The 144,179-nt window shown below is 40.7% G+C and overlaps 5 protein-coding genes across 10 annotated transcripts; 2 read left to right on the top strand and 3 right to left on the bottom strand.

Annotated features, from left to right (window-relative positions):
- Positions 1-40,539: 40,539 nt before the first annotated feature.
- gpr176 (G protein-coupled receptor 176) lies at positions 40,540-54,562 on the bottom strand. Its single transcript, XM_085247515.1, has 3 exons — positions 53,354-54,562; positions 46,791-47,043; positions 40,540-42,739 (listed from the first exon to the last, which is right to left on the bottom strand). Exons 1-3 carry the CDS (start codon positions 53,583-53,585, stop codon positions 41,500-41,502), a joined length of 1,725 nt encoding a protein of 574 aa, XP_085103641.1. The 5' UTR covers positions 53,586-54,562; the 3' UTR covers positions 40,540-41,499.
- A 436-nt stretch (positions 54,563-54,998) lies between these two features.
- Positions 54,999-63,066, bottom strand: LOC146558141 (acyl-coenzyme A thioesterase 1-like). 4 transcript variants are annotated; one of them, XM_085247518.1, is made up of 4 exons: positions 62,963-63,066; positions 57,661-58,176; positions 57,388-57,590; positions 54,999-56,536 (listed from the first exon to the last, which is right to left on the bottom strand). In XM_085247518.1, exons 2-4 carry the CDS (start codon positions 58,115-58,117, stop codon positions 55,949-55,951), a joined length of 1,248 nt encoding a protein of 415 aa, XP_085103644.1. In that variant the 5' UTR covers positions 58,118-58,176; positions 62,963-63,066; the 3' UTR covers positions 54,999-55,948. The 4 variants fall into 4 exon arrangements, with proteins under 4 accessions (XP_085103644.1, XP_085103642.1, XP_085103643.1 ...); XM_085247516.1 differs by lacking the exon at positions 62,963-63,066 and adding an exon at positions 59,188-59,288; XM_085247517.1 differs by lacking the exon at positions 62,963-63,066 and adding an exon at positions 59,166-59,218.
- On the top strand, positions 62,349-96,365 carry susd6 (sushi domain containing 6). Its single transcript, XM_085247520.1, has 7 exons — positions 62,349-62,603; positions 69,350-69,535; positions 91,117-91,314; positions 91,821-92,015; positions 92,145-92,283; positions 93,025-93,497; positions 93,963-96,365. Exons 2-7 carry the CDS (start codon positions 69,391-69,393, stop codon positions 93,986-93,988), a joined length of 1,176 nt encoding a protein of 391 aa, XP_085103646.1. The 5' UTR covers positions 62,349-62,603; positions 69,350-69,390; the 3' UTR covers positions 93,989-96,365.
- Positions 96,366-99,123: 2,758 nt separating this feature from the next.
- srsf5b (serine and arginine rich splicing factor 5b) lies at positions 99,124-105,890 on the top strand. Of its 3 annotated transcripts, XM_085247523.1 has the most exons (9): positions 99,173-99,281; positions 99,360-99,424; positions 99,498-99,644; positions 101,277-101,347; positions 101,432-101,545; positions 101,901-101,973; positions 103,308-103,381; positions 103,472-103,579; positions 104,512-105,890. In XM_085247523.1, the coding sequence occupies exons 3-9, from the start codon at positions 99,519-99,521 to the stop codon at positions 104,825-104,827; spliced, it is 882 nt and encodes a 293-aa protein (XP_085103649.1). In that variant the 5' UTR covers positions 99,173-99,281; positions 99,360-99,424; positions 99,498-99,518; the 3' UTR covers positions 104,828-105,890. The 3 variants fall into 3 exon arrangements, with proteins under 3 accessions (XP_085103648.1, XP_085103647.1, XP_085103649.1); XM_085247522.1 differs by lacking the exon at positions 99,360-99,424 and having other exon boundaries at positions 99,124-99,281; XM_085247521.1 differs by having other exon boundaries at positions 99,172-99,424.
- Positions 105,891-126,204: 20,314 nt separating this feature from the next.
- LOC146558138 (hepatic sodium/bile acid cotransporter-like) lies at positions 126,205-141,118 on the bottom strand. The gene is made up of 8 exons (XM_085247422.1): positions 141,093-141,118; positions 138,663-138,887; positions 132,943-133,029; positions 131,637-131,749; positions 130,960-131,164; positions 128,161-128,339; positions 127,817-128,016; positions 126,205-126,257 (listed from the first exon to the last, which is right to left on the bottom strand). The coding sequence occupies exons 2-8, from the start codon at positions 138,849-138,851 to the stop codon at positions 126,205-126,207; spliced, it is 1,026 nt and encodes a 341-aa protein (XP_085103548.1). The 5' UTR covers positions 138,852-138,887; positions 141,093-141,118.
- Between the last annotated feature and the right edge of the window lie 3,061 nt (positions 141,119-144,179).

Below are 144,179 nucleotides of genomic sequence, written 5' to 3'. Positions count from 1 at the left end.
TTCTGTTCTCTGTCAAAATGTGACAAATGTTCACATCCAGGATCTGTGAGGCCAATCCATGACTGATAGAGTTCCATTGTGGGTTTTTCCTATCAAGATATTGCACTGCGTAATGATTCGAAATCTGGCTATCATTTTCCGTGTTCATAATTTCATGCCGCCTCAAACTAGGACAAAGCCTCCTCGTGATTTTCTCCACACATACTGGTAAAAGTAAGGAGTGGTTCAAGAGTTTTGCACAGTATTGTGTATGCAGTTAAAATGATAGACACTCATATCAAGTGGTTTGAACAATGAGATAAGAGCATGTAAAACATGTAAAACATGGAAACATTACCCACCTTCTGTTCAAATCTTAAGACCAAAGTTAGATTAAAAAGGCTTGTTGCAAACAAGCTGGACTTATACAAAAGTACTTTATTTGAATACAGGAATCAAATATGGTGTTGGAAAGTACAATTATGGGTCCCTTTTAACATTAGCATTGCCAGTACTGGCTTAGACTTGTGGAGACATGCAAGACAGTCAATAGTTAAATATTGTAGAAAAAAAGAGAAAGAGTGCCAATAGGTTTCATCAAAGAAAACCTTCTAAATAATATGATGTAAGAAGTTGTACCGGCCAGCTGAAAACCAGTACCAGTACAAGTGTAAACATCTCCTAGAAAAAGTAGTGAATAAATAAATAAATGTCCTAGTAAACTAAAAGAACTGTTCAAAACTAATAAAAAAATAAAAAAATCAGTCTGTAAAAAATAATCCTACTCAAGCAGAACACTCTGCAAAGTTACAAAGATAACTGACATTTGGATAATATCTGTACTTGGTGTGCTTTCTTGAATCTAAATGGATAACAAATGGATCTGCCAGGGAGTGATGAACACTGGCTCAACAACCAAACTTCTCATAACCAACTTTTCATGTCTGTCCAAAGCATTTACTCTTATTATTAACGCCATACGACCAGCTTCTCGCAAGGACAAACACACATTTGTCAAAACTGTCCCACATTTAAGATTTTGGCTAAAGCAAAATTATGCTGTCATGCTTCCTCTTCACCGATTAAGCAGGCCAGGAGAAGAAGTAATTATTAGCAGGCAAAGCAAGCGGACAATCAGAGGGGGTAAAATTATGACATCACTTCCATAGAAGCTTCAAAGACTTTTCTGTTTATGTCAACAAATATTCAGCCAGGTCTGTCAGGAGATCTGACAATATATGAAACAAGAGAAAAGTTTGAAATGCATGAGCTGGAAAACCAATGGACAATTAAATGATTGGCTTAATAGATTTCAGGCTCCAGTAGATCTGTTGTTTTTTTGATTTTTGTTTTTTTCACGTCATTTCAAGTCTACTAGGTCAGAGCTGTTTTCCACTTTCCCGTTTCACTTTCTGCATAGACAGTGTTAGGTGACAGACTTCAAAGGCTTGTATAAACCTCAAATTTTAAGTAAGTAAGCTTATTACAGTCATTTATGTTTATGTATTTACAGTTGGTCCTACAGTGTAACTCACTGGTCAAAATAATCCCCATTTAATAGGTCCTTTGTGCAACTCCTCAGTTCAACCTACACCTGAAACAAGCTGCTTTAGCTTATGATTGACGAATGCCACTTACACTTTAAGTCAGTTCTCTTCTGATACACTTGATTAGGATCTGACATCTGAGGAAAAATTTATTTTGCTTGAAAGAGACAAAGATAAAAACTGTTGTAGTGTATTCGTTTTCATGCTCAGTGGTACATGGTATAATGCAAAAAATGCAATTTAAATGTGTGCTATCAAGAGGTGTTCAGTTGCCGCAGTAGTACTCTACCAGGGCAAACAAGGCAGGCAGGGCTTTCCCAATTAAATCTAAATACAGATATTAGTTAAAACCTGCAAATGTGAACTCAGTCTCTCTTTCCACACAGCGTTCTGTCATAAAGAACATTGGGGGGATACTCCCACTGGGTTTAAATCTGGGACTCTCGGCCATTTGACCTTACAACTGAAGAAGCTTCTCGGATGAGAGGTGGAACGTCTTCAAGCAACTTAAAGAAGTCCAGACGCTTTTCTTTGCAAGCTCCTTTGACTACGATGACCTGAATGACTGAGAACCTTCACAGACATAAAGAACATACGCTTTTCTCATTGCCATCCTTTAAATTACTGCCTTCTTGTGTATGCAGTTGGCTATTATTTCTGGAAGCAGGCTTAACTGTGTTTTCGTCAGACTTCACAAAAATTATTTGGTATGCGTATCTCTTTGTCCCACTAACAAATGCTGGAGTTGGAGAGCTGAGAGGACAGCAGCCTTTACGGTTGTTTGGTTATAAACGTCTGGTCTTTGATGGCAAACATGTGAGACAAGCCACTGGCTCTGCTTTCACTGCTCTGAGATCATTTATGATCTGTGTGATTTGTGGAATCAGAGATACCATTTCCAAGTAAGCAAACATGCTATGATTTGTCATCTTAAGAGATAGGTTCCCTGTTACTGATGACATAATACTGATAGGTCAATGCAGCTACACAGTTCCTTACACTGACCTATAGGTCAGCAACACTTTGAGCATAAATAACCTGCAGGACTGATGGACTTACACCTGGTGCCAGTTTTTAGATAATTATGCTAGTTAACCTTGCTCACCATAAAGCTATCTAATACAATACAGTAAATTAAAGCACAGAATAACCTGGGCCCTAGTTCAATTTAAATTTCTTATTTTCTCTGTCTCCAATTGTTGCACTTCATAAAGTTCTGTTTTCTTGCCTATAAAGAGTCTATGATACACCAGCAGCGGATGTTGTTGTCATCTATTTCCCACTTCTATTTTGCACTCCACAAACCAACCTGCCATTATCATATAATGTATCCATGAAATCATATTTCACCACTTATTACAGAGCATAAAACCACATGGGTCACAATTTTAAATCCACGAAGTTCAAAATGTTTCTCAGTGACTCACGATTGTCCCCGGTGTCATGGCTGAGAGCTACGCAGACAAGCTGTGTTCATGTAAGACCACACAAACACAAACAGCAAGGGATTCATTTGAAATCTGCAGGGGGAAGCCAGATTCATAATGAAAGCAGATGGTTACTGATATAAAGTTGAAAACAATTACAGCATCACATCATAAAAAGCAAGGTTTAAAAAAGTGTGTTCCCATTTATGATTAAAAAAGTCGTGCTTTTTGGTCAGTTTCAAAACTTTTGCCAGCCACAGACAAACATGGTGCATTTTTACACATTCTTGTGCAGTTTGAATTGAAAAAGAATTAGGAATTTTGAAATCCCAGCCACCCACTGATAAACATTTCTATCACTACTGTTGTTAATTTCCTTTGAAACTGTTGGGTTGATAACAGTTTTTCACCCCAAACATGATTGATAGAGCTGTTGACAAAAGCACTAACTGCAAAAAGGCCGCTAGTTTATCAAGTCCTGAGGACAGAGTGGAAGAAACCCAACTGCTCGAAACATTTCATACACTGCTGATTAGTGACTTAATCTATTCAACAGACTATTCTATTCAATACCCTTGTAGATGTGTCATTTTAAATATCTGTGCTTCTAGTATTTATTTGTACAGAAACAATGAGTAAAAGTAACTATTCCTTTTGGGATTATTCAGTGCAAACACACTAAAAAGCATTATGCTGGATTCTTACTGTATTTCTTATTTTTCCAGTTACCAGCCGAGGTTGTTGTGTGGTTTATTCCTCCACAGTTCAAGCACCAGAGCTGAGAATGTGGCTTATGCCCATGAAAAACCTGCCAAAATTTCTCTCCTAATATCAAACAGCTTATTTTGACTCTTTTTCCCGCAGTGTCACTGTTTAGAAGTCTGAAGAAACGAGATAAAGCAGAAATTCAACATTTCACAATTTTACAACAGCTTGAAGAGTAGTTGACCATCAGCAGTCTGCAACCAAAGCAATCACCAGGAGGTTTTCATCAAGCAGCTGGGGAATACACATTTTTACTATGAACAATGATTGTCAGTTGGTCGCTAACCAGTCTTCAGGCCTGTACGACTGGGGTTTTGTTAATTTTATTCACTTCTTTTTCCCAACCAAAGCAAGAGAATCTTAGTGAAATGCTGCATTTCTGCCTTTGATGGATACAGTTGACTAAAAACAAAAACAACACAAAAATCCATTACAATTTGTATCAGGTTGACAGGTGGGAGATACTATATGTTTGAAAAGCTATAAACTAAGTTTTTTTTCTTCTTTCTGGTTCCAAAAGCTGCTCTGTCGATATGTTTTCCATGGTGGCTATATCAAATAAGTATGTTGTTACATAGACACTGGTGCATTCTCAACTGGTGAAATCAACAACAACTTAGCTATGGTGGGTGAAGGATGAAGGTTATCTAGTGGATGTTTTCTGGCCATGACCCTTATACCCATTTTGGTGTAATGTCAGCTCAAATGAAAAAGTGCTGCTCCACTCATATTCCAGCTTTCTCCAGTCCTGTGCCTTTTTGTGAGAGCCACTGATGTGTCTCATTTACTACCTGAAGTTTCCAATGCACCTGGTTAGTCAAACAGGCCTGTCTCACGGGGTACTTACCTAAGTATCTTGGGGTGTTGTTTACGAGTAAGGGGAAGGGTGGAGTGGGTGATGGACAGAGCGGTTGTTCTGGGTGTCAGTGATGCAAATACTGTTCCAGTCTGTTGTGATGAAGAGAGAGCCGAGTGTGACACCAAAGCTGTGAATCTACCAGTCCATCTATATTTCGATGTTTTTACCCTCGTCCATCATCACGAGCTTTGAGTAGAATGAGACTGCGGATTCAAGCAGTGAAAATGAGTTTCCTCTCATGGGTGTCTGAACTCAGTCTTAGAGATAGTGTGACATTGTTTATTTGGTAGATGGATAGATGAGACATTTCAGGCATGTCCTAGTGGGAAATTTGTTTGCTTGGGAACATCTCAATGTCCTACCAGAAGAGCTGGAAGAGGGAGGGGAGAGGTTATGTGGGATGGATGGATGGGCTGGCACTACAGGGCTACAGTTTTGAAATGGAAAGTGTTAACCTACAATCTTTAATTAATCTTAACCAAGCAGTTTTAGGGCCTAAACCCAACTCTGTAACTTAAAGCAAAAGTGAACATAAAAAAAAACATGTTTGTGTGTTACACTCAACATATAACAACAGTTTTGTTATAGACAGAATGTGAAAAAAAAATCCATGAATTCACATGGTAGGATTTGTAAAGAATTTATTCGTAAATCAGGGTGGAAAATAAGTATTTGGTCACCTCAAACAAGGAAAATCTCTGGCTCTCACAGACCTGTAACGTCTTCTGTAAGAAGCTTTTCTGTCCCCCACTCGTTACCTGTATGAATGGCACCTGTTTGAACTCATCATCTGTATAAAAGACACCTGTCCACAGCCTCAAACAGTCAGACTCCAAACTCCGCCATGGCCAAGACCAAAGAGCTTTCGAAGGACACCAGGAAAAGTATTGTAGACCTGCACCAGACTGGGAAGAGTGAATCTACAATAGGCAAGCAGCTTGGTGTGAAAAAAATCAACTGTGGGAGCAATCATCAGAAAATGGAAGACATACAAGACCACTGATAATCTCCCTCGATCTGGGGCTCCACGCAAGATCTCATCCCGTGGGGTCAAAATGATCATGAGAACGGTGAGCAAAGATCCCAGAACCACACGGGGGGACCTGGTGAATGACCTGCAGAGAGCTGGGACCGTTGTAGTGTGTCACCATCAGTAACACACTACAACGGCAGGGAATCAAATCCTGCAGTGCCAGACGTGTTCCGCTGCTGAAGCCAATGCATGTCCAGGCCCGTCTGAAGTTTGCCAGAGAGCACATGGATGATACAGCAGAGGATTGGGAGAATGTCATGTGGTCAGATGAAACCAAAGTAGAACTTTTTGGTATAAACTCAACTCGTCGTGTTTGGAGGAAGAAGAATACTGAGTTGCATCCCAAGAACACCATACCTACTGTGAAGCATGGGGGTGGAAACATCATGCTATGGGGCTGTTTTTCTGCCAAGGGGACAGGACGACTGATCCGTGTTAAGGACAGAATGAATGGGGCCATGTATCGTGAGATTTTGAGCCAAAACCTCCTTCCATCAGTGAGAACTTTGAAGATGAAACGAGGCTGGGTCTTCCAACATGACAATGATCCAAAACACACCGCCTGGGCAACAAAGGAGTGGCTCCGTAAGAAGCATTTGAAAGTCCTGGAGTGGCCTAGCCAGTCTCCAGACCTCAACCCCATAGAAAATCTGTGGCGGGAGTTGAAAGTCCGTGTTGCTCGGCGACAGCCCCAAAACATCACTGCTCTCGAGAAGATCTGCATGGAGGAATGGGCCAAAATACCAGCTACTGTGTGTGCAAACCTGGTAAAGACCTATAGTAAACGTTTGACCTCTGTTATTGCCAACAAAAGTTATGTTACAAAGTATTGAGTTGTATTTTTGTTATTGACCAAATACTTATTTTCCACCCTGATTTACGAATAAATTCTTTACAAATCCTACCATGTGGATTCATGGATTTTTTTTTTCACATTCTGTCTCTCACAGTTGAAGTGTACCTCTGGTGCAAATTACTGACCTCTGTCATCATTTTAGGTGGGGGAACTTGCACAATCGGTGGCTGACTAAATACTTTTTTGCCCCACTGTAGGTGATATTATCCAAGTGTGTGCAGGTTTAATACACAGGTCTTAAGGTGGGGACTGGTATTAGGCCTATAAGAGGAAACGTTAAAATAATATCTAAATAGCGTTAGCAATATTTGAGTTACAAAGCATCATAAGTCCCCTTAAAATTAAACTCAGCCCAACTAAGCCGAAAGTGAAATGTATCTTTAAGACATACACAATAACAAGAAGACGCATAACAGTCAAGCTATTTAAAGCAATTTAATTTAGCAAATTTTGTAAGTAATCTGAATTTAATAAGACTGTATTGTCTTTACGTATTTTGTTTGTTTGTTGCGTTTCTATGAAGATTTAAATTTTAGACCCATCATTATGGTCAGCTGGAGTCAACTGCTAATTGGGTGCTGCCAAGCCGTGCTTCCACCCACAACCCCATTCACCGAGCAGGCAACTGTGACTTCCTAACCACATCAATAAATCCCATCAGTAAGAAGACGACATCAACAAGACTTTCACATAAACACCTACTTGTTTGCTGGGAATTCCCCAATGCTTGGGCTATGCCATGAAGCAGTTTATAAATTCAAACGTGCACAAATGTGACTCACTTCAACCACTGGTGTATGTTTATGCAGCATGACTTTTTCTTTCCTATAATCGGATGCTTATGGTTGTTCAGCGTTTAGTTCTGCTAGACACGTTTATACGAAAAGACGACCATCTTTTTGAGCTATATTAGACAACAATCGCATCATTACTGCTTTAATGTGTTGGTTATGGTGACTGGCTGAATATGTGCAACAGGATCTTTTTCAAGCACACTGTGGGAAGACTTAAATTTTTGGGGGGAAAGTACGTGCTATTTGATCTCCAGTTTGCAGGGCTTTTGGATAAAATTTTAGCAATCTATCACTTTGTGTTGCTTGAGTGTGGTAGGCCTGAAATTTGTATTGGTAATACATGGAGAGTTCACTGCCCAAAGACAAATGTTAATGAATATTTTTCACTATTCTCAGTGCTTCTATGAATTTTATCATGTTCTGTTTTAGTAATTGGTGACAATCTTTGACTGATTATACCATGGTGTCCTCAGTGTCACAATTGGTGGGATTCTGTTTTTCCCCCCGCTACTTCTCTATATCCATTGCTTTCTCATTGCCAGCAAAGTTCTCATCTGGGTACAGCCAAGTTTTTCAAAATAGAAGCCTAAATGTGGCAGCACACCACCCAAAACCAGCAGTCAGCCAGTCGTCTGGGTGTTTTTCCCTTATTTTACAGATTTTGTCCCCTGGCTTGATGTGGCCCTTAACAAGAGGGTGGTGGCACAGTGCTTCTGACTTCTTCTGTGTGAGTTTAATCATCAGAGGACAAAACTTGCTATGTTCACATATAGAAGAGTTTGGAGAGGCTTTGGACTGTAAAAGCGACTGATAATTTCAACTATGACCAACTATGTTTTCACTGTGGCACAGCAAGTTATGAACTGCATTTAGTGTTCATTTTGAAAAGCAGTACTAAAGCCTCCAAAAGGAGTACGCGTCAAAATCACATCCAAGGAGTAGCCTTGACTCAAGTAACACGATCAGATCACAAAATAAAGGCAGTTCTGGAGAAGACGATGTGGTTTCACTGGCTTGCAGTACCATAACGTTAATGTCCCCTGTGCTCGGCAAATCTGTCTCTCTCAGACGCCATGTGTATGTGAAACCCCCTTTATTTAACCCCTATTCACAGTCCCACAGTGATGGGAGCTAATTGGCATAGACAGTTAAAATTGATAATGATAAGAGGCAGCTCCCCTAGACCGTTTCAACGAATCCTGATGTTATGCTGTTTGTCACAGCACTGGGGCTGGAATGCAGGGCCTTCTTGGAAAAAAGATGAACACAAAAAGAACAAAAAATGTGAGGGATTTTTTTTATTATTATTTTGATCTGTTGCTTTTTGCTTTGTTTTTTCAAGCTAGACCTGAGAAATAACAATGATATAGTTGTGTTATGTTAGCGAAGTGAAAGAAAAATTAATATATTTTGATGCATTCTCTGTTTTTGTGATTGGATGAAACAATATATATTGTAGATCAAAAGTTCACACCGAACTGCCTGGTAAGCAGCTGTAGTGGTAGAGAGGCTTGTCCATTAATCACAGTTGGCTAATCCCTGGTTCTGTGATGGACCAAAGTGTTCTTGGCCAAGTTATTAAACCTGAAGTAATGAGAGTGCTTTGTAAAGTACTTTGGAGTCACAAAGGTTTAAAAGGTGCTTTATAAGTATAGTTCATTTAATCTAAACATTAGCTTCTTAAAAACAACAAAGACAGTCAAACCACTCCGTGTATATCAGTGGTACTTGGGTCACTCTGTCCTTCTTCAGAGGTCAAAGGTCTTAAAGAAGAACACTGCTCATCATTACATCTCCACAGTCCACTGGGTGCATTTAACTGATCAACAGCTGATGACCGCTTGGACTCAGTCACTCTGCAAGCTGCCTAATAATGTCTAATGACCTGCTGGGTAGTAACCCTCATAGATGAAAGGACTCTCACAGATGATGCTTCCAGACTACTGGGGTTAAAGTGTTTTTAGAAAGTTCCTTTGTTGTCTTAGCCACTCGAGCGGCACTGGAATTTACCTACGAAGTGTGTCTGGTATTTTTTTTTTTTTTTTGTTAAATGCAGTTTTAGCAAAAGAAACAAAATTAGTTTCGGCCTTCTCTTCTAACCATTCACATATTTGCACAGCACTTTTAGATACTTACATATGGCACATTTCCTCTTACATTAACTCATTCTGCTGCTTTGTCTGCAGCAGCTGTGCTGCTTTCTGTCATTTTGTGTTTAACATAACATACTTTTTAACATGATTGCTCAGATGCTTTCCACGTACCTCCCACTCTTTCACACACACGTGTTTTGTTTTGGTTCTACTGACTGTCATTTCTCTTACTTCCAGAGCACACCTCTCGTAAACCTTCCACCTCACTACAGATCACAATTTTCTGCAAACATCATTGTCCACAGAGACTCCTGCTTGACCTCAACTGCCAGCCCATCCATCACCACTGCAAAAGGGGCTAAATGCCGATCTCTGATGTAATCCCGCCCCCACCTTGAACCCATCTGTCACTCCTACTGCACACTCACCTCTGTCTCGCTATCTTCATACATGTCCTGCACCACCCTTACATACTTCTCTGCCACTCCTGACTTCTTCATTTAGTTCCACAGCTCCTCTCGTGGCACTGCACTAGGTTCTTTCTCTAGATCCTTCTCCATCAACACTCTCAAAGCAAGCATCAAATCTGTAGTGCTCTTTCTAAGCACAAAGACACACTGCTTTCCTATATCTTCGTGGTGTGGCTCATCAGCTTTATCTCTCTATGGTTACTGGAGCTCTGCACATCAAATTAATTTTTGAAAACCAGTACCAGTACTTTCCCTCATGTCAATATCAGAGCATACTGTTCAATTCAATTCAAAATTTGTTTGTATAGCACATTTAAAAAACAACAGAGTTGACCAAAGTGCTTCACAATCGTTTAAAAACAAGAGAAAACATTATGGTCCAGGTATCTTGAAAATGCAGCTTTCCTTCACACCATAATATCACCAAGCTGTGAAATCAAAACAATAATCCAAAGGCCACAAACACTCTAGGAAAAGAAAACGTTGCTTCACTGTGATATTTATTATTTGGGCTCCCATTCCATGTATTTTATTTTGAACTGCAGCTTCGCTCAGTTTTGCTCACCTTATGTTTAATAAGCCTTTAGTCGTTTACAGGAAGAAAAACAAGCAGATAAAAGGGGCTCACTGTTGTTCTTGTGCTCCCATTGGAATATCTCTGTAACCACTATAGCAGTGTTGTGTATTTAAACTACATTGCACCTCTGAAGACAGAACAAATACTCTCCCTTCAGACTGCAACAAGGCCACAGCAGTTTTAATTAACTGCAATAATATCCTGACATTATCAAAAATAGATCACCACTGACCTGCAGCTTAGAACAGTAGCAAGAGTGTCCTTTCAACATGTTTGAGATATTGCAAGTTTCCCAATCGCCAAAGAGGTGATTATTAGAAGATAAAGTAACTTAAAAATATATCTTATTAAAATTATTTTATTTAATGTTGAACTTTTCTGATCTGTTTCATGGAAGGCTGTCAGATTTGAAAAACACTTTGACTGTAAAGTGTTTTTTGCTGACTTTCATTGGAAAAAAAATCATTTGTATCTCAGCTGCCTACTGAAGCTTTGATGAACCAATTAATTTAATAAGCAGTGATCATTTATAAAGCACTTCAGTTTGAAAAAGTGTGTAGCCAATACCAAATTAAAATAATGCAAAAAGCTCTATTTAAGCATTTAAGACCCTCTTTACTGTGCAAAGAGAAACAGTCACGACCCTGATCAGGATCCTGCAGAGCAGAGAGGCCACGGGCTGCTCTGTGTTGTGACTCCAGCTGCAGCCAGACATTTCCTGGACGTCCTGCACGTGAGATGGAAAAACACATCACTGTCCGCTTCCCATGTGAAATTCCCTGCCCTTTACTAATCCCCTAAAGTATGTGGATGACTCATTAAAATCACAAAATTAACAGACAGACATACCTGGAAATTAATGGAAAAAACAATAAAATGGGGACATGAGAAGGTTAGATCTTTAAGATGTTTTCAGTTTTCAGAGTTGGTCATATGATGATTACTGTGGAAAAAAGGGGAGAATTCAGTGTAGAGCCTTCATTATTTTTATTAGATTTTTATTTTATTACATTTTCTCAATAGAACACCTGGATAAAATGCCTCCATAAATTACACAGTGTTCTAGTGGCACATGTGCTTTCACATGCAAAGAGAATCCATTCTTCATCACTATGCATCAATACTGGGATAACCTGAATTTGTAATCATCTGAAACAGATCAGGATTGTAATAGATGTTTTTTTGTAAGATTATTTATGTAATTTTCAGAGCAAACTACTACAGAACAAATATTATAGTAGGCCTAATGGTTTCCACATGAAGAAAAGTCATCATTCTACATTATTCAAAAAACAAAATAACAGATGATTAATGGGCCATCTGTCTGCCCCACTTTAATATCTAATTGAATAAACTATGGCAGCAGCTCAGTAGACAAGATCAAGGTGACCTGCTGAGATTCAAACTGAGCACCAGAATAGGGGGGGGCAAAGGTGATTTGCCTGACTTTGAATGCAGCATAAAAACATCCAGTGAGTGGCAGTTCTCTCAGCAAAAAACAAAACAAAACAACTTGATGGAACAGGAAGTCATCGGAGTAACCCAGTAACTCAAACAACCCCTCATTACAAATATGGGCTGCAGCAGCAGAAGACCATACCGGGTCACACACAGATAAACATTGCCTGGTCTGATGAGTACATTTGTGCTGTGACATTCTAAAGACAGGGTCAGAATTTGGCACAAACAACAATCATGGATCCATCCTGCCTGGTATCAATGATTTAGGCTGCTGGTGGTGATCTAATAATAATAATGATGTGAGCCCCTTACTATTGGACCGTAAAGTATGGCTGCTTCCAACAGGTTAACATAACACGTTACAAAGTTCAGATGAACTCAAACTGGTTCCTGTGATTGTCCTGGGATGGTTAGGATTCCTCTGTTCTCTTCACTAATGTTTTGGCCTTCATTGAGGATGTGCAAGTCCTGCCTCAGACTCCACCTGCTGATTGAGCCCCCTGGTTTCAGCCTACACACCTGATTCTCATCAGGCCATCAGTGACAGTATTTAAGGACCAGCTGATGTTCCCAATCGCTGCCAGATTGTTGTTTATTGGTTGCAAAGACGTCTTTCATCGACAGAAGGGTGCAGTCTCCTCAAATTTTCTCCATTTTCTCCTGCATTGTCTGGTAAGGAATTGCTGAATACTTGCCTGCCTGTCCACCTTCTGACAACACCTACTACCTTTGGAATCCTAACCAGTCATTCCCAAATTGCCTTGCTCCTGGAAAATCAAAATCAGTCTGCCTTTGCTGTGCAGTAGACTGAAAACCTGTCCAGGGTCTACTCATCCTTTTGCCTCGTGACAGCTGGGACAGGTATCGGCCCCCATCCAACCTTAAATCAGATGTATAGATGGACTCTACACTACACTAACTCTAAAATACACTTTAACTCTATAAACACACTGAAGAAGCAGAAAATCTGAGAGGTAAGTTATTCTTTAGATCACCATCAATTAACCAGTTTCATAATGAATGGAATGAGTCTGCTATGTTGAAATGATAAGGATGTTTTTTGTTTTGTTTTGCTTTTTACCTTTTGTTCCTGATCCTTTTGGATTACTTATGGGTATTAATAATCTTCTTTAGCATGTTGAGATGATGTAATAACAGCAAGCAAAATCTCAGATAAGCCGACGTTGTCGTTTGGTGCTAATGACGAGAAGCAGATGAGGTTATCAGCTACTTAAAAAATATAATGAAGTTAGTGGAGACTTAAATCGGAAGAAATCCATCTACAAGGTAAAGTTGCTTTATGCATTTCCTTGTAAATAGGCAACAATTTGTGAAAATGCCTAGTATATCAACTTTATGAGGCGATAATAAGCAATTGTTGTGTTCACAGTTGCTACCAAGTCAGTAAAAAAATATTTATGGTTCTCATAAATATCTCAAAAATTGGCCACAGAAGTTTAGCAGGCTATCAACATGTTTTTTTTTCTCACTTTTTTCCCCCTTTCTTACTTTATTTGCTCGCTTGTTTTGTTTTTATTTCTTCATATATCAACTCCTTGTGAAGAGGACCTCATGTGGCCACTAAAGGAACTGCAGATTCTGGCTTCATTTTTCATCCCTGTAGATTGCCAATTGGTGGGGAGGCAAAGGCTAGTCTGCAGTTCTGTATTACAAATTAAACAGTCAGGATGGTGGTTAATGTATAACGCCAAACCTTTTTGCAGGTATTTCTTCCTGAAACATAAACCCACATAAAGCACAGTGCATCTGGAGTGCACTCTGAGGCAATGCGTGGCACAGTGGCACAAGTGAGTCTTTGTTGTTTAGTGGGTCTTACATCATCTCCAGACTCCAGTTCCTGGATCAGCTACTGAAGGGGTTTGTAAGCGATCCCAGAAGTGCACTTTACCCTGGCCTGAACCCACTGGAGTTTTACCTGTCTCACAAAAGCTGCTGTTAGCTGCATTTTAACAGTGCATGTTCCCACAATATGTTTTTGTGATTCTGTCAACCAGTGAATTAAAATCTCACCTTCATGTCCAGTGTAAGCCTTTGAGCCTTGCTGTTTTCAATCAGTAGATGCAGGGAGCCCTGCTGGCAAGCAGGTCAACAGTTTCAGTGCTGAAACAGTTGTTGCACGGCAGTATGGCTACTGCTGCTGCTCCATCTCAGCCCCATCTCCTGCCTGAGCTCAGCTTTTCCAGCCGTAACTCATTCCTGCTAATTAGGACAAAGGCTCTTGCTGGTCTGTAAGGGAACCACTTTCACATGGGAAGCCCTTCGTTTGTTTCCACCCCCTGTGCCCAAGCACGAGTTAGCCGCGTTATGAGACAAGACTCCAACAGAAAAAAACACAGACAAGAAGAATCTTTCAGCTCTTCCCTGAGGTCACCTTCACTTGGCAAAATAAAATTCCCCTCACGTGAGTGCTGCTCAGCCAAATGTATAAACATAAAAAATTGATGGAAACAGCTATGAGCTGCTCATCCTTCATCCAACAGACATTTCTATATGATCTAACTTGACACACACACAAAAATGAATATGTAAATAATTTTCCTAAACCGCACAAGCTTTGAAACAAGGTGCTATTGATCAGAAGCTGACATGTAATGACTTACTGACATGTAAATGATTCATCATTTCCAAATATATACTTTTTTTGACTTTGCTGAGCACTAAAAGAGTTTGGTGCAAGTAACCTTTAGTCCCGTTCATGCTGAACACACCTCACTTTGCCTTGTAAATTAGTGAGGTGTAAATGACCCTATTTAATTGGAAAAATCAGTGCAGACGAGTGTGGAAGTAAATGGGAAAATGCAAATCAGTAACTGGAGTCAATACCCAAAACTGGGTAACTACAGGGAGTGCAGAATTATTAGGCAAGTTGTATTTTTGAGGAATAATTTTATTATTGAACAACAACCATGTTCTCAATGAACCCAAAAAACTCATTAATATCAAAGCTGAATGTTTTTGGAAGTAGTTTTTAGTTTGTTTTTAGTTTTAGCTATTTTAGGGGGATATCTGTGCATAATTATTAGGCAACTTAACAAAAAACAAATATATACCCATTTCAATTATTTATTTTTACCAGTGAAACCAATATAACATCTCCACATTCACAAATATACATTTCTGACATTCAAAAACAAAACAAAAACAAATCAGCGACCAATATAGCCACCTTTCTTTGCAAGGACACTCAAAAGCCTGCCATCCATGGATTCTGTCAGTGTTTTGATCTGTTCACCATCAACATTGCGTGCAGCAGCAACCACAGCCTCCAAGACACTGTTCAGAGAGGTGTACTGTTTTCCCTCCTTGTAAATCTCACATTTGATGATGGACCACAGGTTCTCAATGGGGTTCAGATCAGGTGAACAAGGTGGCCATGTCATTAGTTTTTCTTCTTTTATACCCTTTCTTGCCAGCCACGCTGTGGAGTACTTGGACGCGTGTGATGGAGCATTGTCCTGCATGAAAATCATGTTTTTCTTGAAGGATGCAGACTTCTTCCTGTACCACTGCTTGAAGAAGGTGTCTTCCAGAAACTGGCAGTAGGACTGGGAGTTGAGCTTGACTCCATCCTCAACCCGAAAAGGCCCCACAAGCTCATCTTTGATGATACCAGCCCAAACCAGTACTCCACCTCCACCTTGCTGGCGTCTGAGTCGGACTGGAGCTCTCTGCCCTTTACCAATCCAGCCACGGGCCCATCCATCTGGCCCATCAAGACTCACTCTCATTTCATCAGTCCATAAAACCTTAGAAAAACCAGTCTTGAGATATTTCTTGGCCCAGTCTTGACGTTTCAGCTTGTGTGTCTTGTTCAGTGGTGGTCGTCTTTCAGCCTTTCTTACCTTGGCCATGTCTCTGAGTATTGCACACCTTGTGCTTTTGGGCACTCCAGTGATGTTGCAGCTCTGAAATATGGCCAAACTGGTGGCAAGTGGCATCTTGGCAGCTGCACGCTTGACTTTTCTCAGTTCATGGGCAGTTATTTTGCACCTTGGTTTTTCCACACGCTTCTTGCGACCCTGTTGACTATTTTGAATGAAACGCTTGATTGTTCGATGATCACGCTTCAGAAGCTTTGCAATTTTGAGACTGCTGCATCCCTCTGCAAGATATCTCACTATTTTTGACTTTTCTGAGCCTGTCAAGTCCTTCTTTTGACCCATTTTGCCAAAGGAAAGGACGTTGCCTAATAATTATGCACACCTGATATAGGGTGTTGATGTCATTAGACCACACCCCTTCTCATTACAGTGATGCACATCACCTAATATGCTTAATTGGTAGTAGGCTTTCGAGCCTATACAGCTTGGAGTAAGACAACATGCATGAAGAGGATGATGTGGACAAAATACTCATTTCCCTAAAAATTTCCCAAAAAGTTTCCCAAAACCTCTCCGCTAAACAGCCACCACAAAGCAACAAAGAAAAACACAGTTCAACAGTCCAATCCCCCGGTCCAGTGGCAGCAAACACAGTTCTGGCGGCCGACCCGCAGGACGGCAAAACAAGCGGGACCTGCTGTGGGTTAGGCAGTGGCGGCAAAACAGTTCTACCTCTAACCCCTTGATGGAAACGCAGCAGCTCTGGCGGGCGGCCACGGGTCCGGCAGCAGCGGCGGAACAGTTCTGGTGGCCTGCCACGGGTCCGGCAGCGGCGGCTGCTCCTCCGGCGGCCTGCCACGGGTCCGGTGGCAGCGCTGCTCCTCCGGTGGCCTGCCCCGGGTCCCGTGATAGCAACAGAATGCATCAGGCGGCCTGCCACGGGTCCGGTGGCGGCGGCGTCGCAACAGCTCCGGCGGGCGGCCACGGATCCGGTGACAGCTCCGGCGGCCGGCCACGGGCCCGGTGACGGCGGTGTTGCAGCTCTGGCGGATGGCCACGGGTCCGGTGGCGGCCGTGTGACAGCTCTGGCAGACGGCCACGGGTCCGGTGTCGGCGGCGGAGTAGAATGGCCCATAATCCCCGACGTGCTGGACGTGGACGGCGTGGAGGTCGTGGACGCGGATCGCGTGGATAGCGTGCTAGACGTGGGCGGCGTGGATGGCGTGGAGGGCGCGCTAGACGTGGGCGGCGTGGATGGCGCGCTAGACGTGGAGGTCCCTCCGGCTCGCTGACCTTCGGCTGAGCGGGTCCCTCCAGCTCGCCGAGGTCTTCCGCTGGCAACGCCGGTCCCTCCGGTTCGTTGAACTCCTCAGCTGGTGGTTCGTTGAGCTCCGGCTCCTGCACGCTGAGCTCCGGCTCGGGCAGCGCGAGCTCCACCGGCTCGCTGAGCTCGACAGGCTGCGGCGCGGGCTCCTCCCGCTCGCTGAGCTCCCGCTGGGGCTCGCTGAGCTCCGGTGCGGGCCCCTCCGGCTCGCCGCGCTCCTCCGGCTCGCCGGGCTCCTCAGCTGGCGGGGCTGGCTCCTCCAGCTCGCTGAGCTTCTGCTCGGGCAGCGCGAGCTCCTCCCGCTCGCTGAGCTCTCGCTGGGGCTCGCTGAGCTTCAGCTCCAGCACGGGCCCCTCCGGCTCGCCGCGCTCCTCCGGCTCGCCGGGCTCCTCTGCAGGCGGCGCGGGCTCCTCCCGCTCGCCGAGCTCCTCTGCAGGCGGCTCGCCGAGCGGCTCCCGCTCCTCAGCCGGTGGCTCGCCGGGCTCCCGCTCGGGCAGGGCAGGTGCGGGTGGCGAAGCAGCAGCCGGTGAAGAAGATGGCTGAGGGGTGACTGCAGGTGGATGAGATGACGGCGGCGCTACAACTGCAGATGGTGAAGCAGCGAGTGGTGTGGAGACCGCTGAATGAGGCGGCGCTAGCTGTACCGTTGGCCGGCTTGCAGCAGCGTCAGCGGTGTCACCATCCACTGTAAACAAAAAAGCAGACGGGGTGAGAAATGAAAAAGTGTCCTTATTACTCACCACAGCCGGCTCTTGAGATGTCCAGGAGGTCGGCTGCGGTGAGGAATGCCGACGGCGCGAACGTCGTTTCCGGGTAGACGTCGGGGCCGGCATGTCGGGCTGAAGAACTTCAGGCTGGCCGGGTGGGGGGGGCAGCCTGGATCGGAGAGTGGAGGTGAAGGGTGTTGAGCAGGAAATCCGCCACAATCGGAAAAAGATTGTCCAACACCCAGGGAAAACAAGTCAGTGTTTCCTGCAACCGCTTCTCCACAGCGCACCGTAAAACCTCCGCGTGCGCTTCCAGCCACAGGTCTCACAGGTCCATCTGACAGGATCGTTCTGTCATGGTCTGGGTGGCAGACCGTGGGGGGATGTTGGAGAAAGGACCCAAACGCTGGACTTAGTGGAATGAGCAGTGGATTTATTTACAGTGAGGTAAATGTACACCATACAATAAATCTCCAAAGTGCTACCTCGACTCCCGTGATGTGTCTTCCCCTAAGTGCTGGTATCTCGTGCTCTCTGCCCTGTGCCTTCGCACACCCCATGTGTCTTGCAGTCCTGTGTTCTGCTGTCCTCCTGAGAAAAAACGACAGACACAGCCATTATGGCACCAACTCCAGCAGGCATACACTGACCAGCACTATCAACACTGACATGGAGTCTAACTCAACGATCCTGCCCCGGAGGAAGCTCCATCGCTCTGTTAAGTACGAGCCCGATCAGAAGCAGGTGTGTGAGAACCTAGGCGTGACCGGCAGCCGGCAGGGCCACGCCCATCAGGCCTGCAGGTGGCTGTCCTTCATTCTTCAGTCACACCCGCAGACACCCACACACCCACACCAGCATGGAACACAAGAGCACAGTGCAGCAAACATACATCCAATACACTAATAACAATAATAATAACAATAACAATAATGGTTCACACTGTTCACGAACCCCGAGTCCCCGGAACCGGGTCCGGGACATATATACAACAACTATTTACCTAAAAATGAAACCAATGGCTCTGGCATTTTTTTGTACAACCATTTAAAACTTGCCACATATAATTTGAATTGCATATATTTTTTTTTAATCTGAACTTTTTTCTACATGGCCTATCAACACAATTAAAACTGGTATATAGTTTGAAGTCTGCAATTTCAACACAAGTTGAAACAGAAACATAATGAGGCTGTATTTTGCTGCTATGTCATCTTAAATTGGTTATCTGTGTCTGTTTGAGATTCTTGCATAGAGCTATCAGCATTAGCTGATAACATAGCCCTCCGCACTGCTGTCCAAATCCCATTACCAAAATGCTATAACTGAGGCGCCGGTTAGTAAACAAACCAATGAGTTATGTCACAGAGCCCATCTTCAACATACAGTCTATGCTTTCATACGTTCACTAGCTACTTGCTAACATTGTTTGTCTTTGCAGATGACATAGAGCAAGGTTATCAAAGATAAAAACAACTGTACATGGTTGAAAATGACAGCAGCAACAGGGAACTAAATCACAGCAATAAACTTCTTGTCCACCTAGTCAGTGGGTAAGTATTCATATGGCCTCTTTGGTAGTTACATCTTGCTAGTATCAGGTCAAGAATTCAGAACTGCCTGAATTCTTTATGGCACAGGTTTAAAAAAAAGCGCTGGAAACATTTCTTTGGTCCACATTAACAGCGATAGTATCACACAGCTGCTGCAAGTTTGTTGGCTGCACATCCATGATGCAAATCTCCTATCCCACCGCATTCCAAAGGTGAATTGAGATCTGTGACTGTGGAGGCCATTTGAGTACAGTGAACTCATTGTTATGTTCAAGAAACCCGTTTGAGATGATTTCAGTTTTGTGACATTTTGAATTATCATGCTTGAAGCAGCCAGAAGATGGGTACACACCGTGATCATAAAAGGATGGGCATGGTCAGCAGTTATACTCAGGTAGGCTGTGTTGACTAAATGATGCTCAGTTGGTAATAAGGGATCCAAAGAGTGCCAAGAAAACATCAGAAGCAGCCTGAGCTGTTAAGTTATTTTTCTCTTTTTTTGTATCACTTTCTGTAAACCCTAGAGATGGTTGTGTGTGGGAAAATCCCATCAGATTAGCAATCAGCAGGCTGAAATGCTCAGACCCAAAAAACCTGCCATGCAGAGTCACTTAAATCACATTTTCAGTAGGCCATCTTGACAACGTCTACATTCCTAAATGCAGTGAGTTGCTGCCATGTGATTGGCTGATCATCCATTTGTGAAATCAGGGCGTTGAACAGGCAGTGAGTGTACATCATGTTCATATGAAAAAGGGAAAAAAAACACTTTTTGTACAATTTATTGCACAATATGGATTGGCTCTTTTTTATATAACTACTAAATGTAAGTAATATTTTACTCACTCAAACATTCATTCTTTAGGGGGTGATCAATTTAAGGGTTTTAAATTCAGAAGATTCCCAGGAAATGATTTTTTAAAAATCCCCAGGAAAATAACACAAAGTTATTCTATGAACTCGTGCAGTTTTGTTTATGTTCTATGAAAATGTGGGCCAACAACAAAAAGGTTATAACCCCGTGGACTTCGCTCCTTCTTTTTTTAATGTGCCACAAAATCTGCAAGGTTTCGTGCTGATAAAATTACACTTGGGTAGCAACAACACTCTGTGATTGTGAGAGCCATTGTGCATGTTTTTATATGAGACACAGTAAAGCTGGTATGCAGCAGAGCGAGGTGACTGGGTGGAAAAAAAAACACAAGGAACACGCAGTCTGAGCCACAGTGGGGAATACAGAGAAAGCTTTAAACCAGAAAATCTCCCCTTAAATTACAAGAAGCCAAAGGAACAAGAGATGCGAATAAGAAGCCAAGAGCACGACGGGCAGAAAAAGAAACAAAGAAAAAGAAAATACAAGAGGCAGATAGAGAAAGGGAATAAGCCCTGCAAACATTTAGACAAAAGGTTCTTCCCTGTATAAACTGAAAAAAGAATCAATAAATGTACTGCTGTTAAAAATATATATTGCCCCATCTGGCACCAGCAAATATAAATAAAGCTTATCTTGACAGACAGCCCAGGCTTTCTCGAGCTTCTTTGTCCTGAATCAACCCACTGAAGTGTTTGTTATTTTAAGCGTAATGATTATTATATTGCACGATAATAAACACATGAAACACAGAAACGTACATGCACGCACAAGGCAAATTAAAAAACGGTCTTAGGGTCTACTAAAAGAGTAACTGTGATGTTGATAAAACTGATTTCTGTTACATTTTATGAAAAGAGGTCATTTTACTGACACTGAGTCTTTTCAAAAGTCCAGCAAGTTCATCTTCCTGCATGGTTCCTTTGCTAAAAATAAGTCTTTTTGGCGCCCAGGAGGTTCATCTGGCACCTTGTTGCAGGCAAGTTGCACATATTCATTCTGCCCTCTGCCCCGAAACAACACATTTTCTTCAAATAGACTTCTCCCCAAAGCAAAGCACTGGTAAATCTGTCATCATACTCATCCAATAATGCCATAAATCAGCAGCCTGCAGCTTATGAGCCAGTGTGAGTTTTAAAACTGGGTTAACATGCTAATATTTTTATTGCGTGCACTGATGTTTATCCTTTTTTCCCCAACTCCAACATATTCTCCTTGCACTTAAAGGAACATGAACGTAAAGATGACTGAAAAATAGTCGTCAGTCTACGGGAAAACTTCATCACCGCTGTGTGTTCTGCCCTGTTAAATCCAGCAGATGGGGTCAGAACTCCAAGCACTCTTTGATTGGGGTTATTGTGACTTCGGTCTGCTGGGAGAATATTGTTACAAAGCCTCGAGAGCTCAGTCATTTAAAGTATTTTATCTTATGTAGTATATAAATATCATCCCTGCTGAGCCCAAACAAGGCCACATATCTTAACTGAATTCAACGGTTCCTTCTCTGCACCATTTTAACCTCAGCCTTTCCATAAACCTTTGGTCCGATCAAAATCCTTCTGGTTTTATTATGTCTCCTTGGACGTGGATAAAATAAACACTCATGTCTTTGAAGCTGGACTCAGAAGGAAGACAGCATCTCTGTGTTTGCTGTCTGTCAGCTACAGACAGGCACAGGGTCTGATTAATGGATCATGTTGATTCCTAATTGAATTAATATTTGCGCAATCATTTTAAATTCTATACAGCAAGATTTTTAACTTTGCTTCATCAAAAAAAAAAAAAAATGGTTGCAGACTATGTATTTCCTGAACAATGCATCCATCTGTTTTCTGACACATCTATATATGCATCCATCCAAATGCCTGCTAGTTTGTGTTTCTGTGATCGCTGGCGTGTTAAACGAGATCGCTGGGCGTCCGTCAGCACATCAGCCTGCCTCTGTGTTTGCCGCCTCTGTCCCTCACTATCCTCCAAGACACTGAAGCTTTGATGCCTGCTGTCACCAGAACATGAGAAACTGTCATGTCTGACAGCCGTTTGGTCGCATGGCATGGAGAAAGTGCCTGAAGGAGCGGACAGCCTGCTGTCATGGCTGATCATCATGAGCTACATGTCTCTCACCCTCACAGAATAACCTGGAAAGATTTCTGACCAGTCTATTGCAATTCGTGACTACTGTTGGTTTTGTTATCATGACTCTTTAAAGCACAACAACTACTTGCATAATGTCAAGGTGTTTCCTGTGAGGCACTACTGCCCTCTATTGGCCAAATCAGCCAACATTTCCTTTTTTTTAAAGAAATGTTTGTTCAGATCTCTGTCACTTAAAATCTTGTGTCATTTTTTTATAAAGAATCTCTATTTTTCATCATTCTAATGAGCTGCAGTTGAAGGTACATGCGTTTATGCTTTAGTAGGTAAGCATCCACATAACTGCAATATCAGTCACGCTTGAGTGTGACAAAGGGGACAGCAATGCAACAATTAGTCCTCTTTTCAATGTAGCACTCTCCTGTTTTATTACCTATGAGCCTTGTTTGAATGGTTTTGCTGATTCTCCTGCCTCAGTAATAAAGTCACCTATAAATCTGTTTAAACAAAGGTCAAGTAAATTAAAGGAAAATAATAAAGCACTCAATGTCACCTAATGCTTCTGCTCAAGTGGGCAAATTTAGAAAACAAAATGTCACATTATATCAACGCCGGTGTGCCAAGTGTCTGCGCAATAGGCTCTCAGCTGAATTAGAAATTACAGTCATGTTCAACACTAAATGTCAGCTGTCTACACTGGTACATAATGAGAAAGTAAAAATGTTAAGCCTTTTGAATCTCATTGAAGTTAAACTACAAGAAATACCGACTGTGAAATTAAATAATGGAGCTGCACAGTGCATGAGCATTTTCGAGCTGCTCTGTGTACGCTGCATTCATTAACAGCGCTTCTCTGAATTAAAGCAAGAACTGAATGAATAAACTTGCCTTTTTGGTTATGCAGTACTTAACGTTAATGGAAGGAAAAGATTTAACCAGACAGGCTATAATGGAAACTTCTTTTTTTTGGTTGAAAAAACTGACCCCAAATTGCCACTGTTAAAGTTTGTGTACTTTTAGAAAGGTAATGTAATGAAACGTGAAATATCTGAAGCACAGCGGTCATAGCTTTGACACTTTTGCCACAAGTCTTCATTAGATTTTAAACAACTAACCAAATCATATTATTTCCATAATCTCTACTTTTGTAAATGCCCCACAAAACCACGTGACTGCTGTAGATATGCGCTCGCTAGTCACTTTATTAAGTACACCTGTTCAACTCTTTGTTAACACAAATAACAAATCAGCCAATCACATAGCTGCACCTCAATGCATTTAGACATGTACAGACTGTCAAGACGACCTGCTGAGGTTCAACCTGATCATCAAAATGAGAAGGAAAAAGTAATTTCATTGACTTTGAATGTGGTTCTTGGTGTTGGTCTGTATTTCAAAAACTGCTGATCTGCTGAGATTATCCCACACAGCCATGTCTGGAGTTTACAGAGAAGGTTCTGAAAACCCACCAAACTAAGAACAGGAAAATGAGCCTCACCAATAATTGGATCATAGAAGATTAGAAAATGAGTTTTCTGATGAGTCTCAATTTCTGCTGTGACATTCAGATGGTATAGGCTCAGAATTCAGCATAAACAACATGACAGCGTGACTCTATCCTGCCTTGTACCAGTGGGTCAGACAGCTGGTGGTGGTGAAGTGGTAAGGGTTATATTTTCTCTACATACTTTGGACCCCTTATTACTAAACTGAGGATCATTTAAACCGGACTAGGTGAGGCTAAATCCTCCCTTAGTTATGTTGACATAGGCCAAGACTTTTGAGTTGTTCTTCACTCAACTTTTTCACTTACTATGCGTTTATACACCACTCTGCCTTTAATAATGAGTTATTATGGTCTCTCACTCTCTTGCTGTTTTCCTCCCCTCACCCTCGTGGCAGATGGCTGCCCTTTCCTGAACCTGGTTCTGCCCAAGGTTTCTTCCTTTTAAAAGGTAGGTTTTCCCTTACGCTGTTGCCAAGTGCTTGCTCACAGGGGTCATCTGATTGTAGGGGTTTTCTATATATTTTTGAGTTTTCACCTTACAATATAAAGTGCATTGAGACAACTGCTGTTGTGATTTGGCGCCATATGAATAAAACTGAATTGATTTGAAAATTAAACCCCCACGGCCTGCTTGTGTGTTGCTATTAATGTCCACAATGTACCCATCTTCTGGGTGAACACATCACCTCACAAAGCTAGGATCACTCAAATTGGCTTCTTGAACATGTTACTCAAATGGCCTCGACTGTCACCAGATTTCAATCTGATAGAGCACCTTTGGGATTTGGTGGAACAGGAGAGTCTTATCATGGAGGTGCAGCAGACAAATTGACAACTGACAATGGTGTGATGCTGTCATGTCAAGATGGAGCAAACTCCCTAGAAATGTTTCCTGCAACTTGTTCAATCGTAGAATTAAGAAAAAGGTTGGTCCAACCTTGTACTAGCGAGCTGTACCTAATAAAAGGCTGCTGAGTGCACACCAACACATAAGATGTGTGACCCCAATTTCTATCTCCCTTTATTGGATAGTAAATTGAAGTGAATCTAATAAAGAATGTTGAAGGCATGCAGCATGGACTCAATCAAGAAATCAATCAAAAACGTAACTAAAACCTGCTTGCATTTTTTTAAAGTCTGTACATTATGCTTACAAATTAAAGTCCAAACACCTTTTGTCAGACTGCTTATTAACAGTTCACATTATGGGTCTAAATTTACATTTATTTTCCTCTGCATTACAGCCTTCCTACAACCTATGGAAGCCAGTTTCCGCCACTAAAAAAATCAACAAAAAAAAAAACAAGTATCCATAACTCGAAATTTCAAGTTACTTTTCTCTAAATATCGAGTTAGCTCTGCCAATCAGTAATCTACGTGAACGAGGTCACTTTCTTGTTACCCCGAAGCATATGGTGCAGAGTAACGCACACTCAAAACCAGATCGCAACAAATTGACGCTTTCGCGAGTACGTTTGCTGATAGTAACGCCATGTGATTCAGCAAATAACACAAGGATTTCATCATTTTTGAAGCCACGCTGAAAAAAATCAGCAATCTATGCATTCATGACCGGATGTAACACCGGCAGCTTAGCTGTAGCATTTGTACCTGAGGGCTTCAGCTTCCGGGTAACAAGAAAATGACGTCATCCACATAGATTACTGATTGGCAGTGCTAACTCGAAATTTCGAGCTACTTTTCGCAAAATTTTGAGTTAATAAGTCAAAATTTCAAGAAAATAACTCAAAATTTCAAGAAAATAGCTCGAAATTTCGAGTTATGGATTCTTTTATTTTTTAGTGGCGGAAACGGGCTTCCATATACAACAGCAGCTCAAAGTATTTAACATCAAGTGTGTCATATGGTTCAGATGGACAGGGAGAAACTGCAGCAGGTTGCGTGACAATTGAAAATCTACAATTTTGTAACCACTAACTATCTCTGTGACCACCCATTTAAAACATATTTTATTGCCAACCACTTCATGTAGACACTATTTTTATTTATTTTTTTAGCCTGAAGTATTGTTGGAAAATTGCTAGGAAAATGCAGATCATTATTGACGTCATTTCTCGTTTAAGTGGCTTCAGGGTTGTTAAAATTGTCTCGTTCTTCCATGTTGTGTGTCGCCGTATTTAAGTCCTTCACTAAAACTACTTAATTCACTGAGCTGTGACCTGAAGAAGCAGTCATGCATTTCTATGTTCGATTTAGAACAAAGGTCAGAGCACCTGAGCTTGCATTTTCTATTGATTATTGATTTAAAACTTCATTACAATAGACTGACCTGTCCTGCAGTAAAGCCTCTGCAGTTTCCTATAGACTTGTTGAGTGTGCAGCTGTCATCGCTCCTTGATTCGCTATCTTACCCAAACCCTGCATGAGTCGCAGAGAGCTGGAGGCGCCCCAGGTGAACGCCGGCTTCCCAGAGGGATGATGCGCTGCGGTCTGAACGTATGTGACAGGCTGAGAAAATCCTAGGTTAGCTCTCCGCCTGTCTTTAAATTTTAAACAGCAGTGACAAACTTTAGATCTCTTACAGGTGATTAATTTTTTAAAATGCAGTATCAAGAGCAGCAACTATTTTTTTAGGGTGGCATGAAGTACAGGCTGCAGGAGGCACAAGCAAGCACAAAAAATTGAACATTGAATATTAGATATATTTTCTCTGGACAGTGTTACAGTTATGCATTATACAAATTACATAAGAGGTCAGCCTCCTTTTGCATTCGTCATCATTATGATTCTCAGAATTGGGGAAAAGGTTGCCATGGGGATATTTGCTGGCTACCGTTCACCAGTACAGGTAATTGTTCCTCTTCACTGTCTCTCTCATGTCCTACTCATTCAGTACTTTACAGGCTGCTCCAAAAAAAAGAAAAAAACATACATACAAAAATGAAAGAAAAAAATGTTGCCTCTCATTTTTGTGGATTGTTTCTAATACTTGTTTTTTCACGTGACACTTGAGATGAGACTGAAACATGAGATTGAGGAGTCTTAGTTGCTTGCGTTAATGTCAGGAAATTAAACTCTGAAGATAAACAAGAAGTAAAATGTAAACTAAACCTCCAGCACTGAAAAATGAGGCCGACAGAAAAGAGCCAAAAACGGAAATGCATTTCGTCACACGGCCATTCAATAGACAGTTTATGACCACACATAAGAGGCTTGACCAAAAGTCCACATTCTTTTTTTCTGAAACACAGCTGGGACAGATCCACCAGCATTTCAGCATTTCCATGGTGTATCAGTCCAAGAGTACAGGGATTTTGCAACAGTTGCTCAAGACGGGACATTCTTCAGCAGACTGAAATATCCTCTGTATTTGGTTTGTTTCCTTTTTTGTTTTCCTCTGTTAAGAAGGCATCGCATCCACTATTTGAGTCAACGAATCCGATAAAACCTATCCCAGCAGTCAGGGCTGAAACACATAGATGAACTGTAGGTCACCTGTCTGTTGAAGGGGTGAAGAGAAAGTTATATACAAACTGTGCAATCTTTGGCATTTTTTGTAGATCCAGCTTAACACATTTTGCCTTTTTGCACTTGGCTGCTAGTAGCAAAGTTTCTAAATTACAATTTAAAATTTGTATAAACACAACACCAGTTTGTCTTTTCAAATAGGTGCCTTTAATATGCTTAATTAAGTTGATGATTAGGCTAGGGTTAAAGAGTGATTAGACTAGCTTAGCAAAAAAAAAGTCATCATTAAATGGTCGGGTACAAGGACTGGACTGAAAATGATTGAAAAAGCAGCCAATGTTCAAAGAAAAGCTTTGATCCAGTAGAAAATCTACTGCACACAATACCCAAAGAAGATCAGGTTTTATGTGATGAAACTGTAGACTGCAGTGCCAAAGGTATGAAAAACACAAATCTTTACCTTTCCAGTTAGAAGTGTATTCTGTTTTTTTTTTTACTCACAGAAACATCAGGTGTTGTTTTAAAATGTAAACACATCTGCACTTTAGACAGGAGAGAAACAGAGTCCTTCTGAGTAGGAAAAAGGAGTCTAAGCGGTTCTACATCACCACCATCACCTCTGACAGAACCTGTCAGGTTTTATGCATCAACAAAAATATATTACTGATGAAAGACGAGAGGCACAGGTGAGGACTGCGAACAAAAGGTGCCAGCTGAGCTCTGGGGCCAAGTCTGCATTGATGCACATTTAAATGACACTGAAGCTTTGAAGAATACATCCTAAACATATTAACAGCTAGTTCTATAACATGCACAGAGAACACTGAGGATTTTGGAAAGACTGCTGAAGAAATGTCAAGCTTTCAGATGTAACCATGATGACCTGACACTAACAGAGATGACACCTGTCATTTTCACACCTACACACTAACTCTGCACTCACAGGAACAACCCTTAAAACTGAAGGGCTGAGTGTGATTGCGTAAGCTAGCTCACTAAGAAAGTCCAAGCAATTTCCATTATTTATCTTTAAAGGTTTGACGAAATTACCATTTAGTCATCGCTTGTATACAATAAAAGAGTCACGTGACATCCTGCTGATGGGTTTCAGGCCGAGGTAATTGCTTTGACTCACTTAAACTCACACTAAAAGAAAAAGAAAAGGCTGTCGAGGCACACGACTGTGACAGTTTCTTTTCTGGGCTGCCAGGCAAGCTGAGCTAAGCTGGGTGGAAAAATTGGGTCTCTTGGCCCTGTTGCTCCCAAACAGCTGCCTTCCACTTGTCACACAGGCTTCTTTTATTTATTGAGACCGCAAGAGACACATTTCAAATATCATAGACCAAAGAAAAACCCTGTTGCTGAGCTGTCCTTTGTTACACACACCCCAGAAAGTCAGTGAGATGTGATATAAGAAAGAGTGTGTTCAGGGGGTAATAGCAGACCAACGGGATGAAAATGAAGACAAGACCAAAACATTCAAACTAGTCAAAAAAAAAAAAACAACTTAAAATTTACAAGTCAAAAGAGCCCTCAAAAGCTCTCCCTTATTCAAAAGTTTCTATGTAGACTTATACACCTCAGAATCAAAAAAGAACCCCGCACTATTTGAGATGTTCTTTAACAAGTTTAGTGTACCTGTGATCAACCCAGACAAAGTAGAACAACTCGAAAAATCCATAACTATACAAGAGATACAGCAAGCAATAGATAATTTACAGAACTCCAAAGCTCCGGGTCTAGACAGTTATACTTCGGAATTTTACAAGGCCTTTAAAGACCATATCTCACCCCTGTTACTAGAAGTATATAATGAGGCGCTGGACAAAAAAGCCCTACCGCCGACTCTATATCAGGCAAGCATCTCTTTGATCTATAAAAAAGAAAAAGATCCTTTAGACCCGGCTTCATATAGACCAGTGGTTCTTAACCTGGGTTCGATCGAACCCTAGGGGTTCGGTGAGTCGGTCTCAGGGGTTCGGCAGAGCCTTCGCCATGGCTCATTTTGTGCACCAGTAAAAAAATCACATTTTATTTTTCACTAAAGAGGGGTTCAGTGAATGCGCATATGAAGCTGGTGGGGTTCAGTACCTCCAACAAGGTTAAGAACCACTGATATAGACCGATCAGCTTAATTAATGTAGATAATAAGATACTTGCAAAGATTTTGGCAACACGCCTGGAAACGGTTCTGCCAACAATTATATCTCAGGACCAAACAGGATTTATTAAAGACAGGCAGCTGTTTTTTAATATTAGAAGACTTTTAAACATTATCTATACGCAAGACAAGCATAATCCTAATCCTGAAATTTTGCTTTCTTTGGACGTGGAGAAGGCCTTCGACAGGGTCGAGTGGGATTATCTCTTCTCGACCCTGTCGAGGTTCGGATTTGGCCCTTAATTTATTTCTCTGGTTAAACTACTATACATCCAACCAAAAGTGTCGGTACAAACAAACAATGTCCACTCCGACTATTTCGATCTGAATCGTTCAACAAGACAAGGCTGTCCTCTTTCACCTCTGCTTTTTGCATTGGCTATTGAACCTTTAGCTCTTCTACTGCGCTCAACAGACGAATATACAGGGATCAGAAGGGGAAAAGCAGAACATAAAGTCTCGCTTTATGCAGATGATTTACTACTGTATATTTCTAACCCTGCAAAATCAGTCCCAGTAATCATGGAAATTTTGCAGAATTTTGGAGAAGTGTCAGGATACAAATTGAATTTATCTAAAAGTGTGCTATTCCCAGTCAACTCTAAAGCAATAGGTAACCCAAGTTGTTTCAATACCTTACCATTTCGGGTTTCTAATCAGTTCTAATATCTTGGAATAAATATCACTCAGGATTATTATGGTTTATTTAAACACAATCTCTCTAAATTATATGATGAAACCAAAAATAACATAGACAAATGGATTAATCTACCAATTTCACTAGCAGGGAGGATAAACATTGTTAGAATGAATATTCTTCCCAAATTCTTATTTTTATTTCAGTGTATCCCTATTGTGATTAATAAAGCCTTTTTTAATAAATTAGACTCCTTAATATCCTATTTCATATGGAACAGAAAGAATCCAAGAATCAAGAAAAGCTACCTGCAGAGACTGACATGTCAGGGAGGGATGGGGTTACCATGCTTCCGTCTGTATTATTGGTCATGTAATGCTCGTTCCATGCCGTTTTGGTTGCGGACTAAGGGGGCCGACTGGACAACGATGGAGAATGAAAGCTGCTACCCCTCCTTATTAGAAGCTATGATCTATTCAGCTCTCCCTATCCCTAAACATGACTTTAAAAATCCTGTAGTCTCTCATACAATTAAAATCTGGACACAGATAAGGAAACATTTCGGGTTGAAGGAAGCTTCCATACTAATTCCACTCATGAATAACGCAACATTCACACCATCACTTTCAAACATTTCATTTCTCCAACGGAACCACAATGGGCTGCACTCAATAAAGGATTTATTCATCAACAAGGTTTTTCCCACATTCCGGCAACTGCAAGAAAAATTTGACTTGCATAGTAATGACTTTTTCAAATACTTACAGAGCAGAAGCTTTGTAAGGAGGCTTTTTCCATCTTTTCCAGGTCGGCCCCCAGACTCTGCCTTAGATAACTTATTTCAGTTTGATCCACTCAAGAAAGGACTAATAACAAAAATTCACAACGCATTGTTACAACTGGATGGAATTGACACACTTGACTATCTGAGAGAGGCCTGGCAGTGTGACCTTGGTACGAGAATTACAGACAATCAATGGACAAAAGCCCAGGAAAATGTACACTCTTCCTCTGTTTGCATTCGTCATGGACTCTTACAGTTTAAAGTGCGACTCCATTTATCAAAGTTGAAACTGTCAAAAATATTCCCCAATGTAAACTCGTCCTGCGAAAGATGTAAACAGCAACCTGCTTCACTGGCGCATATGTTTTGGAATTGTCCCTGTATAGCAACATATTGGAATAATGTCTTTCATATCTTGTCTAAAATTCTAAAAAAAACACTTAAGCCAGACCCAATCTGTGCTTTATTTGGAGTGAAGCCAGTTGTTGTAGACCTATCAGCCACCCAAAATAATGTGATACGTTTTGTGACGCTGCTGGCACGCCGTTTGATTCTACTAAATTGGAAACAAAAGGTGCCTCCACCCACATCAGCGTTAATACAAGATTTATTGAGACACTTGCAGCTGGAAAGAATTAAACTCCTACTAAAGGGGAGGCTGGAGGAATTCCATTCAACCTGGCAACCTTTTATAGATTTCTTCAATACTGTACAGATATAAATGATCACTGAGCCTCATTGGTAGTTCGATAAATAACATCCTCTGTCCAACGTTGTTTGTTGTTGCTTTTTTTTGTTTTGTTTTGTTTTGTTTTGTTTTTACTTTGTTTAATTTTTATTGTATATATGTAATCATTTATATTTGAATCTTAGTTGCCTTTATGATAAAGAACACTGGAAAACCAAATAAAGAGATTTGAGAAAAAAAAAAAAAAAAAAGCTCTCCCTCAGGTTATGTACTCCAGTCCGAGTGCTGACTGCTGAGTTGAGTCAGCCGTGCACAAACCGTTAACTCCACAGGATAAAACAGCAACCTCTGAAGCTAAAAAATGAAGTGCCAAAAACTACGGTTTCTCCAATGGCCACTTAAAGCTGGCTTTAAAAGTGAGATAGTCCCTCCTGTAGTTGCAAAAAAGCAAAGTCCAAGAAAAAAAGAAAACAAAGGAAGAAAAACTACTTTCAAGTCATTGAAGAGAATATTAGGTTTGTTTTTAGCTCCTACGATAAGCTTATGAAATAGCTAGTCATCTATTGTCTGTCCAACCCTTCAAAGTTCACAAGAATCGTTGCACCTCCGACAGCAATGCTCAGACTTTTTCTAATAGGTTTTGATCCAACTGTGCTTCTGGTCATGATTATGTTTGTCATTGTCATTACTGCCAGAGTAATGGTCAGGTTTTAGTGAAACAAGATTATTTTGTTCTGGATATCACTGTTTGCGACGCTTGCCTTCTCAATAGATTCTCATTGGTTTCTTTCTTGTGATGGGTGAGCCGAATAAGCTACTACACTATGGATATTCTGGTTTAAATTATGTTCGTTCTGAAAGTCAGAAAGGAGAATTATCCAGGATATATCCTATTCCAAGTTATTAGCCAATGCGAATATAGTTTCCTGAGTTCCTCAGTGAGTTTGAGTGTTGGGCATGACACATTAAGTTATTGCTGTACTAAATTCAGTAATTATAATAAAGTTATAATTGTGCCTACAGTAGAATAAGAGTGGTGATTGCTTTAAAATCTCTGACTTTGCATCTGTCTGCCTGCCATCATTTGGGCACTCCACATTAGCACCACCACTCTATTCATGTCCTTAATACATACTCACACTTGTTCTGTCCTCAGCCTCCCATTTGAAACCAGCACTGAGGGAAGCAATGGAGCTGCTACAGCACCTGCACTAAAGGAACTGGGTTCAGTTGCCTAGCCATCACGCTAACTAGACATCATCATTTGATTCCACTTATTACCAGTAATGGCTACAAAAAATAAATTATACATTTGTTTGTTTAAAAAAAAAAAAACTTTTGTGCTGTGTTTGTATGTGAGTTCAATTTACATCTGTGTGCTTGTTGTTATTTAATGTTTTAATGATACCAATAATGGCTCTGTGGACCACTTAGTGACTCATTTTCTCAAATGAAAATAAGGCTTGACCGCTGCATAATGACGAGGAGCATATTAAATTATCATTAACGTTGTTGTGCATTTAAATGAACTAATCACCTTTAATGCTGCATTGTTATGTGGTGTGTTTCTGAGACCTCTGTAGCTGTGGCAACGTTTCTGTTCATGTACAGGATACACCTAAATGATGAGTGATGCACAAATATAGTTTTCTTTGTGACGCAGCAGAGAAGTCCATGTTCCTAAGCCTTCTTTTATAGCATGGCTTCAAGCAGGAAGGCAATTATCATTCAAATGTTCTCATCACACTGAGTCTCTGGCTCCCAATTATTGTGTAATTGAAGTCTCTGGGTTTATGTTCTCAGGCCTCTCTGTCAGCCAAGCACAGAATAGCTGATCAGTAGTTAAAAGCAGCTTCAGCCTTTCTTGTTTTCAGTACTACATTCTACCAAAACCAAAGTCCTGTACAATCTGGTCATTGTTATATAAACCTTATATAAACTATTTTTTCTTTACCATAGTTTCTGTTATTTATTTCACCAACTGAAACAAGTTACAGTTGTGGTCAGGAGCTTACATACACTCATCATGGGCATGAATGTCATGGTACTTTGGGGCTTTTAATGATTTCTTTGAATTTATTTTTGTATTTCCTTTAATCTACACACAGCCAGAAGTATAGATACAGACTCAAATATATTCCGATAGTTCTACAATAGCTTTCATCTTTTACCGTATTAGTCATCATGATTGACTACAACTGGTAGTTACTCTTTGCCAGCATGAAAAGGGTTCCTCTGGAAGCACTGACTGAACTGACAGATTTTTAGAACAATGGAAAGATCCTAAAACTCAGTGAAGATCTAAGAAGGAGATCTATACATTTATACAAGTTATTTGAATGTCTAAGCACTTTGCTAAACTGTGAAGGAAGACCCAAAATCTCACCCTCAGATGTGAGGAAATTAGGTCGTATGTTCAGGAATAACCTAGGAACCACCAAAAGTTTCAAGCCTGCCATGAACTGGAAATGCTTTTTGGCCATAATACCAAAAGGTGTATTTGGAATATGGAATATAGGTGAGGTTTTTAAACCTAAGAACAGTGTAACTGCTGTCAAGCATGCTGATTATCATCATGCTCTGGGGCCGTTTTGCTGCCAGTGGTACTGTTAGGTTGCACAAAAAAATGGAATAATGAAGAAGGAGGAGTACCTCTAAATTCTTCAATTTCCGCTTCAATTAACAGCTAGATGACCTAAATCTGGATAAATTTAGGTGTTCCAGCAGGACAATGATGTCAAATACACATCATGGTTTGGAATGTTTAAGCAGGCTAAGATTAAGCTTCTGAGGTGACCTTTCCAAAGGCCTGACCTCAAGCCTAAAGGAAATTTGTGGACTGCTAAAAAGCCAGGCCCACTCCAGGAAACCAACCAATTTCAGTGAAGTCTTAGACCACTCCTCTGCAGAGAAGTCAATCATCCAACCAGAATGTTCCCATTCTGTGCGCATATTTATTTACCGGTTGGGTTAGAATTAAATTGAAAAAAAAATTCCAAACTGTGCAACCAATTCTTGTTGGGTCTTTTGGGGGGTTTTTTAAAAGTAATTTAGGATGTATGCTGGACAATCATTCAGCCCTGGGAAAAGAAAAGTCCACAATTTATTTATTTATTTATTTTGGAAGAAAAGTCCACAATTACCGTAACATTCATGCCCATGATGACGTTTGTAAACTTATGACCATTTATTACATTTTCCATCATAAACTACCAGCTGTGTATAACAAGAAAAGGCAGAAGTAGTTTGGTGCCTTTATATGCCCTCAGACTTTGACCCAAGAGGCTATTTGTGTTATTTATAGTCAGTGTTTATGTCTTGTGGAAGATTATTTTTATTACTTCCCACAAGCAGTGTAAATTGTTTAGAATTAACAGTTAAATGGCACAAATGGCACATCATCAAAATAACATCAAAATTCCATTCAAGACCATTCTTCCCAAACGGGGATGTTGCATAAAGTTTGGGGATGTGACACAACCAAAAGGATTCAGTTTTAAGTCTGCTGTTTGCTATTTTAGCCACTCTGGGAACCCATCAGCTCGTCTGCGGACTTAGCCTCCGAGGTCAAGGGACAGTTTTTTGGGGCTTCGAGTGTAGCTAGCGGATATACAGGCCAACTTTCAGTTTTTCCACTACATTTTTTTTCTAAATAAAGCTATGAGCAACTATTCAGATGATAGATGATGTTTTAAGATTGCATTTCAGCTAGGGCATTCCCTTTTCTGCTCTCTTCATGACCTGTTTGCCTCCATGCACGCAACAGCTTGCTCAAACCTGATTGGTGAATAGAACTCTGACCACAAAGTCCTGCATATTAAAATGCAGATTTTAAACTAATTTCATTGAGTCTAGTTCACCACTTGTCAAGATTCTTTAATGGATGATCACTATCAGCCCTTAACCACTTAGCCAATTAGCCCTGAATATTTTAACCTAAATCCTGATTGTTGACTAACTATAATCTACATCATCTCTTTACAAAAGATACTACAGTTTCTAACATTATAGGCAAGTAATATTGTTGTTTAGTTTGCAGGACTTGTTAAAAATACTATACTAGACTTGGTGAACTCCTCAAACAGTCTTACCTGTTATCTTTGTTGTCAGAGTGTTGTTTCTACTCTTCACCAGCAGCTCACTTATGGCTTTCAAACTGTGCAGCCGAACGATTCCACACCAGACTTTGTAAAACTGGTTTTTAAGCTGGAGCCTTTTGGAATCATGAACTGATTTTATTTAATATGATGGTGGTTTATATTTCTGCTAGAAGAGCCTCTGCTTTTGGCTGTTTAGGTTCCAGTTTATAATAGTCCTCCCATTTTTTATTTCAAGAGAGCATCTTCTTGCTCCTTTGACATTTTACCTGAGTCTTTGTTCAAAAAATGCCTTTCAGTCTATCAGTCCCTGTGTGCTCAGTAAAACTGATGCTTCACTCTGGTCAGGTCCCTGTCTATTTTAAGAATGGCATCATCCTGCTTCAAAAAAAATTCTAGTTACATACCAACCTTATAATTAGATTTTATTGCTGGGTTTCAAGAAAAGGTTTTGAGAAGCAGCTTACAACTGTTCTAGAAAAATACGACATTATTGATCTTTTTTTTTATCTTTTTCTGGTGATTATTTCTCTGAAACTGCTCTTGTTAGAGTCTCCAATGACATTTTGGTGTATGGTGATGCAGGACATTGCTCTGTTATACTTATCTCTGTTGATCGTCACATTATGCTTGATTATCTGAGTTACTGGGTGGGTATAGCTGGGCCTGCTTTTGAGTTTACCAGATCCCTATCCAGCACATTTCAAGCACGCTGAAGGACATTTCTTTTCGCTGCTATGTAAGTGACATCATCTCTCTCTTATGAGACCCAAGACGTTTCTTAGTTAGAGAACTTGCATAGGTACTGTAATAAAAGTTGAATAGTTGGCAATTATTGTCAAGTTAATGAAGAAAAATGAGAAGACCTTGTTTGTGGCTCCAACAAACTTGAACCCAAGGTAATGGAAACTCCAGGTTCCCTTGACACATTTGCTCAATCTTCTATGAGGAACCTTGAGTGAACTTTTGACTCAGTCTTTCTTAAGAAGGAGCAAACTTACAAAATATTGGTAAGTTGAGTTCTTTTGTATCACACACTGAATTGGAGATTATTCATTCATGCCTTTATTTCATATTATTATTTAGATTTATTCTCTGTTTACTTTTCTGAACAAAACCTCCTTAAAATATCTGAAGTTCTACTGTAAGGCTTCTGATCCACTCGTATAAATCCTTGTATCGCACATTTGATAATTCTGTTACACTGACTCTCCATTAAAATCAGGGTCCACTTTGAAATTCTAGGCCAGTGAACTTTTACATCCATATATGCTCCGGAGGTCCCCTGAGGTTAAGTGGTTAGGACCTGATGGCTTTGCATGATACAAGACATAGCACTAAAGAAGAGAGAGTTTTAAAAATGGTGGCTGCCAGTTTCTTGAACTCTCTCTCAGTGAACCCAGAAGCTGGGGGCTCAGTGATCTCTTTAAAAGTAGGCTAAGCTTTTTAAATCTTTTTAAATTTGCTTTAAATTAACTTTTTGTCTTTGATTGTCACGTACCTTGTAATATTTATCTTGAAATGTGCTACATAACTACTGTTTATTTTAATGAAATACACAAATTTAAAATTATATGACTAAACAACATTTCCATGCTACTTTGTCATAGCATTTCCATCATTATCTTTGGTTTTACTTCTTAATGGCACCACCGAATTGATCGTGCCCACTGACTTGGTAAACAGCACCTAAAATCCAATACTATCTTCCATAAAAGGGAAAAAAACAAGGACGGTAACCAGTGACGACAATTCCTGCTTAGATTACAATAAACCAAAGCTGATAACAAATACAGACTTTGTTCTCTCACTTCAGTTACTCAAAAATCTGTCATGTGCTCCTTCTTACAAAGACGGCAAAGAAGATTAAACTTTTGCAGTCTAGATTGCAGCTGCTATAATTTGCTGTAATTAAAAATGTTGAAGCATGTTTTACTTAGTTTTTTTCAACTATCTTTGCAAGTCACATAACAAGAGACAGTTTCAGACTAATAAAAGATGGGGGGACTCTTTAGTTAGCATGCCTAAATTCAGCAGCTTTTCGAATGACAGAATACATTAGAGTTTTTATGTAGGTGGTAATCCACTGAACTGCTTCTAATACATCTAGACATTGACCACCCCGTTAGTCACAATAACAAAATCCTTGACAACATGACTAAAGCTCAGCCACAGCAGCAGTAAACTGAAAATATTGGTATTTTCCTGCAAGTGCAAGGAGTCCTCTGTACATGGTGCCTTATGAGGGGATTTTCCAAAGAATACAAATGGAGCACAAATCTTGTTGCCTGAGGACACCAAAGGGAAAGCCAACATTTCAAAGCACACCTACATCATATTGATAGTGGTACAAAATATCCTCCATGTCTTCTTTTGATTGGATGGAAGCACTTTTTTCATGGCCCATTTGGGCCACATCAACCTACCACAACACCTGCAGCTTCTCTGCATGTGTCACTCATGTATGATTTTTTTTCAGTTTTCAAGTTCCTCTATGACATAAATTATTCCCATAACCTTATCAGTAAATTTTACACCAAGGTATTGCATCTGATTCAAAGACACAGAACACTTTTTTATGGTTTTTCTCAAAAGTGATGTTTGGTTTCCGTTCGTACTTCTTTAGCATTAACCACTGACAGATGATGAATCCAGCTGAGGCCATGAGAAACGAAAAACCTTCTGATGATTTCAGCCAGACAGTTCTATTTTTATGCTTCCTTTAAGTTGCGAGTTGTCTGCAATGGTAGTTAGCTGCGTCTCACACAAGAACGTGACCCAATTTTCTGTCAGAGATTAGGTTATCCTCCTCAGTGTCAATCACTGCCTTTGAAGCACTTTCAGTATCACACTCTCTTATGCCATTTTTATTTCCCAGCAATTACTTGAACAAACTGGGTTTCACTTTGATAGAAGTTTAAATTATTTTATGTTATTTTTTTAAGTAAGCAGAAATTACCTCTCTATGTATCGATACACAGTACTCAAACAGTAAATAGTCACTTTATAAATTTTTGTGCAGCTGTCCAATATCGTGCAAAGGTCTTGAGCCAGATGTTATCATAATTTTCTTAAATGGTCTTGTACAATAGTTCTCCAGGCTGCTTTTCACTTTCAGTCCAGTCCTGGGACCTGCTAATTTTCCAGAAAATTGACCAAGGAATGTTTCTTTTTCTGTGTTTGTTTTGTTCTTTTGTCCACTTAACACTGAGTAAATGAGCTATTTTAAGTTTTATTTTTAGGCACTTAGTTACCAGAAACCAGCTGCAAATTAATAAGTTAATTAATTAATTAATTTCAATTAAATAAAAAGATATTTTTTCCTAATTCTTTGGGTGAACTTAACAGTATTTGATTAATAGTTTGGGGAGGTTTTGTACTAACAAGGTGAATCACAAAACGTTATTAGCCAAAAGTGTGGCATCTTTCAACTTGGTGTGTAGCATATCCTTAATAAAAGTAATGAAATTTAATAAGTGGAAAACAAAAGAAGAAGTTACAAGTGCCTAAGGTATCTGCAGTGGATTAATAGTATCTGAAAGTGATGCCCAGCAGGCAGCAAAGACCTGACACTGAACATGAGAGATTCATCTGCATTTCAGCTGATCCATCTACTGTTCACTGAAGCCTCAACAGAAGAAATGGTCTCAGTGGAAGGGTGGCTGTCAAGAAGTCAGGAAGGAAGAGATACGGGGAGAAAAAGTTGATATATACCAAATTTCACAAGAACTGCACAGTGACAACAGATCTTATGAAGTGGTGGATTTAAATTTTTCGGTACAAATCATTGTACACAGGAGGTCAAGAGGTACAACACTGAGTGTCTACAGCCATCTGTAATAAATGATGGAGGTGCTGTCATGGTTTAGGGCTGCATTTCAGTCAGTGGTGTTGAAGAATAAAAGGTGGTGCTGTAAAATATTGATTTTCAAGCTTGTTATATTTGTGCAAACTCTGTTTTTGCCTTACATACCATATTTCCATTTATGTTTGCAAATGTTTCAATAAATCACTGCACCCATTTCCCATTTTCTTAGCAAAATATAAAAAAGGGAGGGGCTGACTCAAGACTTACGCAGTGTACTCTACAAGTTACGAAATGCAGTGCACACATGGACTTGCCTCAAGGCACAGGGAAACTAACACTGATTTAACTCTGTAAGAGGTTTTCTGTGGGTTTTGATTTATAATTTAATATTTGACATGAATTTACATAACTCTGTTTTTCTTTTTGTCTTTCTTCTTCAGGGCCATGTTAGCCTAAGAGCTTAAACTAAAAATTCATTACTGGCACTGATCAAAAGCTTCAGAATGGCATCTTAACCAACCTGTGATGGTAAGACCTCCCCAAGGTCAAGAACTACTGTATTCGTTTAGGAAGCAGACTTTAAACCTTAGTGTGACTTCTCTTTTTACAGTTACAATATTTCTGTTGTCAAACCCTTGATCATTGCAAGAGAATCAGGTTAGGGTCTTTGAATAAGCCTTGAATCAATTTGGGTGGGAAATACAAGTCAATATTCTAGGAAACAATCAATAATCTTCTCCTTCTGGCAACACTGAATAACATTTTCTGCTCGGTTTATCCACTATATCTATTACAGCAACTACCACACACAGCCTGACCGCTCAAAAAGTCACTGCTGCATCCAGTGTATTTGAATAAAGCTATTACTCATCTCTCTCTTGCTTTTAAGTAGCACCGGTGGATATTATTTCAAGTCAAGCATGAGTGAACGATTCGCCTGATAACAGCATGGGTAGGATGCAGCATAGATTCAGCTCCTCTGTGGACATAACAAGGAATTGTGGGTAGCCCCGAAGGGAGTTACGGCTTGACAAATATTTGAAGTGTAGCCCAGCTCTGTTTACCTCAGCCAAAGGTGCAGGTCAAAGCTTTTACTGATGAATTCTGCATCACAAAGGAGACAGAGCCAGAAGTGTCAATCAGAGATATTTAAAAGGAAACATGTTTTACAGAGCGTCAGATGATATAAAATGTGCACTTGGTATCTCTGCTCCTACTTATTATACAACATTTTAATTGAGCAACTGACTTTCAGGAAATCTGTGAGAAATCATTAAGATTGATGTAAGGTCGCTAAAAGATCCCCAGTGTGCATGAACCTGCAGATTTCAGTATATGTGATGCACTTCCAGAAACCAAGACTGAACACACAGTTGAACTCGGATTGTTTCACATTGTAAACATGTATTTGCATACTCTACGTCAGTGTTTTAATCTTATGAAAACCATCGACATCGAAAGTGAAAATCACGACAACATCTAAGACATTACTAGAAATGTTCAGAAAGTGGAATTTGACAAAAAACAAAGGCAGCAGACAATACCCAAAACATTTCTGTAAATCAAACATAGAAAAGAAAAGTCCCACAATGCGTTAAGTGAAAAGACCAACACTGAGATGTGTTCATATACACAGTGCAATCAGATTAGAACTATTTTTAAAAACTGTTTTGTTAGCAGGTCCATAATGGTTGCTTGATTATTTGCTGTGGAAATATATTATCCATTATCAGTGCATCCCTCAAGATAATTGGATTTGTACAGTGTTGTTTGACTACTGATGTCACCTCCAATAAAAAGAAAGATTTATGAAGGCATCTATTTTCCTTCATCATGGAGTCATTGTGGAAGTCCTTAATTATAAAACTGGACCTCTCGAAGAGCTGTGAAATTGGATGGAATGGACATATTTGTCAGACTAGAAATATTATATTGATATCAAATTGATTCACAAATGGAAATACAGTGCTTCAGGGAACCTGCTTTTCTGCAGTAAAATGTCGAACCTGAACTTCTACAAGAGCTACAACTGCAAATCAGAAGAAGGAACCAGAAGAAACCATGCAGACATCATTGTCTTCTCCCAAAGGAGTTCTGATTTTTCCAGTGTTGCAGATCAGAGGCCAACAGTACAGTTCATGGATCCACGGTGGGAATTGTGCTGACCTTGTTGTTCCTGCTGATCCTGCGTTCTGGCTTCTGCTTTGGCACTTTGGTCTGGATCAGCTCCTCAGGCGTGTTACCCAGCGGTGGCAGTAGCCTCTTCTTGCTATTCCTGGTCTCAGGTAACCACTGAGGTGGCAGCTCAAAAGGTCCAAAACCAAACTGTGGGGAGTCCTCTGCTTCTGTAGGTGTAGCAGGTGCCACTTGTGATGAAGAGGCATAAGCGCATGTATGGACTGGAGAGGCCCGGGGGGCTATAACTGAAGGAGGGACCTCCTTGGTGATAACCAGCCCTCCTCCTGTGCCCTGCAGAGAGTCCTTTTTATTAATCACTTCACCTCTGAGGCTTCCCATTCTTGACCCACCTTTCTGGTCATCTTTGGGCCCTGAGCCTTCTCCTGATCCTTGAGATGGGAGCTCCACATCATTCTCCCCATCCTCCTCCTCTTCTTCTTCAGATGGTCTGAAGATCTGCTGTTGGCCAATGTTAAACATCTCTAGAAGCTGGCTTCCAGATCGACCAGCAGTCTCCAGTCCTACTGGCTCCCCAATCACGCCATCTGCTCCTAAAGAAGCCAGACCTCCAGTGCTAACCACGTTACGGCGACTGTAACGTCTGTGAATCCTGGCCAGCAGGTCCAGACAGCTGTGACGCGCTGAGCGGTTAACAGTCAGAAACAAAAGTGGGTTGGTGAGCAAGGATACCTTAGGAAGCCAGAGGGCTGTGAGATACAGTGAGACAGGCAGCTCTTTAGCATCTGCCAAAATAGTGCGGTAAAATACTAAGGCCCCATAGGGCGCGCTGCAAGCTGAGAAAGCCAGTACCACAGCCAGAAGAGTTACATGAAGTTCGGCTTCCCTCTGGGACACGTATGGGATAGAGATGCTGTTCTGGGGAGTTCGCAGAGCTGCGATGATCACCTTCTTCTTCTGGCTGGCACTTAGTGCTCTGCGGATCAGAAGCATGAGAAGGAAGACCAGAGCCAGGGGGAGGATCACTGTGGTGATGTTGTAGATCAACACATACACCATGTGACTCAGCGAGCGGGCGGGGTCATTTGAGCAGGATGAGGTCACGTACACATCAGTCACATTGGTCACAGCAAACACGGGGAGGCTGACCACAGTTGCATGGACCCAGATATAGATGACCAGATCTCGAGATCTTGCGTCTGAGATTTTCCTCTCCAGTGGGTACAACACTGAGTAGTATCTACAGACAGAAAGACAAAGTAATTCAATGCTTAACAACATGTATTTGATATTTGATATTTGATAAACCCACTCAATGTCCATTATGCGTTTCCTACTTCACCTTCTAGAGGCTTATTCAGAGAAGGCTTTCTTGCCTTGCTGAATGGAAGAAGTAATGAGTAATCTGTTTTCGGGCTAAAATAGAAGCAAGAATCCACATATGAGGCTGTGAGGAAGACTTTATTCCACTTTACACAAGTGCCTTACATGTTTGAGGTTCCTCGTGTTAGAACATTTCTTACAAGCAATTTCTTTTGAGTTATTTGGAGCTAGCTTGCTGACAAAGCCAACTAGCGTTAGCTGCTAATTTAGCAGTCTCTCGTCCAAAAAGTTGTGACTTCTGGCTCAACAAAATAAATAAACCACTCACAACTCTAAGCACTTGTTACTAAGCTATACTTGTTACTTAGCTCTCCTATGTAATCTGTAATACAGTAGCTAACTGCCTTCTCAGCCTGATTGTAGAGGAGAGCATCTATTAGCAATAGGTACAGGGCTGATAACAGCTGATAATGGTTATTAAATGGTCTGATAACATTCAAATTGGGCGCTTTCCCCAGTGGAGAATTTTTTACATCCTAAAGCTTGCAGCAAATCAATAGAGGCATAGTTTTGGTGATGTTCACACTGTGAAAAAAAAGCTTTTTCCTAAGCCAGAGTGTCACCTGAGTCCAGGCGTACTGAAAATGCTCACAGAAATCCATCTTATGGTGATTTATGTGAAAATTATTTTAAAATAAACGTTAAAAATACTGACGTATGAGCTTGAAGGGGTTTTAGCAGAAAGGTAGTGCTGGTATAAAATTATTGAATCCATTATACAAGCTCCAAATAGACAAAAAGGTGAGAGGTGCAGTTTTCTGGGAGTTTTTTTATGTAGTTACTAAATTTATCCTGCAGCCTCTTCACATATTTATTGTATTACATAGGCTTATTATTTGTCACAGCCATTTTGAGGTATTTTTATAAACAGGAAAAACAGGAAATTCCACAGGAAATGGACAAAGCTCAGTTATCTAAAAATAAAGCCAATTGTGCCATTTTTAGTGGCCACTTTGGATACATTCAATCATGAACATTTAGCCCTTTTTAGATCAAAGAATTTTAATTTATCCATGGTATATTAACTTCTGCAGAGGTTAAAATTATATGGGTGATCTCTTGATAACTGCAGTGCAGATAATAGCATGCAGATTGCCTCACATCCTTTTGTTTTCCCTTACTCATAAGGAGAATAAACGAAATGAAAAAGTCATTACTACGATGTCCCTTGACTATCTTGTCTGTGCTGCAGTATGATTGTGTGTGTTCGTGTGTATGTACACTGCAGTCCCAACCTGTGTACAGAATATCTACAGCCTCGATTACCCTCCTGGAGAATAAATAATTCATTGGTTTGATATCATTCTGACTGTACCAGTTGCTATGGAGGCAACATAATCTCTATAGCAGTGAAACGAGGGCTGGGAAGAGGTTGCAACAATACAAAGTCTCCCTGCAATCACTATAAAGTTGGTAGAGGATATTCACGTACTACTGCAGTCATCCATATTATCCCTGGTATATTTTAATATTATATATTAATAAAAATGTGGCTTCTGTGCACTTTTATGCTCCATTTTGAACATGTCTATTCATGATATTTGCTATTTTTTTCTGCATTACATACAGAAGCTGTGTTATCTTAAGCTGCAACATGCAAAGAGATAAAAACATGATTCGATAAATATCATATAATAATAAGTCATGTATACGATTCTGAAAAAGGAACTCTTTTAGGTTTTCTCAATACTTGTATAAGTATATTTTTTATATTTCGTATAAGTCTGTGCATCTGTACTTGGGCTGCCCACTGTTTTCTATGCCAATTTTCTATTTTCTTACTGGACTTTTTTTTAAGCAAAAACAACACTGGTGTGGAGAAAATGCAAACATTAGAGCCACTGAATAACTACAGTCATTTTTACACATGAGTTCTGTACAATGTTGAGAGACTCAGCTGGGAACAATCTGTGAGAAAGGTCAACTATGGACAAAGTGGACAACAGGAAATAGTCACAGTTTTAGGAAATATTATACACATAACCAGCACCCACTTGCAATAATTAATGAAAGCAAAAGGTTAATTAAAGGGTATAGCATAAGAAAATGAAATTAAACTAGTTAAACAATATGCTTCAAACACTTCAGCTGAGATAAAGTGGGGAAATAATTAAAATTATCACCTGTTGATTTTATAGGTTTGCTCATTTACAAAAATGCAGAAAAGTAAATTACATAAAGGTTCAAAATTGATTTGCATATCAGTGAGTGAAATAAGTACTTCATCCCCTACGAGCAAGTCAGAGTCTGTGTGCTAATGTGGCAGACAGATTGTGTTCAATTATTCAAACAATGACAAATACTCCTGATCTCAATTTATGTGTACAAACCACACCTGTCCAGAGAATCAATTTCTTCTACTCCAACCTCTCTACCACCACGGGAAACACTAACGAGCTGTCAAAGGACATCAGGGACACAATTGCAGTCCTGCACAAGACTGGAATGGGCAAGAAGCTTTATGAGAAGGTGAGAACTGTTGGTATGATTATTTGGAACTAGAAGAAATATAATGACCATCAATCATCCCCTATCTGGAGCCAAATCATGCCTCATGGGGTGAGCTACACAGGACGAGCATGTTAATGATCTCAAGGCATTTTGGACCAAGAACATCATTGGTAACACACTACGCTGTAATGTAAAGGATTCAGAGAAGGCTTGGAAGAAAGTCCTGGGGTCAGGTGAAACCAAAATCGAGCTCTTTGGCATCAGCTCGAGCCGCCGTGTTGGGATGCGGAGAAATGCTGAGGATGCCCCAAACCACCCTATCATCCCCACAGTGAAGAACGGAGGTGCTAAGGGTACAAGATGACTTCACTGCATCGAGGACACTGCCAATGGACAGGGCTATGTACAGTCATTTTGAATGAGAATTTTCTTCCCTCAGCCAGAACACTGAAGATGAGCTGTGAATGGGTCTTCTAGCGTGATAATTACAAACATTAACCCCAGGTTAACAAAGGAGTGGCTAAAGAAGAAGCACATTAAGGTCATAGAGAGTCCTAACCAGTTTCCAGACTTCAGTCCTGTAGAAAAATCTGTGGAGAGCGCTGAAGCTTTGAGTTGTCAAGCGACAGCCAAGAAACCTAAAGGAGTTGGAGAGTTTCTGTAAAAAGGAGTGGGCCAAAATCCCCTCTGAGATGAGGGTCAACCTGGTGACCAACTACCAGAAGTGTCTTACCACTGTGCTTGGAAAAAAGTGTTTCTCCACCAAGTACTAAGGCGCGTTTTGCTAGAGGATGAAATACTTATTTCACTCAGTGACATGAAAATCAATTTGTAATCTTTGTGTAATGTTTTTTTCTGGATTTTTGATTGGTAGTTTTTCTTTTCTCCATTAAAAAGAAACTACCATAAAATGAGACTATTCATTTAGTTGTAAGTGAGCAAACTTACAAATTCAGCAAATTCAAAGTGGTACTGGGAGGCCTGGGACACACGCTCCACCAATCACAACCCTGCACCTCCTCTTAACAGGGTGTTAAAAGAAGGTGTAGAGATGTTTTTCTGCTTTAAAAAAATCTTTCAGAGTTGGATTTCCAGGTGTTTAAAGAAAGAGAATTAGCCGAGTTGACTATGCTAAGCAACATATTGACAAACTGATCAGAGAGCTGATATAAAGGACCCACTTTTTTTGCCCCAAGCGGTCCATCCAGATACAGAGAGGTGAGTAGGAGGTGCATGTTAGTGTCTTTCAAAAGCATCATTTAAACACAGTGATTCTGGCTACAAACCTGAAGTGAGAAAAAATAAACACATCACTCATTTTACTGAAAGGATAGAGTGCTCTTTGGGTTTTGTAATTTCACGCACAATCCACACTTGATGACTGAAAACAAATGATGCTCCCCCTATCTACTTTAATTCTGTGTATACACTGAAAAGTATCATGTTTTTGCATTTACCTGTCCAATGCGATGGCGCTGAAGCTGAGAACGGTGACAGAGCAGAAGAGTTTGTGGAGGAACTTGAGAGCTTTGCAGAGCACCAGCGTGTGAAGCCACAAGCAGCACCGAGGATTGGCTCCGAGTGCCACATCAAAGGGGATGCACACCAGGCCGGCACAGATACCAGACCATGCCAGGTTCTTGATGAATCGATTGGTCACTGTTTTAAAGACGTTTGTGCAGCAGGTGCACCACAACACAGTGGCATTACCTGTCGAGAGAAAGAAAGATGTTTAAAGATTTAGAATAAAATGAGATTAAGTTTGCCTACTAACCTGCACCCCTCAGTAGAAGCTACAATTATCGACTCCTATAAGTCTGCATCTCTGCCAACCAGTCAAGTTTTGTTTATACGCACTCATTGTAATAAATGTAATGAAGATTTTATTCATTTAAAGGTTAGCTCCAAGGTTTGGTGTCACCAATCCTGCATCCAACCAAATGTGAAATATGGTCACAACTTGGTTTTCTGATCTTGAGTTAAAGTGTAGAATTATGGTCATATTATCAGTTCACATACAAAAACTTGAATTCTACAGTCTGTGTTGTCATAAGTCTAACTCAGTTTAAATAAAGGTTGGAAACCTGAACGCTGGTACAAGCAGCCCTTTCCTTTTGTTGTGCTGGTATGAGTTTTTACCAGGCACACCATAGATCTCAAAGAAAAGACCTGGTTAGCTTGAAGACTAAATTGCCCATTGACAGGAAGGAAGGCTTACTTATCTTACTGATCTGCTATAGCACAGATTAATGATTTCTCAGCTGCTTATTCCTGACGTCCATCCAAGACAAACACTGCGACTGAACAATGTAAGGAATGCAAGTACTTCTCGGACTGAGATTTAAGCCAACTGACAGATGTACGAAAGGAAAGAAAATGTGTCACTTTCAATCTGCCCGTTTTACACTTGCCATCAATGAACTCATCTGTGAACTGGAAGTCTTTACACATTAGATTGGAAGCTGCCTCACAGCAGGACGAGGAATCCGCTACCAAGAATACTGCTTCAAATCAAAATCAAACTCTTTATGAATTTGTCCAAAAAAAAATGGGGGGGAAAGTTCAATTTGAATGTTATTATTTGCATCTGGACACCCCTTTTTACCCCCATTTTACTGCAAAAAGGCTTCCCCTGTGACAGTTCAAGGAGTTTCAGCCCCCAGACTTGCTCTTTCTTTTCTTTTCTTTTCTTTTTATTTTTGGGGGATTTCTTGAAAAAATTATGAAAATTGTTTAAAGGTAAGCGCCTTCTTGTAAAGACTTGATGGCAGAGCACAGGACAAAATTAGTGATGCAGGTGCCGCTAAAGCATAAAATAAAAAATAGCCAAATGAAATAAATCTATATCAGCAATAACAAATTCGTGCTGTATGTCACTTGTAGCAGGTTCAAAGAGGGATAAAAAGAAAAAAACAAAAAAAAAAAACAGTTGGTCCACCCTCATAAGACATCCTCCCAGTCATTTACATCTAATAGCCTGCAAGCTGGAACTTACTAAAAAGAAACTGCAACTGCAACCAAATCAAAAAGGACAACAGGAGACATTTTTATGTTTCTATTTCTCTCTGCATAATTTGGAGTGACAAAGTGGTAACGATTGGTAATTAAGTTTCAAAAGGTGAACTTTTTCCTTCTTGCACTGCATTAACTCATGTCAGGTCACACGGGACCCTGTGTGATTTCAGCTCCTTCAAAAGTAATTACCCACAGAGTGTTAGCTGCACTCTGGCTGAGAGCAAGATGTTCTGCAGTGAAGGAAACTGTTTCACGTTTTTCCTGAGACCTGTGCTTTAAAATAAAAGGTCTCAGTTTGTCAGAAGAAAAACGCATTCATCGTCAGGTGGATGGGGGAATAGAAAAGTAACCATAGTTTATAAAACTAAATGAAAGAGAGAAAAAAGACCTTTTCTATGAAAGCAAGGTCGTATATAACAACCACTTATCCCTGATTTCTGTTGTTATGTACCTCAGGAGGTTTCAAATGGAGGCGGAAGAAGCTGTTTTCAACAGGACATGGTGTGCTTTAACTATGCAGAACTCGATTAACATGCTGTGATACAGAATAGCACATAGGCGTGGTATTTCGGGGAAACCCTGGTAAAAGTACATTCTGCTAGGCTGACTAATGTGGAATAATTAAATCAGCACAAATATTAATTATTTCAAATGCAAACTACATAAAAAGAATGTTTATTACAAATGTCTGTTCATACGGTATGTTGACATTTTATCTTGCTACCTTTGGTCTCTAATGTGAGGCAATTAATACCCAGTCTTTCAAAAAAAAAAGAAAAGAAAGGAAGAAAGTGTGATACTACATTTATAAGGCGATAAAACTATTACTTAAGATATTTTTGTCCAGATCATTTCCAGAGTCATGCTACCATGTGATGTTCAAAGCAGATTTCAATAATCAAAATACAAGAGTTGATTTTTATCTTATAGATTTCAGACAGAAAATAAAAACCAAATTTAATCTCTGTTAAATACTCATAGAAACTGGTAGCTGCCAAAGATTAAAAAAAAAACTGCTGTGACAAAAAACAAAAATCGTTTTATTTTTTGTTTTTTCAGGACTTGTATTGTCTGGAAAAACAACATCACCTTGTACTTTTGAGCCCAGAATGCTCGCTGGGCATTTGAGGAACACCTTGGTAACCATAGTCAGAGCAGCCAATAGCGAGAGAGCGCAAACAGTACGGATGATTATTTTGCCCGCTTAACAAATGGCACCCTAACTAGTGGTAGCAGCAACGTGGTCTGCTTCAATTTGAGCTGGATCATTTTCCTATTGATGTCTAACATGTGCTGTTCGACATACTAAGTATACTTAACAGTTTTTTACTTACATCCTGGTGATTTATAATTAACCTAGTTTTAGTGACAGGCTCATTTAGGTGCAGTAACCGCAGAGCTAGTCAGCCACATAATTCCCCACAGACCTTAATACAACTGTTGGCAAAGTCAGCCAGTGCCATGCACACTGTGACACATTAATGAGATTTGCAGTAAAACTCAAATCTTTGCCTTATCAGTGAAACTGCATAATTATGGCAGCAAATGTTATACATTAAAAAAAATCTAAATTTTGAGGAATCTATTCTCCCTTTCTAGGAGAGTTAGATGAGAAAACTGGAATGGCTCGCACATCTGTGCATTGAGGGGGGGGGGGGGGGGGGGGCATTTCCTGCTGATGCCTCTCTCTTTACTTCAGTTTAGTTTATATTTTAGGAAGAGTTACAGCTTTCTAATGGGGCCTATCTACGTCTGTTTCTGCAATGAAATGACTGCATCAAACTAGTTTCCTCTTTATTTATGGTGTAAACAAACAAGATTTCCTAACTGGTCAACTTTGGAGGTATTAGGCATGTTTGGCATGTTTTAGCACTTTCCCCTCCTACCAGGGTTTAAGCGGTTATCCTTAAAGGTATGAGACAGAAATGCCCTCCTGATCCAAATCTGAAAACAGAACAAGTGTTACAGAAACATTTCTGAAACGTGACAAAATCAGAATGAGACTACAGTCACATTTGAGAAGATTGTGTCTCTACACAACTTAAAGATGATAATGTAGAGCGTTACAAATGCAGTGGTTAAGTGGTGTAAAAATAACTCCCCAACTTCTAACGCCTTTCAGCACACCCACCAACAAGTGCCCATGATTCTCTGGCAAGCTACACACTTCCTATCTGGACACACGTGTATCCAGGTGGGAACATTGAGGAATTAAATGGGATATTTAACACCTGCCAAAGTACTCAGCAAAGTACTTTTGCTGAAACCACTATATGGCTATATGTCAGTCAACTCCCAAAACAGCATTTTACAGCACACTGTGGCTTTTCAGACCCATTAATCAGCAAACCAGCTTGATGTTAAGCCAAGGATCCCTACATTTCAAAACATAAAGCAAAAGATGAAGGGGAGGGAACCTTAAAAGAAGCAGAGGAATTTCTATCGTTAATTACTTGTGCTGGAAAACAAACCTTCAAATTTAGATAGCAGGGTTTTTTTCCCACTAGAGAGACTGTTCGTTGGCCTAATTTGTGATAGAAAAACCCTTCTTACATATCCATTTCCATGGGTTCAAATGCTCCACATTCATGCATTATAGCTGAATGTCATTCAAAGCTTCAAAGCAGATCCTACAGTTATAATTTATTAGTCTTATTAGTGTTGTTTTGTTGCACACATCTACAATGTGTGTTAAAAAAAAATCTTTTAAATTTAAAAAAAAAAATGTCATTCTTCTCGAGTTTGAGTATTTCAGACCAGAAGGTGGATGATTCAGCGAGTTAATACCGATACAAAGTGCACAAACTAAGTGAAAACAATCTGCATCACTGAGAATTTAATGTGCTCTGGATGTTACCACATTGAGGCTTTTCAACAAATTTGCAGTTTGTGCAACATTTAATTTCCTTCACCTTCGCACATCTCTGTGTGCCATAAGAGAAGAAGTCATAAGCAGATACAGAAGGCAGTTACTTTTATCTTTTCCATGTCAAATGCCTCAGGTAATAAACATGAATCCTTCAACGATTTGTATTGATGTGCACAAGTTGTTAATGACACAGATGCCTCCAAAACAGACATCTCCCCATAAAAATTGCATGTTTTTTTTTTCCCTTTCAGCCAGTGATGCAGGTTTTCTTTTGGGCACTAAAACCCCCATAGAGACAACAAAGTGCCTACATAATGGAACCAGCATATCCTGCTCATCTATGATAATAAGTGATGTCTGAATATAAATATGATGCAGCTAGGCTTTTATCATACAATCAAAGCCTTTTTTGAAATCATTAAAAGTAGCTTGAGAATTGACCACAGACACTTTTTTAGGGGACTCAACTTCAAAAGACAGCCCCGTGGAACCATCATCATTTTAACACTCATCATTTTATGCTGCAGGTAATATAATGCATGTATTTAAAGGTGCCCACTGATGAAGTGTTCAGTTTCTGACTGGTCCTGAAATTGATTCAGATATCTGATGCTAATTATCTTTATTTTTTCCAGTAATAATTATTACTGTGATTATTGTGATTATTTCATTAGCAAAGGGGAACCCATTACTGTTATGGCACACACAGTCTGTTTGTATTTTATCACTCATTGTCTTATAGCTGTCATTAATATGTCTCCAAGAATCTTAGTGACCACACAAAGGTGCCCTGTTGTATTGACGTTAGAGAATTTATGCTATTCACCTTCCTGGAAGTGGGTTTGGTTCATTGGTGTATGTATTCCCTGCGACACGTAGAGCATGCAGAGAGAAACAAAAAGGCATTTTGAGCCATGCTGGCAGAGGGCAATTTTTACAGCTAGTCAGGGCACGCTTCTCTGACTCTGCGCATTGCACTGAGCAGCAGGAGGTGGCACTGGATCAAAGCAAGTCATTTGGACGTGTTTTTTTTGTCCGTTTTGTATCAGTTGCACAATATTTCATCATGGTGAGCTGTGCTCCTGCTTCTCACTGAGCCCATATGTTTCCATACAACACTAAGGCTGTGTGTGTTTCTGTAGCAGGGCAGAGAGGGCAACACAAAAACATTTGTGACAAATAACACATTTATTTGTAGCAATCATTAGAAGCGGGTTAATTATGCTTCTGGCGATCTATATGATGGAGACGGGATGTCAAAGCCAGGAGTGTGCAAGAGCAGTAGATCATTCTACACAGCTCCTTCCACACTTATACCACCATCATCATCACTGATGTCTAGTCAACACATATTCAACTCTAAGGAAGTTTAAAACATGTAAGTTACTGCTACTATTTATCAGTTTTCTGGTGGAAAAAAACAATAAAAATCTTCTTTGCTGACTTAAATATACAGCAAATTTTGCCAAAGTATTTCTGCTTATTTTAAATGGAATGCATCCACGTCAAACCAGAAAATCAGGAGTTATGTGTGTGACTGGTTTAGTGTTATTTGAATGGTTTTAGCACCTTGATCAAACTTATACATGACTGCAGGGGGCTGAGAGGTAAGCAGAGTAAGCAGGTGACATGGGCTGTGGGTTGTTTACATTTGGCAGCTGCTGGTGGTTTTAACGGGATATTAGATTAAAAATAATAAAAATGTACCCTTGTAGCAGTTTTGTTTGTTTCTAATAAACTGGCCTACGCACTCATTTCTGTCATGCTTTTCTTATCCTTTACTTTTTAGTCGTCGTTTGACTTTTCTTTTAGTCGAAGATACTAGTTTACTATACTGACCAGAAGATGATTGATTGGCTGACTGATAAACGCTGGAAAAAGTCTCAGATATTTCAAATACATTCTACTGGGACACAGGTTGTCCGCACAGGAAGATCCCCTACACAAATCTTAGAGTCTCACTGTTTTCAATTGTATTTGAAAAGCAGTGCCCTGTAGTTCAAAAACTGTGCAGCTGTTTAATCTAAATTTAGCAGAAATGAATAAGTAAATACATAAACGAGGCTGGGTTTTTAATATGTTTATGATTCCCTACTGAGTTTGCATTGAATGTGTGGGAGTACTGAGCGGACTTACCGATCAGCGAACCTAGGAGGATGAAAACCTGAACGGTGGTGGTGAAGTCCCGGTAGGCTTGCTCTCGCACGAGTCGCTGCCGCTCGTCCAGCCCGGTGCCCTCGGCAGGCGGGCTGCTGTCCCACCGGGTCGATGGGCTCGAGGCGTTCAGTAGATCCAGCCAGAGGTGGGCTGCTGTGAAATTGACTGCACCGTCCCCCACCATCGCTGCCCGGCTCCCTGCACTATCCATGTCGATTCACGCCGAGATCCTAAATATGCCTTTCTGTTGTTGATGTTTGTTTGTTTGTTTGTTTTTCAAGAAAGCTCACAAAGAGTCAACAGCCAAGAGTAAAGGGGCATTTCTGACCTGCTTTTTTTTATAGTAAAAAGGGGGATAATCGACATATCACATCTTATGTTGCACGGGAGATCTCCATGAAGATTTAACGCGGACACAGGCAGGAAATGCGTTCCTCTGCCAGCAATGAGATGGTCTTTTGTCAGTAATTATGTCTGATAAATTGGGGAGGAAAATACATGTTAAAATAATCCCAGTCTGTATCAAAGCACGGGGAGATGGAAAGCCTACGCTGTATGCCCCATATTTCCCCAGTAATGCGGATGCACGGCAGAAATCGGTCACTGAAATCCGTGCGCAGTGTGGCTGGATGGATGCTGGACTATCTGACGCCCAGTGCACCTAAAACCACACCGGTTTGCGAAGTGTCCATTCCGGGAACGACGCCTGCAGCACCGAGAACACAGCACCATCACCCCTCGCCGTCCAGAAAAAAATAAATAAATAAAAATATGTGTGGCTGACAGACTGTTACTCCTGCTGCCGCTGCCAATCGCACTGTCAGAGGCCGTTTATTGGTAGACTGGATGGTGCGGGGAGCCTGCAACTGAATATTTAACAACGTGAGGTGCAAGACTGAAGAGGAGAGCCCTCCTCTTCATGTAGCACCGAGAAACTCCACTTAATCTTATGAATGACAAGCAGCATGGAGGAAGAGGAGCCTGGCTGATACCGAGAAATAAAGGTAACGGATGGCTACATTCCTAATAGGCTGTTAAATCACAAAAAAAAAAAATACTTTAAGGAAATACTTCATTACATTACTTCACCTTAAAAGTCGTGTTTCTAAGCACTTTATAAACCTTTATATTGGTCAAAAGGCGGGATTAAGGATTAAAATTCAAAAACAAGGGTAGGTTTAACTTCACTCTCTTTTCACACTGACCCTGTTGTCTTGGTCAGTCTGTACTCTCATGGGAGCTTGCGACATTCCTCTCATGGTTGCTGAAAATACCAAAAATAACCCCGTACCAGAGGACATTTCATGGATCACTTAGCATTTTAATTAATAATGGACTTTCTTTTGGAAAATACCATGAAAAAAATGTTTAAATGTAGAATTAGTGCCATTTAAATACACTCCATGTTTTCCTGTTTGTTAAATAAGATGACATCCTATTACACAGAAAATCCACATTTTCATGTGATCAAAATATCAGTGAGGGACATATGTCTGTATGTTTTTCCCAGCTTTCGAATAAGACTCCCTTCTCTGGTGCAGTGTACTCTCGGATCCTTGCTCAGATCATCACAGTATATACACATTCTTGAAACAGGCATGGAAATAAAACCAGCACAGCAGGATTTATAATAGTATTTACATATTTGCTTTTGCTTTATTATAGGTTATATTGTACATGACAACAAATTTCTTTCATTTTTTGGGCAAACATCAAATATTTTTTACAAAGATCACTTTTTTCAGCTTTCTTAAAATACAGAATTATTCCAGTCCCTATACAATTTAAATATCAAATACTGCTAGATAAGTGCCAGAAAGATAAAACAAGATTAAAGAAGCTTAACTATTGGTTTTCAGTAGGTGATTCCATAACATTTTGATAGTTTTCCACTCAAGCTGAAGTTACAAACTGCTCCATGCATTTTCACCAGTTCAGATGCCCAAAAATCTGGCACCAGCACCACATATTTACCCCCCCCCCCCCCTTTTTTTTTTTTTTTTTTTTTTTGCTATACAACATTAAACACTAAATAAGTTACAAATAGCACAAAAGCAGAACTGGTTCTGTACCAACATCATGTCAGTGGAGAAGTTATCATATGTAGGTTATTTTATAGGTAGACATTTTGTCAAGTAACTGCAGGAAAAGTCCAAGTGTCTTCTACTTTTGTGAGATACTTCAACAAAACAATCAAGTTTGAGCTGATGGCTGTGGCTTATGACGTAGACCACTACTCAGACCTTGAGTCTGCATCAAGAAGTGGGGATGACACTAAATTCAACACCCTACCCCAACAAAACTCTGTAGTGCTCTTTATGTGCAGTCCCTTTACATTTCCTTCCCATGACAAGACAAAATCTCAGATTCTTTTTACTATAGACGATTTTTTGCTACAAGCCCGTGTCCTACTGAAAAAAACTCATCTGAAACCAAACGATTGTTGGAGTGTTTCCGATGCAGAACACTAGACGGTTAATGGAGTTCTCACAATTTTACTAATTAGAAAATACAGGCACTGGTAACCATTTCTAAGAACAACCATTCAGAGATGCTCGATGGATTAATACAGTATCAAGTGCTCTTGTTGCCCAAGTGGGTCTTGAAGAACTCCTGGACTCTTTCCCACAGGTCCAGCTGAGCCTCAGAGTGGGCTTTTGGCTCCCCACCAAACACCACAACACTCCCTACAGCTGGATGAAAGCCAGATGAACAATAAGGCATGTACGGCACATCCAGAAAGTGACCAGCTTTTGGATAAGTAACAACCTCGTAGGATTTTTTGCCATGCTTTTTCAAAATTTCAGCAGCCTGACTGGCAAAAAACGTGCTGTTCCAGTTGTGGTCATCTTCAGAAGCAGCAAACAGGAAATGGCAGGTGGCTCGTTCAATTGGAATCAAAGACGCCCTGTTCTTGCCCTTGGTGGGGTCTGGTAAGGCGTCACGTATATCTACAAGCCCAGACTCTGTGAATTTCACATTCTCCATGACAGGGGGCAGTGGCGGGAATACAATGTCTTTGTAGTGTAAAGGAAGCACAGTGTTTGCATTACAGGCATTAATACAGACAGTCGCTGAGATCCCAGAGAGAAAAGATGACATGCTCAAAGCCAAGGCACCACTATGAGAGATTGATATGACGCCAATCCCAGGACCTTTCACCTGAATCAAGAGGTTTTATGTTAGTTACATTTTTTAAAGTAACAGGTGCACATCTGCTAATACAGTGCAGATCACAAATTGATGGACACTAGCATTTCTTTGTTCTTTAGGCTCAGCTTCAGTTAGAATGGGTTTACTTCAAAAAAGAAAGATATGCGAAAAGAGGAGAAAAGGGAGCAGCTCATATTGTTATCCGTTCAAGATGCTGGGAGTTCTGCAATGACTGAGAGACATTTAATTGTGCAGTAGAGGACAACAACCTTGTTATTTATATCCAATGTGACCAAAGAGGGAGATTATCCTTAGCTGCACAAGTCAATCGACTAATTTTAGTTCAAGAAATATGAGAACAGGGTGTTGTATGCTCACTAGGACTAACAAAGTGTTTGCTGTTGTTTCCATGTCTGACAAATACTTTCTTTAAAATATAAAACTAAATTTTGCTTGTCTTTGTGTGTTTCTACTCAATTACTTTTGAACCCCTAAACATTTTGTAATGTTATCGAACTATTACTACCACAGATCATTACACCTTGCTGTAAACCTCCAAAATCAAAATTACTTATGGCCAATTAACTATTTCAACTAAAGAAAAAATGACAAAAAGCTTGTAATATTTTAAGACTTAAGAAATATAGAGGTTTCATCATTAATCCATGATGGTGATATCAGAAGAAAAGCCAGCAGGTGGCAACATTGACACACTAGACACAAATATAGGCCTCTATCTCAAATCCACTTCAAATGCAGATGTTTGAGCAATATTTTCACAACCTTCACATACATAAGATGCATAACATTGAATTACTTCTAATAAATATGTCCTTTGCTGTTTGCTCTTCAATACTAACCTCTTGCCGCTTCCTCAGATATGTGACCGCCTCCTCGAAATATTCCAAATCCAGGTTTTTAGGGTTTTTTGGGAGATCCTGGTAACGAAAATAAGCCAGTGCCAGAACAACAAAGCCTTTACTTGCCAAGAGGCTGGATCTGGGTTCAGTGAGACCTCCACCAAAAGTGTACAAATCTACAATTCCTGGGAATGGGCCATTTCCTAAAGGGGGGGACAGTTAATGTTGACTTGATACCTAATTTTGTGAATAATTTGTTAAAATCCTACTAACCTGGTGGTATGAAGAGGACACCTCGTATTCTGCCCTCTTGTAAAGGTATTCTCTTCATCCCCTCAATCATGTATCCTCTCTCATTAGATTCAGATGCTAAAACCTCGCCAGTCTCTCCATTAAGAGCCTCCAGGGCCACGCGTGTTGGGCTGAGCACATCCTTCTTCATGAGTTTAGTGTGTGGTGCGTCTGGTGCCAGGGCCCAAAACAAACCCATGGGCTCCACGCCGGTGTAACTACCACCCAGAGAGGGTGTGCGGAAGACATCCACCTGACCACTTTCATCTGCTTTGTACAGGGCAGAGGCTTTGAAAGTGACACCTTTGTCATCAACCAGTCTGGACCTCAGCTCCACTGGTTTGTGAGGAGTGAGTCCCTCTACTTTTACCCGCACCATCTTGTCAAAGAAGCTGCGAACACTAGGGAGAATTTTCAAGCGGATCTGTGATTGCACCATTTCAGCTGTTTAAGATGGGAACGGTTGTTTCACTGTAGCCTGGAATCGTGTCACTGCACCTGTCAAGGCAATTGAGAATTAAGTCAATGTAACTGCTTTCACCTAGAAATCACTTTTATGGGTTAACATCATCATTTACAATAGAAATATTCACAAAACAACAAAAAAAAAGAGATACATTTTAAGAAAAACTATTTATACCACAATACGAAACCTAACTGGGCTCATGAGATATATCACAAATCTCATTTTGCATTTAAGCAGCCTATGCATGGTGCCTAGGTGGAAGATAAAAGACAGTCTGTATTCAGCAAGAGGCCTTGAACATAGCCATTGCTCCAGTTTAGATAATTTATTTTGGAGATTGACTACAACAACCAAACAAGGACCGAAGCTGTGAAGTTAAATTGGAAAAACAACAAATGTAGATATAACTACTAAACTTATGATTATCTGTACACTTGCTTTTCATATATATGTAAATTAAAATAGCAATATACCCGGTATAGAATTTGGAGAATACGTGGGGTATTGTAGGATGTGTTCTCTCCAGCCTTGTTGGTGAGCCTTGTACATTAGAATGACGGCATTGACACAAGACCACAAATGAAATTTAAGAATAAAATGGATAAATTTAAGTGAAAGTAACCAAATGAACACTATAATGTACACGTTATTATTAAAATTAACCTTTTACGCACAATAAGAGAGTGACGAGTCACATTGGCACAGTTATCAGGGGACACTATGGTCTGTCACACTTTCTAGCTAAAGTGTTTAAGTAAGAAATGGTTTGATGGTCATCAGTTGATGGGAAAGGCTGGTGTCACGCTGAGATTGAGCAGCCACACGGCGTCACACAGTAATGTTTAACTGGGTGAAAGGTCAAGAAATTCTTTCGTTTTCTCCGGTTGACAAAACAACAAGGGTAGAAAACACAAACAAGCTAACTTGAGTTGCTTTCATTGTTTGGGCTAGCTATAGTTGTGGGCAACCAACAGGCTAAAACCAGGTCAAAATGTTTATATTAATATCAGAATTAACACACCCCCTCTCCAGTCTGACCGTACCTGTCCAACCTTGAAGCTTTAATGTACAAAATCGACGCTAATAACGGAAGTAGCACTGTCCAAGTAGAAAGCAAGCGGAAGCAGCCACTTATAAAAACGGGGGCGTCGGGGGTACGATTTAAGATCACCTGTAGCTTTGTCGTGTTTGTATTGCGTTAGTGTAACACTCTTTTTTACCCTGGTTTTCTAAATATGCCTTTCAAAATGTCAAAAGTGAGAGACATTTTTATTTCATGACAGTTTGAGAAGAATTGTTATCACCACCACCCCCACCATCCGCAATGTAACCGTCCATAATATTTTGAACCAGGTGATCTGTCAAAAAGCGATCGTCTGCGCGTGATTTCTAATGTTTCTATACGATTTTATGCCTAATGTATTTGCTTATGTTGGTAACCTGTAGTCAACTGGAATTACAAAGGGTTTATATAAAAATAACAAAATTGCCTGTTTTGCAAGTGTGTTCATGAGTCTACGTTATTGTACCTACTCAGTTTTCTACAGTATAATCAGTTCAATCATTTTTGGCTACTTAAAATATCCTTACAGAAAATGTATGTTAAATTTGTCGCAATTTTTGCTGCACATTCATTCACATAGACGTTCACATTCACATACAGTTTTAATGTCAGTTCCTGTTTTTATATGGATAAATAAAAGATACATACTTACACTTTAAAATCATTCATGAGAAATATGTCTGAGATTTCCTTGACAGATTATGGGGCAACTCATTTATATAACTAAATACCAGTAATCATCCATTTTTATCACGACACTAGAATGTAAATGAGTGTAAATTAACACATTTCTAATGATAAAGTAATTTATACGGAGATCTTTCTTTTTTTTCAGCAAATATCATGAAGTAAAATACCTATACATGTAGGTAAGTAGTCGATGGAGCCACTAGATGTCAGCACTAGTACAGACTTCTAATGCACAGTCTCACTCAAAGATAATACAGGCTACTTTACATATAGCCTGGGTCTTCTGTAGAAGACTAGCACTTTTTATATATACATATATCTTAACACAGAATAGACATTTGCATCCAGAGCATGCCCCAGTCTTATCTGTGTGAACACAAATCCAGAACAGAACATGATAAGTCATATCTCATTTACTTATCTAATGTATTTCAATGTAGAGCGAGAGATATTAGTTGTTAAACCACCTTAGTGCATACATTTAAATTTTTATGAACAAAGCGGTTGGACAGTGGGTGTCCCGCTTCTTGTTTCTCTACTGGGTATGAGTTTCTTTACAAGACTCAGTGGCATGTCTAGGTGTCAAACTGGAGTCTTAACATAATCCTATAACTGGCTGACCTTTACTTGGGCCTCTGTTATCAGGGAGATTTCTTCTCAGGGAGAGGAGAAGAGAAAGGAAACTTTTATGGAAAGAGGGGAAATTAAAACATGACAAAGGTGTGAGTAGGGATTAGGACGGCATCCAAATTTAAGCAAAACTGGAAAGGGTAAATTTTAAAAATGTGTTTTAAAAGCTATGCAGACACAACACGTTGGCAAAACATTAAACAGTCGTCAAAATTAGTGATCTCTTATTGGACTCTGAGGGATTTAAAAGGAAATTATTCACGTGACTCGAATGGATTTAAGAGGATAAGAGAGATTACTGTATGATAGGGATGAAATTAAACTCACATTAAAGATAATTCTGGTTAATATCATCCAATTTAAAATCACTCAGTGAGACCTTATTTGGTTTCCATGACTTCTTTATCGGTATTTCATTTTTTTTTCTCTTTAGGACAACCATTCTTTAAAAGTGGATGACAGAATTGGTTAAATGTTTTTTGATCTATCGGCAGTGATGTTTGCAAGCAATTGATCAACTTTCTTATGGTAAGCTCTAGTAACATAAGGGGTTTAAAAGGAGTGACTACCCTCTTTCATCCATATTTGCAGTAAAACTTCATGATCTGCAGAGCTGAGTGACGTTACAGTGATGTGTAAACTGCATTTAGCTATAATGAGAAATCTCAAAGATCTCACATTTCTCCTCTAAGCGAATGAAAGCAAAAATTTTCCCACTCGTTTCCTGCCTTCTTCTACAGGCATATTGCATAAAGGCAGACATTTAGATCATGTGTCTATTTATGCATTGCCTCCTCAGTTTAAGAACCAGCCATCTGAGTTAATACACACTGGGATGTTCTTTCACTGTAGCATCAAAACCAATAAAAAAAATCACATCAAAAGATCTAATGACACACTCACAGAGGCACCAACCAAGGCATTGTTGGTTGCCCCTGCAGAAATCATCGGGAAAATTATTCATTAGATATAAACCCTGGGAGATAATTCAAATACTAATACATTTACATAATCTCACACTTTACCTGTGATATAATGGTAATGTCCAGAATGTATTTGTTTTTAAAGCATGGTTGATGTATATAGAGTATATTAACCTCAGTAAAGGGGAGACAGACAGGCACTAGCATTCTGTTAAAGAGATCATCAGAAAGAGCAAACCTTTAAATTAACAAATAAATTAAAAAACACCTATGCATGAAAAAAGTATAATAATTCAAACATGAAAAATGCAAGGCGCACACAAATAAAGAATCTATTAACATGTCCACAACCCCTCTGGACTATTCTTTTCTATTCTTAGCATTTTAGATTCTGTGGAAACACAGGAACATCACATTATTCCATTCTTCCCTAATTCATGTAATAACGTTAAATGTTAATTGACAAATAGTATGTTATAAAATTAGATATTATATACTAGATATATTGTAGAATGTTAACAAAATGAAAAATCTTTACAGTCATTTTTACAGTATTTTACTGTCATCTCATAAAGCATAACTGATAAACAGGTGAATATTATTTTCGATTATTACTAATTCTCTGATAATATTTGGCTTTTTATCTCTTGAAGCTGATATCTCGGGATATCAGATATTTATTAACCCAAATCTGTTGGCGAGCATACTCATACGACTTTATAAAAACTACATGCAACTGTAGCATACAGTTAAGCATTTGCATTTTTATTGTCCTTTTGTTTGATTCTTTTTTTAGTGATTCTTTTGTTTCCCCTCACCAAAACTCTGCGCTTTTATTTTGAAATCCAGCCCAGTGACTTGACAACCCATGGATCCGCCCTTTTTTTTTACAGAGGTAGCCATGGACACCGCGCGAGAGCGAGTCAGCCCCGTAGAGTTCTCACAGCGAGTGTTTCCGCTCACCTAAAATAAAGAGCTGGCTGAGTCGAGGACAGGGGACGAGCGGAGCGGCACTGACGGAACTTGACGCCGAGGACGTCGTATTTTTATATTTCTATACTCAGGTCCGAGCGTCTCCATTTATACAGTCCTTAATGCCTCGAATGTGAATGTAAGAGAGGAGGGCTCGCCGCCGCTGGTAACCTTTACGTTGGTGAGTCTTGAACGTATTTTCGCCAGCTAAGCACACACAGGCCACACGAGAGCTCTTGGTCTTCTCTCTTCTGTCTCTGTCTTTCTTTCTGTCTCTCTCTGCCCGTCAGTATTTGGTCATTACATAATAATTATAATAATAACCAGGAAAAGCGTAACCAATCTTAGGGTCACGCTTACTAACTCGTTAGTGTAAGTAATTAGTTTGATCTTTTTCCTTTTATTTTTGTTTAACAAACGAGGTCGATTATTAAACTAAGCTAGCGTATGATAAACGTAGTTACTGTTTGGCTAAATGTCATATTTTTTTTTCTCTGACGGTCTCTTGGATATAAGTTTGAATCTGTGGAAATATCTCACCTTGACTTGTCAGATACAGTGAAACAAAGAGCAAATTGTCTGTGGTAGCTGGTGAGTCCCGTCTAACAGTTACCCACTGTAACAACGTTACAGCTGGTCATGTGAACAAAAAAAGGAACGAGGAAGCAAGAAGTCTGCTTGTATTGTGTTGTTTATGGTGCATACATAAGAGGCTGAGTCGGTGAAGAACCGGGTACATCCAGGTGTATTGCTTGTTTGAATCGTGTTGTTTTCTCTTTTTATTCAGCTTTTTTTTTTTGTTCCCGTGGCATTGGCAGCCCACCACACTCTTTGTTTAAATACCTCACTGTACAGTTGCACGTGTTGAAGCGTGTGACTGCCGTAGGACTGCTAAAAAGAGCCAGCTGACCACATTTGATACAGTTGCAGAGATGCATCTTTGAGCTATTATTTGTGTGTGTGTGTGTGTGTGTGTGTGTGTGTGTGTGTGTGTGTGTGTTTGCGCTGGGGGGGTCTCTCATTCCCAGCAGTGCAGTTTCCCACCCCACGCTTTTGTTCCAGTAAAACTTTTTTTTTGAGTCGTTTCCTGTTACTAGGGAAAGGGTAAGATGTGACACTTGACCCAAAGCGGAGAGCAGGGAAGTTCAGATGTGAACTGTTGTGTTTATACCGAAGATCAGAGTCTGGGAAGTATTCAGGTTCAATTTCCTATTGTGGTCTCTTGATAATACAAGGCTGAGAAATGTTTTGATCCGATCTCTGTGCGCCACCTTCTTATTGTTTTGGTCGTTTCATAACATATACCGTATACAGTAGCCCTTTATTTAAGCTCCGATTTTCAGCCCAGTTATCATATTTTGTAATCATTTTTACCTTTCTATTTTTGTTTTAATAGAAATACAGCATTTCATATCATGTAGACATCCCAGACTTTTTAAACATGCACCAAAGTTTTTGTCTTTTTCAAAAGATTTTGTTTTTTATTAATATGTTTCAGTTATGTGCAAAACATTTTTATCACGCTAGTTAAATGATTTACTCTAACATGTGTACAACATGCTGTGAATAGCACTTTCCTGCCTACTGGCTACTTTATTGAGCAGGTCAAGGTTCAACAGTAAGTTGTTTGTGCCCATCCCTCGCTCGGTTTGCTCTTTAGAAATCCAGCTTACAGCTTCCATCTGCTGTCAGCTCATGTTTTATGTGAAAAGACTTCAATACATTCACTAATATGATGGGCTTATTGCCCCAAAATTTCCCAATATTTCATAATGCTGTCACTCCTGCTAGTTGTTGTTCAGCGATACCCAAATGTTTGCGTCTAATTCCTAGAGCTTATTTTTGTTGGATAGGTTTTTTTCAACAGAATTAAGGCGTGAGATGAAAGGCTGTTTTTCTTTGCTGAACTCACTCATGTTCTTAATTTATTTATTTATTTCCCCCATTGTTTAGACTGACTAGTTTTGTTTTCATGCATTGTACAAGCCTTAGCATCCGCAGAATAATGGATATACAATGTGAAGCTTTAATGGTTCTTAGTTTAAAGGACATTATGTAACTGCAGTGAAATTTTTATAACTCCGGGCCCTGAGTTTGGGGGCGTTTTCTGTTTTGACAACATACCTAGAGAAAACACATTGTGAGTATAAATGAGAGTACTGCTTTTGCCTTAAATCCTTTCCTCATCTTTCACCACTATCATATTTCCCCCTTTTTCCCTTGTTTCTTCTTCTTTCTCTCCTTCATCTTTCTCTGTGTCTCTCTCTCTTTCCTTGCGGCAGTACAGAGGGATGCTGAGGCACTGTGGGGTTTAACACTATCGTACTTAATAACAAAGGGTCCTTTCTCTTCTGCCATGCAGAGCCCCGTTTCTGGGCTCCCTTCATAGGCCCACGTAGGCTCTACCAGCAGCAGCAGTAGCATGGAGGGCTATCGGATGGAAATCTCCTCTGGGCTGTTTCTTTGGCGCACTGAGTCCTCTCTGTTCCCGGACACATGCCTGTGCTGCTGCTCTCTCCTTGGCTCCCTTTGCATTCCAGGAGCCTCGGGCAGCTGAAAAACTGCAGTAGCAGTCTGCTGACTGCCTGGTTGGCTCATTGGTGTCTCAAGTGGAGAGTTACATAGTTTTTTCCCCCAAAGTTCAAGACTACACACTCTGAAAATGTGTTTATGTTTTTAAAACCTCAACTTCTTTAATGTGCTAGACCTAAGTATGGCCTACAGATGTAACACATGGAATGAGATAAACGACCAAGAAATGTCCAAATGACTTATGAAGTGCAGTTTTAAACTTGAGGGATGTCATGATCCAGTTTTTTCCATTTGATAGCCATTCCTTGGTTTTGGGTATCTGCTAAGACAGAGTACTTATCCAGGTCCAGTGTTAAATTACCACACTTTTTTTCCTCACACTGAAAAAGAGACTGGGAATCATCCTTTTATTGGGCTTTACACAAAGATTTTATTTTCTAATGTTGTAAAATAAAACTTGATGGATGAATTTGTTGAAGAATATAAACTTACCTAATTGGTATTTTTTTTTAGTAAAGTAATGCATAAAAGAACAGACCAAAAACAACTGAAGTTACAATTTTATATATCTTTTTTGCCAACATCTCATTTCCACTCAATTAAAGAGAAAGTCATGGTAGTTTCTAGTTTATTTAGGGCTTTTTTTTTCCGTCTTTTTTTTTTTTTTTTGCCTCTTTGTACACACACAATGCGGAACTGACAAGAGATAGCTGAAGTGAAATATTAATCTAGTTCACAGTGTGTTGCTGTAAGTGTAATAAAAGCTTACCGAAACAACATCCTTCTAGTTTCTACTTTATATAATGTCTCTCCCAGCACAGATAACGAGAGCAAAACTAAAAGGGAGAGAAGACAAAAAACATTTCGTTGTCTGAGCTTTTCACTTGACCACAGTTTGCACGTAATGAAAAACATATAAAGAAAAGCTGTCAGTTTAGCAGGCATGAAATACATCCAAATCGCTTGCTCTTTTGCTGTTAGCTCTTTTCAGCTCTGCTGCTGTCGCATGGCGACATAAACATAGAACAACAGTTAAAAGATTTGAATAGATTGGTGCAGAGACTGGGAAGTTGTCACTGATATGCGATCCAGCTTTACAAGTCAATATCTGATTACAATATTGGATCGTTGCATCCTTAGTCTTCTTAATCAGACTTTGTGGTGCAGATTGAAAATTTTGGTCATAGACTTCCTTGTCTATTAACTTAATGGCAAGCTAGAACTGCCCGTACCAGTTTTGTTGGTTGGCTGTTCTTGCCACTTCCTGTCCTCCTGCCTCAGAATGCTGTTACAGTATTGTTTACTGTATCTCATTTTTATGGGGGGTTGGTATGTTTTCTGAAACTCACACAGTTTTTTCCTTTTAGTTGCCTTTTTGTTGGTATATATAATTTGATAGTGATATTTAGTATAATAGTATAATGTAAAGTAGTTATACTCTAATAATTCATTTAGAAGTCAACCATTTATATTGGTTTGATTTCTAATATTTGCTATCTTTAAAGACACTGTACTTTAGTTTCGGTCTCAATTGCTTTGTTAGTACTGTGCAGCTTCTGGCAGGAAGTGTTTTTGTGTGCAGGTTGATTAAAAAAAAGGTGTTTCAGGAAACTTGAGGTTGAAAATAGAAGCACATTCTATAATGTGATGTTTCAAGCTTAACATCTTTTGCTGCATTTGACAGGAAACCCACACATTTGCAAGGCAGGTTGACATCCAGACTTAAAGTATTCCTGTGCTTTTAGCTGTCAACCTGCCTGCTCTGTTATTAATCAATTAAATATGTGAACATAAAGTCAGTGCATTAGAAGATGTGCAAAAATTCCTTTCATGTTGTGAAAATGTCTTGTTATAGCTAATTGGAAGCTGTGCTTTTTAGGATACCCTAGAACAGACTTAATGACTTTCTCCTTTTTCAGACTCTCTTGTGTGAAAGCAATTAAGCTAATTCTGCTTTAGTTTTCACTTTGTAGACATTCTGGCTGGTCAATACTATGCCCTCAGCTTTTTCAGGAGGTCAGTCCTGCATTTTAAATGCAGCCCTAAGCAGTTATTTAAACCTCAACAATTGCAGTTTTTTGTCTTTCCTTTGTGCATTTTGTCCTTGATACTTCTAAAATTGACATTCATCTGTCAAAAAGATAATGAAGGGCCTCTATATAACCCGACAATAGCAGCCAGCATGGACAAATGAGAAAGCATCTATGGATCAAATGGCTGGCACAGATCCATTGCATGTGCTTTTGACTAGCTGCCCTTTGGCTCAATGCAGTGCCCAGACTGTCCTGCCAAAATTGACTTACGTCACTGTTTCCCACTGGCTTGCGCCACAGTCAGGTATGACTCTTCATCCCACTCTTAGGGGCATCAGAAAGATGGCAGGCAGTGGGTGGGCTGCTTTCCCTTGTTTGTGTTGGAAATTTGGAATATAGCCCTGTCCAGAGCACTCAAATGCTAAAACACAGGCGATTAGAAATACAATGTTGAAGTTAATTAGAACCTATCTAATCACCTTGATGCAGAAAGCACACTAAAAACACATGACTCTCATTGACTTCTTAGTGAAGCAATGAGGAAGCAGCTATATTTTAATTAAACTGTCATATCTGCATCCTGTACCTGAAAAACGTAATAAGATTCCAGTATATAGTCACTATATACTGGAATCTTATTACGTTTTTCAGTAACTGTAACTGTAAGTAACTGTAAGGACATATACACTATATTATAGTGTATATGTCCTTACAGTTACTTACAGTTACAGTTACTGAAAAACGTAATAAGATTCCAGTATATAGTCACTATATACTGGAATCTTATTACGTTTTTCAGTAACTGTAACTGTAAGTAACTGTAAGGACATATACACTATATTATAGTGTATATGTCCTTACAGTTACTTTCTTCTACACAGTCCAGATCATATGCTGTGTCAGTGCCAGTGGCCATCCAGCAGATCAGCAATTAAATTTGCGGCTCTCTAAGTGCAGCCATGCCATTACTGTAGGCATTAGCTTCGCAGCCTTGTGGAAATGTAATGGGCCTCTGCCTCCTCTTGAGAATATTCTGCCTGCAGGCCATCTAGTTTCCCACAGAACAGAGCCACTTCTACTTCATCCTTATCCCTCTGATGCAACATAAACAGCTCTATGTGCATCTGCATCTCATTTACGTAATGGTGTGTTGCATCGTATCACCTCAATCAACCAACAAATGCTTTTAGGAAGTTATTTAAGTTGGTATCATGGAGAGATATTGGTGGAGAGAGGATGAGGTTGTTGCTCTCTATTTGCATATTACTGTTTAAAGATGTCTCACAGTAACTCTTGATGTCCTTCATGCTTTTGTTTGCTGTCTGCCCAGAGAACTAGGTGTCTGATTTTTGCATTTGCATCTTACCTTTAAAAAAAAAAAATTACAGCACTGATTTTGATTAAACTTTTTTATACAAGAAAAATAATCCGTAAGTATTATTTGCCGTCTCCAAGTAGTATAGGGAAAAGGAATCTGAACAGACTGATATCATTGCCAATTTACAGTATATGGTAAACAAAATATGGGAATCATTTCTGAATGCATCACCTATTGCCATTATCTTTGCATACATTTTCCATCACACTCCATTGTAGTAAACAACCAACAGTATGGAATAGAATCACAGTTGAGGTGCACACATAGCATGAAAAAATCTTTAAGAACACTGTTTATTTAGATGTATAAATAATATTATGAAATATAAATGATATCCTTACAAATGTCTGAATTTTTGCTGATGCTGACTGCTTTAACAGCACAGTAGAGTGTGAGACATGATCTTCTGGAAATTAAACTTCTTTCATGATGATGGTTTTCTTAGACAAACTCCTTTTTCCCAGTCATCTGGGTCTTTGCAAAAGTTGCAGTTGTAATCGCACCCAAATTTTCTCTCTCACACACATTTTTAGCCTCTGTCTCCACCATGCCCAGCCGCCAGTGTTGCTAACTCACCAGCAAGAGTGATCTCGTTACATCATCTACAACGGACTTTAACGTCTGGTTTATTTGGTTAGATGCTGTGGCAGAGCCAAGATTAGGGATCGAGTGGAGATAAGAGGAACACTGGCTAATGCTGGAGGATCCTAATAATAGATCAAACAAATGAGGAGGAAATGGACGTAGAGTCATTCATGCAGTTATTAATATTAGGAATTCAGCTGCTGTTTAATAAGATGCAGGTCAGGGCTTCACTTTGTGACTCTGTCTTCCAGCCCGTGCACTGTGGCTATCTCTTAATTCCCTCCTGTCTCTGTGTTGCTTGTGGTTACGTAATCCTCGCTGAATGTTGATAGTAATCCGCGCTCTTCCTCCCCCCTCCTCATACCTCTCTGTCCCTTCCTGTCTGTGTGGCCTGCACAGGTTAAGCCATAGAGGACTCTCCCTGGTTGTCGGAGGAAAAGATGTGCGATGGAATGGTAGCGTTTCAGACGAGAGCCCTGTCCTCCTCTTCTTCATCCTCTACCTCCTCCTCCTCTCCAGCTCACAGGCTGGCTGCCTCCGTGCTTATCCTCCTCTTCATCCTGCTCCCTCATGGTCACGCATCAGGTAAGTCACATGCTCATGGCTTTTTGAATTCTCTGCCTTTTCTCTCACACGATACACATCAAATAAACTGTTTTCTTTGCCTGTCTCTTGTGAATTGATTGAGGTTATTTTCCCCTCCTCCCACAGGTCAGTTAGATTAAATCGTCTTCCTTTACCCTTGGGTTGGTCAGGTTCAGAGCGGCAGCTAAGAGCTCAGTCCCACACGCTCTGTGAATCCATTCACTGTCCTAATGAGTCACAACAGTTTTCCTCCCCTATTGAGTGAAACAGAGAGATGCGGTCACATTTCTGTCATAAGGTTTTAATCAACCATGACATTTAGAACCCTCCGAGAGCTTTTGGCACGGCTAGACAACTTTTGTTATTGCCCCACAACAACCCTCAGATCAGGTTTGGCGTTTTACCCTGAGGTCCTACATTATTTGGGAAGTGTCAGGTTTTAAAACTGAATTCATTGTTGTCTAATGGAGGGAAATTTGGTCTTGCACGTGGTAAACAGTAACATAATACAGGAACTATAAAGCTGATGTCCTTTGTTTCCTCTAAAGAAGTGTAATGTCGATGCTGTGGACTTGCTGAACCCCTCCACTTGTGTCAGCTTTCTTTTCTCTTCCAATCTTCCAGTCCCCTCCCCCCTACATACACACAAAACGCAACCACACTCACACTCACATGCACTTTCCACACATAGCCAGCTTGTGAAATGTGCCAGATGTCCTTGCCACAGAGTGCAAGCATACTGTGTGAGCGTGTGTGTCTGTGTGTGTGTCTGTGTAAGGAGTGGTTTAAGGCTCTCAGATGTTTATATGCATTAATTGATTTTCTTCTTTAATTCCTTAAATAAATAGTGTGTTTATGAGAGTCAGAAACAGCAACAGTAGGAGTATAAAACGAGGGAGATGTGCCGTTGAGCAAGGGAGGAGGGGATTGCTAATGGCAACTGTATTATCTCTCGGTATGCCTTATGTAACACACATGACTCATGTTGAGCCCAGGGGGGCTGGTATCACGCTCACGTTCTGCGTCCAGCACACTCGCACGCATAGACTGTCTACCAATACCAATAAAAGTGTGTCCTCAAATCCCTAGCCCACGTGCTCAGGGTGCTGTAGAAGATTGTGTGTGTGCACACGCGTGTGTGTATGTAATCAAGTATTTCTGTTTGCTGTTTTGCCTCCTGTAGGGCTGAACACAGATATTCGAGCCACTTCATTCTTTTTGACACAGAAAAAGGAACCTGCGCCTTTAAGACTGTCAGTCAGCTTCTGGGAAGTCACAGCTAGTTCTCTATACTCGCAACATATATTTGAGCATAATATGAAGTGTCTTGATCCCTCCGACATACAGGAAAGAAAGCAAAACAATGCTTAGAAATGAATTAAAAGACAACATTGTGTTAATGAATCTCAACGTGAATGACTGTAATGAGTCTGTACTGCTGTTTAACTTGGTTCCAACAAAGGGTGTGCCACTAATGCTTGCCATGGCCATGTCAAATGATTCAATATTGGTATATGTGTACAAAACAATCCCTTTTTTAAATATATGGTAAATATTAACCTAAGTCTTCTATCCTCTTACTGCAAGCATATAAATGTTTGAATTAGGAGACAAATATTACTTTTTGATGAGTGTAAAACAGTCTGATTTGAGTCTGTGTTTGACCTCTGCAGTGATGCATATTATACAGTTGAAAGGATGTAGGCTCATTTAGTTGTTTATACAGCATTTCAGAGGATTGTTTTATGTAAGTAATCTTTGCATGACAATATCAGTCAGCTCAAACATAAATATAATCAATTGTGCACCCTGTCTCACATGGGATGAAGAGGACTAGTACTATTATGGTATGTAAATTGTACAAAACAGTCAACATTTTTAAAGAGAAAGCTCTTGTTTTTTGTTTTTTTTCTTTTGTAAAGAGAGACATGCTTTTGTAGGCCAACAAACAGCCTACTGTAAAATAGTCTGCTGTGTGCACTACATTTCATGGAGTTTTACCATAATTCTGAAATATGTGTGTCGTCTGTCCATTCCGTGGCCCTTCATTTGCTTCTGGAAAACAAATGTTGCACACCCTTGCTTCAGCACTAGACTTTTAAGCTCTGTAGCATTCTAGTCTTGCTGTCTTTTTAGCAAGTTGCTTGAAGGAATCTGTATAAATCAAACTAAGTGTTGAAGTTTTATAGTGATTTTGTATATACTTTTTTTCTTTCTTTTTTTTAAACTTCCACTTTTATGCAAAAAATTGTTTGTCATGCTGCAACTAGCTGTTCAGGAATGCAATGGAACATTTCAAACGCTGCTGCGTGTTAACTGATAAAAATACAAAGGTTATTTTTAACTGTTGTAGCTCTGTAAGTTTTTTTTTTTTTTTTTACTTCCGACCACTTCCTTACAGTACATAAGGCAGTGTTTAAGCTGACTCACAGTTCAAACGTTCAAGTGTCCTATAACACTTAATATTTTCCTCTTTGGCATTAATTAAGTCCAAATGAAGATGGCTTATGCACAAGTTTTGGGGGGGTTTTCAGTACAATATTTCAGATTTCCTTTGAGGTTTCTGGGGTATCTTTTCAATTCAAGCACCGTATTATAAATTTAAATATTTGATCACAATCACAAGGAACTTGTAATGAGCAATGAAACATTTAGAGGCTTAGCTCCTTAGTAAACAGAACTTGAAGCTCATTTCATTCTTCTTAATTGAGCCCAGATCGCACAAAGCAAGATGAACCTGATATTTATTGATGAGACTCTGGTAAACTATGTCAGGATTAAAAAAAGAGAAAGAGAATTCAGCCAAGAAAAGTCATTGGAAATAATGGTAATACGGAGGGTTGGCTGTAAACATAAGTGCCATTAGAACAAGACACAAGTTGCAGCATTTACAGCAGAAGTATGGTGTTAAATCGATAATTAGAGTCAAATTACCATAAAAGCAAAACACTCATGTTAAAGCGTTAACTTCATCATTAGCTACTGGCCGTTTCCTTTCGCTCTCCTGCTCGACATACATAATTCACACAGGTAATCCCTTGACGTGTTCCAGGGATGGAGATTGCTGTGGAAATTTCATGAATCTAAAATTTCATCACAGCCAACAGGCCTATTCCAGACTCCAGCAAACAGCAGTGTTGATGATGAATAGAAATGGATACTAGAAAATATACTATAGTCCATTTAAATAGAAGTTTACACTACAGCAGAGAGCAGCATCAGATTTCTACTTCAAGTCTGTGTAGGTTTTGTGGATATAACTGTTTTAGGAAATTTGACCTTTAGCTGATGGAGAGAGAAAATGATAGACATTAACCGTTTGAATGTGCTTTGCCTGTCTTTGGTTCCTTTAACACGTCTGGGAAAAGCTTTAAGCGCCTGTATTTTCGGCCTCATGTTCTTTCTGGAAAAGGTCAGGAGAACAATTTCTTGTAACTGCTAATACAGCCTGTTAGAAAGTAGTTGCAAAGCCTTCAGAGTCTAGGTATTTTTAAAACTGGCTATGTCTTGTCTCTTGTCATGTCTTTTATATCTGTCGTTCAGCTGTTCATTGTAAACAAGATTACCAGAAGGTTATCTTCTGGGTTAATGTAAATGGCTCTCTGGGATTTGTGTTTGTGATTGCTTCACATGATTACATTTGCGTTTATGATTCTCGACATTCTTCCCAAAGTAGCAACATACTAAACAAAACATCCTATTCATTGAAGCAGGGTGCCAGTAAACAAACATGGCTACGAAGCAGCACCTTGGGTTTTGTGTATGCAAAGGATAAATAGCATCAGTCTGGAGGATTTTCAGGGCACAGTGCAAACGCTGCTTGTTTCATGTCTTTTCTGAGTCTATCTGACATCCCACTATGCTAGCTCCACAGAGCTCAGTTCCTAATATGGTGTCAATTCCTAACAGTAAGCCTTTGTGGTTTGTTTCAGAGGAAGTGAGCCCAGACAGTGAGTCAGAAGTGAAAGAGCAAAGATGGAAGCTCAGAGGGTCTATTCACATAACTGCATGCTGCATGTTTTCTGCTCTAAATGTGTTGTGTATCAAGAGCCAGAAAGGCTATAACTTTCCCAGTCAAATAGATAAATATTGCCCCCCCCCCCCCCCCCCCCCCAAAAAAAAAGAAAGAAAATTATCCTCTGAAGTTGAGTTAAAGCTGTACATGAAAGCACTAGCAAGGACCAGAAACAAGCCCGCTGTGTGCTCTGTGTGGTGGTGACATTAATGTATGTTCATGTGTGAGAAAAGGAAACGGCTCTCCAGGGCTCTGGGAAAAAAAAGTATAGGATAAAGAAAGTGGTGGAGGGAAGAGGGAATGAGAGCAGGACAGGGTCCAGAGGGCTGCATTTTTAATTTCCTTTGTAATTTGTGTTTTTAACAGTCAATTGTTGTGCATTCATGGAGTAAATACATTTTTCTCTGCCTCATCAAGAGCTATTGTGCTCATAAATCCATTTTTCTTGGCATGTCATAAATCAGTCCAACCCAAGGAACTTTTTTTCTTGAAGGCTCAGTTTTAAGTCTTAAAGAACAAGACTTGACAACTCTCCTCTCTCTATAATAATGGAGAGACTCTAGTGGCTAACATAGCGTCATTGCTCTGACCACAGAGGAAAATATCTGAATGGGCCATGCCCTACTTCTTGCATCTTCAAACAGGATAAGTCTTTGAAACTTGTTGCTTTATGTAGCAACAAAATGGTGTGTGTGTGTGTGTGTGTAACAAAAAGACCACAGTGTGTGAGTCTCCTTCTACACTATTGGTTTCCAACCATCACAGAAAGTTTGCTAGATAGGCTGGGTTTACAAACAGTGCAGCCCAAGGGAGGGGGAACAATTGTTCCTATGCAATTAACTCTTCAGAAAAGCCCCCTAAAGTCCTGTTAGCAAGGCGGTTGCAGGCAGGCAGGAGTAATCCAACACACTGGCTACTGGCTCCTTACTGAAATGTGAGAACAAAGAAGGCTTTTAGCCCTCTATAGCCCAAATCACAGCAAGCTGCACCTCCCCTAGATCACCACTCAGCAATTAGGACTGCTAACTCAAGTCTGTGTGTGTATGTGACTGTGTGTAGAACACACTAGAGCCTTTTTTTTATATGATGTCTCTCTTCTTCTCTCGCTCTCCTTCTCTCTCTTCCTCTATGTGTAAAGCCAGCCATTAGCCAGGTGAGACTGGAACCCATTAGCAGCAGTCTGGTCGAATGCAGCAGCCTTTCTCTTTCATTACCTGTGTGTTTATCACTTGAGCCATCAATCTCTGCTCTCATCTTGTGTCATTTAACAGCTCTACCAACCAATCAAGCCCTAAGGGGAAACTTTAAATGCCTCACCAGACAAAGAAATACTTCATGAAAACAGATGCTGCAGTGTGGACAGGTGATGCAAGACTATCTCATTCACTTTAAAGTGTTGACCAGACAGTTCCATTACTGGTACACATCCCAGATGGCCAGGATTATTGTTAGCTACACAGTGCTGCCTCCCAGCTTTTTGCCACTAAGCTTGTCACAATGTATGATTTACATTTTTTTCTTTAGTGTTTATCTGTATTTTAAATTTTCTTCCCATTGATTTTGGTGCAGTTTTTGGTTAACATGTATATTGTCCTGTCCTTAAGATGCTTGACTAGTCCTTTGCCATTGACAGATGTTTCATCATAAAGGTTAATGAATGTCAAACAAGGAAGTAGTGGTACAAGCGCACCACCAGTAATGTACAAAATGATAATGTACAAAATGTACACAAAGCTGCTTTTATAACATAACCTCATTCTTACTGGTTACACCTCAGGCTGATGTAGTGTGTGTTGTGTTAAAATCTATGCAGTTATCATGATTAAAACATGCCGCTTTGTTGTTTAAAGCTTTGGTTTTGGGCCTCTTTTCAAAAACTGAGAATCATTTTGAAGCAACATTAAGGCTGTGGAGAGGAGAGGCGGTTTGTAAATTGTTTTCCAGTGAGATGTGTGTGGTTGTCTGAAGCAGCAGGCAGTCATAATGATTTCCAAAGGGCCTCATCTGAGGGACCAGCCTGCTGAGTAGAGGACATCTCTGACTAATGAGCTGCTAAATATATCCCCCAGTCTCCTGTCTTGTGTTGCTTTTGCTTCTGCTTTTTTCTTTTTGTCATTTATTCACTCAATTTTTCTTAACGTGCATTAACTCCCAATGTTTTTGCCTACCTTTGTGAATTTCTGTTTTCTGTTTCATGTTTTTTTTGTTTGTTTGTTGTTGTTTTTTTTTTGGACTTTGCATTGTCAAGCTGTCACACCTTTATGTTAATCTCTTTCTGTCGTTGACTCTTTTTTTTCTATCGAAGTTCAGTCTCCTTTTTTTTCTGCCTTGTCTTTTTTCCCTCCTGTCTCGCCTTAACTTTGATGTGTGTTTTTCAGGCATACTGAAATGGTGTGGGCTGGGTTTTTTTTCCCTCCTTTTTTTTGTATCACACCGTTAGTCAACAGCAACATCCTGTTCAAACAAGTTCATCAGCTCACACATAAGGCTCCGAGCATCCCACACACATATGCTGAATCTGCCAATGGTTGAGACATCCAAGCTGTTTCAAACTGTGAGCAATCGTCATGAGCGCACATGACGTGGGTGCATCGTGCATCGTGAATGGTTTTCTGTGTAGCAGTATGGAAGGGTAAAATGGAACTCACACTTAATCTCATGAAAATGTCGGCAGGATCAAGCATTGCTGCAAAAGTGTTATCACTACTACAAATACTCTACATGGTTTAGGGAACGAAGCTGACCAGATTAGCTTTCACTGGACTAAGACAACTTATCTGTTCTGTTGTTGACTTGGACAGCAGCAGACAGTACAAACCGGTACACTGAAGTGGAGTCTTTACACATCTGCATGGAGCCTTGCACTACATGTTTGATAATGACCTTTATCTCATCAAGATCCTAGCTTAATGGAGGAACGGAAACTCTAGCTTGCCTTGAATATATGCAATGACTTTACAGTGTGCACAATCTGACACTGAGTTAACGTCGAGAAAAGTTCAGGAATTTGGTTTTAGTGATAGGGGCCAATGATCAGCTTTCTGCTGATTTGACCAACCCCCATAATATAATTGGAAAAACAATGTTATCTTGCTTTGTAGCTCAGTTGATCTCCGACACTGTTGGCAAATAAAGCTGCACTTCCTGTTGTTGCGTGTCAATGAGGCCTTCCAACGCATCGCCATTTGAAAGCTTTTACCATGAAGCAGAACAGCGGCTACAACTCCAAAACATAGAAAGATACTTGGCTATACAGAAATGTTTTTGTCCTTTTACCTCAGCAGTACCTCTTTTAATGGTACCTATCATGTTTCAGCCAAAACTGCAAAAGTGAAGTACATTGTAGATATGTGCAGTGTATGTTCAAGCCTCAACATGTGGAGCTGTGCCGAGGCAGTGAAAATGGGAGAATAATGCACTGCCTCGCCACACAAACCCTAACTGTTACCCTAACTGTTACTTCAGCTTTACTGCAACTCTTCCTTAATCTCCAGCTTTCATTTTAAAAAATCAACTGGTTTAATAACTAAATAACTTCTCCAAAGTGCATATTGGCTGCTCAAATACAGTCACTCTCATGCAGAAAAAATGGAAAGCAAGATAAAATTTGTCTGACAGATTTACTGTTATTGAGCCAAGGGGAAGGGCTGGGCTGTACATGTGCTATCCTGCTGCATGCGTGCCGCTTGTTGTCATGGGTGGAGGTGCTGTACAGCTGTTTCTCTTTAACCAACTGAAATGCAGTTGGTTAAAGAGACTCTTATCTGATGTTCTTGCATAGAGAAATCAGAGAAATACCATCGCTTGATTTTGCACATGCTTTCAGTATTGAAAACGCTTCAGTATTATTTGTGTTTACTGTTTTGCAGGCCTGAGATGGGTTCTCACATAAAGCACATCCCCTTAGTCTCACCCTCTTGACACGGCTACTGACTTTGCAGTGAATGCATTGTACGAAACTTGGCTGTGGTCTCAGGAGAATGTCCCAATTACCAATCAGCATTTCCTGTCTATTTCTCATTATTTCGTGTTTCTTTTTCCTTCTTTTCTTTTGTCTTGTCTCATCGCTCAAACTTTAAACAGCCCATTAGTTGGAGTGTTGAGATATTTCGTGGCCAGTTGGCTTAGGTCCACTCTAATGCCCTCTGTGCTTATTACGTAATTTGTAAACAGCTCTCTGTGACAAACAGCAGCCAAATGGTGAAAGTGTTTGTTTATGCTACCCTGGAATCCATTTGGATAATTGTGTTAGCATTTACAGGAAGCCGGCTTGTGTATATCCTGAATATCATATTTTTGTATTTGCATATCTATTTGTATAGGTGTCTTCCATCTATCAGAGTCAAGAAATGTCTTTTAAAGTGCTTATTTTGTCTGACAAAGTGTGAGCCAACACACTTAGATTTAGAAATTATGTGTTTTTTTGGCTCTTCATTTTCATGCAATGAATTTGCTAAATATGTTTAAATTGAACAGCTGGGGCTTGCATTTGTAGGCTGAAGTTATTACTACTAGTTGTTTATGTCGCTGCGCTGGAGTCCCACAATTTAGTTTTGATAATGTATTTGGCACATTTAAAAATAACTAGAAACTTGTGACACTCTTAATGACTGGAGGCTTGGCTAACTTCTAAATATGAACAATTATTCTATTGTTTGTAAATGACTTATTTGTTGTTCATTGTTTTGTGCTTCCTCTTTGTGCTCTCATTCACAGTGCTAAAATGTAGTGTGGGTAAAGTTGCCCTCCTGGCCGCAGGGCCATTCAGGCTTTGAGTTTTATAACATAGCCGTTCATGTCCATAAATGGCTATGTTTTAGGTCTACCCAGCAGTATAAACTGTACTTTGTAATTGCCTTATGATGATACAATAGTTATCTCTCCTTCTCTTTCTGGACCACTTACTAATAATAAAATCAACCTGCGTTTCTCGCTTGAAACTCTGTTGTTTTGTTTTTACCCTTTTTTCAAGCTATTATGTTTCTATATTCTTAGAAATACATCATTTTATATTCAGTGTTTTCCATCAGGGATGTTTGGCCAAAGAAATCAATTTAAAACTAAAGACGAGACTGGAATCATTTTGTATTTATCGCTGTTTCATACGAGCCTGGAATTTTTTGGTCGTGAATCATTTTTGTCTGTGTTGAATACAGGCAGGAACATCTTTGCTTTATTACTCTATTCAGTAGGACTGACAGTAAGTGGAGATGTCATTATCAAGTTTATATTGCCCCTGATGTGTATGCAGTTTCTGAAATAGTTAGCCTCTGACATACTGAACACAATTCATTGCTTGCTAATATGTGAATTTAAAGTGCTGGCTGCTGTTTCTTTGTAACAGTTGTATCTCTGATTAGGAGATAAGGTTGCCTCTGCTATACACAGAACAAACAAAGGGTATAAATGGATCAGGCTTTACAGTAAATAGTCTATCGGAAAGTGTCTGGATTGTTCCCCGGGAAACCTTATGAGAAAATTAACTGATCGTTACAGCAGAGTAAACAGACTTGCAGTGTTTCTTCTTAGATTTGCCACAGACATCCTTTGACGTTCTTAGCTTGTTATTAAGAGTGTTTGGTAACAGTTTAAGGTTTTATGCTGAAGAAACATGAAACGGTGTATTGTCAGCTAAGTATGTTAAGTATATGGGCCAACTGTTACAAAAAATGTGAGGCACACATGGACAAGAAACAGCATACCACTTCTATCAGCAGAGCAGGCTGCAAGTGTTAAGAGGTGACACACACTCATGCTTGATGCCATTTGTCCACCCTCTCGGTGACTTGCTCAAGCAGTTGCTCTGTCTTCGTCCAGTTGGACTTCATTACGTTGGTGGTAAAAGCGAGGCTGCAACAGTGACTGCATTGTCTGAGTGTGGGTAACATTGTTTCTGTATTCCCTGCCTTTCTCTTTTTGACAGGTATAGGATACCATAATCCTGTATTACCCGATGTTGACATAACAGAAGTAAACATTTATTGTTCTTGCTAAGTCTTCCAGTGCTCTGCAGTACGACTGCTCCATTTATTCGTGCTTTCCCTCTAGCCCAGAGGTGTCAAACTCATTTCAGTTCATGGGTCAACACGGTGCAATTTGATCTCAGAGGAGCCAGACAAGTAAAATGAGTGCATTAAAAGATCCCTTCCTTTCATTGAAAAGATGTATAAGTTACTTGTGAAACCACTGAGATTTAATGAGCCATTCATTCACAAAACACCCTGAAATCTCTTAATAAAAATAAGTGCAGTTTTGTCAGTATGTCTCAGATTACAAAGCTGTTCAGTGGAATACACTGAACCCTTTGGCCATATGTTGGACATCTCTAGCTCTAGCCAGTGTGTTGTCTGTAATAAACTTGTGTCCTGTGCTTTTGCAGTGAACCTGTTAATGAAACAGCTCACGCAGGACTGAAAGGATGAGTTGGCCAGAAAAGAGCAGCCAGCTGCAGATTGAGCTTATGTCACGAGCACGAGTTTTATATAACATTTCTTTGCTATTATATCTCGTACACTGCTCTCAGCAGTGGCTCTGCTACTATTAAAACACCAGCATGCCAGCTCTGGTGAGCAGGGTTGGTGGTGATTTCACCCTGACTTTCACCTTCAACAAATGTTCCAGGCTCAGCATTCATACCTCTTCAGGCTGTTAAGCTCACACTGTTGAAATATGATCAACCCACAGTTGCACTGACACTGCTTTGGTTAGGGGGGGGGGAGGGGGGGTTGTGTGTGTGTGTGTGTGTGTGTGTGTGTGTGTGTGTGTGTGTGTGTGTGTGTGCCTGAACACATGCACGTGTATGTAGAAGGGGTCCCACACACTCTTTTGTTTTCCTCTGAAAGCTGAGAAGAAGGAATGTCTGCCTCCCAGCTGTCCTCAGCAATGAGGGTAACAGCAGAGCGAAGGGGGAGCTCACTATTCGCCTCCTCTAACATCCTCCCATCTGTTACATGGAGGCTGAGAGTGAGTGTGTGTCTGTATGTTGAGGTCACACAATAGGGGTACTCCCCCTTGCCCTTACCCTTAGTCGCCTTGGCCTCTCATGCATATTTAACCCTTTAGATGCAAAGTTGTCTGTTGCCCTATTCAGAGGCACGCTGCTTAAATCTGTCACTGTGCCCCATCCCTCAATGAGCAGGAACAATGGGATGTATTGGCAGCACACGTGGCTTGCTAAATGCATTGCAACAGCAGGGGGGTAATGGGTGTGGAGGGGGAGGATGCCTCTACCTGCTTAGAGGCGATGCAGCGTGGGTTAGTTGCTCTGGGGTGCAGCTGCAGGAAGATAAGTGGCGACTGGATGGCTAAGTTTTCTGCAAAATGCTCCTTTGGAGGCTGGCAGCTGTTTGACTCATGTTTTCTGGCAAGTTTCCTGTTTACCCTACAAATGACAACGTTGGCTTTGGCAGCAGTGTAGATAACCAATAGTGGTTGGCCTTGGAGAAAAACAAGTATAGCCTGACTGATGCTGGATCAGGGGATGGGGGTCGGGGGAAGCTGTGTTTATACATAGGGAGTAAAAATTCAGATTCTGATTGATATTTACACATCCAACCCCTTATCCAACTTAGGATTGGCCACCAGCTAAAAATAGACGTGCGCGTGTGTTATGAGATTCAGCCAAAGTAGCTTTAGTTTTTATCGACAATAAGGTTGATAACAGAAGTAGTGAAGATGATGCTGTCGTTGATTATAGTGGAGCTGGAGTCTCTTCAGAGGGAAACAAATAGACAGCGCTGCAACTCACAGTTTTCTCGAGCTAACAATAGCAACGCTCGTTACTATAAACACAATCAAAGCCTTTGAGGCGAGGAAAACTGATCTAGTTCTGGACAAATGTTAGCTTGGACAGCTCTCACCACAGGGATAAAATGTATGTGCAAGACACCTTGTGATATACCTGCAACCTCTGCTTACATAGTGAGTAGACTGCTTGTATTTGTGAGTACTCAGGCTATTGTATAAAGGCAACATCACCTCCCTTTTCTTCATCCTCCACCTCCCTCCTTTCTTATGTTCTTCCATCTTCCAGTTAAAGCTCAGGACATTGATCAGCAGCACCTTAAAAAATGTGTTTCATGCTTTTAGATTTCAGCTGTGTTTGAAATTTATTCCAATGCTACAGTAATAGAAGTTCACTGTTTTTTTTTTAAATATTTTTTTCTTTAGTTTCATTTCCAATATTTTTTCTTTTTCATTTTTTGTGCTCTTTCTTTCTCTTTAAGCCCAGCCTTTACATATTCTAAGTGGAGTATGATTTGAGTAGGACTGTGTGTTTCAGTGTATCAGGGTTTTTAGTACAACAGGACACTGCTATTATCTGTCGCTCACATAACAAGCATCGGATGTTACATATCACCCACCTAGGTCGGCGTACTCGTTGTGTCACTGTATACTGTGTGAGATGTCTCTCTGCTTTGCTTGAATGTGTGTGAAAGAATAAGTATTACACATAGGATGTTGTGTCACATTATGCAGAAGCAATGACTCATCTAATAACTTCTAATAAAGGCAGCGTTTATCACAGCCGGAGACTTTAATAAGGGAAACCTGAAGAAAGTCTCACCAAAACTCCATCAACACATCCTTTTCAACACACGTGGAAACCGGCAACTCGACCACTGTTACACCTCTTTCCGGGATGCGTACAAAGCCCTCCCCCGCGCCCCATTCGGCCAATCAGATCACTGCTCCATCCTGCTCCTGCCCGCCTACAGGCAGAAGCTGAAACAGGAAGCTCCAACCCGGAGGGCGGTGCACTGTTGGACGGACCAATCGGAGTCTGCGCTGCGGGACTGTTTTGATCACGCGGACTGGGAAATGTTTCACGTGGCCGCCAGAGACATTGATGAATACACAGACTCAGTCTGTGGATTTATCAGGAAATGCGTGGAAGATGTCGTCCCATCCAGAACAGTCAAATCCTTCCCAAATCAAAAACCCTGGATTAACGGAGATGTTCGCGCGGCACTGGCGGCACGGAACACCGCCTTTGCCTCCGCGAACACATCGGACTACAAACACGCACATTACCAACTCCGGAAGACGATCAAAGCAGCCAAACGTGAGTACAGGGACAGGGTGGAACAACAGTTTGACAACCCTCGGAGTATGTGGCAGGGACTAAACACGATCACAGACTTTAGAGGGAAAACCAGCACACCGCAGACCACGGCCTCTCTGTGTGAGGATCTAAACGTATTCTACGCTAGATTCGACACAGCGAACACCATGAGACCGGACAGTGTGCGCACCGCGGATGACGTCAGTGCGCACACTGTGTCTGAGGAGGATGTGCGGAAGTGCTTCAGGAAGGTGAACGCACGCAAAGCTACTGGTCCGGACGGGATTCCCGGCCGCGTCCTCAGGTCATGCGCGGCTCAGCTGGCTGGAGTGTTCACGCACATCTTCAACCTTTCCCTCTCTCTGTCTGTAGTCCCAGCCTGCTTCAAAATGGCCACCATCGTCCCTGTACCCAAATCCTCCACCATCTCCTCATTGAACGACTGGCGACCTGTAGCCCTGACCCCCATCGTAAGCAAATGCTTCGAGAAGCTGGTCAGGGACTTCATCTGCTCTGCACTACCCGACTCACTGGACCCTCTACAGTTTGCATACCGCCACAACAGGTCCACTGATGATGCCATAGCCCTGACACTACACACTGCCCTGTCACACCTGGAGAAGAGAGACACGTATGTGAGAATGCTGTTTGTAGATTACAGCTCAGCATTCAATACCATCGTTCCCTCGAAGCTGGACAGGAAACTGCAGGATCTAGGACTGAGCAGCTCCCTCTGCAGCTGGATCCTTAGCTTCCTGTCTGACAGACGCCAGGTGGTCAGACTGGGCAGCATCACCTCATCCCCCATTACACTGAACACTGGTGCTCCACAGGGGTGTGTACTGAGCCCTCTCCTGTACTCACTCTACACCTACGACTGCACAGCCACTAACAGCTCCAACATCATTGTGAAGTTTGCGGACGACACTACAGTGGTGGGTCTTATCACCAATGGTGATGAGACGGCTTACAGGGAGGAGGTCAGCGCCCTGACCCACTGGTGTCAAGACAACCATCTCACCCTCAACGTCGCAAAGACAAAGGAGTTGATAGTGGACTTCCGGAGGTGCAGAGAAGTACACACCCCCATCACCATCAACGGCGCTGCTGTGGAGAGAGTGAGCAGCTTCCGGTTCCTTGGCGTACACCTGGCTGAGGATCTTACGTGGTCAGTACACACAAACAAAACAGTGAAGAAGGCGCAGCAGCGCCTCTTCTTTCTCAGGAGACTGAAAAGATTCGGCATGAGCCCCCGCATCCTCAGGACCTTCTATCGCTGTGCCATTGAGAGCATCCTCACTGGATGCATCACCACCTGGTATGGCAACAGCACCGCCTACAACTGCAAAGCTCTCCAGCGAGTAGTGCGGTGCTCTGAACGGATAATTGGAGGTGAGCTTCCCTCCCTCCAAGACATCTACAGGAAGCGGTGCCTGAGGAAAGCGGGGAGGATCATCAAGGACTCCAGTCACCCCAGCCATAAACTGTTCAGACTGCTTCCATCAGGAAGGAGGTTCTGCAGCATCCGGTCCCGTACCAGCAGACTGAGAGACAGCTTTTTCCATCAGGCCATCAGACTGCTGAACACGTCATAGACACCTCAGCTTCACTACTGGAACTTCAACATTATGCACTCCACACTGTATATAAATGCCACTTGTTTTGCACATATTCAACTCTGTATATTTTATATATTTTATTATTATTATTATTACTTTATTTTATTTTTTTACTATTTAATTTGTAAAAATGTGTATACACACACACACACACACACACACACACACGTAGGAAAATATTTAGTATACACATCCAGAAATGCATACACTATTATATATTGTACATATATTTATTAGTTTCAGGTTGGCCATTCTTGTATTTTGCTCGTTTGTGTTGTTGTGTTTGCACATCTCTGTTGCTTGTGGGGCTCGCACACAAGAATTTCACTCGCATGTGCTGTGCCAGTGTGCCTGCACATGTGATGTGACAATAAAAAGTGATTTGATTTGATTTGATTTGATTCTAGTTTCGTGCCTACATGACCAAATTATGAAATGCTTTCACTGTCATGACTTCACAATAATAGGGTTTTTCCCAACATGTGGAAACCACTAAAGATGTGTTATCCTCCCACCAGATGAAAATAACCAAGACGCTGAAAATTTTTTGACCTTTTTAAGTGGAGTTTAATTTACTAAAGCATGGAATACATTTGATTAGCAAATGGCCAAAAATGCCAGGAAAATACACAGACTTCTGTTGCGTAAGGCACCCTAGACCAATTGATGTAATTATGTGCAGACCAGTCATGTTTATGAGGTCCATTATAAACCAGGAAAAATCTTTTACAAATACCAAATTTGGTAAAGTCAAAACTTTTACTGACCAGTTTTCTGTCAGTAATCATTTTAGTAATATTTTTACTTTTGGTAGACCTTTCACAATGACCACACTGTCAATTTTTTATTCTTTTTGGATATTTAAAATGAATCATAACAGATTTTACCAATGGTAGAAATGAGTTGGCGAGACCACTAATTCTTTCCAATGCTACCCTCAACACAGGCTCTGGTGTACTGTACTGTACTCTAATAACAACAGCTTGGCTAAAAATCCCACGGATTAGCAGGAGAGACAGGGGAACGTGGCAAAAAACAAAAAAACACCCATCCCAAAAATGACAGCAACGTCGTCAGAAACAACAACAACAGAGGACTTGGAGGGAGGCCGAAAAATGAACAAAAACATATTTACACAGCCAAAGAGAGCATCATCATCCCTTCGGTTTTGAGCTTAATCCAATGCACCCCCCCCCCCCCCCCCCATAGCATATATCCATGCACACAAATTCCCTCGCTCCCTGACACACTTAAACATGCCCACTGGAAAACACACCCTCTTTTATGGCCCATTGTTGCATAGAACAACCAGACAGTTGGCTACAGAAGTCATCAGTATCTGATTTGCTTTAGAGCACACCCAGCTTGTAATGGAGGATAATTAGAAATTTAATTTGCTGGGGCAAAGAGGGCTCAAATCCTTTTTCCCACTTCTGTTTTCCTCAATCCATTCCCCACCCCCTCCAGCTCTTAGCAGACTGACTACCATCAGTAACAGATGGGAAAAGGGAGATATTCACAGCCCGTCCGACACTTTAGAGCAAGGCAGGCGATATTAACGCCCCCCGTGGTCTTAGTCTCCTAGAGCATAGCCTTAAGGCGCTGAATGTTGGGATTAGCATTCAGCCTCATGGGTGCCCTGTGTGGGCCCAGTCCTCCCAAATGTTTCCCCAACCTTTTAGCAACTAAGCTCTTTCGTCAGCTTACAACTGCGTTCTTAGATTTATTCTAATATTTTAACCTTTTCACATGTTTGTTTTATTTAACTCAATATGGTAAATGTTGGAGCATAATACTGCTGGGGTCTTCAGTGGATAATGAAGGCAAGTAGGGGATAATCTGTTGGCCACATCCTTAAACACAAATGTATTTGTACAAATGTATTATTTTTTTTGAAATTCTATAAGTGTGCTTTTTACACTTGTTCCTTCCACTGGCTTTTACAAGGCACTTGTGACTCTCCTTTAGTCATTGTTGTTTTTCGACATTTCTCAAAAACCTGCTCTCTTGAGCAAACTCTTAACATCAGACCAGCGAGAGAACAGCTTGTGTTTAACTGTGACTCATTCCCTTCTTCATAAGCACAAAACGTGGTGTGCTGAAATCCACTCTGGCATTGCTTAGTGCTTTAATCATTTTTCCTAGTGTGTGCTTTCAAAGCTAGTATTCAATTTAGGCTGAGAGGCTGATGGAAAAGGGGGAAACAGCAAGGTTATACATTATCTTTACCACTGCACCATCTCTGGGCACCAAACGAGTGTTTATTCTTTCCTTTAACAGCCTCTATCCGTTTTTGCTTGTCCGATCCATGGTGTGGTATGAACTGAAGACTCATCTCCCCATTGCTGTAGTGCAGAGCCTCTCCCTCACACTTATGACTGTTAGTTGACACTTACCTGCCGCAACATGTCTCATTGTGGATTGTGATTGCTCAGAGCCATCATGTTCCACGGTAATGACGTATTTCTGCGCTCTTCCTTCTCTCGCTCTTCCTCCCTTCTCCTCCTGTTCTGTTTATCTCATGATGAGTGCATATTCCTGTCAGTATTTTATGATTTTACTGCTTCTCGTTATTTTCTTTACCGCTTCTAAACGTCACCTCTATCTTCTTTGGTAATTTTCAGAAGTACTTCTTTTCCCCATCTGTGCTCTTTTTGCAGTTGAATATAATTATATATTTGACCCTCAGGTAGGCTCAAACTAGTTTTGACAAGTACAGTCCCATGAGGGTATGGGTTTAAGTCAAATTTCTTCACTGCTCCACTTCCTTTTGACGTTTCTTTATTTTCCAGATCTTTTTCATCATTTTCACTTTTTAAGCTGTCATCCATTTGAGTTTCTCTATTCCCAAAGGATCCAGTAAGGGAAAAAGTGCGTGTGTGTGCATGTGTATTTTACCCATACCTGAGTCCATGTTAGCACTATAATGCAACACAGAATTACTTTTATTATCACTTGAACAGCTAAGTAATTTCATAGCACCGTTTTAATAGTTTTGTCTTAAGCTTTATACGAGAACCTTCCTGAGACCAAAGCTGACATATTGAAAAAAAGATACATTTACAGTCTTTTCCACAAATTCTTACTTGTGTTGTTCAATCTGGGTAGATAATAGAGGTATCTGATGCTGTTTAAATCATCCTTACAATAGTACAGGGAACCACACTGTGTTCCTCTGCAGTTTGTAAAAATATTCTGGGCTGTTTCTGTCGTGACAAGCAAAGGCTTGTCACTGATTTTCTTTGTGAATGCTAGTCTTGGTGTAGCAGATGCAAATGAAAACTCCAATAATGGAACTCTCACAGAGCTCATATGCAGTTCAGGTTTTTCCTGCCTTGACTGAAAGCACTTAGTTTGCTGGGCTTCTTAATGGAGCAGAAGTTCCCACATTGCCATGCATTTCATTGCCTACGGGGTTCATTCAGACTGGCCTGACTTCAGTAAACTGTGTGACCTGAACAATCTAAGCCTGTCATTGGAACAGTTTCTTACTGCCCTGTCAGCTAACACCATGATCATGCAGGAGCCTTGTTGACTTACCAACAACATAAACAAAAGTGTATGTGCTTAAAGTTACAAGAAGAGCGAGCCTCTCATTCTTCACTCACAAGTATTATACATGATTTGAGATAAAGCCAGATTAAACTCATTCTCTGGTCTCTTCTGTGTTTTTCGGCTCATTATTTTTTATCAAGCAGCACATTTAAATACAGTATGCAGTCTGAACTCATTACTATAGAATAAAGAGAGAGAACAGAGGAAGCCTTTGTTGTAATAGGTTTAAGGTATTGGCATTGTGCATCTTTTTTTTTAAATCTGTCTTTGTTGAAGAATAGCATTAACTCAACTTACATTAATATGCAGATGCATATTCAGATGCATTTGTATCTGAAGCAGTCCTGCAGATAAGAAAACATTCAAAAGAACAAAAGGATGAATGCAATTACCACTGATCTGTCTTCTGCACTGCTATTGACTACCTTGCAGTGCACCACAAAAGATCAAAACAGTGGCTAAAGGCTGTTGCCCCAAAATGCCCCCTCAGGCCTTTTTTTTGTTCCCTGCTGCCTTTCAGCCCAGGGTCATTAATTCATCACCTTACCACCTCCGTTACTACCATCCTTTACTCAGAGGTCCTTTAATCACCCACAAGCAGTTCAGGGACCGAGTCATGGTGTCAAATGGCATCCTGAAATAAGTGCAGACAGTGTTTGTATGTGTAGGAGAAAGCGTGACTGTGTGTGAGTGTGAACACTTGATACTACTTTAACACACAAAGCTTGGCATTTCTTGTAAGGAAACTCCAGCTCATTGTTAGGGTCTGATTATTACTGGTAATCTCTTTCAGTACATTAAGGCAGCTCTTTAAATATCTCTTTACAGATCCTGCCTATCAAAGCCAACATGTTTGTGTCTGTTTGGATTGTAGATTTTAATTTAGGTAGCTGCTGTAATCATGTTTTTGAACTTGAGATTCAGGATGGATCATCTAATTACATTTTGAGATGTGTGTTCTGTATTAAATCTGTGTACTATAGAAGCTAACTAGAGCATAATTAGTATTTGATTAAAAAACTAAGCAATCAAGAAAATGAATGTAGGAGCAATTATATTAAAACCAAATGAGATGTTTCAGTAAAACCAAATGTGAAACATTTGTGCGTTTCTTTGTCTTACATCATCTTTGACTTTTGGAGACTTGACAGGGTGCAGCTGCTAATCTGGTGATATCATCTGTCCTTTTGGGAAACTTTAATCAGCATTTTTCAGGGTGCTATGTTCTAAATAGTTAGTTATTCAAGATAATAACAATGTTATCTTGAGCTTAAGCCATAATGAAAAATAATTGCTAGCTTCTGCTGATAAAATTAGATGATTTGAAAGTAAAGAGGGTTTAATGTCAACCTCATTATCTTCAATTTTATATCTAAAACTGTACTTATAATTTTAGAATATACATACAATAATGTTATGGTAACTGCATGTTTTGTTCTGCTCAAAACACCCAAACACACACACCCACGAGCTCAGGGTGTGCCTTGTTTCTGGGTGTTGACTTTGTGTGTGTGTGTGTGTGTGTGTGTGTGTGTGTGTGTGTGTGTGTGTGTGCGCGTGCGCATGTTTGTTGTGTATGAGTAGGCACTCGCACATTTAGAGTGTTTGCATTTAATCTTGTGCTGCCAGCTTAGAGCGGCATTTCTCTACGGAGATTACAGGATGTTCGAGGCACTGCTGTGGAAATAGTCTCTCTTTCAATCTCTATACACACACACACACACACACAAGAGGCAAGACAAAGTGCCTGTTTGTGGTGTTGGTGTGTTTGTTTATGTCAAGCAAGTGATAAAGCACTGCATTAGACCTTGGCTAATATGATTTTATAAGTACTCAGACCAGGGATTAAATAATGAGCCATATGGTCATTAGCGCTGATGGCATTATTAATGTTTTTGTGTTGAGTGTTTAATTTTACTTGTTAGTAAAAAAAAGCCACAACACAGTGTATAATTCAAATCAATAAATCAGACAAATATGATGTACGGATTAAAAGACAAAAAAAAATCCTTCACTTATTATGACAAAATTAATTTATACATTATTGCCCAAAGGGGTTTAAGTGTTTATTGGAAAAATACCCGACCTCCCTCCAAATGGGTCACATGGGTGGTAATAAAAATGTATGTGTATGATCCGCATATCTTTTTTCAGTCATACCGAAAGCAAAGTCAGTCTCCTGCTGTCTCAATTTACACAGGTGTTGCAATGTTGATGTCAGATCGGCTGGATTTACAGGCTCTGCTCTCGCCAGTACCAGCTCTTGTTGCCTGCATGTATTAACATGGCAGTGGGAGTGCAGCACAAATTCACTCTAACACGCACAAGACGCAAAGAGCAGTTGCTGTGTCACTGCAGTATGTATGTGTGATATATGGAGCACAGGAAGGTGGATCAAAGCTCGATTAACTTTAGGTCTTCTGACTCATCTTGTGTTTATTGGCTGGCTTAGAGCTTCAAGTCTGTCATTAGCACGGAGCAAATGAGCCTCGCTAAAGACTCTGTCTCTCTGCCAGACAGATAGAACCAATGTTAGCGTGGGCTGAAAACGGTTTAATGAACAGCAAATAATCAAGAGAAATTAGATCTGTATGAAGCTCCTTGTGACATTTTAATCCACTGTAGGCTCTTGAGGTATTCTCTAAGATGCACAGCACGGCTGTCTCCACCTAACTTGTCATGTTGATACAGTGCTTCTCTCTTGCTGTTGTAAAAGCAGCCTAGTTTCAAGTAACAATACCACAGAGCTTTAATTATAAGCTCAACCTGTCAATTTGACAGAGGCTCCCTCTGAAAAGTTGTTTGACCCTGTGGCAGTCGCCTGCAGGGGAGACCAAGATGCAGTTTATGTCAGAGTAATGAAAGGACAGCACTATATTCCAGCAGCATTAATCTACCACTAAAATTTTAGTCAACGGAAAATGGGTCCCTGTTAAACTTTGATGGAGTCGGACAGAACACAAACTGTTTAATTCATAAATTTGGCACAATAATGGTAAATTATTCTTCAGATAACCCAGCAACTTCTCAGTCAAACACTTCCTGTTTCCTTGTAAGCCCTATAAATTGGAAAATTCTACATGAATTGATCCTTAAGATGTACATCATTTCCAGAAGGAGTTTCAGCTTCATTTAGTTACATAATTTATAATCGCTTTATATGGATCAAGATCCCAAATTGGATGCTGGCCTGCAGCTGGCAGTTCCCTAAGTAAGTGAGGGGAAGAGTTCTCAGATCCTGTTTACGTCTTGCTCAGAAGAGGTTCTCCACTGACAACTTAAGCAGCCCACTAATAATTATTTCTTTGACTTGTTTTTGTATCTTCAGGTTGTCAGCACCCACCTGGTGTGCAGCACGGATACCTGCTGAACCAGACTGAATCCAACCGGGGCTCTTTCCCACCTGGCACTGTGTTAGTGTATGGCTGCGAGTCTGGATACATTGCCGAGTCTGGATCCAGATCCATCGTGTGTACCACTTCTGGAACCTGGTCCCAACAACTGCTACGCTGCATCAAAAACAATGGTAAATAAGCTTCAAACATGCAAATATACCTGTGATAAAGCAGACAAGCAATGCAATTTAGTGTTTTTAATGCGACTTCAAGTAGCGTACTGTCAATTTTGTGGTCAAAATCCACATTTTTAGCTGATTTTGCACATAAGAAAGGCACTTTTCTTTATGCTGATAAAACGCGCAAATTATTTTTTAATATTGCGTATGCACTTATGTAGGCAGGGCTGGGAGGATGTGTATGGATATTTGTATTGCTGTCATACATATTTGTATTTTATAGTTTATTTACTCTTAATGTCTTCCCTATAAGGCGACTTTTATTACTTCTAACATTGATCACGTGCTCATAAGAGACATGGCTGTACCAGATCTGAAGTGTCAGACCTCTTTAGAAAATTTAGCTTAATTCTGAGAACTCAAGCCAAAGGAATTAAATAAGTACACATGTAGTAAATAACAGTGAACACATTTTCAACAACAAACATAAAATCTCTATTGCCTGTCTCTCTCTCCAGTATGTTCACTCCCTACCCAACCAGAAAACGGGGGCTACCGTTGTCATCCGACTCACTGCAGCCCTCTGATTGAAGGCACCGTCATCGAGTATTTCTGCGCCGAGGGTTACGCTCTGAAGGGAGAGTACAAGTTCCTCACCTGTCGGAATGGCGAGTGGGACCGTCCCATGCAGATTAGCTGCCGACTCACAGAAGGTCTGCCATCTCAGCTAATCTCTGTTAGCTGTTATAGCTCTCTTCATGAGCATGCATAACCAGTTGCAGATATGTTAAAATCAGCAGATCACATTCTCACTTCCTCTACGTCTTGTTTTGTCCTCTCAGAGAAGGAACCGAGTTCTCCACTGGGTACACCTGCTCTGTCTATTGTGATAATCACAGCCGGCTCTGTGGCATTCGTCCTGCTTTTAGTGGTGCTGTTTGTTCTTGTACAACCAAAGCTCAAGTCTATTCATCACAACAGGTAAGACACATAAACTTTGCTGCAGTCTCACACCAGCAAATACTTCACGATAAAAAATTAGTTGGATATGTTGCTGATAACAAAAACGCCGCTTCTACGCAGTCGTGTAGTTTCTCAATCGACTGAAGGCATTTTTAGTTGTGGTTTCATAAATTTCAGGACCTTATGTAACATTTTAGAGGGTATTTTCTAAGACAATTGAATAAATTGTGTTCATATCCTTGTTGCAAAACATAGTTGCTCATCTCTTCTTAATGGACTCCATTGTAAAGCTGGTTTCAGGGAAGTTGCTCCTCCGAAAACATCAATAAAATTGGCCAGTAAAGTGTGATTACTTGAAATGACATCAGGCTTTAGATTTAGTCACATTTTACAGCCCGGTAAAGACTTTTCAGCCTCTGTGTGGCTCTGTTTGTGTTTTGTTTGTTGAAAATATATATATCATATCAGTCTTACATGGAAACTTTCGGAAGCTTAACCTTTGTGCCATAAATGAACACAATCTTTCTGTGACACACCCATCATTCAGACGTTTTGGTTGGCTCGAATCATAAAAAGTTTATGTTTGACTAGTTGCGCAGGTTAGCATTTCTTGAATTCCTTAGTAATGAAACATAACCTATGTTATGAGTTACTGCCATCTGCGTAACTAACCAGCTGTGGTTTCAGCTTGAACATGGACTTGGTTTGGTGATTCACCTGGTTCACACTTTTCATTCTTTCTTCATGTCTGTTTATCAGGAGGGAGCAGGGTGTGTCGGGCCAAGCCAGCTCCATCATGGTGGAGGGTGTACAGGTGACCCTGCCCTCCTATGAAGAGGCAGTATATGGAAGCAGTGGACCATGTGGCCCTTCCGGTTCTCTTCCTCCTCCTTCTTCACCGCCGCCTCCAGTCCCTCCAGAGTCTAGAGTTCCTATTGTGCTCTCTGAGGGGCTTCCTCAGGGAGCCACAGGAGGTCAAAGCTCCAGGAGAACCCGCCACCACAGAGACTTAGACTTCTGTCTCCCATCCACCTCCTCTTCATCCTTCTCCTCCCGCCGTCATGCAGAGACGGTGTTGGTTCACCAGGCTCCCTCTTCCTCCTCTTCATCATCATGGATTACAGAGCACCCTGGGGGTGCATGCGCAGGTCCCCTACCTCTCCGTAGAGACTCTGACAGCAGCGACCAGCACAGCCTGCTTTCTGTCACCTCAACAGATGATTTTTGTGATGGTAAGACAATGCAGTCTGCTCATTTTTCTCTGATTTTTAAGTTGTAGCTGCATTGGTCTAACTGTGTTCATATATATTCCATAGACTGAGTTACAGCTAAGATTCTGAATAAAGACAGAGGAGCACTTTAGATTAAAAACTCAACCACTCTGCATTGGATTAAGTTTGTAAATTTAAATAACTGATTTTTTTCCCTTTTTTGTTTGTTTTTTTGTTTTTATAGAGGATAGCATTAAAAAGTAGCCAGTGTGACACCTGTGTAATATGTACATGGATTTTATTTTCCATAGAACATGTAAAGTGCATATCAAGGGCAAGAGTAGACAAGATCAAAAATGACAAATGAATAAAACTCAATATAAACTTTGATGTAATGTATTTTAAGTGTGATGGGTTGAGGACTGCACTAAGAATGACCCTAAAGGTATTGGTCATTTGTCATATGACTCTTCTCCTCTCCTGCAGATATTCCCCTGTTGAAGGAAGCATGAAGCCTGCTGGCCTGCTATCAGCATCAGCAGCAGAGCCCCTCTTTCCCTTTCTCACGCTGCTGGCCAGAACTGACTGTGGCTGTCAACCTTCTTCCCTGATCCTGCCCCACTGCAGCCAGCAGAGAAAAGACTAGAACTGTGCCCTTTCCCTATCACAGCCTCTTCTGCCATTGCTAGACATGCAGAGCAAAGCTGACAACCAATACCCATATTGCACTGTAAGGCAATTACGGAGCACCACAGGACCCACCTGCTGGATCAGACTAAAGATGAGCCAGACAAGCAGAGTGGTGCCAGTTTAAGTTAAATCCTGTAGATCCTGTGTATATGAGTAAAAAACATACCTGAGTCAAGGTTGTGTACTATAGGCTATGTATTACCATACACTTGCCTCTACCCAGATGTATTTCTCTATATTAACATTGCTAAAAGAGGCTTCTTCAGAGAAGGCTACAACAATCGAGACACGCCAGCTGCATCTGACACAACTGTGGATACAAAAAAAAAAGAACAAGAAGAAAAGGAAAAAAAAGTGTGATTTTCGCTCCTGATGCTGTCGGCACTCAGTCTTCCCGCCATACTTGAAAAGTTGTGAGTGATGCCTGAGTTCCTTGTGAATGCTGCATGTGGTTTTCAGTTGTTTGCTGTCACGGCACGGCGGCCTATTCTGAATGAAGCATGAAGCCTCCTCTCTGACTGTCTGCTTATCTGTGCATCCAGTTGGCGTCTAACGTGTGGATAAGTAGGAGTGACAACCACTTCACCAAATCACAACTATAAAAAGATCTGTTTCTTCTTTTTTTTTTTTGTTCTTTTGCTCGCTGCACCCGGCATCTGGAAGCTGCTCCTTCTCTCAAATGAGTGGGATTAATTGGTGTTTTGGATCCACAACTTCGCTACACATCTTAGCTGTACAGGGAAAGAAAAACAAAATGCAACATTTTATCTGAGCTTAAGAGTGAGCTGTTATTGTTGTTGTTGTTGTTAAACAAGGTGATTGGGCACATGAGCCAAATTTAATTTCTTCCCATCGTATTTATTGCGTGGCGTGTGGCTCGGTTTGCTTTAAGTTGCTTGATTTTGAGTGCGTGTCTGTGCGTGTATGTTTATGTGCCAGCGAGGCCACAGAGAACATGTCCTCTTATTGGTTAGGCCTTGATACAGCCATTTCCTGATTTGCCTCCCTTCTGATCCGAGGCTGGCTTCACAATGTCCCTGTCAGTCACCATAGGAAAACATCCCTCCCAGCATTGAATAAGTCACATGAACAAACCAGCTTCACTTCGGGCGTCGAGTCCACAACACAATGTGTGTATTATTCATTCGCTCTCAAGCTAGAATAGTTATTATGTTCTGCTGAATGGCTGTAAAACACGGGCCTCCTCAGAGGAACTGGCTCATGCTCATCTTCACACTGAACTAAGGACTCTCCACTTTTGTGCATTATTGACACAAACTGCAACTGGTTGCAGTGAATTAAATAAGAGTTTTGTTATAAATATAAATATATACAGCACCCTGTCACATGTACTCACTCACCCCTCGAATGCCAAGTGCAAGCTTAAGAGAGAATCTTGTTATTCTGTTAGAAGTCATCCTCTGTTTTCGTTGCCACTTGAAAAGCTTAGGGGGTTGAGCTGGTCACCCTGACAACAGCATGACTGGGATGGATCCTCAGAGCTACTTTATAACCTTAACTGCCTGGGAAAAAAATACAATAACACAGAAACCTGTCTGAATTTCTATTCTCAGTTTTATTTTGACATTCGTTTGTCACGTCAATGGCTACATTATTAATGCAAACAGATGTTGCCTTAGACTTGTAAATGTTTTTTCTTTTTTTGATGTATAATCTTAAGCCTCTGCATTGGTTGCGCCACAATACTGCAACATGTTCTGTTTTCCCAATGGCCTTACTCTATTCTTTTCTATTCTATGCATAAAACTGTCTGTATATGTATCAATGAGTTTACTTTTGTTGTGGACACGACTAAATGAATGTCCATCCTTCTCTGTCCTCCCCTAGCTTTTCCAGCTACTGTGATGATGATGATGATGATGATGATGATGGTGATCCTTTAAGCACCTATGTTTTATTTGCCCTTGGCTTTCTCTTTTGTTACAGGGCATTAAAAAAAAATTATGGTAAAGGGGAAAAAATTTAATTCATTTGCATTCAGAAGCACTGTTGTACAGTGTTGCTTCCCAGTTAGAAAAACATCTGGATTTTTGTTTGTTTCAATGCTTTCAGCTTTGGTTTTTCCTCTGTACATGGCAGTGGGTGTGAAGATAGTAATTTAATATTTGTATAAAGTTTAATTTAATTTTACAGTGTGTATATAACTTTCTAATTAAAGCTTTCTTTTGAATGTGTAAAGTGACCTGTCTCTTATTCATTGCCACATCGTGCTGGACCTACTCTGTGTTGCCGAATTTATGCACTTCCAGGAAAATATTGATCACATTCTCATGTCAAGACATTTCCAGTGCAATGTGTATCCGCTTGTGTTACTCGGAACATGATTCATTTTCCTTTGGACTGGAAAATGGAAGACCTGATTCTCGTTTTGCACATGGATGGCCAGCTCCAGTCTGAATGAATGCACAAGCAGACTTCCTAGAACCATATTTTTAAGCCTAACAGGGCTGTGCAGTGAATCAGATTTTTATTTAAATACAAGTCTAGCTTCCTGCAATTATTAAAACAAGATAATCAAGATGGAAATTTGGGGTGGGCGATATAAACGATATACAATAGAAATGATATAAATTTGGCCAACGATAGAGATTTTGACTATACCGCTCTATCACGATAGCGTATGTTGATGACGTCATCAAGCGGCGCCTGTTCTGGTCGAAAGCATTGCAGCGGCTACAACCATTATCATCTGCAAATTATGATGGATGACAGTCACAGCAAAGAGGTGAAGCACTTTTGAAATATGGGGAAAGCCAAAAACTGCGCTTCCTCCACTTTGACATTGATTCATTAATATTGAATTCTCTGGCAGCTGCGCTATTCCAATGTTGTTGCAGTATATTAATGACTAACCTCGTATTGTGGATGAATAATCTCAGCTGTTCTCCTGGCTGAAGTTTGCTCTGTGTATAGCATCCTGCTATGCGATTGCATTTGTCCCTAACCACCAGAATCCCTCACGTTAACTTTTATCAGTGGAAAGAAGTTGGCGTTCATCCTCCAGCGTCACTGTGCTAATGTTATGCTAACATAGCTGTGTCGCTAGCAATCACGTAGCACAACATTATATACCAGGTAGTCCAACTTCAGTAACCCTGCAACGCCACTGCTGTTTAGTTTTCTGTCTTTATGTTGGAAGTGGTAGCAGAGCTGTATGTTTGAATTGTTTCAGAAATCTCTCAGTCAGAACATGGTATGTCATGTTTAGGTGGAAACTAGCGAGCTAACTTCCTGTTAACTTGTAACTCCGTTAAATTTAATAAATTCTGTTTTCATGGATGCCTGGATGTTAAACTCAATTGTTACACCTGGTAAAGCAGCAACGCTGATGATTTTATTAAAGATTAAAGAATTTAGACCGTTTTAACTCTGTGTTCGTTTGACTTTTGGACCCAGATTACTCCGCAAAGCTCCTCACTACGGCCAGTGTTGCCAACTCCTCAGTAAGGAAAATCGCTATTGGTTGTCCTAAAAGTCGCTAGAAGTCGCTAAATGACGTCATCGCCTAATTTGCATAATTGGTCATGCTAATCTAATTGTAACCTATGTTGTAGGAGAGAGAAATAACATCGTGGAGGAGACATAAAGTGAGTAAAAAACGTCCTAAATGCATTTAGAATTTATTTAGAACTACAAATTAAATTTCTTTTAGCAAATATTGTTTTTTTTAATGCCACAATTCCAACCCTGATCCTTTACCGGGCTTGGACCGGCAAAAGTGACCCGAAATTGGCACTCTGGTGTGTGTGTGTGTGTGTGTGTTTATAAGTAGTTTTAAACCTTGTGATCCACAAAACAGCATAAGAGTAAAAGAAGAACTGACTGTGTTACAGCACCCGCTGCTTGTTGAGAGTAAAAGAAAAAAAGTGGTTAAGGGGTCTGAATATAGCAACAAAGTCGCTAAGTTGGCAACACTGACTACGGCAGCCGTGATGCTCTGACAATCCATCAAGCAGTGCAGCTTACCAAAGTTGTACTAAAACATTTTTTAACAGATTTCTGCACGCTCAAATCGGTTCGAGGTCAGTAAGCACAACCAGAATTCATACATAAGGAACACTGGATTTTTGAGAAAATTAAAGGATTTTAAGTGTTCTTTATAGTGTAAATAAAGCACACTTCACGCCTCAAGGCATGAAGCACCTTGAGGCGACTTTTGCTGTGATTTGGCGCTATATAAATAAAATTGAATTGAATTAAATGGTGTGGAAAATACAAAAGAATATATTGCGATATATATCGTTACCGCACGTGCTTCAAATTATACCACGATATGGATTTTAGGCCATATCTCCCAGCCCTAATGGAAATCTTGTTTAGCTTTAAGCATCGTTTTACTTCACTTTTGCCTCTCCATTTAATGTCCAGATTGAATTCACAGTCTATGGCAGAACTGCTTCTTTTAGCTTTTCAGCTGAATTATAATTAAAGCTAAAGGAATCATTCAGTATTAAATAATTCTGATCTATCCATATTGATCATATATATTTTTGCATTACCTAGCAGCTCAGTTTTGGGTGGTATTGCATCTCCTCCAAATCAGTAGAAATAAAATTTAAACGTTTAACTGATAGGAGATGGAAATATGTGTACTCATGGTTAAAGGTTATCGTGGTTTGTTTTGATCTATGTGTGTTGTCTGCTGTATTTGATTGAAACCTGAGAAGCCTATCCTTCTTTAAAGGTGTGGTATTGCTTTCTTATTACCTGTTTGTTTTTGTTTTGTTTTCTGCTTGATTTCTGTAAAAATTATTGCAACTTGCGCCAACAGCCCAATTAAACCGTAGACATAATGCTCAAAGTGAGAAAATTGGTTTTAAATGTTTTCTATATAGTTGCCGAGTGACACCTAGTGGTCAGACTCCAAAACTACATGAGTCGGATTTGTGACGTCATCTCCGTAGACGTTCTCCCAGCACTTCGGCTTTTTTCGAGTTCTGCAGTGTCAGGCTGCGTCACTGGTCACGCGGGATGTACCCCACTCCCTCCTCCCAAACTCCCGGAGACAGCTGAGGTTCCATTTTGTTTTATTCTGGAGTTGAGGCTCACTGTCGCCAGTCAGTAAAATCAACTGCTGCTGCAGTCCTCTTAAAGGTACGTGTACATCGACTGGAATTTATTATATCTACATTACAGACGGGTGTCATTACTTGATATTATCTGGGTATTTAGTTATCTTTGGACCGACGGTTGACAGGCTATCGTTGCGAAAGCGGGCCACAGGCTGAGGCACATAAGTAGGTCATTTGTATTCCTCTGAAGCTGTGTTAGCTAAATCCTTAAAAACTAACGCAAGTGTTCTGCTTGTAGCTAATTAAACGTGACCAAATCATGAGCGGATGTCGTATTTTCATCGGCCGGCTGAGCCCCTCGGCCAGAGAGAAGGATGTGGAGAGGTTTTTCAAAGGATACGGCCGCATCCGAGATATCGACCTGAAGAGAGGATTCGGCTTTGTGGTGAGTCACCGAGCGAAAGTAGGTCAGGATGGCTGAAAGGTATTTAAATGTACTCTGAGCGCCATGCACGGGTCTGCTGTTAAATTTAGACTCCATACTTTATTTTACAGACCTGACGTGGTGTTTTGAAGCAGGCTGCCGCAGGGAATCCTCATGGTTTCGTTTTTACGGCCTACTTCTTGTTTAGCGACATACCCACCAGTAAATCAGGGCCAAGTCGAGACTCGTTCATATACTTGGAGCGTTTTCTGCATACCAGAGTCATAAAGAAAGCAATTCAAAATATATGTGTTTTTTTTTTAATCGGAAATTTCATAATAAAAAATCCTAAATTTAGAGGTGGAACAAAGCTCGACTTTAAGCGGTTTTGTATATATTTCAAGGTGACCATTGAAATAAAGGTATTTTGCATAATGCTTCTAAATACCTACCCAAATAAGGACCTGGGAGCGTTACAAGATGGCTGCCGAGTGTCGAGACTTGGATCTGGAAAGATTTTGTTTTTTCCTGCATCGATAATGTTATGGCATCCCCTAAAGAGGATTTGGCCTTCCCCCAATGAAAAATCACCAACCTTGTAATGACGTTATGATTTTAATAGTTTATTCTACTTATTAAATGGCCTGGGCTAAATGATTTCTCCGAGATTTTGCTCCATATCGACATTGACAGCATCACACAGTTGCTGCAGATTTGCTGGGTGATCATGATGAAAACATCCCAAAGGTCCTGTATTGGATTGATGTCTGCTGGATTGAGGAGTACAGTCATGGTCTCATTGTCAGGTTAAAAGAGCTGTTTTAGATGATTTGAGCTTTTTGACATGCAGCATCATCCTGTTGCAAGCAGCCATCCAAAGACGGGCACACTCTAGTCATGTAAGGATGGACATTTAACGCTAGAACCACCAGGAGGTGTCATTCTTGAAGTAGTGTTATAAATTTTAATCAAATTTTAACTAAGATTTGACAACACGTGCTTGAATGTAAGATGAATTTTCAGGGGTTTTAAGCAGATTTCTAAAATTTTGTCGATTATTTCATTACAAGTTAAAATCCACATTAGAATAAACCGAACATGGCACATATCTATCACAAAATCTACATCTATCAGTGGGATCTCTTTTTATTGAAATAATAAACACTTTCGTTAAAGAAATCTGCATATATGGAAGGAAAATCCATAGATTTGATTAGACAAAGTAATACCTACTGAAAAATCCTGGCATTAGCCATTACTTCTAAGCTAATAGTTTCCCCTGTTTTCATGTCCTTGAACACAATTTGGTCTCATTTGCTCTGATTTGTGTCCACTTATGCAACATTAATATTTCCCTCTCTAGAAGGACAGAAAAGTCCACATTGCAACACTTGGAAGGGTTGAATTGAATCACTTTACCGCTCAGACCAGAGACCGATTTTGAGTCATACGTGTGATGAATTTTTACACTTTTCTAAAAGAGTGATGTATCTTTTAAATGTTATTCGTTACCATTCTTTTGGTATTAAAAGCTATTTGATTAGTCATTAAATGTTTCAGTAAAGTATTTAAAAACAGGACACATTATTGGTGATGAAAAGGATAAACATTAAGAACTGTGGATGTAAAAGGTGTTGTGTGCTTGGTCTGCAGGAGTTTGACGACCCCAGAGATGCAGAAGATGCTGTTTACGAGCTTGATGGCAAAGAGCTGTGCAATGAAAGGTAATGAATTTCCTTTAGGAAACGAGTCCCTTTATTCACATTTGTTGCCATAATAAAATATATTTTTAATGCTTGATACATCAGGGTGACCATTGAGCATGCTCGCGTGCGTCTGCGCGGTGGCCGCGGACGCGGTGGCGGCGGCGGAGGGGGGCGTTTCTCTGATCGCTACGGCCGCGGCTCCCAGAACAGCCGGAGGTAACAGCTCCCCTTTTTAAGATGAAATGCAAGTTCCCTTTAATTCCATTCAAAAAAAGAAGAATGGATGCACACAAAACCTCAGCAAGCACGCTCTGTAAACAGCTTCTGTTATTTGGTGAAAGGTCAGTCGTCAGATTATTGTGGCAGTTTAATGGCCTGCAGGCTGGAAATGTTCATAGCCACGATTAACATGCAGCACAAGTCTTGTCTTCGCTGATCTGGAAAGCTCTTTAACATGAGTTAGCCTTGTAATGACAGTTTGCTGATGAGAGCTCTTAGACTCTGGGTAAAGTCTGTATCAGCCCTACGCTGTTATTGCTCAATTGCTTCTTTTATATCTTTCCATTTCCAGTCGTAACCCTCCTCCAATGCGCACCGAGAACCGCCTGATTGTGGAGAACTTGTCCTCTCGAGTCAGCTGGCAGGTTAGTATTGGCTCAAGCGTCTTTTAAAAACCAGAACAAAAGCAAAAAAACAAACATGACAAGCCTTTGAAAGCTGCAACAGAACACAAATGTTATCACCTCCAACAGTCTATCTCCAAAAATACACATTAAAGTTTTAGAATTGCTGCTAAAAACAGACTATGTTACTGAAATCAAAACAGTTCGAACAGTTTTACCTTGTTATACATCAGTCAGCCCAAGTTATTCTTTTTCAGAATAATTGCTCTGATTAATCTGCATATCATGCAGTTCATTAGTGATGCAAAGAGCAGCAGAAGCAGCAACAAAACACTTAATTTGTTCCTGTTTTCACATTTTAACCAATTCTTCACCCCTTTATTTGCCAGTCATATGGAAGAGCTCGCTTATGGTGGAGTTAACCCCTTCTGGGTCCTTCTGTCTGGGTTGAGCCTGTGGTGTCAGCCAGTCTGTCCTACTCCTAGTTGATGCCTGCTGGTCATGTGAGCGCTCGCTCCACACTAGAGGCGCTGGCGGCCCCCTTCGCTCGCTCGCAACGCCTGATGTGTGGTTGAGGGCGAGAGAGAGGAAACAGAGGGTTGGCAGAGAGAAAGCAGAGGAGAGAGCGAGAGTCGATGGTGGTGGCGTATTGATCGATGGTTCGTTAATTTGAGGGGCTTCGATCGATATCCCCCCCTCCCTTCCCCCCTCTGGTGTTCCCGCACGTCGTGAGCGAGAGAGTGTGAATTCCTGCCAGGTGCCCGTGGATATAATCTGCTGTTTTCCCGGTTATGGTGGGCTCGGAGAGCCTGCGGCCCACCCCAAAGGGTTTCGCTCTCAGGTAGTAGTTTCCTCTCTTCCACCCTGTTCACTCTCTTTACTGAGGTGGGGTGCCGAGGCAGGGATGATCCCGGCGCGGAGCCCTGTGTCCTCCTTCCCAAGGAAAATGGGGCTCTGAGTGCCAAATGCTGCCCAGGCTGCGCCTCTGCAGTTCTTGCAGATGGTGTTCATCTCTCTGTAGTTTTAACGAGCGGTGTGTCCAAGGACCTCAAAGCTGCTGCAAGTAATCCGCCAATCACAATTGGCTTAGACCTTAATTAGCAATTATGAAACCTTCTTCTCCCCCCCCCCCCCCCCCCCCCCCCCCCTCTGCTATTGTTTTTGTAATTTTCTATATTGTTGAAACACTTGCAAGCTGAACAGACTGTGAGGTTCTTGGACTCATTCTCCTTATCTGCAGTAGTCTGTGTAGTCCTCTCAGAGAATCTAACCATCTCTCTTCAGTCCTGTTTGTGTCTCAGCCTGTGCTTGTGTTCTGAGGCGCTCCGTAATTTGACCAAAGTTTGCATGTGTAGGACCTGAAAGATTTCATGAGGCAAGCTGGAGAGGTGACTTTCGCAGACGCACATCGTCCCAAGCTCAACGAAGGGTGAGACTATTAACCGGTGCCCAGTGTCTGTTTATAATAAAAAAAGGAAAGTGAGTTTTTGACTTAACAGTGTGTCTTATTTGTTTTCAGGGTGGTTGAGTTTGCTTCTCACAGTGACCTGAAAAATGCACTTGACAAACTCTCTGGAAAGGAAATTAATGGCAGAAAAATCAAGCTCATCGAAGCTGCCAAGAAGAGGTGTGTTTGTGGAAAGCCGTTCACTTCAAATAACGCCAGAATTTATGAAAGATGTCTTTTTTCACTTTTTCCCTGTTTATCTTTTATTTCTTTTCTTTTTAAAGTAAATGGCCTGTATTTTATATAGCGCCTTACTAGTCCCTAAGGACCCCAAAGCGCTTTACATATCCAGTCATCCACCCATTCACACACACATTCACACACTGGTGATGGCAAGCTACATTGTAACCACAGCCACCCTGGGGTGCACTGACAGAGGCGAGGCTGCCGGACACTGGCGCCACCGGGCCCTCTGACCACCACCAGTAGGCAACAGGTGAAGTGTCTTGCCCAAGGACACAACGACCGAGACTGTCCAAGCCGGGGCTCGAACCGGCAACCTTCCGATTACAAGGCGAACTCCTAACTCTTGAGCCACGATCGCCCCATAAAGTGTGCTTCAAACTGAATTCACCCAGTTGTAACAAATCAGTGCTGCTTTCAAGGAACTGCATATGCTTTTATGAAGAAAAACAGCTTATGTTGAAAGTCAAACATGTTTGAGTTTTGATAGTAATTAAGGAGACATTAGGTTAACCATTCAGTGCACCTGAACTAAATGTTAAACCCTCGCTTTCAAATTGTGCCATGTACAGGCTGGTGGAATGTAATACTGTACTAGTTTCTGATTACTGTGTTATGAAGGCAATTCTCAGTAACATCTGTAAAAATGGTTCCCTTGAGACGGATTTAATTAGTTTGGGTTTCACTTTGAGCGCACCGCATAGACTCTTACTATTATTAACTATTATCTGTTATTAACAGATTAGTTTTCTTTTTTCATGAAACTGAAAATGCTCATTTAAATAAAAGCTAATAATCAAATTTTTTATGAATATTGATATGAAGCTGGTGTAATATATATTTATATTTTTTTTTTTCCCCTCTTTCAGGTCGAGAAGTCGCTCACGGTCTGAGAGCTCCTCTCGTTCGCGGTCCCGTTCCCGTGGCCGCTCTGCATCACGCTCCCCAAGACGCTCCCGCAGCCCTGCCAAAGCCCACAACCGTTCCCGCTCCCGCAGCGGCTCGCCTGCCGGCGGCGCATCCTCCCCAACCTCCAAATCTAAGGAGCCCGCCAAGCGCTCCTCCAAGATGAGCAAATCAGCGACCCCGCCCTCCCCCGCGCCTGCCCAGAGAGCCTCCGCCTCCCGATCCCGCTCGCGTTCACGCTCCCGCTCTCGTTCTCCTTCTACTGACAGCCAGCGCTAAAGGCTGAGTGTAAGTTATCGGGAGTCAACAGAAGCCACGGCTTGTTTCATCAGTAGAATCAGCTCGGAGGATTTGGCACACTGGAGCTCCTGTAAACTCTCTTTTGAAAGAGTTTTCCCGGAGCAAGGTTTGCTTTTTCCTGTCTGGACATTTCAAGTCACTGTTACTTGATTTTCCCACATTTACAGGTGTTCTCTGAATCCAGAACATTCTCGAACAGAACTTCTGTGGACAGCGATGCTGTTTGTCCTCTTCCTCACTAGTCAAGAAAGCCCGGACGCGTATCTGTTAACACCCTGTGGCTCAATTTCAGGTGCGGACATGCACCACCTTTGTTTCTTCTAGCAAAACGCTGTGTGAGCCAGCATCTGCATCAGTTAAATGAATCTCTCCACTATAATAAACTCTGAACAGGGATTTGAATTTCTGTTCAACTCTAGGATGCTTTTGATACGTCACCACTTAATCCTTTTGTGATACCTTTTGCTGGTCAGTGGCAGAATTTGAGATCATATTTCCTGTGCTTATTGCTCATGTTTTCTGAACCCCACAGCTGCTGTATAACTTCTGATGGTTGCATGTGCTTTTGTTTCATCAGAATATAATACCTTTGTTTTGTTTTGTTTTTTTACCTATTTGTGCTTAATACTCTTAATGTAACTTTGGCAGCTCTCTATCAAGAACAATTGTGTATAATTAAGCACAGCATCAGTTAAACAGCTGTACAGAAAAATTAATTTAATAAATCCCACTTTTTTTTTTCTTTTTTTTTTTTGCGGTGGCTTTATTATTTTAAGAGTCAAAAACTCAAGGATCAGTGGTTTTGCTTACAGAATGCAGTTTTCATTAGTGTTGTACTTGTTTTTATTTGGGATTTTGTGTACAGATTGCAGACTTTCGTTTTAAATGTAATTCCAGTGGCCCTTGTTGGTACTATGAGAGTTTGGGTGGGGGGTAGATTTTTGTACATGAGGATTTTATTTTCAGTGAAAATTATAATGGGTGTTTGTATGGTGTAGAAAGACAATAGACTTAACTAATAAAAGAATTTTCATTAAAACTGGATCGTCGTCATTAGTAACTTAAGTTATAAAGCACCAATACATTTACAAGTTTCAGATTGCAGTATGCTATAATAACTCTACAGTAGGACATTTTTCCGTTTGTATAGTCAGCTTTAAGATTTACTTGTCTGAGAATTCACATCATTGATTGATGTTATACAGTAGACTCTTTCAGCTCCTCCCCAGTAGCTGCAGGCTGGTAATTCTCTGTGGGTTAGAGGCAGGCTCATTACAAACCAAGCTCTGGCACAAAAGTTTCTAGTAGTTAGACATGAAATGTTAAGGTCTGGTTATTCGTCTGCGTAGACAAAACATGATCACACGGTTATTCTTTGATTGTTCTTTTTTTTGTGTTTGTGTGAATGGAAAAATAAGAACAAACAGCAAACTGTTTTCTCAGTATCTGATTGGTAGTTTGAGATTTTTACAGACATTTTGACATGTTCAAGCAGGAAAAGCTGGCCCTGCGACAGCCTGGCGACCTGTCCAGGGTGTACCCCCGCCTCTCGCCCTATGACAGCTGGGATAGGCTCCAGCGCCCCCCGCTACCCTGAAAAGGATAAGCGGAAGCGAATGGATGGATGGAAGCAGGAAAAGCTGGAAGATTCAGTTTTCAAGAGTTCATGCTGCCTGACAGAAAAATTGTAAATGAGTTTGTAGCTTCATAAGTCATCCAGTGGCTTAGATAAGTGTCACTGAATTTTAAAACGCATGCATCGAAAAGATATACAGCCAACTATTTTAAAAGCTGATCAATCTTTTAGTCGTTTATCAAAGAAACTCCAATCCAACGAAAAATGAAGCTGTGATTTTTCACAGTTTTTATTGGTTCTAATTTTTGTCCTCTCTGTTTGATGGAGTCTTAAGGCCATGTTAAGAAAAAAAAATATTGGTGATCATTCTGAGAATAATGTAAAGAGAGGCTGCTGGTGACATTTTACAGAGCCACCATAGAGAGCATCCTAACGTACGGCATAACAACATGGTATGCAGGGTGCTCAGCTGCAGACAGGAAAGTACTGCAGAGGGTCATCAACACAGCCCAGAAGATCACTGGCTGCTCTCTGCGCAGCCTGGAGGTCACTGCAAACTCTCGGTACCTCAGCAGAGCTGGCAATATCATCAAGGACCACTCTCACCCCAGCAATCAACTGTTTGAACTATTACCGTCAGGCCGACGGTACAGGTCACATAAAACCAGGACAAACAGATTCAGGGATAGCTTCTTTCCCAGAGCTATCACCGTAGTAAATAAGCATAAAAACAATTGAACCTGCTTAGCTATACCATACCGTCACTGCCATTATATCATGCTGCTATTCATACTGTCATTATATTAATGCTGCTATCCTGTATATATTGTACTTACTATTGTTTGAGTACTTGAGATTGTTTTATTGTACTTTTTATATTTTACATTTATATTTATTATTGAATCTTTAGCCAAGGGAGTGGCACTCCAATTTTGTTGTACTCTGTACAATGACAATAAAGGCTATTCTATTCTATTCTAAAAGATTTATTTTGAGAAGAAAGTCAAAATATGGAGATACCATTGCTGTTTCAAGACAAACTGCCACGGCTGCTACGCCCTTTACAAATTGCCTTGTGTAGGTGAGTTGGTGAAACAAATTGATCAGCCAACTGACCAGATGCAGCTTTGTGCACATCCTTTAAACATCCTTATCACCACGCTGTGTTCCCAGGAAGGAAGAGGTTTCCACAATCATTGTTGCAAAGTGGAAGCATGTAGGAACCACAGCAAGTGCCATTTCAGAGGTGTGAACCAGTGCATTTGTTCATGTAGTGTTCAAGCTTCCTTAACACACCCCAGGATGCCACAACTGTAGGTACTATAGAGCAATTATGGTCTTCAGCCTGGAGTTGATGTTGCCAGATGATACCCAACCTTCACTGACTATTTTGACTCTCCTGATGGCAGGTCAGCAGTGGTGGCCAAATCACTACAAACAACCTCGAGGCTTCTAGCCCAGCCCCCCTCCTCCATATACCAGGGCCAACAATAGGCTCACTCAGCTGCTTCCCCAATCCTGTGAACAGCTGTCTACTGCTCATTCCCTGAAACAATACAGTGTTTTCTGGGGACTCTCTTTTGCCATTCTTTCTCTCTGCACTTGGTATTTTATGCTCTTGAAATGTCTCGAGGTCGTATCTTGAGATTTTAGGCCCAGTTGAGCAGATGACCTCCTTACCCTGCTCTGATTAGATATCCATGTCAGGCCTCAACGTTGCCTGGGTAACAGGTGGGATATTCAGAATCAGAATCAGAATACTTTATTCATCCCGAGGGATGAATAAAGGTCTACTCCCATCTGCCACCTTGGAGGATATTGAGCTTAGGTCTTCTTAGGTCTTCTTGCAGTAGATGCAGAGCTTAGGTCTTCTTGCAGTAGATGGTTGTTCCCTTGCCCAAATGAACTGTAATTATCATACTTTAGGCTTGTTTAGTGGTTTTGGCCTTTTCCTGGCCTGCTCCAATCTCTGCAGCCTCTCTAAGCACCTTGTCATTTCACCTGTGTGTGCTGTGTGTCCTGTTTGATCAGGACACACAGCCTTTAGTGTTTGTTCAGTGTTTGGATCCACGAGTTCCTGCCATTTAAGTTCCTTGTAATTAGTTATTTGTGTTAAATAAAGCTGTTGTTAAGTTCAGTCTATCCTGAGAGTCCTGCATTTGGGTCCTAACCTGCCTGCTACACACAACGCTGCATGGAACAATACATTTGAACTATTACCCCTTTGTGAAAATACAATGTTATACTGTTAATAGACGTAAAAGGCCTTTGTCAACATGTAAACTCTGAAATCTGTTGTCATGGTGAGCACCATCCCCTCCAACAGCTGAAACACCATGTAGACTGCCTATCACTTCCTGGGGGAAAACAATCTTCAATACGGTGGAGCCCCGCATGATAGTCTGGCAGCCTGTTTCCATAGAAATGGTCCTCCATTCCCTGAGGGCAGATAGAGTAATTCACATGTGTAAAAAAAAAAAAAAAAAAAAATATATATATATATATATATATTTAGATATATATATATACAGAAAGGCTCATATGACCACTAACAATATCCATCAGTGACTGAATAAAATCACTTACGCATGGCTGAGTCTGGAGATCCCAGAGAACAGATATCCAAAGGAGAAGCCCATGAAAGGCATGGGAGCGCCAATGGCCAAGAGTGAAGGAGACAGCACAGCCATGGCGATGTCTCCATTTTCGATGCATGTTAAGATAAAGATCACCACTAAAAAAAATCTCCATTATAGTGAGGTGACTGTTGTTGTGATTTGGTGCTATATCAATAAAATTTAATTGAATTGATGACTACCTGAGAACAACAAGACAAATCACTGTTTAGCTTTTATTCTTGTTTTATATCGTTAACAATTAATTATGTTGTTCTATATTTTAATTATTCAGTAAGAAGTATACAGTAAGAAGTACAGAGGTTATATAGAACATTGTTATTCCAAAAAACACTTTTGGCCCAACACTTACTGAATTTGTTTTGACCTGGTTCCTCAAGTTCCCATATGATGTAGAGTGAAGCCATGTTAATGACAACGTGTGCAACCATTGGAGACGTGAGCAGGACAGACGGAACAATTGACGGAAAAAGTGTGGACTTTATACCGGTTTTTAAATTGTGTTGATAGGCCACGTAAAACCAGAGTTATGATAAAAAAAATGCAATGTTTGTTTTTTTTCCCCTGAATACTATCATTTATATTTACTGCGGGAAGAAATGGTAAAAACAGCATTTTATAAGGAAAGCGCTTGAAAGCACTCGCCCCCTGTGAGCAAGGACAAAACCAAAAACAACCCCATCCTTTCCTATTGGTGGAAAAATGTACCATGTCGACCAATCAAAAGATTGTAAATGCTGTAATTTGATTATTTTCATAAACCATGTAACTTGGATGGATTCGATGCTGGCGTGACCACAGTGAGTGCACACGTCTAATGTTGCTCACAGTGGTCCAAGGGACTGCTCAGGGAGTTTGTGTGTTTGCTCAGACACACAAAATTCTAAAAATTAGAAGGAACATTGCTCACCAGCCACTTTATTAGGTAAACCTGTTCAACTGCTCATTAATTCAATTCAATTTTATTTTATTTATACAGCACTAAATCACAACAGTTACCTCAAGTCGCTTACAGAGAAGCAAGTACTTTGGCAACAGCGAGAAGGAAAAACTCCCTTTTAACAGGAAGAATCCTCTAGCAGAACCAGGCTCAGGGAGGGGCGGGGCCATCTGCCAGGAGTGGTTGAGGTGAGAGAAGGTAGATAGGACATAACACATTCTGTTGAAGAGAGTCAGAGATTAAGTATGATTCAGTGCAGTGAGGTCTATTAACACAAAATGAGTTTGAAAGGTGATTGAAGAAGAAATACTCAGTGCATCATGGGAATCCCCCAGTGGCATTTTAAGCCTGAAAGCAGAGATAGACAAACTCTATCTGAATCCAAACTGGAAGCTGGTTCCGTGGAAGATGGGCCTGAAAACTGAAGGTTCTGCCTCCCAATCTACTTTTGAATACTCTAGCAACAACAAGTAAGGTAGTGAAGTGCTCTAATAGGGTGATATAGTATTATAAGGTCATTAAGATAGCATGGGGCCTGATTATTCAAGCAGGATTTTGAATTCAATTTTGGATTTAACAGGGAGCCAGTGAAGGAATCCAAGAGAGAAAGGAGAAATATGCTCTCTCTTTCTAGTCCTTATCAGTACTGTTGCTGCAGGATTTTGGATTAACTGAGGGGTTTTCAGGGAGTTTTTAGGAGATCCTGATAATAATGAATTACGGTAGTCCAGCCTAGAAGTAATAAATGCATGAACTAGTTTTTTAGTGTCACTCTGAGTGCAGAATTATTAGGCAAATGAGTATTTTGTCCACATCATCCTCTTCATGCATGTTGTCTTACTCCAAGCTGTATAGGCTTGAAAGCCTACTACCAATTAAGCATATTAGGTGATGTGCATCTCTGTAATGAGAAAGGGTGTGGTCTAATGACATCAACACCCTATATCAGGTGTGCATAATTATTAGGCAACGTCCTTTCCTTTGGCAAAATGGGTCAAAAGAAGGACTTGACAGGCTCAGAAAAGTCAAAAATAGTGAGATATCTTGCAGAAGGATGCAGCAGTCTCAAAATTGCAAAGCTTCTGAAGCGTGATCATCGAACAATCAAGCGTTTCATTCAAAATAGTCAACAGGGTCGCAAGAAGCGTGTGGAAAACCCAAGGCGCAAAATAACTGCCCATGAACTGAGAAAAGTCAAGCGTGCAGCTGCCAAGATGCCACTTGCCACCAGTTTGCTCATATTTCAGAGCAGCAACATCACTGGAGTGCCCAAAAGCACAAGGTGTGCAATACTCAGAGACGTGGCCAAGGTAAGAAAGGCTGAAAGACGACCACCACCGAACAAGACACACAAGCTGAAACGTCAAGACTGGGCCAAGAAATATCTCAAGACTGATTTTTCTAAGGTTTTATGGACTGATGAAATGAGAGTGAGTCTTGATGGGCCACATGGATGGGCCCGTGGCTGGATTGGTAAAGGGCAGAGAGCTCCAGTCCGACTCAGACGCCAGCAAGGTGGAGGTGGAGTACTGGTTTGGGCTGGTATCATCAAAGATGAGCTTGTGGGGCCTTTTCGGGTTGAGGATGGAGTCAAGCTCAACTCCCAGTCCTACTGCCAGTTTCTGGAAGACACCTTCTTCAAGCAGTGGCACAGGAAGAAGTCTGCATCCTTCAAGAAAAACATGATTTTCATGCAGGACAATGCTCCATCACACGCGTCCAAGTACTCCACAGCGTGGCTGGCAAGAAAGGGTATAAAAGAAGAAAAACTAATGACATGGCCTCCTTGTTCACCTGATCTGAACCCCATTGAGAACCTGTGGTTCATCATCAAATGTGAGATTTACAAGGAGGGAAAACAGTACACCTCTCTGAACAGTGTCTTGGAGGCTGTGGTTGCTGCTGCACGCAATGTTGATGGTGAACAGATCAAAACACTGACAGAATCCATGGATGGCAGGCTTTTGAGTGTCCTTGCAAAGAAAGGTGGCTATATTGGTCGCTGATTTGTTTTTGTTTTGTTTTTGAATGTCAGAAATGTATATTTGTGAATGTGGAGATGTTATATTGGTGTCACTGGTAAAAATAAATAATTGAAATGGGTATATATTTGTTTTTTGTTAAGTTGCCTAATAATTATGCACAGTAATAGTCACCTGCACACACAGATATCCCCCTAAAATAGCTCAAACTAAAAACAAACTAAAAACTACTTCCAAAAACATTCAGCTTTGATATTAATGAGTTTTTTGGGTTCATTGAGAACATGGTTGTTGTTCAATAATAAAATTATTCCTCAAAAATACAACTTGCCTAATAATTCTGCACTCCCTGCATTTGTTTAATATGTGCATTGAAGAACATATCCTGGTCAAAAATGGCTCCAAGGTTCCTCACAGTGTTACTGGAGGCTAAGGTAATGCCATCCAGAGTAAGAATCTGGGTTAGATACAATATTTCTAAGATTTTCAGGGCCGAATACAATGACGTCAGTTTTATCTGAATTTAGAAGCAGAAAGTTAGCGGCCATCCAGGTCTTTATGTCTTTAAGACATTCCTGCAGTTTAACTAATTGGTGTGTGTTATCTGGCTTCATGGATAGACACAGTTGGGTGTCCTCTGCATAGCAGTGAAAATGTATGCTATGTCTTCTGATGATACTGCCTAGGGGAAGCATGTATAATGTAAACAGAATTGGTCCTAGCACTGAACCCTGTGGAACTCCATAATTGACCTGAGTGTGTGAAGAGGACTCTCCATTTACATGTACAAATTGGAGTCTATTAGATAGATATGATACAAACCACTGCAGCGCAGTACCTGTAATACCTGCATGTTCTAATCGCTCTAATAGGATATTATGGTCGACAGTATCGAATGCTGCACTAAGGTCTAGCAGGACAAGCACAGAGATGAGTCCACTGTCACAGGCCATAAGAAGATCATTTGTAACCTTCACTAAAGCTGTTTCTGTGCTGTGATGAGCTCTGAAACCTGACTGAAACTCTTCAAATAAACCATTTCTCTGCAGATGATCTGTTAGCTGTTTGACAACTACTCTTTCAAGGATTTTTGATATGAAAGGAAGGTTGGAGACTGGCTTATAATTAGCTAAGACTGCTACTACTGCCAGCTTGAAGGCCTGTGGTGCATAGTTGATTAATAGAGATAGGTTGATCATATTTAAGATTGAAGCATTAATTGATGGCAGGACTTCTTTGAGCAGTCTTTTGGGAATGGAGTCTAAAAGATGGTTTGGAGGAAATCATTACTAAAGTTAACTCAGAAAGATCAATTGGAGAAAAAGACTTTAAATGAATATTCTTGTGTTCTTATTTTCTTTAATCAGTGATGAGTAGTAAGATGTTCTAGCTTTGCGGAGGGCTTTCTTAAACATCACCAAACTATTTCTTTAGGCTACATGATGATCTTCTAAATTTGTGACACGCCATTTTCTCCCCAGCTTACAAATTATCTGCTTTAAGCTACATGTTTGAGAATTAGAACATGTAATCAATTATTGTAAATTTAAATGTTATTAGCAAATGATCACACAAGAGAGGCTTTTCAGGAAACACTGTTAAATGTTCAATTTCTGTGCCATATGTTAAAACAAGAGCTAGAGTGTAAATAAAGTGGTGGGTGGGTTCTTTTACATTACTTTTACATTATTTTACATTAGATTAATACAAATGTGAAATAAGTAAAAGCAACTGAGTGAGGGAAAGCAACTGAATGCATTTAGGCATGAGGGGCTTACAGAGAAAAGGAAAAAACTATCCAGCAAGCGGCAGCTCTTTAGGGGAAAATGCCTTGTTGATGACAGATGTCAGAGGAGAATGGCCAGACTGCTTTGATCTGATAAGAAGGCAACAGTAACTACAGTAACAGTAATCGTTTGTTACAAGAGGGTATGCAGAAGAGCCTCTCTGAACATTCAGCAAATTAACCTCCTAAGACCTGAACTCTTCCATTTTTTTTTACCTGGTTTTTGTTTCTAAGAAAAATGAGAGCCACATATGAGGATATTCGTTTTAAATTTCTATAAAACAGAGGCAGTATAATGTCCTTGTAAGTGGATATCAGGCCCTTGTAGAGCAAAATTTAGTATTTTGGTCTAGACAACCCAAAATGTGATGTCCACATATGTGGACGCAAAGTCCTAGGAGGTTAAAACGTGAAGCAGATTGCTTACAGCTGCAGAAAAGTAGGAAAACATTGCCTGTTTGATGAGTCTCAATTTCTGCAGACATATTTGGATGGTAGTGTAAGAATTTAGCGTAAACAACATGAAATCATGGATCCATGTTGTTGATGCAACTGTTGCAATTTGGTGCTATATAAATAAAACTGAGTTCAACTCAGTTCAATTCAACTCAATTCATCCTGCCTTGTATCAGTTGTTCAGGCTGGTGGTGTAATGGTGTGAGGGATATTTGCTTAGAACACCCTTTAGCACCATATGAGCAGGTCACAAATGTCACAGCCAAGCTGAGAACCCTGTTCATCCCTTTATGGTCGCAGTGTGCCCATTTTCTGATAGTTTCCTCTAGCAAAATAATGCACCATGTTAGAAAGCCTAAATAATTTCAAACTGGTTTCTCGAACTTGTTATACTCAAATGACCTCCACAGTCACCAGATCTCGATTGAATAGAGCACCTTTGGGCTCTTATGGAGCAGAAGATTTAGAGTTGACAAATCAGTGGGAACTATGTGATGCTATCATGTCAATATGGACCAGAAGCTCTAAGAAATGTTTCCAGCACCTTGTTGGTTCTGTGCCAAAAAGGGTTAACGTTGTCGTGAAGACACAAAGGACTCTGACCTGGTACTACTAGGTGTACCTAATCCAGTGCCCAGTAATTGTATACTCCCGTCCTTATTGTGTATTCATGTGAAAAAAGGACTTCTAACTGGGAACATTCACTTTAACGCTAAGTTCCTGACATCGTACACAAAAACATGGCAGATATTTCCCCCACGATGACGAACATTTAATTGATGTTGCAACACAGATGTATTGCATCTTTTTTTAATTTCTATGGCTGATCAGGTAATAACCTTGACACTGGAAATATCGGACAATAGTAAGAATGGACAGAAAGTGCAATTCATTTCAGCATTTAATAAATAAGTTTCGTCGCCTGTCAGAGATTTACAGTTAACAAACAGTCAGGTGAATAAACAACACTGAGACACTTAAGATTGACAACGTGCGGCACGGGTGAAAAGCTCAGAGCAAATCACACCGAACTGCAGTATTCGTTTATTTTTATAGGTTACATCGTCAATATGCAAATATAATCACATTTCCTGTTACGCAGGTCCTGATGCTGTCTGTGTGTGTAAGCTGTGTGTGTGTGTCACAAAGTATGTGTGTTGCAAGTCAATTTCTAAGAATAATATAATGCAAGTCAACTTCTGCGGATATGTATTTCTGTACTGGTCTCTTGTCAGTGTCACAGGGTCAGCTTCCTGTTTCAACAGAAAACTGTCTGGTGAAATATGTATAACATAACTTTTGAAGCATAAGCAAATAAAACAATAAATCAAATCAAATCAAATCAAATCACTTTTATTGTCACATCACATGTGCAGGCACACTGGCACAGCACATGCGAGTGAAATTCTTGTGTGCGAGCCCCACAAGCAACAGAGATGTGCAAACACAACAACACAAACGAGCAAAATACAAGAATGGCCAACCTGAAACTAATAAATATATGTACAATATATAATAGTGTATGCATTTCTGGATGTGTATACTAAATATTTTCCTACGTGTGTGTGTGTGTGTGTGTGTGTGTGTACACATTTTTACAAATTAAATAGTAAAAAAAATAAAATAAAATAATAATAATAATAATAATAATAATAATAATAAAATATATAAAATATACAGAGTTGAATATGTGCAAAACAAGTGGCATTTATATACAGTGTGGAGTGCATAATGTTGAAATAAAAACTCCCTAACATCGCCAAAAGTAGGAAAGGTGTTTTTTCGGTCCTGAAATCCATGCACTATTGCTTGACAATGAGGTCAAAAAGAAAACTGATTGAGTCAGCAGCACAGAAAGCATTAGTGCAGGTTGCCAGGAATTTTCTTGGCATTTATAGAGCATATAACAATAGTGAACTCGTGGATAATGTGCTGAAAGCATATCTGCTAATGGGTGCCAGAATGTCACTAAAGATTAACTTTTTTCATTCTTATCTCAACTTTTTTTTCCATCAAATTTGGGCATTTTCAGTGATGAACATCAGGATATAAAAGTGACAGGCAATGGATATTAGGGAAAATTTAATCTGAACATGATGACTGATTGCTCTTAGTTCTTACTTGAGTTAGTGTAAAAAAAAAAAAGAAAAAAAAAGATGCAGAGCTGATCTGAATTTCCAGTAGCAAACAAAGGATATTTTTGTAGACCGGTGAATTTGGACAGACATATCAAGTCAATCAGTTATGTTAGAAAAACATATCAGTGTGTTATTTTAAACATTGACCAATTAACTGCATAACTTTGTGTATGCACCTGAGGTTCATGTCCACCTGTAGACCCAGACCAGATTAACCACAGCTGTTATATCACTGAACTGGAACACCTGTGACACAAAATCACACTAACCTCTTACAGGGTGCTACAAATACCAGTAAGAATGTCTAATAGTAATACAAATTCCAGTCTGGTGTCAGCTATGGAAACTTAATGTATTGAAATAAAGTACAGTGACATAAATGAGAGTTCATGGGAGGTATAATAAATGGGCGTGGAAAAAAATTACATTAACCAAGTAACTGAGCTCATCTCTGTCCAAATTTTGTAGGAGGCACAAATCATAACAAAATATCCATAAATCCATAAATAAATATAATACATAAATAAAAAGTGCATTATTTAACTGGTTACTGTATAATCTTTTTAAAATTTTGCATAAATACCAACCTTAGCTATGAAAAAGGCTGTAAGAGGCATGATGACATACTGAGCCACAACTGCAATAGCCAGTCCTTTAGGTTTCATCATGTAATGCTGGAAACTGGGGAAAGTACACAATTATTAAAATATATATACACTCTAGTGCACCTCCAAAATTTAGAAAATTGGAGGTCTTTTTTTTTAAAGTAAACTTTCATGTGTTCTATATTCATGACCACAGGTTATGACCATAGCTCGTGAAAATGAGAAATCCAGTTTCACCAGTTATTAAAACATTTAATACATCTTATGTCAGTGTATTCATTTTTACGTCCTCCCTGTCTCGTCATGTTCATTAGGTTAAGCCGTGTCTCCCTTCTGTGTGCAACTTCCTCTTTTCCCTCCCTGTGTACATAGCTGTGTCGAAAATTCATGGGCTGCATCCTCCTGAGGCTGCATTTGTAGGCCGATTACATCACAGCGACGCGCCGAAGGCTGTCCAAATTCGTAGACTCCTCTGAATACAGCCGACAAATGCGTCCTCCTTTTCCCCGAATTTGAAGGATGGGTCGGGTGTGTTCTTCGTGGGCCTACCATATCCCAGAATTCATAGCGCGGCCCAGCCAAACTCCAGTTTCCGGCAATGGCGGCCGCTACTAAGTTTTAAAATTACTCTTATTAATCTTTCTGGGTCACAAAATTAACTTTTAACATATTTTCAGGCGAGAATGTGGGTGTGTAAACTTCAAACATCTGCTCGGTTTATCAAGGTGTCGCATATTTGCAAAAGTGCTTCGACGTTTTCGGAGACGTCTGTTACCCACCAGCTCGATAGCTAGCCGAGAGCTCGAGGGTCACTAGAGCCGCAGAGAACGGCACAACTCCCGGCACATCATTTTCAGATCACCGCGGACTTTCGCTACTCAGGTTAAACGTAATATATAAATCACCTAGACAACCTAAAAATGTTATTGTTGGGCTTTTTTCAGTGTTTTATTTGTTCGTGAGTAAATCAGTTTGGCTGAGATTAAAGTTATTAGATTAGATTAGATTAGATTAGATTAGATTAGATTAGATTAGATTAGATTAGATTAGATTAAATAAAACTTTATTAATCCCCCGGGCAAGTTCCTCCTTGGGCTTCACACAGCTGAATAAACGTCAAACAGAAAATTAAATGGAAGTGTGAGATGGTTGAGAATTTACTCCAATGTTCTGTTATATTTTAGATAGCAAGGAGCAGACGGCCGAGTTTATTAAACTCCACCGAGACAGTGGGGACGCTAATCAGAAGGCTAGACCGTCCAATTTCCCCAGCTGTTTACTTCCGGTCTACCTCCTGAGGACCTGGCCCACGTAGACCGCGAAGGCCGGGTCCTCATGTGTCCCATGAAATGAAGCAGGCAGCTCAGAGCGACCCAGAGCAAATCAAAGTTGGCATTCAGCGGTGAGTGAGAGGAAGGACGCTAGCATCAACTAGCTAGCCGGTCGTCACGGCAAAGCTACAAGAGCGTCTCTCAGCATGGGCCCGAAAAAAGTTCTGTCAGCCGAGGAAGGAGACGATATTAAGAAGTCGCTGGAGTTTATGACAGAGGAGATTTCTACTGTCAAACTGCAGCAGAAAGCCATCCTGGACCTGGTCGAGGAAGTTAAGGCTCTCCGCATCCAGAACGCCGAGAAGGATTGGCGGCTGGCGTACCTGGAGAACAGAGTGGCGGATTTGGAGCAGTACACCCGGATGAACGATGTTATCATCACGGGGCTTCGCATCAAACCCCGGTCATACGCCCGGGCGGTCGCCACTGACAATGTAGGAGGGCCAGGAGAGGAAGATGTCAACTCCACGGAGCATCAAGTGGTTACCTTTCTACGGTCCAAAGGTGTGGAAGTGGATTATAACAACATTGAGGCTTGCCACCCTCTACCCCGAAAAAATGAAAGTGACAAACCAGCCATCATTGTGAGATTTGCAAACAGAAAACAGAAAACAGCACTGTTAAAACAAGGAAAGAAACTGAAAGGATCCGATGTCTTCATGAACGAACATCTGATAAAAAGAAATGCGGACATTGCCAGGAAAGCACGTTACTTGAAGAAACAGGGAAAAATTCAAAATACATGGACCACCAACTGCAAAGTATTCATTAAACTCAATGGAACAAGCCAAAGTGTTGGTCATCAGAAATATGGAAGTGCTGGACAAATACTGAGGTCAACTTACTCTGGAGGTATGAATACACATGTGACGTGACACACAACACAACACATGGCACAGTCCAAAAGAACTTCATCTGCATCCGGCAACAATATCAACATAACTCATTGGAATTCTCTTTATGATAATCTGGAACTGAGAACATTTCGATACACAGACCATAATGTTCTAGACTTAGAAAAGGATATAGACCCGGAAAATAATTTCTTCTACAACATCAGCTGTAACTGCTGCTACTTCACTGATGAACAGTTTAAGCACACCATCAACACGGAAAATAAATTATCAATAATCCATTTTAATAGCAGAAGTCTGTATGCCAACTTCAACAATATAAAGGAATATCTAAATGAGTTGACAAATCCATTTGGAATTATTGCCATTTCTGAAACATGGATCAATGCGGAGAAAGGAATGGACTTTGGACTGGAGGGATATGAAGTGAATTTTGTAAATAGAAGGAACAAGAGTGGAGGGGGAGTAGCTGTGTATGTGGATAAAAACCTAAACTACAAGGTGGTAGAAAGTATGACAACTGTAATTGATAATTTACTAGAATGTATAACAATTGAAATTTATAAGGAAAAAGAAAAAAATGTAATAATTAGCTGTATATATAGAACACCTGGCTCTAGTATTCAAGTATTTAATGACTTCATAGAGGAAATATTCTCTAAAACAAATCAAAAAGTTATGTTTATCTGTGGTGATTTTAATATTGACCTGTTGAATCCAAAAAAGCATAAAATGAGCGACGAATTCCTAAACACTATGTACAGTTTGAGTTTACATCCTAAAATAACCAGGCCTAGCAGAATTACACCACATTGTGCCACCTTACTTGACAATATTTTCACTAACAATATGGAAAACAACATTGTGAGCGGATTATTAATTAATGACATCAGTGATCACCTACCAGTTTTTGCAGTTTATGACACTAATTATAAGAAAAATCAGCATGAAGAACAACTGAGATACAGACGTGTAAGGACAGAAGAAACGATGACTGCATTTAAGAACGATCTATTAAATCAGGACTGGGACAAGGTGTACAAAGAAGCTGATATTGATATTGCATATGGCATATTTTTAAGAATATTCATGGAGTTGTACGATAAAAACTGTCCAACAATAAAATACAACAGAAAGCACAAATATTCAGATAGACCATGGCTCACTAAGGGTTTACAAAATGCATGTAAAAAGAAAAATACACTCTATAGGGAATACCTAAAACAAAGAACAAAAGATGCTGAAAATAAATATAAAAAATACAAAAATAAGTTGACCAATATTATACGTGTATGTAGAAAGGAGTATTATAGTAAAATATTGAACAACAATAAACATAATATGAAAGGAATATGGGATGTTTTAAACGGTATCATTAAAAATAATTCTGGACAACAAAGTTATCCACAATACTTTATCGATAATGGCAATATTATGGAAAACACTGCTGATAAGGTCAACAGCTTTAATCATTATTTTGTAAATATTGGACCAAAACTGGCAGAACAAATTCCTGAGTCACTGCCATCAGTAGACTGTAGTGAAAACCTGATTGATAGGAACCCTAACTCAATGTTCCTCACATCAGTGGAGGAAAAAGAAATAATTGACATTGTACACATGTGTAAATATAAAACATCTACTGATTGTAATGATATTGACATGAAAATCGTCAAGAAGGTCATTGAAGGAATTGTAGGACCTCTAACATATATTTGCAACTTATCATTTCAGACGGGAAAAGTGCCAAACAAAATGAAAATAGCTAAAGTTGTGCCGCTGTATAAAACCGGGGATAGACGCCACTTCACAAATTACAGGCCTGTTTCTTTACTACCACAATTCTCCAAAATCCTAGAAAACCTGTTTAATAAACGATTAGACAAATTCTTAGATAAATATAAATTACTCTCTGACAGTCAATATGGATTCAGATCAAAAAGATCAACATCTCTGGCATTAATCGAATCAATTGAGGAGATTACGAATGCTATAGATCAGAAACAGTATGCAGCTGGAGTATTTCTGGATCTCAAGAAAGCATTCGACACAATCAATCATGACATATTAATTAATTCCCTTAGAAATGCACAAGTGCAGATTCATGTAGATGGTGTGGAAATTGAAAGAGTACTTGAACATAAGTTTCTTGGTGTGATTATAGATGATAAATTAAACTGGAAGTCTCATATAAATCATATACATAACAAAATTTCAAGAAGTGTCTCAATCTTGAGTAAAGTAAAACACATTCTGGACCACAAATCACTCCACATTCTCTATTGTTCCCTGATTGCACCGTATTTGAATTACTGTGCAGAGGTTTGGGGCAATACTTACAAATGTTTGCTATCATCAATCTTTATATTACAAAAAAGGGCCATAAGGATAATCCATAAAACTGGTTACAGAGATCATACAAATCCACTATTCTTAAAATCAAAAATTCTAAAATTCACAGATCTGGTTCATTTTCTCACAGCACAAATTATATATAAAGCAATAAATAACCTGCTTCCTGACAATATTCTAAAAATGTTTTCTAAAAGGGAACGGGGATACAATTTGAGGGGGGAATTAAATTTAAAACATCCTCGTATCCGTACAACATTAAAAAGTTTTTGCATCTCTGTGTGTGGAGTGAAGCTGTGGAACAGACTAAGTAAAGATATGAAGCAATGTCCAAGCATGGCGCAGTTTAAAAAGCGGTTTAAGGATATGGTTTTTACAGGGTACAGGGAAAAGGTAGAGATTTGATAGGGTGTTCTTGTCTAATATTTTCATGTGTGTGCGCATGCACGGGTTTGTTGGTATGGATATATATATATAATTGTAGGCTGTGTATCCTTGAGGTGTTAATGGGGTTATTGAAAATGTGTATATGTGCGTATGTGTGTATATACGTATGTATGGATAGATAGAAACATATATGTGTATATATTTAAAAAAAATAAATAAATAAATAAAAAAAAAATTACACATAACATATAATGTAATTGCAAGGAGGTATTTCTGTAGTCTATTGATACTAGATAGTGGAAAAGGGGTGGGATTAAATAAGCTTATGCTTCTTCCTGCTCCTTTTTGAACATGGACGTTATTTGGAGTTGTGGTTGCTCGTTTTCCTTTTGTTTGCGTTGTTCATTTGTCTCTTTTAATTCTATTTTTTTTTTATACTTTTTCAACATGTTCAAAATAAAGATTCAATCAATCAATCAATCAATCAATTTGGACACAGCTACCGTGTGTGCGACAGTGGCTCAGGGGGTTGGGAAGCGCATCTGTAACCGGAAGGCCGCCGGTTCGATCTCTGTCCTGGTCGTTGTGTCCTTGGGCAAGACACGTTACCCTACAGCCTACTGATGTTGGCCAGAGGGGCCGATGGCGCGATATGGCAGCCTCGCCTCTGTCAGTCTTCCCCAGGGCAGCTGTGGCTATAACTGTAGCTTGCCTCCACCAGTGAGTGAATGAATAGTGGAATTGTAAAGTGCTTTGGGTGCCTTGAAAAGCGCTATATAAATGCAATCTGTTATTATTGTTATTATTATTATTCTTTGTGCTTGTTGTCGGTTAGTCTGTCTGTCATGCCCCTGCTCTCTGTCTCCTCTTCCAGGTATTCAGGTTTCTTGTTTTCAGTTCAGGCTCTGTCCTGGTCGTTGTGTCCTTGGGCAAGACACTTTACCCTACCGCCTACTGATGTTGGCCAGAGGGGCCGATGGCGCGATATGGCAGCCTCGCTTCTGTCAGTCTGCCCAGGGCAGCTGTGGCTACAACTGTGGTTTGCCTCCACCAGTGTGTGAATGTGAGAGTGAATGAATAGTGGAATTGTAAAGCGCTTTGGGTGCCTTGAAAAGCGCTATATAAATGCAATCCATTATTATTATTCTTTGTGCTTGTTGTCGGTTCGTCTGTCTGTCATGCCCCTGCTCTCTGTCTCCTCTTCCAGGTATTCAGGTTTCTTGTTTTCAGTTCAGGCTCATGTTAGGTTTTAGTTCTCCCAGTTAAGTTTCTTATAGCTCCACGCCACTCATTTCCTGTTTTTGTTTGAATGTCACCTACTGTAAATAAAAGCTCACTCGCATCAAAGCCTGTGCCTGCATTTGGGACCTTCTCTTATAACTCCACACATCTGCTGCCACTGCCATGACAGAAACAGTGATTTACATAGATTTTTTAAAAGTTATTATTTTTAACTATAATGAACTAATACTGAAATTAAAACCCAGCATTGTGAAAACCTGTGCCCTTCTTTAAAAATCCTTTAGCTATTTGCTGAATTTCCAAGGAAAATGTCAACATGCAGATGAATTACACTTTTTCACATTGCCTAATATTCATTCAAAACACTGCGCTATTGAGAGAGAAAAAATAATTCAAGTATAATGAACCACTGCTGCTTTTAAAGGACTAATATTGCTTAAATGAAGAAAAGAAAAAATCTTGATCTGAGTTATAACTGCACAGATTAGATAGATGTTAGGACAACCAGAAGTACTAGACGCACCATACACCTGAACTAAATGTTACATCTGTTCCTCTAAATTCTTACAGACATGTGGTCATAATGTTGTCATGGTCCGGGTGAGTGCTGGAGTTTTCTTCTTTTTTGCTGTCTCCACTTCTGGGCAGAGTCGCTGTGTTGCGTTCAGTTCAGTTCAGTTCCGTTCAGTTCCGTTCAATTTTATTTATATAGCGCCAACTCAAGCCGTTCTGACGCTTCTCCACACCTGGGAGCAATTATGCTGTCAGCATTTAGGATCAGCGATCACCATTACTCTCCGCCAAGTGCTCAGCGTGCCACAGTCAGTGTTAGTCGCTACAGTTTTGGTTAAAGAGCTGATTTCTGCAGAAAGCTGTTGACTTTGTTTGTCTCTACAGACCTCCAGTCGGCTTTCAGGTTTCGTCTTAGACAACACTTACTCTCACCCAGCTGCTGGTCTAAATGTGACTGTTCAGTTTCTCTATCCTGTCTCATTCAGCTTACCTGCCTGCCCTCCTGTCACCATCACAGAGCCCTACGGATCACCTGCTCTGTAATCAGCTCACCTGGACAACTCATCCTTCCCCCACCTTACCAGTCCACCACCTGCAAAACTGTAAGATTAATTAATCTACACTCTGCTTTCTCCATCTCTGGGGCTCTGGGTCATGGTCCCTTAATCTCCTCTTTTTTTCTTGCAGTGTACTGAGACTCCTGGTTGCATTTCCTGGTGCCCATGCCCTCCACCAAACCTTGAACTTTGAGTGCACTGATGTCTGGTGATGTTTCCGACCCATTCTAGCCTTAGTTTCTCATTGTGACCTTAGATCTTGAAAAATACCCAAGTTATAGTCCTCTGACCTTCTCTGACCTTGTTTCTCATTATTGTTGATAATTCCGTTCAGAGTTCATGATTCATAGTCTTGTTGTAATAAAGTTCTTGTGTTTTACGTCACCCCTTGTCTCCGTGTGTTTTCCGTTCTGAGACGGCCCACTTTGCACGGTTTCAGCTGTGACAAATGTGCTGTTTTTGATTGCTGTGGCATCTCACTAGAGCAGGGGTGCCCAATCCCGGTCCTCGAGAGCTACCGTCCTGCAGCTTTTAGATGCATCCCTACTCCAACACAGCTGAATCAAATGGTTTGATTACCTCTTCAGCATGCCATCGTGTTTGGCAAAGGCCTGATAACAAGCCATTCATTTGATTCAGCTGTGTTGGAGTAGGGATGCATCTAAAAGCTGCAGGACGGTAGCTCTCGAGGACCGGGATTGGGCACCCCTGCACTAGAGCATTCAAAGCATGGTTTCTCATAAACCTTAAAACCAGCAGCACATACACAGACAGCCCTTTGCACTGAGAGTGCAGTGCAAAAGTCTTGAGCCTCCCCTTGTTTCTTTATATTTGTGCTTCCATGGAGACTTTCTTGGGATTTTTTTTAAAAGTGGTCTTGAGCAAAAAACAAAACACAATTGCACAGTTACTCTTTGATGGAGGTTTTTGTATTTGTTTTGCCTTTTTTGTGGAAAATGGAATACGAATACAGGCAGCAGAGACTCTTAGCCAGAACTTTTTTGTTGCCACTGTTTCCCATTGTCATTTAAAATGTTAGTTTTCCTTGACATCAAATACAAAATTTGTCCATATATCTACCCTACTCTACTCGGTGAAAGTAGGAAGAAAAAACTCTCATTTAACAGGAAGAAGCCTCTAGCAGAACCAGGCTCTGAGAGGAGCGGTAATTTTCCATGACCAGCTGGATCTTTTGTTTTGTCCTCCTCCCCTCCACCCCAATCAATTGCAGGAGATGGATCTGCCTTCCTGTACCTGTGAGTACCTAGTGGAGTACCTGGGCATCATCTTATCCCAGGACAGTGATGGTCTATGTAGCTGTGCTCTTCCTTCTGAAGTCGAGCACCATCATGTTTACATCTAACCGTTTTGTGGGCACCACGACCTTGAGATCTACTGAAAGTCTAAGGTGGTCAAGGTGAACAGGAATGAAAACTGGACAGTGCTCTGTGGAGCTCACGCAGTGCATATCACAAACTCAGAGCTCTGCTCATCTCACATACTGCAGCCTGTAATGTAGTAATCCATGAGACGGTGGACGTGTTTCCTGGCATTTCCTCAGTGGTACTTATTGGTACTTAGTGGACAAGAGCTTGAAAAAACATAAATGTACATAATGAATTTATTTTCAGTGGAAACTTGTAATTGTATGATGTAGGAAAAAGATAGACTCATCAGATTTTTCAAAAATGTATTTAAAACTGGATTTTGGCTTCATTAGTGCTTTATAACTGAAGTTACTAATACATTTACAGGGTTCAGATAATGATACTGTTTTATAATCAAGAAATACAGTTGCACATTTTTCTATTTGTTCATTAAGCTGTAAGTAAGCTATTTTTGGTTACTTCATCTGGAGCCCCTTTGGTGAAACCGTTCACGCTAATAATAATAATAATAATAATAATAATAATAATAATAATAATGGATTGGATTTATATAGCACTTTTCAAGGCACCCAAAGCGCTTTACAATAGAGACATATATGAGTGGTAATTGACATCACACATCAGACTCTTTCAGATCCTCTCCAGTGGCAGCAGCCTGGTAAGTTTCTGTGGGTCAGACAAGCAGATGTATTAACACAAACCAAGATTTGGCACAAAAGTTGCTCAACCTGTGGTTAAATGTGAAATCCTAAGGTCTGGTTATTCATCTGTCTAAACAAAACACAATCACAAAGTTATTCTTTGCTTTGTTTTGGTGCTGTTTTGACATTTTTTTTGTGTGTAGAATGGAAAGCAAGAACAGGCAGCAGAGACTCTTAGCCAGAAACCTTTTTGTGGGCTCATTGGTGCTTGCCTTTTGTTACGACTCAGGTCATAATTTCGTGTATTGTTTTCGCTCATCCACACCTGATGGTGGAATTGCTCATTTTCTCTGCCTCTTTTTTTCTGCTGCTTCAACCACAGACTGTGTGTTTAGTAATGTACTATGTGTTCAAGTTCCTGTGTCTAGAATAACTAGGTAAACTAGGTTTTCCTAGTTTCCAACCCAACCAATCGTGGCAGATAGCTGCCGCTCCCTAAGCCTGCTGAAGGTTTCCTCCTATTAAACTAGAGTTTTTCCTTCCCACTGTGGCCAAGTGTTGCTCATAGGAGGGTGGTTTGATTGTTGGGGGTTTCTCTGTATTATTATAAAAACCTAGAATGTAATACCTTAATACATTTATATTATATATAATATACTAAGTGCCTTGAGGCATCTACTGTTATGATTTGGCTCTATATAAATCAAATTGGATTGAAATCAAATTGAACTGAATTTAAACTATTGAGAGTGCCAGATGTTAATAATAATTACTAATGCTTAAATGCAGAATGCCATAAATTTGCATTTAACTGTCTCATACCTGTAACTGAGGCTCAAGTGTGCATTTATTGTGTGTTCGTCTCAGGTCAGAGTGGTGCAGTGGTTAGCACTGTTGCCACATAGTAGGGCTTTTGTTCTTGTAGAGGCAGATATGAGGCACATAATGCTTTCGGTGATCAATGAGACCACTCAAATGACTAACAATCAAAGCAAATACATTATTAATAATGAAATTATATAGAATAAATTACACTATATCTAATGTAGCACCTTTTTAAAAGGTCAGTTTGGGTACCAGTACATGAGAGTATAATATTGTCAATAGTGGTTCTCCATAACCTACAACATGAAAGGGTACAACAGGAGTACCTTAGAAGGCATCGCCCCTTTTACAAGCCCATAAAGGTACAATAAAGTACTTTGGGGAGAATATATCTGTATTATTTATTGTTTTGCTCTATACTTTGTGTAGTGTAAAAAGTACTGTTTCTTCAAACACAAAATTTAAAAAATGTTTAATTTAAAATATTTTAAATTTAGCAACTGGAGTAATGCAAACACTCCAATCTGAGATGCTGCAACCTGGATGTAGTTCAGTGAATTAACCCAAACTTTGTTCTAGCATTGCCCACTTCAGATGTCCACAACATCCACACCCACACTTGATCAAGTCACAGTTGAATTTTTGTGAAATAACGACCAGCCATACATCTGTAGATACTTGTTTTTTGTTTTTTGTTTATCTTGCGTGATAAAAGGCCTGTGTTAAAATGTAACATCTGAATCCTGCTGTCACTCTTACCTTTCTCTTTTCTCTTGAACCTTTGGTAGCACCTAAACAGCATGATGATCATCGCCGCCTCCAACAACTGAGACACCAAGTAGACTGTTGGGAATAGATACAGAGGACCCACCACTTCGTCAGGGAAAGCTACCTTCAATATGGTGGTGCACAGCGGGACATTCTGACAGCCTGTTTCCATGGAAACGGTTCTCCGCTCCCTGAAGGCATATGGAAGGATATATGTGTGTGTGTGTATATATGTATATATATATATATATGTATATATATATATATATATATATATATATATATATATATATATATACATATCCACTGATGATTGAATTAAACAAATAACCTACCTGTGGATGAGTCTGAAGATTGAAGAGAACACGTATCCAAAGCAGTAGCCCATCAAAGGCATGAGACCAGCGATGGCCAAGAGCGAAGGAGACATCATAGTCAGGATGATATGTCCGCTTCCAATAGCAATTAAGCTCAAGGTCCCCACAAGTATAATCAGCATTATAATCATGCCTACCTAAGAACAACAAGACAGGACATAAATCAGTGTTTGACTTCTCTTCTTCTTTTGTGTTGCTCAAAAGAATTTGAGTATAGGATCAATTAAATTACACTTCTGGGATATTGATCTGGTCAGTTAAGTAGAGAGGGGGTTGTTAATCAGTTTTAGTGGCTTGGATGTTGATGAAATCAACAACAGGTGTGCCAGAGATGCAAAAACAAGACAATGTTCAAAACCAGAATAGTTTCACAGGTGGAGGCCGTTGAGATTTTACCCTCCTCATCATTTCTGATTGATTTAAATTTAATTCAACTCAACTTAACTCAGCTTATTTATAGCTCCAAATCACAACAACAGTTGCTTCAAGACACTTTATATTGTAAGGTAAAACCCTACAATAATACAGAGAAAACCCCAACAATGATATGACCCCCTATGACCAATCACTTTGGTGATAGATGAAGTAAAAATGCCCTTTTAAAAGGAAGAAACCTCTGGCAAAACCAGGCTCAGAGAGGGACGGCCATCTGCCGTGTCCAGCTGTGTGTGAGAGGAGGAAAACAGGACAAAGACACACTGTGGAAGAGAGCCAGAGAGTAATTATTAAATGCAGACTGGTGTATAAACACATAATGAGTTTAAAAGGTGAGTGAAGAAGAAACTCATTGCATCAGGGGAAGCCTCAGCAGCTTAGACCTATTGAAGCATAACTAAGGGAGGATTCAGGGTCACCTGATCCAGCCCTAACTATATGCTTTAGCAAAAAGGAAAGTTTTAAGTCTAATCTTAAAAGTAGGGATAGTGTCTATCTCCTGAATCCAAACTGGATGCTCGTTCCACAGAAGAGAGGCCTGAAAACTGCAGGCTCTGTCTCCCATTTTACTTTTAAATACCTTAGGAACCACAAATAAACCTGCAGTCTGAGAGTGAAGTGCTCTACTAAGGTGATAGAGGTGATATTAAGCTGATGTTGTTAGACACCATAACAGCTGAGAAGATCGTTGAAGCCCATCATGGACACTTATCGCACTCACTGCACCTGTAAAGCCACCAGCATTTTGGAGGACGTCACACACCCCTCACTACACTCTTCATCTTGCTGCCTTCTGGCAAGAGGTACTGGAGCATTCAAGCCCTCACTGCCAGACTGCGAAACAGTAACTTCCCCCAAGCTGTCAGACTCCTAAACAGTTAGTGACTGGACTGACACACACACACATGCACACCTTCATACACATCACTACCGAGCACTTATAGGCAGAATCTCTCTCTCACACACACGCACACCTTCATACACCACGTTACTTTTTGCACAATACTCAGTCTTTTTCACATTTCTTTTGCACTGTTGTGTCTGTATCGTACTGTTCTGTCAGGTACAGTCACTGTCAGGTACTGTCAGGTTCTATGTAGTCCTGTGTTGATTGTCTGTTATATGTCATATGTAACACCATGGTCTTGGAGAAACGTTGTCTCATTTCACTCTTTACTGTACCACTGCACATGGTTGGAATGACAATAAAGCAAATTTGACTTGACTTGATTTCTAAGATTTTTAGTGCCCAGAACAATAAACTCAGTTTTATCTGAATTTAGAAGCAGAAAATGACAGGTCATCCAGGTCTAGATAAAGTTGGGTGTTATCTGTCCAGTGAAAATGAATGCTATGTCTTTAATGTTATTGTCTGTATAATGTAAACACAACTGGTCGTAGGACAGAACCCTGCACTGCGGTCCAGCAGGACAAGCACAAAAGTGAGTCCACTGTCAGAGGCCATAAGAAGGTCATTTGTTACCTTCATTAATGGCTTTTCAGTACTGTAATGAGCTCTGAAACCTGACTGAACTCTTCTAATAAACATTTTTTTTCTACAGATAAGAAAATAGCTGTTTTACAACTACTCTTTGAAGAAGTTTTGAAAGAAAAGGAAGGTTCGACAGTGGCCTATAACTTGATAAGACAGCTGGGTCAAGTGTTTGGAGGCCTGTGGTATGCAGCCAGTTAATAGGCCCTGTCAAGGAGAGCTGGACAGGGCCTTAGAAGGTTCTTAACCCACCAACAGGACAGGTAACTCCTTTGTGCAAAAAGGAACAGGATGAGCACTGTCAGAGCCCTAAAAAATTCTGTGAATGTCTCTTTCATAAGGGTGGCCTGAGGGCCAGACGTCCTCTAGTGGACCCTGTCCCTGACAGTGTGGAGGGTCTGGAGAAGCCATGGCAAACAGTATGCTGCCTGTAATATTTTTTAGTATGGTGGGTCAGTGATGGTCTGCGGAAGCATATCAAAGTGACGCACAGAACTCTACAGGCTAGGCAACAGCTCTCTGACTGCCGTTAGGTATCATTAGGAATTATTTGAGTTTAGAGAAAGATGTTTAGACTTGTCTGAAGACAAAGTTATTCAGTTTCTCTGTGTGTCAAGTTAAGAAAAAAAAAATCAGCAAATTCTAGAATTTGTAGGATGATGTAATCTACAGGTTTTCCGTTTTGTTTGGGTTTTTTTTGTTAAACAAATATTTAAAATATGAGTCATTGAAGTCTTTATTTGCCATTCCTGTACCAACTGAATAATCAACACTGTTAATCAGTTTTAGTGATCTGTCTGACCTTCATTCTCCTGTCAGTATGCACAAACCTTCGTGAACTTCTTCGAGTACTGTGGCCTGTAGGTCTTGATGATGATGCCGATGCTACACGGGACAAGGATCAAGACCAACGATAACATAATTTCACCATAAGGGACAGCGTTCTGCACGCTGGGGAAACCCTGGCAGTAGATGTAGAGCAGGAGAGGCATCATACCCAGAGCCAACACTGTAGAGCAGGAAGTCATCACGATGCTGGAGAAGACAAGGATGAGACAAATACGTTGCTTTACTCTGAGCTATGGAAACTAGCCTTTCTGAATTAAAAATGACATCTGATTCTCACAGACTTCATGATTTCCATATTCCTCGTATTTTACTGACCCCATTAACCCTTCTCATAACTGCACAACGCTAAATGTCCCTGTCAACCTGATGTTCAAACAATTTACTAGAGATATTCCTGCTTCCTGGAATATTCCACTGACATGCTGGACATCAGATAGAGATATGCCAAAATCTAACTGAACTGTCTGAATTGTGCTTGTCTTGGTGTTATATTTGAAAACTGCACAGGCAGACACAGTGTGAGAAAGTTCGCAAACACAATCGAGTGGTATAACTGTTGTAAAGTTTTCTGCCTGAGCATTAATCACTTCAAATGACATTTTTAGCATCTTTTTGCTCATTATAAATGTATTACAACTACATAATTTCCCATGTGTACCTGAGGTTCATGTCCCCCTGTATAGCCAGAGCCATGGAGTTGGAGAAAATTCCTCCAGGACAGCAGCCACATACCAGAACAACTACACCTGTTATATCACTCAACTGGAACCCCTGTAACACAAAATTCCAATAACCTCTTGCAGGATGCTGTAAATAACAGTAACAATGTCTAATAGTCTAAAATACAATGTCTGGTGTCAATTATATACTGGTACATCAACACAAATTCAATTATACTGGGCAACTTTTGTCATGTGCCTTGGGAGTGTCTGGGAGGTGTTCCTCTTTGTTAGAGGAGTTCCAGATTTCCGTCCTCTGGGGTGGAGTTTCCAGCACCTCACCTGCTCCTCGTTTCAACGGCAATCAGTAAGTAGGGTTCTTAAACCAGCACTGCCTACCACTCTCCACCAGTTTGTCCAGCTACTGTTGTGGTAACTCTGACTCCTTGTGATCAAGTTCATGCTCGTCTGTCCCAGGTTTAACATTGCCTTACTGTTCTCAGTTCTATCAGATTAATCTCCTGCCGTGTGACTCTTCAGCGCTTGTCCTGTTCGGTTCTACTACATCAGTCAGTTTACAAACCATGGGGTTCACACTCACCACGCTCCTTGCCCTGCCTTCCTGACTGTCGTGGCTCGCTTGGATTTTCCTCCCTCTGGACCTCCTGGAAACCATACCGTCTCCTCTCACGTGCCCACCTGCCATGAATCTGCCTGATTGCCAGTTTGCCTGAGCTGAGTTGAGTAACACTTGGCAGTACAGCTCCGTTAACCTCTGTTTCCCATGTGAATTTCTAGTCTGTTCTAACTACGTTTACTTGTATATAAATCCCTGGACCCATCCCTATTTCCTGATCTGTTCCCCTGAGTCTGGCAGTGAGGTGTGGAGTGAAAGTGAGCGTGAGTGCTGAAGAGGATTGTGAAACTGGAGAGTCTGTGTTTTTTGAACCCGTTTCCCTTCCATCCCTGGATCCCTCAAAGTCTCAGTCCCATGCACTGTAAATAGTTTCACTTGGTGTGATTGTTAATAAACTTGTGACTTTTATTCTAAATTCATCTGGTCTGCACCTGAGTCTGTTCCACTCATTTTCCTCACATAAAAAAAATCTGTTTTTGGTTCTTCTTTTTGGTTAACTCAGTGTAATTTTCACATTTTTTATTATGAATCCCTGTAAAAAGATTTTTGTGGGGAACACAAATCATAAATCACTGTCTGTATTTGTAAATTTGTAACTTTGTAAAGACAAATGTGTATTATTTATACTGCATGTTAGTAATCTTATTTAACTTTACATAAATACCAACCTTAACTAAGCAAAAGGCTGTAAGAGGCATGATCCCATACTGGGCCATAGCTGCAATAGCCAACCCCTTAGGTTTCATGATGTAATTCTGTAAACAGAAGAAGTTAGCAAAATTGATCATAAATTTACCAAACATGTATCATGCCACTGTGTTTATATTAACATGAACACGGCGGCATGTCTTCCCCTTCTCTCTCTGCCCCCACTTTCCTGTCCCTTCTTCACTGAGTCTATCCAATAAAGCAGAAAAAGGCCAAATGAAATATATATATTTTTTAAAAACTAAGATTACTATAAAAAAGTGCATTTTAATTGAAAAGGGTAAACTTTCATATATTCTGTATTTATTACAATAGATAATGTTCAGAAATCCAGTATCTCAAAATATTTCTATATTTTATTCCAGTTTGAGTAAATTACTCAAACCATGAATTCTTTGTTCCATCCAACCATCCACTTCTTTTCTTTTTTTTTTTTTTTTTTTTTTTTTTTTTCCTTTGTCATTTTTTTTTTTTTTTTTTTTTTTTTTTAATAAATAGGACAGGGGGAATGAATGAGAGAAAGAGGGGGAGAGAAAGAAAGAAAACCAAAGGGGAGAAGAGACGGTGAGAAGGGGGGGGAAGAGAGAGAAAAAAAAAAAAGAACTCCTGGGTCACCTGTATGGAGAAAAAAAAACAAACAAACAAAAAAAACAAACAGAGGAGACAGCAAACAACAAAGAGTAACATAATAATAGAGAAAACAAAGCACCATCACAATAAACTAGCTAGTCATAGATATCAATATTTACTAAATAATAAACGATATTGTGCAGCACGCAAGATAGACAGCGCACAGTGTGCTTTGAGGCAGCAGCCAAGAAAGCTTTAGTCTGCGTCTGTGAATACCCATGTGTGCATACCTGTGTGGATCAGCATGCTTGCATTCCAAAGGTTTCTCCATGTAATGATCTGCTAGGGAGTGTGGGGGGGCCACAGCCCCGTCCTCCAGGGTGTGAAGCGGGTATGGAGGAGATCAAAACTCCAGACATCCAGAGGCCCCCAGAACACAAGAGACCATGGAAGACCAACAAAGGGGCAGCCGCGCCACTGTTCCAGTAAGAGCTGAGGAGAGTCCCAGATGAGGGCTCGCCCAGCAGCCGCGGAGCAGAGGTCAGGGGGAGTTGCAGTGACGCGCCCGTGAGCTCCGCCGGCCCCCAGCTGTGCCTGAGTGACCGAGCCCCAGGCCGAGAGGCCGGGGGCACCCCACCTCCAAAGGGGCCCGAGCGAGCCCCAGGCCCCGACAAGCGGCCGCCAAGGAGTGAGCCGGTGTGTACCCGGACGCCCACCCCCAGACACAAAGAACCACCAACACACCGACACCTGAGGGAGTCCGCCACCGGCAGGGGAAGTGGTGGTGGGTGGAGATAGGCCTCCAAACCTTGGAGGGCCTGAGGTGTCCCCAGAGAGGTGGCGTCTGATACCCAACCTGACATATAGACACAGACATACAGGCACACACAGACACAAACATCCATTCCCACCCTCATGCTCTCATATGCACTCACTCCACACTCAACCAACGTGGAGACAGACATAAAGAGACGCTGTACACACGATCACACTCCCCAAGCGTACTCTACAAACCGGGTCTAGGTACCCTTGCCCCTGGAGGGGGGAATTGCACCCAGACCCAGGTGGTGTTACCCTTTTCCCTGCGGTGGGGAGAGGCAGACCACCCCGACTCCGCAGCAGCAGGGAGGCCCCACACCCCAGACCGCAGTCGGACGGCCAACTCCTCCTACTAGCCCTCCCGCTCCAGCAGGCCGCAGAGAATGGGGGTGGGAGAAGACTCCAAACCTCCCTCCACCCGCTCATTGTAGTGTTGATGCATATGTGTTCTAAGGTGCAATTAAAACCCAGGAGGGCATGGAGCTACCTGCCAAGGAGCAGCAGGTAAGCGCATAGTCCCTCCTGCTAGCCCTCAATGACTAAGTGTATTTAAAATTGAGAGGTGGGCAACGACGTCAGGGGTGAGGTATACACCCTGATGGTGATTTGGACTCCGTGATTGTGCCCACCCCCAAGATCCTATATGTATGTGTAATGAGAGTGTGAATAATGTGAATGTCTAAGTTGTGGGATAAAATTGAGGCAGAGGCAGCCAGAAGGGGACGGGGGGGGGGGGGGGGGGGGGGTAGCCTCCTCTGCACCCTGGTGACATACCCCCACTCCAAGGCCCTGCATGTGTGGGTGGTTGTGGAGGAGCGGGAAGAGGGAGGCAGCTGGAGATGGGGAGGGAAGGAAGGGAGGGGCAGGTAACCCCTCCCTGGGGCCAGCTCCCCCGCTGACCCCAGTAGGCACTCCCACCCTCCGCGACCCGCCAGGGAAGGGGGGCCCAGGCCCATCAGACCGGGGCCCAGTGCAGTAGCGCCCCCCGGCTCCACAGAGCCCTGGACAGTCCACCCAACCCCACCACAGAGAAAACTGCACCCACCCCACCATCCACACATCTTCCAGACTACATAAGACGGTAAACGCCCAGGCTGAGATCTTCCTCCACCTCTCCTGTATCTCCCCCTCCTGCAGAGAGTTCCTGAAGAGAAGAAAGCTCCTGCAAGATGTGACCATCCCCCCCACCAGTTGAAGAGCCCCCCAGGTGGCTCGACGCACCGGCGGCACCCTGCTCCAGGGCCGGGCCCCCATGCACCCACCCGCCCACAACCCCGGCAACACACCAACCAGGACCCAAGCCCCCGAGGCCCGGCCCGGGCCCCAGCCCAGAGACGGAGCGCCCCCAGAACCTCACGCCCATCCCGGACCCACCCAGGGGCAGCCAGGTTGCCAGGTCAGTAACCCACGTCCGTCAGCACAGACCCTCCCCTAGCCCCGCTGCACGCAGCCGCGAGGAAACAGTCACCTGAGAGCCATCCACTTCTTTTCTGCTGCTTATCCAGGTTCAGGTCATGGGGCAGCAGTCGGAGCAAAGAAGCATAGTCTAGCCTCACCCTGGCCACCTCTTCCTGCTCATTTGGGGGACACTGAGCCATTACAAAGGCAGCTGAGAGATATAATCTCTCCACTGAGTCCTGGGTCTGCCACAGACCCTCATCCCAAAACGAACATGCCCTAAATACCTCACCTAGAAAGCATCCATGAGGCATCCTTGTCAGATACCCAAAACATCACAACTAGCTCCTTTCGATGTGTGGGACCAGCGCTGCTACTCCAAGTCCCTTTTGATTGGCTGAGCGCCTTACCCTGTCACTAAAGGAAAACTCAATCACCCATTTGTATCCTTGACCTCATTCTTTTTGAGTCATTACCCATAGCTTGTGACCATAAGTGAGGGTTAAACAAAGATTAACTAGTAAATTTACAGCTTCACTTTTATGCTTAGCACAGAATGTGTCAACCTGAAGAGAGAGGTATCCGTGAGGCCAAGTTAGACTACAAGAGAAAGACCGAAGAACACCTAGACAGCAACAAAGGCAAACAGGTGTGGATGGTATTCAGCACCTTACCAATTAAAGGAATAACTTCGGAGCTGTGAGAGGATTGCCTCCAGGGTACGACCCCAGTAACCCTGCCCTGGGTAGGGTAGAGTGGACCCCTGTATCGAGTATAAGGGTATACTTGATACAGGGTTTGTCTGAACAAAAACAGAATCAAATCGACTTTATCAATTGTAAACGGTATAACTTTATGGTCTTTACTTTACAATATAAAGTGCCCTGAGGCAACAGTTGTTGTGATTTGGCACTATAAAATAAAATTGAATTGAAAATCCAAATTCAGCTGACTACCAGGAGACTTTAGAGGACTTTGAGCTTCCATCTGTTGACAATCTTTATGGAGATGTAGAGTTCTTTTTCTAACAGGACTTATTACCTGCACACAGAAATAAAACTGATAATTTTTATGATGACCATTTTATTAGGCTACTTTGCTTGGCTGGTCATCCAACTCTCTTGGGTGAATCCTACATAGAATCTATGGGGTATCGTCAAGAGGAAGAGAAAAAAAAAACAAAGCAAAATTACAGGTGAGCTAAGGTCCATTATCAAATCATCATAGCACCTCAGGAGTGCCACGATGCACTAATTAATGGAAGACCCAAGCAGAGTGTATAAATCAAGAACTGTTCCAGAAGTTGTAAATAATTTAATGACTGCTCTTAGGTGATGGTATAATATTTTGAGACACTGGATTTGTGATTAGTATGCCTCCCTTTGTAGGTTTTCTAGGCATGCCCACCTAGAAATCACTGGAGAAATTATCTACAACAGGTAAAATAAGCATTTCTAAGTAAATATATTTCTAAAGGTGCTACTGACATGAAATTCTCATCAGATGCTAACAACCCATCCAATCCACACATGCAAAGAAATCAAACCATAGATGTCCATTAATTAAGTTATGTATAGTAATGAGAAATGACACAGGGAAAAATTATTAATATTTCGTACAGAAGTCTTTGTTGGTGATGACAGCTTCTGTACGGAGAAACTAGTCGTGTGGATTGGTCAGGTGTGATTTTGGCCATTCTTCCACATAAAAGGTTCTATGAACTCTGAGCTCCAGCTCTTACCACAGATTTTCAGTTGGATTCAAACCAGGTGACTTGTTGGGCCAGTCTAGTTTCAGAGAAAGAAACTCAGTTTCCTTCGATCTGTGTTTAGGATCACTGTCTTGCTGAAACGTCCACCCTTCATTGTTCATCATCCTGGTAGATGGCAGCAGATTGTTATCAAGAATGTCTCGGTACATTTTCCCATTCATCTTCAATTATACGAAGATTGCTAGTATCATATGCTGAAAAACAATCTCACTCCATGATGTTCCCACCTTCAAACCTCACTGTCGGTATGCTGATTTTGGGGTAATGTGCAGTGCCTTTTGACCTCAAACATGGTTTTGGTCTCACCTGACCAGACTACATTCCCCCAATATTTCACATGCATGTCTAAATGCTTTTTAGCAAGCTTTAAACATGCTTTAACATGCTTTCTCTTCAGTAATGGAGTCTTGTGTGCTGAGGTATGTATGGTGTGCATACAAACCATGGCAGTTGAGTGTTTTTACTTGTTTTCTTTGAAACACTTGTGCCTCCTCTGATGGTTCTTCTCACTCGTCTGTCTGGTAGCACCTGGTCATGTGCAGTTTATGGTGAAATTATGTTCTTTCCACTTCCAAATTATGGCCCCAACAGTGCTACACTGCAATCTTCAGTAGTTTAGACATTTATCTGTAACTAATGCATCACTATGATTTGCAACAATAAGGCTGCGAAGGTCTTGAGAAATCTTGTTGGTTTTACCCTTCATCTGATGCTTCTTGTGTGGTAATGAGACACCTTTTTATAGGCAATCATTTGGGACTAAACCAGGTGAAATAGATTTGCATTAAGCGGCAGGATTGCTTTCTATTTACTGATTTCAGTTAGCTACTTTTTTCCCTGCATCATTTCTCATGAATGGATCAAATGGTTTGCTACCAACATCTGGTGAGAATTTCACATCAACTATATTTACTTAGAAAAAATGGTGATGTTCATTACGTATTTTATCCATTATATTTCAACATGCTCAGCAATTCCTTGCAGGAACTGGAATGTGTTGTCAGGCATAAGGACATCATCGAAAACCCTGCTTACGTGTAATTTTTTCAAGCTTTGTCACAATGCTTTTCTGCATATAGACAAACCACACATACATTCGCATTCACTGCTGATCTTGGTCACCTTGATCTTAGACACCTCCATGGTGCATCCAAGTGAAACCATGGTGATGATGATTATGATTGTAAACATTACTGTAATGACATTGCCAATCACTGGGTCCACAGCAGGACGGTAAAATGAGGTGGTGTTTGCAACCGTCACATTGCGCCACAAATCTTGATGAGGTGTCAGGTTTGCTGTGTTGTTCATGGTGCCTTCAAATCAGAACAAACAGGAGGTTCTGAGCTGTGAGTGAAAAAACAAAAGTGGAGATGAAGGAGGAAAGAGAGCAGAGTAAGAGTTAAACAGAATACCAGCATCTTTGTTTGTTTACATTCTGTTTTGTCCTTAAACTTTGTGAAGAAAACTTCTCTAGCAGGAAGTTCACACTCTGTCTTATTGAGGTATCCTTATGATACAGATTCTGAGCTGTGGTAAGATAATTTTCAGATGCAGTTTGAGCTGTACTTAAGTAATAGAACTAAAGAAGCCAATAAATTGCTGAAATAAATGCAGAAAATTCATGTATATGTACTTTTGTTTGTTATGCTTGGTTTAATGTTCTGTTAAAGCTGTCATATGTTACAGCACTGTAGTAAAGACTATTCAATACAGAGAATGATTTCACTTTAATTTGTCCAATAATAAAAGAAATAAAGCCGCTTTAAAATCTCTGTGCGCAAGAGTGTCACACCTGAATGCCTTCTAAGAACTTTGTGCTCAAATTGATGGAGTTTAAAGTTTAACAGCTGACACTTTGGGAATGAAACAACAACTGTAACAGTACACTCTGGAATACTTAAAACATATCTCAGCATTGGTCTTCTACCTTTTCCTCGGGACCTGTGTTGACTGAAGCAGAAAGCCTGTGTTAATAAACAAGGATGATAACTGGAGGTTGTAAGGAAAGCACTTTGTAATACGACTCACAACTAAGGGGGGAATTCCTGTAATTAAATGAAATTCCAATGTGTTACATTTAAAATTATAATGTAATTGCACTTAAATACTTAAACGTAGGCAGACCAGAATAAAGGGTTTATGTTTTTACATGAACAAGGAAATAATAATACTGTAAGTAAACTTAAGTCGTGCATAAGTAATTTGAAGTATTCTCTAATTTCATGGTAATTTTGCAGAAAACCAAACAATATTTTCCTATCTTACTCTGAAAATATGTTGTATTTTCCAGGGTGTTGGTCATATTATGAAATGCATAATTTGACCTTTTACATCATTTTTTTTACATCTGTATTTAATACTCACTACACTGATGTGCATGAGATTGAGGACTGTTTTCCCTTACCAAAGTTTAAGAAAAACTTAATACCAACAAAATTTGCAGGCTTATGACCTTATAATGATGGAGCCAAGTCTAATTTAATTTGTTTGTTTTTTTTACAATCACTGTTCACAAAGGAGGGTCTCCTTTCCTGTAAGAAACCAGCAATGTTACTCTGCTCCATTATACAGCCCACATCTCTAAAATGATAACGCATTTACAAGTTGAAACAACAACTGTAAGATGGAGGGATTTTCCACAAAATTAACAAGACATTATGCAATACTTAAAATTACTTACAGTATAGTTTGTCTCCTATCCTTGAGACTACCCAGAATTTAGACACCACTTAAAATTAATTGCACTACAAGAACTTTGCCAGCTTTGAAAATCACAGTTACATGTGCTGCAAACTGTCAAAATTTGAAATGCCTCCAAGTTCTTTTGGAACGTCTTTCAAGACATATATGGTGCTGTAAACTCAGATTTTGCTTCCCAATGTGAAGACATGATAGATTATGTAAGGTTGGCTGTGTGAAAATGTTCAAGAAAAGAAGTCAAGATGATCATGCGGAACAAGCTGATATTTCAGTAAAAGTAATTTTAGGAATGGCGCAGAGTTAATTTAAGCTAGAAACAGAACATGTCCTGCAGGAATTTAATTCAAGTGATTTAAAAGTTCACTTTCTTCTCCATTTCTAACATACATACATACGGTGCAAATACACTGAATCTTTTCTTGACTTTTAACACTTGGGTACAACATGTTTAACTAACTAATTAAGTAATTAACTAAACAATGCATATTCCTCACTGGAAGCTACTTCAATCTGGTTAACCTGTGCACTACTGAGAAACAACACGCAGCATTTAATTGTTTCAAATTGCGCACTCCTTTGTCCACATGCTGTGTGCACACAAATTGCTTTCACAAGATTGCACATGTGTGTTTTCTATTCATTTTGTGCTGTATGAAAAAACACTATAGCCCACCAATGCTTCATAAAAAAGTCAAGACTGACTTCTGGAGTTTGCTGCAGGTGAGAATTGCACACCTAAACCTAATAGCTATTCTGCAGAAAGCAGAAAAAATGAAAAAACTCACGATGATTTTCAAGAAATAAACAGTTGACAGATATGTTTACAGGTGTATTCAATGCTTGGTTTACCTTTTAGGTCAGATTCTTCCTTTGCTCTGCTCTCGTCTCTTTGTCATAAAATAAACTCCTTTTGTGTTGCCACTCCTTTTATATGATTCAAATGACACATGGAGGCCTCTGGTTGTCCACAGGTGCCATCTAGTGCACAGCTGACTTCAGCACCTACAGGAGACTAGGAGACCATCCTCCTCCAAATAAAACTAAAATAAAATAGAATATTATAATACTATAGCACTACAAGACACTTTATTTTAGTTTTTAAATAATGTCTCCTCTATTTAGAAGTAATATTTTCATCTCAGAACATATATGTTGTTCCGACCACAAGTAATCTACATATTGTGTAGAGCTGGAGTGGTTTGTGTGTGTGCTGTACTTGGATATTATATGTGAAGTCATGAGTGGAAATCACGATCAATTGAAAGCTCCAGAAAGACCAGAGCGGCTTGTTGTTGGTGGTGTTCGAGTCCATGTACTTACCCCCAAACCTCTCATTTTTGTCTGTTTCTTCTTTTTTTATTTGTCTCAGAGATAAATTAAATGTATGATTCAAGGAGTAAATCAGGCCTTCAAGGCCTTCAAGCCCAATTTTGTCACCACTATTTACTGTGTTTTTATTAATAAATTGTGACATTCTCTGCAAAATGTCATATATACATATATATCAGCTTTTGTTTGTTTTTTATTTATATACAAAATTGTGACAAATATCTTGTATGTTGCTGGTCCATCCCATCCATTCATCTTCTTCCACTTCTCCGGGACCAGGTTGCGGGGGCAGCAGCCGCTGGAAAGCCCAGACCTCCCTCTCCCCAGCCACCTTCCAGCTTGTCCAGCTGAGAGATATAATCTCCTCCCGGTGGGACATGCCTGGAACACCGCACCCAGGAGGCATCCTTCTCAGATGCCCAAACCACCTCAACTGGTGCCTTTCGATGTGGAAGAGTTGCTGCTCTACTCTGAGCCCCTCCCTGATGGCTGAACTTCTCGCCCTATCTCTAAGGCTAGCAAAGGCTGCTATGGTCAGTCTGGACAGTGAATGGCCTACCCAGCAGATACTGTCTGAAGTGGGAAGTGAATGCCACAACTGCTAGAACCTCTCGCCTGGTCGTGCAGTAGTTTTGTTCGGTAGCTGACAGCCACCTGCTCCAATAAGTCAGGGTCTGCTCTTCGCCCCCTTGCACTTGGAAAAGGATTGCTCCGATCCAACAATCTTTGGCATCAGTGTCGAGGAACAAGTCACCCTGGTCCAGAGGGTAACCCAGGACAGGGGCTGCTGTACTGCCGCTGTGACGGTCCGCTGTGCAGGCCATTCCATCACTTGTTGAATTTTCTGGGAATCTGTGGAAATACCTCCAGCAGAGATGATTTGGCCCAGATAGGCAACCTGCTCCCGGAACAGGCAGCATTTAGATGGCTTCAGTTTTAGGTTGGCTCCACGCAATATGATGAACGCTTGCTCGAGCCGATCCAGGATCTGGGTGCTAACCTGACCCAGGACAATGATGTCATCAAGGTACATTAAACACGTCTCCCATTGCAGCCCAGCCAGGACTCTGTCCATAAGCCTTTGGAATGTGGCCGGTGCATTGCATAGCCTAAAAGGCATCACATTCCACTAGAACAATCCCTTACGGGTACAAAATGCAGCTGCTTTTTGTACCCGTAAAGGTATCTTATCTTTTCAGGCTCTGGAGCCCATCTCTACCTGCCAGTATCCTGATGTCAGGTCTAGTGTACTGAAGTACTTGGCAGTAGAAAGCGTGTCAAGGGTATCCTGGATGTGTGGCGGGGGTCAAGCGTCTTTAAGAGTTCGCTCATTTAGTGGTCTATAGACCACACACAGTTGGGGACTCTGATCTTTCTTTTTCACCATCACAATTGGAACAGCCCAGCTGCTATTGCTAGGCTGAGCTGACCCAGCCTCTAGGCTCTGCTGTACTTGCTGGTTGGCCACTATTTGTTGCCATCCTGCATGGCGAGTGTTTAACTGGTGAACCTGGTGTGGTCAAGATGTCATGCTGGACGACACTGATGCGACCAAGGTCATTTGGGCCAGTGGAGAAGACATCACCATAGTACCTCAGCAGGCCTGCCAGTCCGCAATGGGCAACGTGTGTGAAACCGGGGCTGCTCTCAGTAAACTGTGGTTTTATAGGGACATTGCAGGTACAGTTCATGGTGGTGAATGGCTGGCTGCATGAGGGGGATGTAATAATCCAAGAAAGGTGATCATGTGTGCCATGCTGTCCCACTGTAAGTGGTGTAGATCTAATATTTCCAGGGCCTTCACAATCTGAGTACTGAAACTGCTTAAACTCGCTACACACTGCATTCTGCTTTGCTACTGGGGTTAAGAAAGGGTTGGTGTGAGTTGAAAGTGGCGGGGTGAGATGCCATGCAGCTTCAAATCCTGTCATATTGGCTGCTGCTACGCTTGCCATTGACGTTAGTTCCATGCCTGTGATGAAGGGGTTGCCACTACAGATCTTATTGTTTCTGTCATTAGCACGGTCCATATTAACTTTGCCACTTCATGGGCATTCTGACAAAAATGGGTTGCTAATGTTATTGAAGTGTATTACCTTGTCGTCCCCTTCAGCATCGCCCGGCGCCCCCATTCTCTCTGCTGTCTGAGAAAAAATAAAGTTTGCTCCCCTTCTCTCTTGGCACTTTGCAGAGTTTAATCCTGGAAAAGAGCCCCTAGTGTTGCCTCACCAGGTCCGTGGCCCCAAACCGTAGTAAGAAGACCTCTGGCTGTTACTTCGGGTTCCGTGACTGGCTCGTAGCCGGTAACAAGCTTACTGCACAGGTCAACTTTGCTATTGAAGAGACAGAAGGAGGCATAGGAAAACTGCTTCACCGGAACTTTATTTTCTTCCAAGGCGTAAACACCGTGTACAGTGGGCTCCAACAATTTACTCAGAACGAGCATCGCACACACCTCGGGCTGCTGTGGGAGTTGTTATATTTTTTAATGCCTTTACTTTCTGTTTCTTCCGTAGCTACTCGTGATCCCCTTGTTTTCCTCTCTCCCTCACTCAGACACACACCTCCAGGAGCAGTCCCACACATCCTTCCACAGCCTTCATTAAA

The sequence above is a fragment of the Mchenga conophoros genome, linkage group LG15 (assembly GCF_057382185.1).
Source record: "Mchenga conophoros isolate Kocher_MC1m ecotype Shallow Benthic linkage group LG15, M_conophoros_male_GT1.1, whole genome shotgun sequence".
Lineage (NCBI taxonomy): Eukaryota > Metazoa > Chordata > Actinopteri > Cichliformes > Cichlidae > Mchenga > Mchenga conophoros.
Note: the sequence above shows the minus strand (reverse complement) of the source record. Positions and strands in the feature narration are given on the sequence as shown.

Coding starts and splice junctions, on each gene's coding strand:
- susd6 (XM_085247520.1), top strand. CDS start 69,391: ATGTGCGATGGAATGGTAGCGTTTCAGACGAGAGCCCTGTCCTCCTCT. Junction 91,315..91,820: donor ACGCTGCATCAAAAACAATG/GTAAATAAGCTT, acceptor CTCTCTCTCCAG/TATGTTCACTCCCTACCCAA. Junction 92,284..93,024: donor AAGTCTATTCATCACAACAG/GTAAGACACATA, acceptor TCTGTTTATCAG/GAGGGAGCAGGGTGTGTCGG.
- LOC146558141 (XM_085247518.1), bottom strand. CDS start 58,117: ATGGTGCAATCACAGATCCGCTTGAAAATTCTCCCTAGTGTTCGCAGC. Junction 57,591..57,660: donor TGTCCTCTTCATACCACCAG/GTTAGTAGGATT, acceptor CCCCCCCTTTAG/GAAATGGCCCATTCCCAGGA. Junction 56,537..57,387: donor ATCTGAGGAAGCGGCAAGAG/GTTAGTATTGAA, acceptor CTCTTGATTCAG/GTGAAAGGTCCTGGGATTGG.
- gpr176 (XM_085247515.1), bottom strand. CDS start 53,585: ATGGATAGTGCAGGGAGCCGGGCAGCGATGGTGGGGGACGGTGCAGTC. Junction 47,044..53,353: donor CCTCCTAGGTTCGCTGATCG/GTAAGTCCGCTC, acceptor TTCTCTCGACAG/GTAATGCCACTGTGTTGTGG. Junction 42,740..46,790: donor AGCGCCATCGCATTGGACAG/GTAAATGCAAAA, acceptor TTCTGTCTGTAG/ATACTACTCAGTGTTGTACC.
- srsf5b (XM_085247522.1), top strand. CDS start 99,519: ATGAGCGGATGTCGTATTTTCATCGGCCGGCTGAGCCCCTCGGCCAGA. Junction 101,546..101,900: donor GGCTCCCAGAACAGCCGGAG/GTAACAGCTCCC, acceptor TTCCATTTCCAG/TCGTAACCCTCCTCCAATGC. Junction 103,382..103,471: donor CGTCCCAAGCTCAACGAAGG/GTGAGACTATTA, acceptor ATTTGTTTTCAG/GGTGGTTGAGTTTGCTTCTC.
- LOC146558138 (XM_085247422.1), bottom strand. CDS start 138,851: ATGAACAACACAGCAAACCTGACACCTCATCAAGATTTGTGGCGCAAT. Junction 133,030..138,662: donor TGGAGGTGTCTAAGATCAAG/GTGACCAAGATC, acceptor TTCTGTTTACAG/AATTACATCATGAAACCTAA. Junction 128,340..130,959: donor ACTCGAAGAAGTTCACGAAG/GTTTGTGCATAC, acceptor TGTTGTTCTTAG/GTAGGCATGATTATAATGCT.